The sequence below is a fragment of the Oncorhynchus masou genome, chromosome 31 (genome assembly GCF_036934945.1).
Source record: "Oncorhynchus masou masou isolate Uvic2021 chromosome 31, UVic_Omas_1.1, whole genome shotgun sequence".
Lineage (NCBI taxonomy): Eukaryota > Metazoa > Chordata > Actinopteri > Salmoniformes > Salmonidae > Oncorhynchus > Oncorhynchus masou.
The window spans coordinates 41787902-41921287 of NC_088242.1; the positions used below are offsets into that span (position 1 = coordinate 41787902).

Below are 133386 nucleotides of genomic sequence, written 5' to 3' on the forward strand. Positions count from 1 at the left end.
GTCGGAAGCATTTTTTTTACTTTCAAAAGCCAATTACAATGATATATTTTACTGTATTAAGACTGAATGCTCAGGCTACCAAGCTTTGCTGGGACTAAGAGTTACAACTTCAATTAGCACGGATGTGTGAAGCGAGAGGTGTCGAAGCCTTTGAGCCCAACAAATGGCAGGCTACCCCACCCAGATCCAGAGGCCTTGAAGCCGCCTCCTGCTCTTCAAAGACCATCCACTGGCATTTTCTACAAGAAATCTGCCTCCAGAAATAAAAGCTTCTCCCAAGTGAGTGACACCTGTTTTGGAGGCATTTCTGAACATGGCGCCAATGTAAACTGAGGTTTTTGGATATAAGGAACTTGATCAAACAAAACATACATGTATTGTGTAACATTGAGTCCTGGGAGTGTCATCTGATGAAAAAGGTGGCTTGGTTTAAATAGTGCAAAAACAAAGTGTTGGAGAAGAAAGTAGAAGTGCAATATGTGCATGTAAGAAAGCTAATGTTTAAGTTCCTTGCTCAGAACATGAGAACATATAAAGCTGGTGGTTCCTTTTATGAGTCTTCAATATTGAGTCTTCAATATTCCCAGGTAATAAGTTTTAGGTTGTAGTTATCATAGGAATTATAGAACTATTTCTCTCTACCATTTGTATTTCATTAACCTTTGTTAGCACTCATTAGCATTTTCCATTTCTGTTCCCCGAGCAAGTGAACCCCCCCCCCTAGGTCACTACACCCACATAACCCCTGACAATGGCTTATTGTTATATTTTCTTACGCCATGTTTCCCTTTTTTGTGGTTGGTTGATAGTTAGATTAATAATGTTACCGTTCGGAATAACTGGGGCTCCCTCGACTGCTTTGTGGTGACACTTTTTAAAATGTTTCTAAAGAATCTTCCTCTTTGCTAGCTTTTTTTTGTGTATAGCTGTAGCAATGGAGCTTGCTAGCTAGTAAGATGCTACACTAAAACAATGCGAAAACAACACACCTACACAAAACCGATGGCTTTCAATGATTTCATCCCTTCCTGCTTCCTTACCTTCCTTACCCCATCCCCCTGTTCCCCCTTTTTCTATTTTGGGGTTCCCCTTTTCTGTCTTTCTCAGCAGTGCAGTCTAGTCTGCAGTTTTGTGTTCCCCGTTCCCCTATCATATCTCACATGCCATCTTTGCCTTCTGTACCAGATTGATATTCACACACTTCCAAATGTTTCCCTGCTACCATGGCAATGCAGCTGTCACCTGTCAGTTTCACCATAGGATGGCAGGAATAGAATAGAACTCTGGCAGAGAGAGTTGGGGAAAAGGGGTGGGCAAGTACACTATGGTGCCCCCCTCTAAAGGAACAGTTAGTGGAAAACCCTTCGGTATGGATATGTGTTTGTGACATATTACATTTTGTACATGGTAGTGGATGGGGTTTAATTGGATGGGAGTGACACACAGCTTCATTTGTATAGTGTCACGGCCTGATCTGTTTCACCTGTCTTTGTGCTTGTCTCAACCCCCTTCCACGTGTCACCCATCTTTCCCATTGGCCCGTGTACCTATACCTGTGTTTTCTCTTTGTCTGTTGCCATTCTGTCTTGTTTGTCAAGCTACCAGTCTTCATTCTGTCAGCTCCTCTTTTTCTCGTCCTCCTGGTTTTTGACCCTTGCCTGTTATGACCTTGTACCCGCCCGCCTGACTACTCTGCCCATCCCGGACCCTGACCCTGCCTGCCGTCCTGTACCTTTGTCCCACCTCTGGGTTACTGACCTCTGCCTACACTGACCCTGAGCCTGCCTGCAGTCCGGTACCTTTGTCCCACCTCTGGGTTACTGACCTCTGCCTACACTGACCCTGAGCCTGCCTGCCATCCTGTACCTTTGTCCCACCTCTGGGTTACTGACCTCTGCCTACACTGACCCTGAGCCTGCTGTCCTGTACCTTTGTCCCACCTCTGGGTTACCCACCTCTGCCTACACTGACCCTGAGCCTGCCTGCCATCCTGTACCTTTGACCCACCTCTGGGTTACTGACCTCTGCCTACACTGACCCTGAGCCTGCTTGCCGTCCGGTACCTTTGCTCCACCTCTGGGTTACTGAACTCTGCCTGACCCTGCCTGCCTTGACCTGTCGTTTTGCCTGCCCCTGGTGTTACAATAAACTTTGTTACTTCACACGGTCTGCACCTGGGTCTTACCTTGATTCCTGATATACAGTTGTATGCAGGAGTGTATTGTTAATTTTGGTTAGATTTGGTGAGTTGAGGCCTGTCGAGTACACTCATTGTTATTGAGGATCAAGTTTAGGCTTCCCCATTAGATCTTAAAAAGTCACTGAACACTCCGATTGGTGTAATGGCAGATTTCCTCTTCATCTGAAGAGGAGTAAGGATCGGAACAAGATGCAGCGTTGTAAGTGCTCATGACGATTTATTAAAAACGAACTGAACACTGAAATAGAAAACAATAAACGATGTGATAAATGAAAAACGAAACAGTACCGTGTGGCAACAAACACACACACGGAAAACAAACACCCACAAACCAACAGTGAAACCCAGGCTACCTAAGTATGATTCTCAATCAGAGACAACTAACCGCACCTGCCTCTGATTGAGAACCATACTTGGCTGAACACAAAAACCAACATTGTTTGTTTTTCTGACTGCCCACCCTGACCATACTAAATAAAGACAAAACAAAGGAAATAAAGGTCAGAACGTGACAATTGGTGAGTTTCCTGACCAATTGTGCGTTTGGTTAATGATGATTGTCCCCAATGAAACACTGGAAGCCTATTTCACTTCCTCAAAATCCCAGAATAAATCAAAGATAACTCAAGAATTCTGTAAATTGATTTTGATGTTTTTGCAGAGGATGTTTTAGTTGCGCAATTCTACATTTAACTAAGCTGCCGTATTTGTCAAGTTAAAAAATGTGCGACGTGTTATCTTATGTAAACAGTCGGAGCTGCTGAGCAGGTCTGTCTCACTGTCTATGCCATTGGATAGAGAGCAATCACAGCAGCTGTTCACCCCATGTTAGTGGACAATTGGACATCATCAAATCAAAACCCAATCTTAATTTACCCGTTGTGATGCATGGATGTTCCAAACGCCGTTTTAGACGAGACTGACTTTATGACCAAAATTATTCTATTTAAACTTTGTAGTCAATTTTGACGCTAGAATAACTGTTTTCAATGGGATTCGTTGCTTTTTAATGCCATCGACTGTAGCTGTTGATTTGTTACTTACCAGAGTTTCTTCTGGTTTGTATTTCCACTGTCAGCTGTTCATAGACAAGGAAGGACGATTTGCTCAACAGCTATGTAGTACAAGCCAGTATGTGCCTCTTGCTGTTATGGTCACAGTTTGCCTTTTTTCATTTAGTAAAGAGATAATTGTTTAGGTCAGGATAAATAAGCCTAACTTATCTGTGGATCAACTGCACACAGGCTACAGAAAGGACTACACAAAGAAGTATGACTCCTATTGGCAAAATGCAAGGTTCTACTTAGAAATGAGAGCTCCTATTGGTCATCATTGTAATGGGTGCGTGTTGGTGGCAGGGAAGTGAGGCGCAGGAGAACGAACTTGGTATAAACGGAGTCGTTTAATAAGTGCTCACAAAACTCCAAAAACCAAAATATGCAAAATAATAAACGTGGGTACAAAACCCGTCACACACCAACACAACTTGCACATCACATACAATCTCCGACAATTACATAAGGGGAAACAGATGGTTAAATACACAACATGCAATTGATGGGATTGGAACCAGGTGTGAAGAAAGACAAGACAAAACCAATGGAAAATGAAAACTGGATCAGCGATGGCCAGAAGGTCGGTGACGTCGACCGCTGAACACCGACCGAACAAGGAGAAGGACCGACTTCGGCCGAAGTCGTGACAATCATATCTATACAAGAAGGCCCTCTACATGTTCTGATGTGGGCCCCTTGTCCCTTTATGAAGCTTTTCCTGATCTAATTATTTATTGATTATTTTGAAAGGTTCTGATCTTCATCCCTAGTTTTGAATACCAATCATGAGCTTACTATGAAGATGTAGTCTCCATCTTCTTGTCCCTAGATCTAATAATACTCTACCTTTTACTCTTTTACATAAACATATCATTCTTACATGGCAAATCTTTCATACAGACACTGAGGGGCATGCAAGTATTCTAAATGTGTTACATTCTTCTTACATCCCTAATCTCCTCTCCTTACCCTCATCTCCTCTTTTCTCCTCGTATCTTTCCCACAGAATGGAGGACCAGGACAGAATGAGCCAAGCCTCAAGTGTGGTCACAACCTCCTCTTTTCCTGTTAGAAGCAAGGTTTGTCTCTCCTGTCCTGAACCACCTCTACCTTTGCTTAGTCTCTGGTTAACAAGCTCAATGCTGCTACCAAACATCATGAACATCAACATTTACTGAGGTTATTTTGTCAGCATCATAATCAATGATCCTATCTCAATCACTTACAGGACTGTGATGACAGGGTACAAACGTTCACGAAGAGATATAGGGAGGCTGAGAGACCCCAACTGCCCCGTGGTGATCAGGGGTTGGCTCAATAAGGTACTGTTCAGTAGGCATAACATCCTATATTATGTTTTGATCACTGCGAGGTAGCGTTAAACAAGCTTTGTACTGAATGTGGATGTAGGACTTCCAGAAACACTTTTGAATAGCCTTTTTATAGATGTGTGTAAATGTTTATTAATGCATATAACTGCTTCTTACATGATTATCCATGTCCATAAATGCTCATAAATTGTAATGCTTATAATTCTTATAAATGCTTTGTCCGATGTAGGACAGCTCTGGGCTGACACTGTGGAAAAGAAGATGGTTTGTCCTGCCTAACTACTGTCTGGTCTACTACAAAGGCAAGCAAATAATATAGTATCATGTCGTTGTGTGTGTACCTTACATAAATAGTGCAGTTTTCTCTAGCCTCTCTCATCTCTTTTTCTCTCTCCTCCTTCTCTTCTAGATAGTAGAGAAGAATCTGTTTTGGGTAGCATCCCATTACCTAGCTACAACATTCTATTTTGCACACTGCGAGAATGCAATAACAGAAAAAATACTTTCAAAGTAAGGAACATAAAGTTTACTTTCCACTTTCCACTATGTTGGCTCTATGTTTAGTACACGTATATGCATATGTGTCTTTGTATACTGTAAAATAATATATTAATATTATATAAGGGGCGGCAGGGTAGCCTAGTGGTTAGAGCGGTTAGAGCGTTGGACTAGCAACCGGAAGGTTGCAAGTTCAAACCCCCGAGCTGACAAGGTACAAATCTGTCGTTCTGCCCCTGAACATGCAGTTAACCCACTGTTCCTATGCCGTCATTGAAAATAAGAATTTGTTCTTAACTGACTTGCCTGGTTAAATAAAGGTAATATCAAATAAAAAAATAAATAAGGTGGTGCACAAGGGAATGCACTCCTACTTCTTCAATGCAGACTCTAAGGAGGACATGCTGGGCTGGGTCAGAGCACTCAGTCAGTCTGCCTGTATGGAAGAGATAACTCCATCACTATTTCCCTCCACTTTATCTTTGCATTTCCCTCAGTAACACCTTTTATATAATAATAATACTAGTAATATTAAGATGAATAATAATAATACACATAGGACTCATTAGAAACATAGTTTGATTTATTTTGTTGGAAGAGGGTTCAATCCAGTCATATTGCTACCATTATCTTAATTGTTGTATTTTCCTCCCTTTTGTTAATCATCTCAGGCATTGCTCGAGTTATCAGAACTTCATGCAGACAGGTGGCAGCAGTGAGTCTATTGATCTCCCTCATTCCCCCTCTCTCCGTCTCTCACAAAATGCGGCACACACCAACCGATCACAGAGAGAACCAAATCAGGTCACCGGGGGTAGAATAGGGACACCACAAAGGTAGCAGGCAGCATCAAATCAAATTTTCTGTCACATGCTCCAAATACAGCAGGTATTGCTTACTTACGAGCCCTTAACCAACAATGCAGTTAAGAAAAATACCTTAAAAAAAAACAAAAAATAAAAGTAACAAATAATTCAAGAGCAGCAGTAAAATAACAATAGTGAGGCTATATACAGCGTACCAGAACAGAGTCCATGTGCGGTGGCACCGGTTAGTCGAGGTAATATGTACATGAAGGTAGAGTCATTAAAGTGACTATGCATAGGTAATAACAGAGAGTAGCAGCAGCATAAAAAAGAGGGGAGGGGGGGTGGGGCAATGCAAATAGATGTTCAGGAGTCTTATGGCTTGGGGGTAGAAGCTGTTTAGAAGCATCTTGGACCCAGACCTGATGCTTCGGTACTGCTTGCCGTGTGGTAGCAGAGAAAACAGACTATGACTAGAACAGTCTATGACATCAGTGTCTAGACATCTGTCTCTGTCACCAAGCACATTTAGAAAGTCACACTGTTATTTTGGGTGAATTGTCTAAGGGGGTAATGACTTTGGCATTCTGTGCTATTTTCTCTCTTGTGTATTCAGTCCATTGTCCAAAACATCCAGCCCAATAGAGTTTAGCAGCAGAATGAGGGACCGGACAGACAAGGATTCCCTCCCCTTCCATTCTGATCCTAACACACTACCCAAGCCCACAAAATGTTTTGAGAAAAGGTCAATTGGGGTCGCGACCCCACACACCAGTGTGCTGGGTTGACTTTCGACTCCAGGATGATCCTCCCGTCATGCCACAGACCGATTACACCCCTGCGTCTCCCAAGCTGGAGTTTAAGTCCGCTCCCCACACTCCAGGAACTGAGAGATGGCAAACAATCACCAGTGTGAGGAGGAAACTATTAATTATTTGTAGTGTCATTCTACCACAATGTATAGATGCTGGGTAAAGACTTAGATAATAGAAAGATTCATGAGTTTGTGGTGTGTCATTGTGTCTCATCGTGACAAGGTAAAACTAAAACGTAGACAACATAATATAATTAAAGAGGAAGTTAATTAAGGTTGTGTTTTTAATTCTTTAATTATCTCAATCTTTACGTTGCTCTTCATCCCTAGCCCACGCCTGTATATTCCTCCCTCCACCATATTTCAAGTGGACAAAAAGCTTTAGGAAAGGTACAGTACCCTGTGAATATACATAGAATGTGCACAACAGAACTTGATCTACATATACACTATTTAGTATACATCAACAAAGAACATACACTGTGTACACAGAAAGTTAATACATACCGACAGTGCCTTCAGAAAGAATTCACACGTATTTCCAAATATTTTTGTTTTACAGCCAGAATCTAACTTGGATTGAATTGAGATTTTGTGTCACTGGCCTAAACACAATACCCTATAATGTCAGAGGAATTATGTTTTTAGAATTGTTTACAATTTACTAAAAAATGAACAGCTTAAATGTCTTGAGTCAATAAGTATTCAAACACTTTGTTATAGCAAGCCTACAGTTCAGAAGTAAAAATGTGCTAAAAGAAAGTCCCATAATAAGTTTCATGGACTCACTCTGTGTGCAATAATAGTGTTTAACATGACTTTTCAATGACTACCTAATCGCTGTACCCCTCACATACAATTATATGTATGATCTCTCAATCGAGCAGTGAAGTTCAAACACAGATTCAACCACAAAGGGAGGTTTTCCAATGCCTCGCGAAGTAGGGCACCTGTTGGTAAATGGGTAAAAAAAGCAGACATTGAATATCCCTTTCAGTATGGTAAAGTTATTAATTACACTTTGGATGGTGCATCAATACACCCAGTCACTACAAAGATACAAGCGTCTTTCCTAACTCAGTTGCTGGAGAGGAAGGAAACCACTTAGGGATATCATTCATGGTGACTTTAAAACAGTTACAGAGTTTAATGGCTGTGGTAGGAGAAAACTGAGGATGGATCAACAACATTGTAGTTACTCCACAAAACTAACCTAATTGACTGAAAAGCCATACAGAATAAAATCTTGACGCTATGCGTCACAGGGAAGACATCCTCCTCCCTCATGTGGTATCCTACCTTCAGGCTCATCCTGACATGACCTTCCAGCATGACAATGCCACCAGCCATACTGCTCATTCTATGCGGGATTTCCTGCAAGACAGGAATGTCAGTGTTCAAATCTGGTGCAGTCCATGAGGAGGAGATGCACTGCAGTACTTAATGCAGCTGGTGGCCACACCAGATACTGACTGTTACTTTTGATTTTGACCCCCCTTCCTCCACTCATCACTGTCAAACACTCCCTGAAACACTTCAGCGAGCAGGCCTTTCTAATAGACCTGGCCAGGGTATCCTGGAAGGATATTGATCTCATCCCGTCAGTAGAGGATGCCTGGTTATTTAAAAAAAATGCCTTCCTCACCATCTTAAATAAGCATGCCCCGTTCAAGAAATTTAGAACCAGGAAGAGATATAGCCCTTGGTTCTCTCCAGACCTGACTGCCCTTATTAACCAAGACAAAAACATCCCATGGTGTTCTGCATTGGCATCGAACACCCCCCAGTGATATGCAACTTTTCAGGGAGGCTAGAAACCAATATACACAGGCAGTTAGAAAAGCCAAGGCTAGCTTTTTTAAGCAGAAATTTGCTTCCTGCAACACAAACTCAAAAACGTTCTGGGACACTGTAAAGTCCATGGAGAATAAGAACACCTCCTCCCAGCTGCCCACTGCACTGAAGATAGGAAACACTGTCACCACCGATAAATTCACTATAATTGAGAATTTCAATAAGCATTTTTCTATGGCTGGCCATGCTTTCCACCTCAATACCCCTACCCCGGTCAACAGCACTGCACCCCCCACAGCAACTCGCCGAAGCCTCCCCATTTCTCCTTCTCCCAAATCCAGTCAGCTGATGTTCTAAAAGAACTGCAAAATCTGGACCACTACAAGTCACCCGGGATAGACAATCTGGACCCTTTCTTTCTAAAATTATCTGCAGAAATGGTTGCCACTCCTATTACTAGCCTGTTGAACCTCTCTTTCGTTTCATCTGAGATTCCCAAAGATTAGAAAGACGCTGCAGTCATCCCCCTCTTCAAAGGGGGGGACACTCTTGACCCAAACTGCTACAGACCTATATCTATCCTACCCTGCCTTTTCTAAGGTCTTCGAAAGCCAAGTCAACAAACAGATTACCGACCATTTTGAATCCCACCATACCTTCTCCGCTATGCAATCTGGTTTCAGAGCTGGTCATGGGTGCACCTCAGCCACGCTCAAGGTCCTAAACGATATCTTAACTGTCATCGATAAGAAACAATACTGTGCAGCCGTATTCATTCACCTGGCCAAGGCTTTCGACTCTGTCAATCACCACATCCTTATCAGCAGACTCGACAGCCTTGGTTTCTCAAATGATTGCCTCACCTGGTTCACCAACTACTTCTCTGATATAGTTCAGTGTGTCAAATTGGAGGGTCTGTTGTCCAGGCTTCTGGCAGTGTCTATGGGGGTGCCACAGGGTTCAATTCTTGGACCGACTCTCTTCTCTGTATACATCAATGATGCTCTTGCTGCTGGTGATTCTCTGATCCACCTCTATGCAGATGACACCATTCTGTATACTTCTGGCCCTTCTTTGGACACTGTTATCAACCCACCAGGCAAGCTTCAATGCCATACAACTCTCCTTCCGTGGCCTCCAATTGCTCTTCAATACAAGTAAAATAAAATGCATGCTCTTCAACTGATCGCTGCCTGTACCTGCCCAACATCACTACTCTGGATGGCTCTGACTTAGAATATGTGGACAACTACAAATACCTAGGTGTCTGGTTAGACTGTAAACTCTCCTTCCAGACTCACATCCAACATCTCCAATCCAAAGTAAAATCTAGAATTGGCTTCCTATTTTGCAACAAAGCATCCTTCACTCATGCCGCCAAACATACAGTGGGTCAAAAAGGTATTTAGTCAGCCACCAATTGTGCAAGTTCTCCCACTTAAAAATATGAGAGAGGCCTGTAATTTTCATAATAGGTACACTTCTACTATGACAGACAAAATGAGAGAAAAAAATCCAGAAAATCACATTGTAGGATTTTTTTAAATTAAATTATTTGCATATTATGGTGGAAGATAAGTATTTGGTCACTTACAAACAAGCAAGATTTCTTGCACCAGGCTGGGAAGACTGAATCTGCAATAGGTAAGCAGCTTGATTTGAAGAAATCAATTGTGGGAGCAATTATTAGGAAATGGAAGACCTACAAGACCACTGATAATCTCCCTCGATCTGGGGCTCCACGCAAGATCTCACCCCGTGGGGTCAAAATGATCACAAGAATGGTGAGCAAAAATCCCAGAACCACACAGGGGGACCTAGTGAATGACCTGCAGAGAGCTGGGACCAAAGTAACAAAGCCTACCATCAGTAACACACTACGCCACCAGGGACTCAAATCCTGCAGTGCCAGATGTGTCCCCCTGCTTAAGCCAGTACATGTCCAGGCCCGTCTGAAGTTTGATAGAGAGCATTTGGATGATCCAGAAGAAGATTGGGAGAATGTCAAATGTTTAGATGAAACCAAACTCGTCGTGTTTGGTGGACAAAGAATGCTGAGTTGCATCCAAAGAACACCATACCTACTGTGAAGCATGGGGGTGGAAACATCATGCTTTGGGGCTGTTTTTCTGCAAAAGGACCGGTACGACTGATCCGTGTAAAGGAAAGAATGAATAGGGCCATGTATCGTGAGATTTTGAGTGAAAACCTCCTTCCATCAGTAAGGGAATTGAAGATGAAATGTGGCTGGGTGCTTCAGCATGACAATGATCCCAAACACACCGCCCGGGCAACAAAGGAGTGGCTTCGTAAGAAGCATTTCAAGGTCCTAGAGTGGCCTAGCCAGTCTCCAGATCTCAACCCCATAGAACATCTTTGGAGGGAGTTGAAAGTCTGTGTTGCCCAGCAACAGCCCCAAAACATCACTGCTCTAGAGGAGATCTGCACTGAGGAATGGGTCAAAATACCAGCAACAGTGTGTGAAAACCTTGTGAAGACTTACAGAAAACATTTGACCTCTGTCATTGCCAACAAAGGGTATATAGCAAAGTTTTGAGATAAACTTTTGTTATTGACCAAATACTTATTTTCCACCATAATTTGCAAATAAATTAATAAAAAATCCTACAATGAGATTTTCTTGATTTTTTTTTTCATTTTGTCTGTCATAGTTGAAGTGTACCTATGATGAAAATTACAGGCCTCTCTCATCTTTTTAAGTGGGAGAACTTGCACAATTGGTGGCAATTGAGTCACTGATATGATCTTCCTGTCTGGGTTGGCTCCCCCCCTTGGGTTGTGCCGAGGCGGAGATCTTTGTGGGCTATACTCGGCCTTGTCTCAGGATGGTAAGTTGGTGGTTGAGGATATCCCTCTAGTGGGGTGGGGTTATATCCTTCCTGTTTGGCCCTGCCTTGGGGAGTCATCGGATGGGGCCACAGTGTCTCCTGACCCCTCCTGTCTCAGCCTCCAGTATTTATGCTGCAGTAGTTTGTGTCGGGGGGCTAGGGTCAGTTTGTTTGTATCTGGAGTACTTCTCCTGTCATATCCGGTGTCCTGTGTGAATTTAAGTATGCTCTCTCTAATTTTCTCTTTCTCTCTTTCTTTCTCTCTCTCGGAGGACCTGAGCCCTAGGACCATGCCTCAGGACAACCTGACATGATGACTCTTTGCTGTCCCCAGTCCACCTGGCCGTGCTGCTGCTCCAGTTTCAACTGTTCTGTCTGTGATTATTATTATTTTGACCATGCTGGTCATTTATGAACATTTGAACATCTTGGCCATGTTCTGTTAAAATCTCCACCCCGCACAGCCAGAAGAGGACTGGCCACCCCACATAGCCTGGTTCCTCTCTAGGTTTCTTCCTAGGTTTTGGCCTTTCTAGGGAGTTTTTCCTAGCCACCGTGCTTCTACACCTGCATTGCTTTCTGTTTGCGGTTTTAGGCTGGGTTTCTGTACAGCACTTTGAGATATCAGCTGATGTACGAAGGTCTATATAAATAAATTTGATTTGATTTGACTAAATACTTGCCCCACTATACCCTTGTAAAACTGACCATCCTACCAATCCTCGACTTCGGCGATGTCATTTACAAAATAGCCTCCATTACCCTACTCAATAAATTGGATGCAGTCTATCACTGTGCCATCCGTTTTGTCACCAAAGCCCCATATACTACCCCCACTGCGACCTGTACGCTCTCGTTGGCTGGCCCTCGCTTCATACTCGTCGCCAAACCCACTGGCACCAGGTCATCTACAAGACCCTGCTTAGTAAAGTCCCCCCTTATCTCAGCTCGCTGGTCACCACAGCACACTCACCTGTAGCACGCGCTCAGCAGGTATATCTCTCTGGTCACCACCGAAAATCAATTATTCCATTGGCCGCCTCTCCGTCCAGTTCTCTGCTGCCAATGACTGGAACAAACTACAAAAATCTCTGAAACTGGAACACTTATCTCCCTCACTAGTTTTAAGCACCAGCTGTCAGAGCACCTCACAGATTACTGCACCTGTACATAACCCATCTATAATTTAGCCCAAACAACTACCTCTTTCCCTACTGTATTTATTTATTTATTTTGCTCCTTTGCACCCCATTATTTCTATCTCTACCTTGCACATTCTTCCACTGCAAATCGACCATTTCAATGTTTTAATTGCTATATTGTATTTACTTCGCCACCATGGCCTGTTTTTGCCTTTACCTCCCTTATCTCACCTCACTTGCTTGCTCACATTGTATATAGACTTATTTTTCTACTGTATTATTGACTGTATGTTTGTTTTACTCCATGTGTAACTCTGTGTTGTTGTATGTGTCGAACTGCTTTGCTTTATCTTGGCCAGGTCGCAATTGTAAATGAGAACTTGGCGGGCCTGCTGGTCGGGCTTTATTTACCAATCAGCCTAAAATGAACACAGGTGAAACCAATAAACAGAAAGGAGGAAAAGGGATCGGTGGCAGCTCGTAGGCCGGTGACGACGACCGCCGAGTGCCACCCGAACAGGAAGGGAAGCCACCTTCGGTAGGAGTCGTGACACTACCCCCCCTCCCCCAATACACCTCCCCCCCTCTCCCCGACACGCGGCTCCCGCAGCGCGCCGACACCGGCCTCGAGGGCGACCCGGAGGGCGAGGTGCAGGGCGATCCGGTTGGAGGTGATAGAAATCCCTCAACACTGATAGATGTCCCCCACCGGTACCCAGTACCTCTTCTCCGGACGTACTCCGGAGGTACTGCAGGCCCCTCACCCGGCGTCTCGAGTCCAGAATGGCCCTACCGTATACGCCGGGGACCCCTCAAAGTCCAGAGGGGACGGAGGGACCTCCGACACCTCACCGTCCTGCAGGGGACCAGCTACCACCGGCCTGAGGAGAGACACATGAAACGAGGGGTTAATACGATAATAGGAAGGGAGTTGTAATCTATAACACACCTTTGTTATCCTCCTCAGGACTTTGAAGGGCCCCACACAATCTGAAATGGTGAGAGGTTCGTCGAGGAGTGACTGAGTGAGTTCTGGGCCAACTCCGCCCATGGGACGTACCTAGACCACTTCCTAGGCCGGTCCTGGCAGATCCCTACCCACCTCCTGGTTTACTCTCTCCACCTGCCCATTACTCTCGAGGTGATAACCGGAGGTCAGGCTGACCGAGACCGCCAGACACTCCATAAACGCCCTCCATACCCAGAACGTGAACTGGGGACCCCGATCAGAGACGATGTCCGACGTGGGTAAATGGCACCTCCGCAGTCTGTAGGGCTGTAGGGAGACCGGGCAACGGGAAGAGACAGCAGGACTTAGAAAACCGATCCACAACAACCAAGACCGTAGTGTTCCCCTGAGACGGGGGGAGATTGGTCAAGAAATCCACTGATAAGTGAGACCATGGCCATTGTGGAAAGGGGAGGGGTTGTAACTTCCCTCTAGGAAGGTGCCTAGGATCCTTACTCTGGGCGCACTCCGTACAGGAAGAGACATATAACCTAACGTCCCTAGCCAAGGTGGCCACCATACTTCCCCCGGAGGCCCCGCACTGTCCTCGCCACCCCAGGATGACCCGAGGAGGGTAAGGTGTGAGCCCACTGAAACAGTTGGTCCCAACGAACCAAGCGGCACTTATGACCAGCTGGACACTGAGGAGGCTCAGGTTCCGCCCGTAACGCCCGCTCGATGTCCGAGTCCACCTCCCATACCACTGGTGCCACCAGCCTCGAGGCTGGAAGGATGGGAGTAGGCTTGGTGGACTGATCCTCTGTGTCATAGAGACGGGACAGCGCGTCGGCCTTTGTGTTCAGGGAGCCTGGTCTATAAGACAGAGTGAACTTGAATCGGGTGAAGAACATGGCCCACCTTGCCTGACACGGATTCAGTCTCCTAGCTGCCCGGATATACTCCAGATTCTGGTGGTCGGTCCAGATGGGAAAAGGGTGCTTAGCCCCCTCAAGCCAGTGTCTCCACACCCTCAGGGCCTTTACCACCACTAACAACTCCCGGTCCCCCACATCATAGTTACGCTCCGCCGGACTGAGCTTCCTTGAAAAGAACGAGTTTTGGTGGCGTACCCGAGTGCTGTGATAGCACGGCACCCACCCCAGCCACGGACGCGTTCACCTCCACTATGAATGCTAGAGAGGGGTCCGGGTGCGCCAACACGGGTGCATCCATGAACAGCGCCTTCAACCTATTGAAGGCTCTGTCCGCCTCTGCTGACCACCGCAAACGCACAGGCCCCCCCCTTCAGCAGTGAGGTAATGGGGGCCGCTACCTGGCCAAAACCCCAGATAAACCTCCGGTAGTAATTGGCAAACCCCAAGAACCGCTGCACCTCCTTCACCGTGGTAGGAGTGGGCCAAATTCGCACGGCCTTAATGTGGTCAAACTCCATCACCACCAGAGGTGGAAATGCGATAACCCAGGAAGGAGACGGCTCATTTGGAGAACACACACTTCTCAGCCTTGATGTATAGGTCATGCTCCAGCAGTCTACCAAGACCCTGCGCACCAGAGACACATGCGCGGCACCGGTGGCAGAATAGATCAGAATATCATCGATATAGACTACCACGCCCTGGTCGTGCAGGTCCCTGAGAATCTCGTCTACAAAGGATTGACGAGGTACTCATAGTGGCCCTAAACACGGTTTTCCACTCATCTCCATCCCGAATATGCACCAGACTATACGCGCTCCTGAGGTCCAGTTTTGTGAAAAACTGTGCTCCGTGAAATGATTCCACCACCATAGCGATGAGAGGTTGTGGGGTAACTAAACCCCACTGTGATGGCATTTAGACCTCTATAATCAATGCACGGACGCAGACCTCCCTCCTTTTTCTTCACAAAAAAGAAACTCAAGGAGACGGGTGAGATGGAGGGCCGAATGTACCCCTGTCCCAGAGACTCCGTGATATATGTCTCCATAGCCAACGTCTCCTCTTGGGACAATGGGTAGCGTTTACCTGGAGATTTATCGCACAATCCCCCTGTCGATGATGTGGTAATTTAATTGCACTCTTCTTACTGAAAGCGATTGCCAAATCGGCATATTCAGGGGGGATGCGCACAGTGTAACCCTGCTCTGGACTCTCCACCGGCGTGGCACTATATGTATAATTAGATATGCTTTTCATTTTCAATACATTTGAAAAAATGTCTAAATGTCTTTCATTTTGTCATTAAGGGGTATTGTGTGTAGATTGATAAGATGATAAAAAAAGTTTTAATTATTTAGAATTCAAGCTGTAACAACCAAATGTGGAATAAGTTACTAAATATAATATACACACACACACACGCAAAAGTTTTAGGCAGGTGTGAAAAAATTATGTGAAGTAAGAAGGCTTTCAAAAATAGACATGTCTAATATATTATATTTATCAATTAACCAAATGCAAAGTGAGTGAGAAGAAAAATCTGACCAAATCCCCAACTCCATTTGCAGAAATGCAGCCCCAAACTTGCAAGGAACCTCCACCATGCTTCACTGTTGCCTGCACACAAACAAACTACCTTCTGCTACAGCCAAATACAAACTGCCTTCTGCTACAGCCAAATATTGGACTCCGTAGTCCAGAGCACCTGCTGCCATTTCTCTGCACCCCAGTTCCTGTGTTTTTGTGCATCGTTGAGTCGCTTGCCCTTGTTTTCACGTCGGAGGTATGGTTTTTTGGCCGCAAGTCTTCCATGAAGTCCACTTCTGACCAGACTTCTCCGGACAGTAGATGGGTGTACCAGGGTCCCATTGTTTTCTGCCAATTCTGAGCTGATGGAACTGCTGGACATCTGATTGCAAACGGAAGTAAGCATGTTGTGTCTTTCATCTGCTGCAGTAAGTTTCCTTGGCCGACCACTGCGTCTACGGTCCTCAATATTGCCTGCTTTTTTTGTGTTTCTTCAAAAAAGCTTCGACAGCACATCTGGAAACCTGTCTGCCTTGACATTTCTGCCCAAGAGAGACCTTGCTGAGGCACCTTGTGTCTCGTTGCTGTGCTCAGTATTGCCAGGGTGTATAACTTTTGACAGTAACCTGTCTTCAGCAACCTCACCTTGTTAGATGAGTTTGGCTGTTCCTCACCCAGTTTTATTCCTCCTACATATCTGTTTCTGTTTCTGTTAATGATTGTGTTCCAAACTATATATGCAATTGAGGATCATTAGCACCTGTTTGGTATAATTGGTTAATCATACACCTGACTACAGTAAATGCCAACAAATCCCTGACATTATGCAAGTGTAGCTAAAATAATTGATACTATTTTGAAGGCCAAGGGTGGTCACACCAAATATGGATTTGATTTAGATTTCTCTTCTGTTCACTCACTGCATTTAGTTAATTGATAAATATAATCTATTAACATTGTCACGATCGTCATAGTGAGGAGACCAAAGCGCAGCGTGATGTGAATACATCTTTTAATGAATGAAGAACACTGAAACAAAAAAACAAAACGAACGTGACGCTATCACAACGAGTGCAGACACAGGCAACTACACATAGACAATAACCCACGAAATACCCAAAGAAGATGGCTGCCTAAATATGGTTCCCAATTAGAGACAACGATAAACAGCTGCCTCTAATTGAGAACCAATCCAGGCAACCATAGACATACATAAACACCTAGATAGTAAATGACCCCATAAACCTACAAAACCCCTAGACAGTACGAAACACATAATCACCCATGTCACACCCTGACCTAACCAAAACAATAAAGAAAACAAAGAATATTAAGGTCAGGGCGTGACAGTATCCCCCCCAAAGATGTGGAATCCCGGCCACACACCTAAACCTATATGGTCGAGTCTGGAGTGAGTGGCGCCTCTGTATTGAAGGGAGATTCTGGCGGATCCGGACTGGAGGGGAGACCCTGGCGGATCCGGACTGGAGGGGAGACTGGCGGACCCGGACTGGTAGGTTCCGGCCTGCGGCCCGTCGCGGGAGGTTCCGGCCTGCAGACTGTCGCCGGACGCTCTGGACTGGTGAGGCGCACTGTAGGCCTGGTGCGTGGTGCCAGTACTGGTGGTACTGAGCCGAGGACATGCACCTCAGGGCGAGTACGGGAAGGAGGAACAGGGCGTACTGGACTGCCGAGGTGCACTATAGGCCTGGTGCGTGGTGCCGGCACTGGTGGTACCGGGCTGGAGACACGCACCTCAGGGCGAGTGCGAGGAGCAGGAACAGGGAGTACTGGACCCTGGAGGCGTACTGGTGCGTGGTGCCGGCACTGGTGGTACCGGGATGGAGACACGCACCTCAGGGCGAGTGCGGGGAGGAGGAACAGGATGTACTGGGCTGTAGAGGCGTACTGGAGGTCTGGTGCTTGGTGTTGGCACTGGTGGTACTGGATAGACCGGACCGTGAAGATGCACTGGAGGTCTCGAGCTAATGGCCTGCACAACCCGTCCTTGCTGGATGGTGACTCTAGCCCGGCACGTGCGGGGCGCAGGCACAGGACGCACTGGGCTGTGCAGACATACCAGACAGTGCGCAGCGCCGGCGCAGTATATCCTGGCCCGAGGAGACACACTGGCTGTCTGGAGAGCAGGGCTGGCACCATCTGCCCTGGCTGGATCCTCACCCTAGCCCGGCAGATGCGGGGAGCTGGGATGTAGCGCACCAGGCTAAGGATGCGCTCCACCGCATAACACGGTACCTGACCAGTACGCCCGTCACGATAAGCACGAGGAGTTGGCTCAGGTCTCCTACCTGACTTAACCAAACTCCTCGTGTGCCCTCTGCCAAAACAATATTGGAGCTGCCTCTCAGGCTTCCGTGCTAGCCTTGTACCCATATACCGTCGCCGTTCCTCCTGTGCTCTCTCCACCTGCTTCCATGGCAGGGTCTTGTCCCCTGCCATTACCTCCTCCCAGGTCCAGGATGTTTTACCATCCAGTATTTCGTCCCGAGTCCTCGATTCCACAAAGCGCTGTTCCTCCTTATCACGTTGCTTGGTCCTTTTAAGGTGGTTTGTTCTGTCACGATCATCATAGTGAGGAGACCAAAGTGCAGCGTGATGTGAATACATCTTCTTTTAATGAATGAAGAACACAAAGAACACTTAAACAAAAAAACGAACGTGACGCTATCACAACGAGTGCAGACATAGACAATAACCCACGAAATAACCAAAGAAGATGGCTGCCTAAATATGGTTCCCAATTAGAAACAACGATAAACAGCTGCCTCTAATTGAGAACCAATCCAGGCAACCATAGACATACATAAACACCTAGATAGTAAATGACCACATAAACCTACAAAACCCCTAGACAGTACAAAAAAACATACATTCCCATGTCACACCCTGCCCTAACCAAAACAATAAAGAAAACAAAGAATACTAAGGTCAGGGTGTGACAAATATATCTATTTTGAAAGCATTCTTACTTTACAGCATTTTTTCACACCTGCCTAAAACATTTGCACAGTAATATATATATACATATATTATATATAATATACATATATTATATTATATACATATAATATATACATATGTACTTATATATATAGATACAGTTGAAGTCAGAAGTTTACATACACTTAAAACTCATTTTACAACCACTCCACAAATTTCTTGTTGACAAAACATAACTTTGGCAAGTCGGTTAGGACATTACTTTGTACATGACACAAGTAATTTTTCCAACAATTGATTACAGACAGATTATTTTACATAATTCACTGTATCACAATTCCAGTGAGTCAGAAGATTACCTACACTAAGTTCACTGTGTACCTGTGGATGTAGTTCAAGGCCTACCTTCAAACTCATTGCCTTTTTGCTTGACATCATGGGAAAATCTAAAGAAATTAGCCAAGACCTCAGAAAAATAATTGTAGACCTCCACAAGTATGGTTCATTCTTGGGAGCAATTTCCAAACGCCTGAAGGTACCACGATCATCTGTACAAACAATAGTACGCAAGTATAAACACCACGTGACCATGCAGCTGTCATAAACCTCAGAAAGGAGACGTGTTCGGTCTCCTAGAGATGAACATATTTTGGTGCGAAAAGTATGAATCAATCCCAGAACAACAGCAAAGGTCCATGTGAAGATGCTGGAGGAAACGGGTACAAAATTATCTATATCCACAGTAAAACGAGTCATATATCGACATAACCTGAATGGCCGCTCAGCAAGGAAGAAGCCACTGCTCCAAAACCGCCATTTTAAAGCCAGACCACGGTTTGCAACTGCACACGGGTACAAAGATGATACTTTTTGGACAAATGTCCTCTGGTCTGATGAAACAAAAATAGAACTGTTTGGCCATAATGACCATCATTATGTTTGGAGGAAATAAGGGGAGGCTTGCAAGCTGAAGAACACCATCCCAACTGTGAAGCACGGGGGTGGCAGCATCATGTTGTGGGGGTGCTTTGCTGCAGGAGGAACTGGTGCACTTCACAAAAAAAGATGGCATCATGAGGGAAGAAAATTATGTGGATATATTGAAGCAACAATACAAGAGATCAGTCAGGAAGTTAAAGCTTGGTCATAAATGGGTCTTCCAAATGGACAAGACCCCAAGCATGCTTCCAAAGTCGTGGCAAAATGGCTTAAGGGCAAGAAAGTCAAGATATTGGAGTGGCCATCACAAAACCCTGACCTCAATCCCATAGAAAATTTGTGGGCAGAACTGAAAAAGCATTTGCGAGCAAGGAGGCCTTCATACCTGACTCAAAATTCACCTAACTTATTGTGGGAAGCTTGTGGAAGGCTACCCAAAATGTTTGACCCAAGTTAATGACCCAATTAAAAGGCAATGCTTCCAAATACTAATTGAGTGTATGTAAACTTCTGACCCACTGGGAATGTGATGAAAGAAATAACTGAAATAAATAATTCACTTTACTATTATTCTGGAATTTCACATTCTTAAAATAACATGGTGATCCTAACTGACCTAAAACAGGGAATTTTGACTTGGATTAAATGTCAGGAATTGTGAAAAACAGAGTTTAAATGTATTTGGCTAAGGTGTATGTAAACTTCCGACTTCAACTGTAACGTCCCACAGTTGACAGTGCATGCCAAAGCAAACACCAAGCCATGAGGTTGAATGAATTGTCCGTAGAGATCAGAGACAGGATTGTGTTGAGGCACAGATCTGGGGTAGGGGACCAAAACTTTTCAGCAGCATTCAAGGTCTCCAAGAACACAGTGGCCTCCATAATTCTTAAATGGAAGAAGTTTTGGACCACCAAGACTTTTCCTAGAGCTTGCCGCCAGGCCAAATGGAGCAATCGGGGCAGAAACGCCTTGGTCAGGAAAGTGACCAAGAACCCGATGGTCTCTCTGACAACACTCCAAACTTCCTCTGTGGAGATGGGAGAACCTTCCAGAAGAACAACCATCTCTGCAGCACTCCACCAATCAGACCTTTATGGTAGAGTGGCCACACGGAAGCCACTACTTAGTAAAATGCACATGACAGCCCGATTGGAGTTAGCCAAATGGCACCTAAAGTACTCTCAGCCCATGAGAATCAAGATTCTCTGGTCTGATGAAACCAAGATTGAGCTCTTCAGCCTGAATGCCAAGTGTCATGTCTGGAGGAAAGCAGGCACCGCACATCACCTGGCCAGTAACATCCCTATGGTGAAGCATGGGGGTGACAGCATCATGCCGTGGGGATGTTTTTCAGCGGCAGGGACTGGGAGACTAGTCAGGATCGAGGGGAAGATGAACGGATTAATGTACAGAGAGATCCTTGATGAAAACCTGCTCGAGAGCGCTCACAACCTCAGACTGGGGCAAAGGTTCATGTTCCAAAAGGAAAACGACCCTAAGCACACAGCAAAGACAATATGGGAGTAGCTTCGGGACAAGTCTCTGAATGTCCTTCAGTAGCCCAGCCAGAGCCCGGTCTTGAACGAATCTCGTACAGCTCTGTGTACTACTCCCTTCACAGAACAGCGCAAACTGCCCCTAACCAGAATTGAAAGAGGAGTGGGAGGCATTTTAGTGTCTAGTTTGAGAAACAGATGCATCACAAGTCCTCAACTGGCAGCTTCATTAAATTGTACCCACAAAACACCAGGCTCAACGTCAACAGTGAAGAGGCGACTCCGGGATGCTGGCCTTTCCACCTGCCCGTTAGACTGAGGCCTATACATGGAAGTGCGGCTGACCGTGACCCCGAGCTTCTCCATCAAGGCTCTCCATACCTGTGATGTGAATTAGGTGCCACGTTCGGACACGATGTCCTCCGGAAGGCCATGATGCAGGAAGACCTGCTGGAATAGCATCTCAGTGACCTCAGTGACCTGGTTTAAGCAATGGGGCGGTAGTGAAATGTCCCTTCAGTAGTCAGAAGGCCTCGCCAGCTGCTGGACTCCACACTAACCTACGGGGACCACCCTTGAGGAAAGAGGAGAGGCGATGGAGCTGAAGTTGCCGAAATGGCTGTAGAAGTTGGCAAACCCCAAAAACCGCTGTAACCTCTTTTATGGTGGTTGGGACTGGCCATGACCTGACCGCATCTACCTTCTTACCGTCCATCACCACTCCTTGCGGGTTGATTTGTTAGCCAAGAAAGGAGACAGCCTCCAAATGAAACTGGCACTTGTCACCCTTGACAAACAGTGGGTTAGCCAGGAGGCATTTCAGGACTACTAAAACGTGAGCGATGTGATCCTCCAAGGTAGCCGAGTAGACCAGGATGTCCTCGATATACACACCACCTGGCATCCAAGCATGTCCCGGGAACATCTCGTGGACAAATTCCTGGAACACTGAAGGAGCATTGGCTAAGCCAAATGGCATCACCATGTTCTTGTAGTGGCCAGACATTGTGCGAAAAGCTGTCTTCCATTCACCCCCCCCCTGGATGCGCATGAGATTGTATGCACTCCACAGGTCCAATTTGGTAAAGAACCAGGCCCCATGGAACTGTTCGATGGCTGCTGGCACCAATGGGAGAGGGTATTGGTACTTGGTGGTGATGAGGAGGGAGACAGGTGGCACGGGTTTTGGAAAATACCTCTTGGTATACCTCTGGGATGTTGGGCTGAAGGGCAACCACAGGACTCTCAACCGGCGTGGAACCACAGGGTTGACGGGGAAGCAAGCCCTCCGACATTTGGGTGCCCATTCCACAATTTTCATCCTCGACCATGAGATGGTGGGGTTGTGGCTTTGAAGGGAGGCAGAGGATGAACTTGTGAGCTAGAGCACTGATGATGAAGAAGGGGATGTTCTCCTGATGGATGGACTCCACGGTGAGGGTGAGTTGTTTGATGATGTGTGTGATGGTCCCGGGAACCTAATGGCCGAATATCGAGGGCTTGAACTGGGAAAGGAGAGGCGAGCTGGTATGAGGTGATTTTGAGAGAGAGGCAAGGGTCTGGTCAATGAAATTCCCAGCGGCACCGGAATCCACTAATGCTGTAGACACAGTACATGAGGGACAGTCAACTTGTGCGATCGACACCAAAAGGGTTTGTCAGAAAGTGATGAAGAGGCGATACTCACACCTGCGCTAGGAGGTGGAAGATCCCGTGACCATCCCTCTGCTCTTGTGGATCCCGAGATGGGACCTACAGGTCACTTCCGGAAGATGGTGCCCTCCTTAACCACAATAGAGACAGAGCCCCAGCTGTCTCCGTCTGCATCGCTCTGCTGTGGGGAGGCCTGTGACCCCTACCTCCATTGGTTCAGGCTCTGATCCAAAGTTTTCACTGAGGGAGGGAGTGAACACTTTCTTGAGGAAGGTTATCCAGATGGATGGCCATCACAATGAGTGCGTCCAATGAAAGGTTGTCGTCCAGACAGGCCAGTTCCGTCTGAACCTCCTCAAGTGCTGGCCCATACCATCTGCTGAATGCTGCTACTGTCCAGAAGGTGAGCGCGTACTCGGCAGCAGTCTGGTCCTCCTGCAATAGTTAAAGTAGGCGCTCACACCCCATTATGACCTCCGGTGGACGATTGAAGATACCTCTGAACCGAGCCATGAACCCCTCATATGAATCCAGCTCCTCCTCTCCTCTCTCCCAGATGGCCGTGGCCCATTTTAACACCCACCCAGAGCAGAGAAATAACCGTGGTAAAGTAGAGGGAGCTCTCTATTAGGAAGTCACAGCATTTAGACGGGATGCCGTTATATTTATCCGGAAGGGACAAATGGTCATCGCCTGACCTGGACAGGTTGCTGAATGGGCTGGTGTGCTGACTCACTGGGTCAACTGGTGGTCGCTAGTTGAAGGCAACGCATCTCGGGTATGTTTGAGATGTTGAACACTGTGTGAAGAACCTCTTCTATAGAGTTCCCAGTTGTGCCAGCTGGTTGTGGTGTTGATGAAGTAGTTATCTCTGCTCGTCGATCGTTTGGGAGATGTTCTGACTTTCTTGCTGCTTCCATTTTGTGAGGCAGTATTCTGTAACGTAGATGCAGGGTGTCAAGAAGCAGGTGCAGGTGGTAAGTTTAATATAACAAATGACAGAACGATACAACGTAGTAGTAGCATCAAGACGTGAAAACCAATAATGCCTGGAGAAAGAACCTAAGGGAGTGCCAGATAAAGACAAAGGAAATTAGTGAGTCCAGGTAATGGAGTCCAGGTGTGCTTAATGATGAAGCACAGGTTTGCGTAATGATGAATGCCAGGTGCGCGTAATGATATGTGGTAACTCATGCGTGATATCATGTGCGATTTGGAATTTCATTTGAGTTAAAGAAGGAAGTTGATAAAATCAGAGTGGTGAGATCATGAGCTTGTCATGAACTCTCTGCTTACAGCCGGCCAAGTCTGAGCTGTTCAAAGAGAGAGAGACTTCACCACCCATCAGACATCTTGAGAGTAGTGACGGAGATGTAAGAGATTGTATTTGTGCCTTCTTATTATCCTTCTTATCCAATATATCCTTCTTCTTGTTTCACTGTTTTATATCTGATTTGTTTCACTAATTGAACTGTTTTTGATTGTGTAACTGAGTTGTTTTATTCTGTTAGGCTGTGCTGACTAGACTGTGTAGGTGTGACAAACTTCTCCAGTCTCGTTCTTGAGAGCTGGCCCAGCTACAGGTGGACAAGGTCAGTACCTTCAGCTTCACATTGTTGTCATTTTTCTACTAGACAACAATCTTGTATAGTGTTATTCACTCAATGGCTTAGTCTGGTGAAAGGTTCCCTTTGTAGCACCGCAAACTTCTGCCTTTGAAATCTTCTATAATTAAAACATTTTTTCCAATACTTTTCCATCTGACAATGGTGTACATTGTATTGTTAAAACTGTTTCACCCTTCCCATCTCTCCCTGTCTTATAGGACAGTGTACAGTGCACCTTAGAGATGACCAGGCTGCAATTGGATGAGTGGAGGAGACAAGGAATCAATGGACAGGAAGAAGCACTCACCCAGAAGGCTTTGCTCCAGAAAGAACTGGTCACTATCCGAGCAAGGATTTGTGATGTCTCATTGGTGCATAATATCGGATCATTTTGCTCTGTCAAAAAGGATACATTCTGTAGTGTAATAGAAGGAACGTTGTAACAATGCTAAGGGCTCTGCTACTTTTTTTTTTTACAAATTGTTTATGATTGTATGTTAAATTAAAAATCACTTTGATATCCATATCAAGAAGACCATATTATGAACCTAAACTTAAATTCTTAACCCCTATTGAAACATATTTGTTTACTTTTCGGTACAGGAAATGGAGAGATTGTGGAGCCAGTATGAGAGAGAATGGAGAGTGAGCTATCTGTGTTTCACTCACACCTCAAGCACGTCTGTAATTTTGGGATGCCACAGGTATAGACTCCTCAATTTTATCACACTTCACAGATTATCTTGTGCTCTCACAACATTTATTTTAAACAATGTTCTTGAATTGAATTTAGGTAACTGCAACTCAGAAATGTTTTCCAATACCGATAATGGTCAGTTTCACGTAAGATATATTCCTAGCAGGGGTGGAACAGGGGCAATTATGACCCCTTTCATGAAAGGTAAGAATTTCAGAAACGTACAGTACGAGTCAAAAGATTGGACACGGGTACTCATTCAAGGACTTTTCTTTATTTTTACTATGTTCTACATTGTAGAATAATAGTGAAGACATCAAAACTATGAAATAACACATATGGAATCATGGAGTAACCAAAAAAGTGCTAAACAAATCAAAATATATTTTAGATTTTAGATTCTTCAAAGTAGCTTCCCTTTGCCATGATGACAGCTTTGCACACTCGTGGCATTATCTCAACCAGCTTCACCTGGAATTCTTTGCCAACAGTCTTGAAGCAGTTTCCACATATGCTGTGCACTTCCTGGCTGCTGTTCCTTCAGTCTGCGGTCTAACTCATCCCAAACCATCTCAATTGGGTTGAGGTCGGATAATTGTGGAGGCAAGGTCAACTGATGAAGCACTCCATCACTTTCCTTATTGGTCAAATTGACCTTAAACAACCTGCAGGTGTGTTGGGTCATTGTACTGTTGAAAAAGAAATAATAGTCCCACTAAGCTGTCGTGGAAATTCTAATCAATAATGAGGAAAGACAAGGTCAATCCAATCTCCAATCAATCACTTATTCAAAACGTATTAATAACAGATTAATTATTGCAATAATGAAGCTGGTCAACAAATCACCCCTAGATGATTCGTTGAGAGCCCAACGAGATGATTTGAGCCACAGCATTTAATAGCAAAGTACATTCGGCTGAATGTTCGCGACAAACAACAGATGTATGGAATGGGTCACAAGGTTAGGATTTGTAAAAAGATACGGTCTGCTGTGAAGTATTAGTATCTGCTGTAAAGACTGTTCTCATTGTATAGAAAACAGGATCTGGCCCCCAACACAAAGTTCCTCTCATCATTATCCATACCGGAGCGATCTCCACCCACCCAGCGATCTCCAACCTGCTACCTCCCGGCACACAAACACCAACTCATTCTATGGATGTGGGCTCTGAGAGAAGACAAGACCATCATAAATCAGTTGCTAGAGTTAAATCTCAGAAGCTCCTCTCAGGTCACACAGACACAATAGAGTTCAAAGAACCCTATTGTGTTGCATAAAACAACCATTTCATGCAATAACAGTATTATTAACATAATCTTGTAATTTCTCCACGATAACACGCAAACCAGATGGGATATCATTGCAGAAAAATGTGGTAGACATGCTGATTAATTGTGCCTTGAATTCTAAATAAATCACTGACAGTGTCACTGGCAGTGTAACCATCAGACCTCCTCCTCAATGCTTCACTGTGGGAACCATATGCTGAGATCATCCATTCACCTACTTTGCGTCTCACAAAGACACGGCGGTTGGAACCAAAAATCTCAAATTTGGACTCATCAGACCAAAGGACACATTTCCACCAGTCTAATGTCCATTGCTCGTGTTTCTTGGCCCAAGCAAGTCTCTTCTTGTTGGTGTCCTTTAGTAGTGGTTTCTTTGCAGCAATTCGACTATGAAGGCATAATTCATGTAGTGTCCTCTGAACAGTTGATGTTGAGATGTGTCTGTTACTTGAACTCTGTGAAGCATTTTATTTGGGCTGCAAATTCTGAGGCTGGTAACTTCAACGAACTCATCCTCTGCAGTGCTTGATGGTTTTTGCGACTGCACTTGAGAAACTTTGAAAGTTCTTGAAATGTACCGGATTCACTGACCTTCAAAGTAATGATGAACTGTCGTTTCTCTTTGCCTTTTTGAACCGTTCTAGCCATAATATGGACTTGGTCTTTTACCAAATAGGGTTATCTTCTGTATACCACCCCTACCTTGTCACAACACAGCTGATTGGCTCAAACACAAGAAGGAAAGCAATTCCACAAATGAACTTTTAAAAGGGCACACCTGTTAATTGATAGACAATTCCAATTCCTTTTCGTAAAGGAAAAGGGTGGTTACTTTGAAGAATCCAAAAAATAAAATATATTTAGATTTTATTTAACACTTTTTTTTGGTTACTACATGATTCCATATGTGTTATTTCATGTTTTGATATCTTCACTATTATTCTACAATGTAGAAAATAGTACAAAAATAAAGAAACTCTTGAATGAGTAGGTAGAGAATCAGGACGCAACCATACTGATAATACAAGTTTCAATCCTCAACAATGACACAGTAAACATCTCTGCTGCATCCATGATCTCTGTTTATGCACAGTATGTGATCCAGGGCATCTACAGTGGCCCAGTATATCCATTGGACAGAAGAAGAAACCGACAGTCTGATATCCGTGGTGACAGAACACAGAGAGAGACATCAGCTAGCTAGTATGATATGGAGTTTTTGACTATGCCTATGACGATCATGTACAATAACCACCTATGTATCATCGATTTCCAGAGTTGAGCAAATACCGGTATGGTATAACTATAGCAAACGTCTCTTCTGATGGTGTTACACTGTACCATATTGTCCTTGTCAGGTGTTCATGTTATCAATTGCTCTTTTCTTATACTCTTATTCTCCCTCTATCTCTGTCATCCTCAGAATCTTAGTCTCGCTCTAGATCAGGGGTGTCAAAGTCAAATGGACGGAGGGCCAAATAAAAAATTTAGCTACAAGCCGAGGGCCGGACTGTTCGAATGTTCATTGAAAAATTTTTAAATGACGCATTTAGTCTAGTGAACCTAATTGAACCTACTGAAAACCTAACAAATATATTCCAATATGATCAGATAAATAAAGCAATATTTTCTTATGGCTCTGTCAGTAATCTTTAATTTTCAACAGACACAAAAGACAAATTTCCTTTATATAAAAATCCCCATAACATGAACATTAAATGAAAGAAACCGGTATTCAAGGCACCATCAGTAGCCTATATTTTCTATTTTAGCAAAAGTGGGCTAAATTTACTTCAAAGAAAAAAACAATAATAGCAATTTTCTATCATCCACTCAACTGAAATATTTTTAAAATATAATTGGATTGAAATACAATAAAATAAAGTGCAAAAATCTATTAATCAAAAACAACACTTTGTTCCTCACGAAGCTCGAAACATCTTTGAAGCACCTTTCCCTGGCTTAGCCATCGCACCTCTGTGTGATAAGGCAAATCACCATGCTCCGTTTCTAACTCCGTCAGAAATGCCTTGAACTGGCGGTGATTCAAACCTTTGGCTCTGATAAAGTTAACTGTGCGCGTGATGATGCTCATTACATGCTCCATTTTCAAGGCTTTACCGCACAACGCTTCCTGGTGTATGATACAATGATAAGCTGTCAGCTCACCTGTCGCGTTTTCCTCTTGCATCTTTTCCCGTATCTTCGCCACCAGTCCGCTCCTGTGTCCACACATCGCAGGTGCTCCGTCGGTTGTCAAACCCACGAGTTTTTCCCAAGGCAGCTCCATCTCATTTACACATCTTGACACCTCTTCATACAAATCATGCCCCGTAGTTGTGCCATGCATAGGACGTAAAGCCAAAAACTCCTCTGTCACGCTTAGGCTGGAGTCCACTCCGCGGATGAAAATTGACAACTGGGCAATGTCAGAAATGTCGGTGCTCTCATCCACAGCCAAGGAATATGCAATGAAATCTTTTCCCTTTTTCACAAGCTGCTCTTTTAGATTGATGGACAACTGGTCTACTCTCTCGGCAATGGTGTTTCTGCTCAGACTCACATTTAAAAAGAGTTGCCTTTTTTCTGGGCAAACTTCGTCACAAACTTTAATCATGCAGTTTTTGATGAAATCCCCCTCCGTAAATGGCCGGGCTGATTTAGCGATCTCTTCTGCCAAAATAAAACTGGCCTTGACAGCAGCCTGGCCTTGTGATTTGGCTTTTTTGAACAGAGCCTGTCGAGATTTGAGGCCTCGTTTTAATTCCTCTGCCTTTTGTAGCCTTTGTTCCATGTCCATATTCTTGTTTTTGTCCGCGTGTTTCGTTTCATAATGTCGTCTCAGATTATACTCTTTCAGTACCGCCACACTTTCTCCACACAGAAGACACACAGGTTTTCCAGCTACCTCCGTGAACATATACTCCGACTCCCACCTTGTTTGAAACCCCGGTTCTCAGTGTCCACCTTCCGTTTTGCCATTTTTGATGGGTATCTGAAAGTTAATTTTACTGTGATGCTGACGACTGCTGTGCCAATAAATATTGAAATGAAGCAGCCTACTGCTCGGTGCGTCACCGTTGCATTGTGGGAAATGTAGTATTGGTGCGTGTAAAAGATCTGCGGGCTGCCGGCTTGCTGCGGTCTGCGGGCCGGTTCTAATAATAAATCAAGATCATCCCAGGGGCCGTAAAAAACCTTCTCGCGGGCCGGATGTGGCCCGCGGGCCTTGACTCTGACATATGTGCTCTAGATGGTCCACACTAGATCCCACAAAAAAGGTACAATTGTCAAATGAATTACAGTCTCCACAATCTGCACCTTGTTAAAATGCAAATCACTTGATGGAATACAAATAACTGACAAATTTTTAAAAATTACGTTTTCTTTCAATCAAAGCCCAATTCAAATGTTTTGATTTTCATCTGATTCCTTTCAATTTGGTCAAGTTGCAATTTCTTTGACAGTCAACAGAGGGAAACAGAGACACATGGCTCTATGATTCTCGATGTAGTTACAACCAAAACCCTCTCTCTCTTTCTCTCTCTCAATTCAATTAAATTCAATTGAAAGGGCTTTACTGGCATGGGAAACGTATGTTTACATGTTTACATCGCCAAATCAAGTGAAATAGGCAAAAAATTACATTGAAATACGCAATCAAATATTAATAGTAAACATTAACTACAACAAAAGTTTCAAAGGAATAGACATTTCAGATGTCATACCATGGCTATGTACAGTGTTGTAACAATTTGCAAATAGTTCAATTGTAAAAGGAAAAATAATAAACAGAAATATGGGTTGTACTTACAATGGTGTTTGTTCTTCACTGGTTGCCCTTTTCTTGTGAGAACAGGTCACAAATATTGCTGCTGTGATGGCACACTGTGTGTGGTATGTCACCTAATAGATGTGGTAGTTTATCAATATTGGATTTGTTTTTTAATTCTTTGTGGGTCTGAATAATCTGAGGGAAATACTGTGTGTCTCTAAGTGTAACCTAACCCCTAAGCCTAAAATAGCCTTTTTCCTTGTGGGGACGAGCGAAATGTTCCTGGTTTTACTATCATTGTGAGGACTTATGGTTCCAAACCAAACACACACACACACAATATCATATTGTCACTATTACTACTTTGGCATTCTCAAACTTTCCTGCTACCATTCCCTTTTTTCACACACAACATCCATGACTTCCATGACTTCCATTCTGTGCATTGGAGTCATACACATTGTACTAAAGCATCAACTTTCCTCAAGGAGAGGATGAGTGAAGAGGAGAGGATGAGTGAAGAGGAGAGGATGAGTGAAGAGGAGCAGATGGAGTGGATGGAAAAACTAGCCAGCCGGAGGAAACTGCCCATTCCCGGGTCTCACGACCCAAACCCAGGGTCAAAGTTCAGATCCCAAAGAAGAGGTTGGTTCAATTTTTTAAATTTAACTAGGCAAGTCAGTTAAGAACAAATTATTTTTTGCAATGACGGCCTACCCCAGACAAACCTGGAAGACGCAGGGCCAATTGTGAGCCGCCCTATGGGACTCCCAATCACGGCCGGATGTGATTAAGCCTAGATTCAAACCAGGGACTGTAGTGGCGCCTCTTGCACTGAGATGCAGTGCCTTAGACCGCTGTGCCACTCGGGAGGATGAGTGTGTAATGGATTTCCAATAATATATGATCCAGCATGGTATGGGTATACACATACTGCATATGCAAACTACGTACAGGTAAGAGCCAAAATAAAGGAAACACCAACATAAAGGGTCTTGATAGGGTGTTGGGCCACCACGAGCCGCCAGAACAGCTTCAATGCACCTTGGCATAGGTTCTACAAGTGTCTGGAACTCTATTGGAGGGATGTGACATCATTCTTCCATGAGAAATTCCATGTTGTTGTGTTGCTGATGGTGGTGGAAAACACGGTCTCTCAGGTGCCACTCCAGAATCTCCCATAAGTGAAGCAGATGCTAAGCTACTGTTTTGCTAGAACAGACTGGAATATGTTCGGGATTCTTCCTATGGCATTGAGGAGTACACCACATAAATCACTGGCTTCATCAATAAGTGCATCGATGACGTCGTCCCCACAATGACCGCACGTACATACACCAACCAGAAGCCACGGATTACAGGCAACATCCACACTGAGCTAAGGAGTAGAGCTGCCGCTTTCAAGGAGCGGGACTCTAACCCGGACGCTTAGAAAAAATCCCGCAATACCATCCGACGATTCATCAAACAGGCAAAGCGTCAATACAGGACTAAGATTGAATCGTACTACACCAGCTCCGATCCTCGTCGGATGTGGAAGGGCTTGCAAACTATTACAGACTACAAAGGGAAGCTCAGCCACGAGCTGCCCAATGACACGAAACTATCAGACGAGCTAAATTACTTCTATGCTCGCTTCGAGGCAAGTAACACTGAAACATGCATGAGAGCACCAGCTGTTCCGGATGACTGTATGATCACGCTCTCCGTAGCCAATGTGAGTAAGACCTTTAAACAGGTCAACATTCATAAGGCCGCAGGGCCAGATGGATTACCATGACTTGTACTCCGAGCATGCGCTGACCAACTTGCAAGTGTCTTCACTGACATTTTCAAACAGTCCGACTGAGTCTAAAAGTCAAAAAAGTTATTTGTACAAGTATAGTTTCAACCTCTCTGTGTCTGTAATACCAATATGTTTCAAGCAGACCACCATAGTCCCTGTGCCGAAGAACACTAAGGTAACCTGCCTAAATGACTACCGACCCGTACCACTCACGTATGTAGCCATGAAGTGCTTTGAAAGGCTCACTTCAACATGATTATCCCAGAAACCCTAGACTCACTTCAATTTGCATACCGCCACAACAAATCCACAGATGATGTAATCGTTAATGCACTCCACACTGCCCAACTGAACAAAAGGAACACCTATGTGAGAATGCTATTCATTAACTACAGCTCAGCGTTCAACACCATAGTGTCCTCAAAGCTCATCACTAAGCTAAGGACCCTGGGACTAAACACCTTCTTCTGCAAATGGATCCTGGACTTCCTAATGGGCTGCCCCCAGGTGGTAAGGGTAGGGAACAACACATCCGCCCTGATGATCCTCAACACGGAAGCCCCTCAGGGGTGCCTGCTCAGTCCCTTCCTGTACTTCCCCTCTAAACCCACTGTGCTCACTCATGACTGCATGACCAGGCACGACTCCAACAACATCATCAAGTTTGCAGATGACACAACAGTGATAGGCCTGATCCTCGACAATGATGAGACAGCCTTTAGGGAGGAGGTCAGAGTCCTGGCCGTGTGGTGCCAGGACAGCAACCTCTCCCTTAACGTGGTCAAGACAAAGGAAAAGCAGGACCGAGCACTCCCCCATTCTCATTGATGGGTCTGTAGTGGAACAGGTTGAGAGCTTCAAGTTCCTTGGTGTCCACATCACCAACAAACTAACATGGTACAACCACACCAAGACAGTCATGAAGAGGGCACGACAAAGCCTATTGCCCATCAGGAGACTGAAAAGATTTGGCATGGATCCTCAGATCCTCTAAAAGTTCTACAGCTGCACCATCAAGAGCGTCCTGACTGGTTGCATCACTCCCTAGTATGGCAACTGCTTGGCCTCCAACCGCAAGGCACTACAGAGGGTATTGCATATGGCCCAGTACATCACTGGGGCCAAGCTTCCTGCCACCCAGGACCTCTTTATCAGGCGGTGTCAGGAGAAGGCCCTAAAAATTGTCAAAGACTCCAAAGACTCTCTTAGCTACTGCACGGCAAGTGGTACCAGAGCGCCAAGTCCATGTCCAAAATGCTTCTTAACAGCTTCCATCCCCAAGCCATAAGACTCCTGAACAGCTAATCAACGGGCTACCCAGACCCTTTTTTAAATTGCTGCTTTTCTCTGTTTATAATCTATGCATAGTCACTTTAACTCTATCTACATGTAAATATTACCTCAATTACCTCGACTAACCGTAATTTGCACGCCAAAATTTGCGGCTTAATAAAAAAAAAATACAATTGAACTCGGAAGTTTATATACACTTAGGTTGGAGTCATTAAAACTCATTTTTCAACCACTCCACAAAGTTATTTTTTATGTTATATCCTGGAAGAATTGATCAGAAAATAAATCTATGATCAGGATATACTACTACCAAAAGGAAAGTACATACATGGAATTCACCCTAAAATCTGTATATACTATATGTATACATTTTGATTGTTTGTAGTATGAATATAATTTAAGCTACAGTACTAGCAATAAACTAATCTACATGTCAAATGTCTGAGGTTACAGAGTCATTCCACCCAGTTTACATATCTAACACTGAGCAAATACACACGTATCACAGTTGGATGGGGGTTTATTATTCACAAATCACCTAGTATTATTCTTACTGTTTAACATTAATTGTGCTTGTGATTTGTATCTCAAATGTCTTAATTAATAAACATTTATTTGCCATTACCATGTGTTGCACTGAAACTATTATTATACAATTAGGAACATTAATGACATACGTGGGAGTAATGCATGTTTTTGCTTTTGCTTCGTCAATAGTGCTTTCTTTCCTTCAACACTGGTCTTCTAGATTCCTACTCCCTCTGGTTAACTCTTCTCTGACCAGGCCTAATGCAGAATTGCACGGGTATTTTTTTAAATGCCCTTGTCACTTTAATTTTTTGCTGTGTCTCAGTCAATGACATCACTGTCTGAGAACACATTACATCACCACTTGCTGGGCTCTCTTGCAGCTTAAAAACAGCCCTACCTTCTGAATTGACTGTACCAAACTCAACCAGCTTATCTGTTTACCTGAGATATGCTATCAATATCGGTATAGCCTATATGGAAACTACATTTATATAGTGTCCACATCAATAACAAACTAACATGGTCCAAGCATACCAAGACAGTCTTGAAGAGGGCACAACAAAACCTATTCCCCCTCAGGAGGGGGAAAGATTTGGCATGGGTCCTCATTTAGGAATTGTTAGTTAGATTACTTGTTGGTTATTACTGCATTGTCGGAACTAGAAGCACAAGCATTTCGCTACACTCGCATTAACATCTGCTAACCATGTGTATGTGACAAATAAATTTGATTTGATTTTGATTTGATGTCTTGTTAGTTTATTTATTTTAAAGAACATTCAATGCAATGGAATTGAATATAGGCTAGTATACGGTATGTACATGGTCTACTACTCACACATCAACATATTCAGAATACAACATGACAACTACATTTAAAAACTGCACACTAATGCATGTAATAAACATATAATTATATTATTGTCATATTGTATTGACTATAATGGTCATTACAATACCGTACTCAGCCCGGAATGGATAGTTTAGCCTACTTTTATGTCATGCATTTCTTAAAAGAAAAAAGACTCCCGCATTATAATAGAGTAACATAAAAGATAAAAGTTGCAAACAACTATTTACAGATGTAGGATCTTAATTTGATCACTCTTGTTGCTGAGAATTTTCCTGCATAGCTGGAAATGCAAACGTGTAGTGTATTTGAGGTTTAAAAAGGCTTCTAAAGTTAGTAATTTTCACTTTTAAATATCAGACTTGATTTGCCCTAACGAAAAATGTTTCAACCCTGACAAAAAATATTCCATTAATTAAAATCCACATAATAATTTACATTTTCTGTTGTTGCAGTATTATTTTCCTGCTGATGCAAGCTGGTTCAAATGAATATCCCACATCTGTAGAAATGTACATTCGGTTAAATATTCACTAATTGGTGCAGTGAGCGAAATTACAAACATCAGAGGCCGTTTTACAAACTAAAAAAGTTAATTGTACAAGTATAGTTTCAACATCTCCCTGTCTGTGTCTGTAAAACCAACATGTTTCAAGCAGACCACCATAGTCCCTGTGCCCAAGAACATTAAGATAACCTGCCAAAATGACTACCGACCCATAGCAATCACGTCTGTAGCCATGAAGTGCTTTGAAAGTCACAATTATCACAGAAACCTAGACCTACTCCAATTTGTATACCGCCCCAACAGATCCACAGATGATGCATTCTATATTGCACTTCACGATGCCCTTTCGCACCTGGACAAAAGGAACGCCTATGTGAGAAAGCTATTCATTAACTACAGCTCAGAGTTCAACACCATAGTGCCCTCAAAGCTCATCACTATGTTAAGGACCCTGGGACTAAACACCTCCCTCTGGACCCTGGACTTCCTAACGGGCCGCCCCCAGGTGGTAAGGGTAGGTAACAACACATCAGCCACTCTGATCCTCAACACGGGGGCCTCTCAGGTGTACATGCTCAGTCCCTTCCTGTCGTCCCTGTTCACTCATGACTGCAGAGTCAGGCACGACTCCAACACCACCATTAAGTTTACAGATGATACAACTGTGGTAGGCCTGATCACAAAACACAATGAGACAGCCTGTAGGGAGGAGGTCAGAGACCTGGCCGGGTGGTGCCAGGACAACATCTCCCTCAACGTGATCAACACTAAGGAGATGATTGAGCACGGCCCCATTCTCATCGATGGGGCTGTAGTAGAGCAGGTTGAGCTTCAAGTTCCTTGGTGTCCACATCAATAACAAACTATCATGGTCCAAGCATACCAAGACAGTCTTGAAGAGGGCACGACAAAACCTATTCCCCCTCAGGAGGGGGAAAGATTTGGCATGGGTCCTCAGATCCTCAAAAGGTTCTACAGCTGCACCATCGAGAGCATCCTGACTGGTTGCATCACCGCCTGGTATGGCAACTTCTCGGCCTCCAACCTCAAGGCACTACAGAGGGTATTGTGTATTGCCCAGTACATCACTAGGGCCAAGCTTCCTGCAATCCAGGACCTCTATACCAGGCGGTGTCAGAAGAAGGCCCTAAAAATTGTCAAAGACTCCAGCCACCCTAGTCATAGACTGTTCTCTCTGCTACCAAAGTCTAGGTCCAAGAGGCTTCTAAACAGCTTCTACCCCCAAGCCATAAGACTACTGTACATCTAATCAAATGGCTACCCAGACTATTTGTATCCCCTCCTCCCCCCTCTTTTTTGCTGCTGCTACTCTTTCTATTATTATCTATCAGTGGTGGGCCATCAGGGCCAGCAAGGCCTTCTCTGCTGGCCTAAACATCATCAGAATATAATTTTTTTTAAATATATTTTCCCACAAATATGTATTAAATTATTCCCCAGAATAAGAGTTATACTCTTCATTTCATAGTGTTCCTCTTGGTTGCACTGCTTCCAGCCACAGGTTGAGATTTGGAGGGCTGGTCTTTATGTTAGATCTTTTATCCAATCATATTCAGCAATCATGTGTTGCCAGGGGTCTAAAATCTGCCCTCAGGCCTTCAGAATCAAAAGAGCGGGCGCTTGTAGCTTAAAGTGAATGAAAATGAAAATTTAGTGTCAACCAATCAGCTTTGGAGTTGGCTATTGTACGCCTGCTGGCTGGCTCCAGTGTTACACAGGAGCCAGCTAGCAGGCGTAGTGCGTGCACGTCTTTTGATTGGATTACCAATATTGAGAGGCAGGTCCTATATGGGCAGGTCTATGCAAACCTCAGAACTAGGAAACTGAATTTGATAAACTAATTAATTTGCGTACTACTAAGCTGTTTTTTTAACCCACAATGGCGGAAGGAGGAGAAGATATTGATTTGGTTGAAGATATATTTATAACGCCATTCTCAAGACAAACTTTTCAAGAAAAGTTAGACATTGTCAGGAGAGGTCGCCTGACACCGATGCTACAAACCCTGTCACAGGCGGGAAAGGGGTTCGTTCATTTCCAAAGTTCCAACTACGAGCGCTATCAATGGCTCACAGGCTCCGAGAAGCACTGCAAACTGTACTGCTGGGAATGCCTATTATTTGCAAGTGATAGATTTGGTGTTTGGAGCCACACTGGCTTTGCAAACTTGAGTTGTCTAACCAAGGCAGCAATGAGACACGGCTGAGCACTTACAAGCAATGGTGCTTTTTTGAAAACTTTTGGGGACACCCAAGTGGATCTACAGCTCAACGAACAAGCGCGCAGGGCAACGGGAGCTGCACAATGAAAAGGTATTGTACTCTTCCCCTGCAACTCTATGAATAAAAATGTCAATTTCAAGGTGACGCAACGCCTGGTTTTATACTGCGTTTCTGTCTAAATGTATATTGTCTAGAGCCATGGCATCATAATGATGGTAATAAGAGGTGGATTAATTTGGGTGGGACTGTGTAGGACCTCACTGAAGGCCCAGCCCCCAGGCCCACGGCACGCCACTGTTATCTATGCATAAGTCACTTTAATAATTCTGCTCATATGTGTATATATTACCTTGAATTACCTCCTGACCTCAGTGTGCAGTTCGGGGCCGGGCACAATGTGGGCAAAGTCGAAAGCCGGGGCCGGGCTCAATGTGGGCGGAGTCAGGCGCACTTAACACGAACCCATCCCTTCTCCTTCAAGGTCACCCAAGTTGAGGTAAACGTCTAAGGTATCAACGTCAAAGAACGCGAATCTTAATCAAACCTATTCTACATGGGTAGAAATATAAACCATGGAAGTAAGTGAGACTGTCATTATTTATAATGTACTTTGTAATATTCATGTTATACCAGTGCAGTGCAGTGTTACATTTTTATATGACCAACTACCGCACCAATGTTAGCATAGAGTTAATTAGCACCCATTCACACGTGAGTTATCTAATTGCTCACAATGAGGGAATCTTATTTGGACAAATTTGCCTACTTGAGCAGTAAGCCTATGTTTACATGTAGAGTTATGTAATCAATGATGATAGTTGATTTTCTGTGTTTTTTCGAAGTATGCCTTGATGTGTTTGGCTCTAAATGTGTATTGCTGATGCCATTCCCTTAGTTACACATAGTGAGTCTACACAGCCTACACATAGTATATACAATAATTAAATCACCTCGTCCCAATATACAGTGCCTTCCCGAAAGTATTCGGCCCCCTTGAACTTTGCGAACTTTTGCCACATTTCAGGCTACAAACATAAAGATATAAAACTGTATTTTTTTGTGAAGAATCAACAACAAGTGGGACACATGAAGTGGAACGACATTTATTGGATATTTCAAACTTTTTTAAGAAATCAAAAACTGAAAAATTGTGCGTGCAAAATTATTCAGCCCCCTTAAGTTAATACTTTGTAGCGCCACCTTTTGCTGCGATTACAGCTGTAAGTCGCTTGGGGTATGTCTCTATCAGTAATGCACATCGAGAGACTGACATTTTTTCCCATTCCTCCTTGCAAAACAGCTCAAGCTCAGTGAGGTTGGATGGAGAGCATTTGTGAACAGCAGTTTTCAGTTCTTTCCACAGATTCTCGATTGGATTCAGGTCACAAAAAATACAGTTTTATATCTTTGTGTTTGAATCCTGAAATGTGGCAAAAGGTTGCAAAGTTCAAGTGGGCCGAATACTTTCGCAAGGCACTGGTAAGTCAAGAAAAGTCATTGTAACTTGTCCACACTGCAAACTGAAGGTAAAAAAATAAAAACTTCAAAACACATCTACGAAGAAAACAAACACATTGCTTTGGAACAGTGTCCGTGGAACGGTTCTTGGCATGTGACTACATTGATGTGAGATGGTGTGTTTGCAGTCGAAAATACATTTTCTGATCCAGCAACACCCATACATGTTGTGAAAAATACTTGGGCTAATTCAGTTCCAACTGTGTTCAAAACTGTTTTGCACACTGGAGTATAAAAAGCTGTTGAATGGTACTTTGTCTTTACTTTCACATACACTGTGTTCACAGAAACATTGCTGGGATCTTGTCCCCTGGACCTTTGAGGACTTTTGGTGTGGATTATTCCACTGAACTGTACCATTTGATTGCCATTCCTTTATTGACGATTGTACCTTGTACACACCATAGGGCCTCGAAAGGCAAGGTTTCTCAAACAACTGTGGAGTGTTTGTTTTGATGGTAAGATGCTATTCAGTATATTATATTGTCCTCTTCTCTGTTATAACATATGAAAAGTTTTTATTATTTCTGTGCTTGCAGCATGCAGAGCACACTATCGTTATTGATAAAAGTTATTATTATTTCTGTGCTTGCAGCATGCAGAGCACACTGTTGTTATTGATAAAAAATATTATTATTTCTGTGCTTGCAGCAGGCAGAGCACACTATCGTTATTGATAAAAGTTATTATTATTTCTGTGCTTGCAGCATGCAGAGCACACTGTTGTTATTGATAAAAAATATTATTATTTCTGTGCTTGCAGCAGGCAGAGCACACTATCGTTATTGATAAGTCATTATTATTTCTGTGCTTGCAGCATGCAGAGCACACTATCGTTATTGATAAAAGTTTTTCTTATTTCTGTGCTTGCAGCAGGCAGAGCACACTTTCGTTATTGATAAAAGTTATTATTATTTCTGTGCTTGCAGCATGCAGAGCACACTGTTCTTATTGATAAAAATTATTATTATTTCTGTGCTTGCAGCAGGCAGAGCACACTATCGTTATTGATAAGTCATTATTATTTCTGTGCTTGCAGCATGCAGAGCACACTATCGTTATTGATAAAAGTTATTATTATTTATGTGTTTGCAGCATGCAGAGCACACTGTCGTTATTGATAAAAGTTATTATTTATGTGCTTGCAGCATGCAGAGCACACTCGTTATTGATAAAAGTTATTATTATTATTTCTGTGCTTGCAGCAGGCAGAGCACACTGTCATTATTGCTCGTACTTTTTATTGTTTATTATTCTTGACACTTTTGGGGACCAATTTCTTACAGTTTTTACGCTACACACACAATTCATACATCAAACTCCTGCAGAGCCGGATGCTAATATGTGACATGCTGTGACTTCTTGGGGGAGGGGATGTCTTCTACATCCTGAAATATATTCCTGGTGGGGGGGTATTATTATTATTATGATTTACTATTATCATTATTGTTGTCGTCATAACTATCAAACTTAACAACCTACTATTTATTAACTTACAGTACGCTCTGTACATTGCAATGGAAGTACAGTGGTATGCATAAATTATGAAATTCTCATCACTAGTGGATACAATACAATGTGTTTTTGGATACCCATCCGATTGTGTGATTTTCTTTTTCAAAGGAAATCATGCAGCAAATTAGGTGATGGTGGTACCTAGTTCTCCTGCAGAACTTTCCCATGCAGTAAGTCTTGAACATCATAACAACTTTTCATTCGCATCCTTAAAATCATTTGTTTCACTGGAGCCAGACTGACCGAATATGAATATATTTTCATATTGTATGTATATCATTCATTCAATATGAATATATTTTCATATTGAATGTATATCATTCATTCAATAAGGTCTGAAGAAGAGGTTGAAAGATCAAAAAGGGAAGCAAAAACAAAACACACTACAGGCTGGAGGTGTCATATGATGACTGGTATCGTCTTCAACCAATGTTTAAAGACTTAACCCCCCCCCTCTCCAATATATTTCAGGATGATGTAGAAGACAACAAGAAAATAACTGTCTTTGCCTCTTTTGAGGAGCAGGAGTGAAGCCATTTTTGAGGAGAGGTCAAACCTTGTTTTTGTCTGCTGTGTTAATTGCTTCAATTGTTAATTGTGTTAATTGTTAATTGTGTTCAGTAAAGATGTAAAAGTCACCGAGTCTCTGATCTCTTTACGGGAGATGGTTAACTTAATGTACAAAGCACATTGTACACACATTCCCTTACATTACGCTAGCTGTCTAGAGCACATCGGACTGTTAGCTTAAGAGGCCTATCAGACAAATTCTTTGGCCACTATACCTATTTTGCCAATTGGCCTGGTTTACCACACGGAGCCCTGCTGATCTGTCTGCCGACGTAACAGCACGAGGGGGTCACAACAGACTTTCTTCTGTAGCGACGTCCCTCAATGGCCCGTCTGCTAGCTTGCTAGCCCGGGCCCGCTAGCTGCCTGAAGCCACTCACTGGACTCCTATGATCACTCGGCTACGCATGCTTCTCCCTAACGTCAACATGCCTTGTCCATTGCTGTTTTGGTTAGTAATTATTGCCTTATTTCACTGTAGAGCCTCTAGCCCTGCTCAATACGCCTTAGTTAACACTACCACACATGCGGTGACATCACCTGGTTTAAATGATATTCCTAGAAACAATATCTCTTTCATCGTCACTCTATACACAGGTTTACCCCCACTGTACCCACATCCTACCATACCTTTGTCTGTATATTATGCCTTGAATCTATTCTACCGTGCCCAGAAATCTGCTCCATTTACTCTCTGTTCTGAACGTACTAGATGACCAGTTCTTTTTGCCTTTAGCCGTACCCTTATCCTACTCCCCCTCTCTTCCTCTGGTGATGTGGAGATTAATCCAGGCCCTGCAGTGCCTAGCTCCACTCCCCAGGCGCTCTCATTTGTTGACTTCTGTAACCGTAAAAGCCTTGGTTTCATGCATGTTAACATTAGAAGCCTCCTCATTAAGTTTTTTTATTCATTTATTTATTATTTATTTTGCTCCTTTGCACCCCAGTACCGCTACTTGCACACTCATCTTCTGCACATCTATCACCCCAGTGTTTAATTTGCCATACTGTAATAATTTCGCCACAATGGCCTATTTATTGCCTCACCCCACCTATCTTACCTCATTTGCACACACTTGTTCTATACTAGCCTACCTGGTTAAATGGTTAAATAAAGGTGAAATATATATATATATATATATATATATATATATATATATATATATATATATATTTTTTTTTTCAGCTTGTCAGTATGTCTACATGGTATAGTCTTTCTCCATTCTCATGAGGAAAGTAAATCGCATTATAAATCAGGTATAGTTAGTGAAATGTATGTATGTATGTATGTATGTATGTATGTATGTATGTATGTATGTATGTATGTATGTATGTATGTATGTGTGTGTGTGTGTGTGTGTGTGTGTGTGTGTGTGTGTGTGTGTGTGTGTGTGTGTGTGTGTGTGTGTGTGTGTGTGTGTGTGTGTGTGTATATATATATGCACAATAAAATAATCTAATTAAAGTTATAACATTTATCAACACAATTTTAACAGTACATGACATGCAGTCAGGGGGAATCGCGCGCCGCAGTCAGGGGGACTTGTAATTAAATCAGGTGTTTGTTTGGCCTCAGTGTGTGGGATTTGTGTGTGTGCGCGCACGCGGAAATCACAGAGAGATGTGGAGAATGCTGAGAGGATGTTTCTTTAAGACCCATTACCTTTGAATCCGACAGAGGGGGAGGCTATGGTAAAGTGGTGTAGCGTCGCTCCCCGCTCCCTTATGCCGTTTACATGTGCAAAGGAGAGAGACAGGGGGAACTATATATCTGGGGATTTGAATGCAGCACAGGCACGGAGGCATAATCCGCGGAGATGTGTCCGAAAAACATTTAACGTCAGATTTGGACAGTATGAGCATCGCGCGATGACTGTGGTAAGGATGTAACTTCCACCGCCCCTCGCAACCCATTTTCTTATGGCATGAAACGAGAAGAATCTGGGAAAATGTGTGGGTTTGTGTGTAGACGATGTTTATTGTTCTGTCAGGAAGGGAGGGAGAATATAGGAGGGAGGTAAATAAATACAATAAACGATGCAATAAAATAAACGTGACACCTGTACTGTACTTAACCTACAGGTGCATTAGCAACACACACCTCGATTTATTTAGAGAGAGAGAGAGAGAGAGAGAGAGAGAGAGCGTAGCCTACAAATAACGGTATATGTAGCCTATGCATTGCCAAGTTATTATACGCCTATAATAAACTAATACACTAGCATATAAACTACCGTAAGCAACGATTTCCAAGAATAACCATCTTTTAATGCTTTTATCTCGTTTGTCTCTGGAGTAAATTGTATCCAAAAATGCGTGACATCTATTTTGGATCCCGTTCAGGGTATCTCTGACGTGCTGTTCTCCATAAAATGAGTAGCCTATATCCTATGGCATGATGAGAGTTAACCATCCGAGATATCTTCCTGCAAACTGTGGATGTCTTTATGAACATTCAGGAATGTCTGTAGTTGTGTGGGGCTGTGTGTGTGTTCTATCAAATTATATTTTTCTTTCCATACATTAAAACATGGAAGTAGACTACAGCTTCCATCTCCAAACGCCTCGTTTTCAGCACTGAAACACTGTTGGAGATGCGATTAAAGGCATGTTTGATTGGCTTTCGTTCCTTTGATTCTGTCTCACTCTGCCCAGCTGCCGACAATCAGTTATTGATTTCAATGATGCGTTTCATGATATGAGATGGATGGAAATAGGCGAACAGGACAAACCGCTGCCGTCTCAGTCATCATTAATGTGTACACATGTCAAATAAATCATTTAATGTGTGCGTAAATGCTGAGTAGCCTATATAAGACAGCATTTATGGTGAACAGATCATGCCCCACTTTCTTCCAATGTCGGTAATAGCGAAAGGCTTGGCCACACTCCCCTCCCCGCCCCAATGTCGGGTGAACAGCGCTGTGTAGGCTGCCTTGTTCCTTCCTTCCTCATCAATCTCTCTCTCTCAAACATTTCATATTTTCCTTATTAGACCCCCATTCGTGGATAGCTGCTATTTTAGTAACCTAACACTGTACAAGAGTGATGCCTGCTCCTAATTGGCCATATAGAGAGCAACCATGAGCCTACTACTCTGGGCTGGAAAGAACAACCACAACCATGCTAGGAATGTGACAGCTATGGGGTGTTGACAGAGATGACGAGGGTGATGGCAAGTATGATGATAAATAGTATACAGAGATAATTTTGTAGCTGTTCAATGATGCAGTATTAGTTGACATTGCATATTAGTCATTGTGTAATTGGTATCACAAGCCCAATCATCTTTGAGTCTATATAATAATTTGTCTATAATTTGGAACTTTGCTTGTCTTGAGAGGTTTGTCGCCTTTGTATCCCCGTGTCAACTGTTTGTATTGTCATTAACATGTTTGAATAGCCTATCCCACAAAGATAATGAAAACACTACTACATTACTCTTGGTATTATATTTTGTGGAAAGGCTTGGGCCACATCTAGCACTTGTCCTGAAGTGCAGGGACTAAAGAGTCACATTGCCTGGTTGTCCAGTCTGTTTGTGCTTTGATCATATGGCAGTGTTCTGAATTGCTTTTGAATGTGTTTCTGTAAATATCTCTAGCCCCCTGTACAGGCAGTGCACTGGCAATCACTAAGTACCACTACCTCAGAGCTGAATCAGGTGTGTCAGTGCTGGGCTGGAACAAAAGCCTGCACACCTAGTAGCTCTTCAGGACCAGGGTTGGAGACCACTGCCCGTACCAGTAGAAGGATGGCATGAGAGACAGCCTCGGTGGTCCTCCTTAGCTCTTCTGGATGAGATGGACGATGCTGGTAGAGCAGCAGGAGTAACCCAGGTGCAGTAGGTGCTGGGTGGGTTACAGTTTGCCAGACATCCTCTTCCTGGCAGGTCATGGAGGGAATGCTATAGTGGTTACCCTGACTGACTCATGGTTCTGATGGCCTGACTTGCCCTATCTACAGCCACCACATCATGTAATAAAATGTAACACCTAGAACAGTGGTATTCCTTACTGGGGACTCACATGGTGTGCAGGCTTTTCATCTATTACAGCACTAACACACCAGTTTCCAGACCCCGATTTCTTAAATCAAGTATGTGTTAACAAGGGGCAGGAACAAATGCCTGCACAGCCTGTCGGTGCCCGGGACCAGGCTTGAAGAAAAAACGGATCTTTCCTACGTCTCTATTTTAGGCCTATCATATCTGTTCACAAATGTAAAGTGGAGGGGTGTGGGAAACAAGCTTTTTCATCCAGTCACCTTATTGATCTGTGATCATTAGATAAATATAAGGGAAGGAAGGGTTTGTAAAGTATTGGGACACAGGCTGGGAGTTGTAGTCTTCCCAGGCAGCCCTTTGTTGTTACTGTACCACTAGTAATCTCTCTCGAAAAGACTACAGAGCCACTATGTGCCGGTCTGCTCCCCAATCTGGAGAGGTGAGGGTCTTCAGCATTTAGATTAGATTACATAGGTCTGTGTGGTCTCAAAAGCCTGCACACTCTGTGTCTCACCAGGACCAGGATTGAATCAAATAATCAGCCATTTTTTCCAAACTTGATTAGCTGAATCAGGTGTGTTAGTGCTGGGCTGCAAGAAAAAGAGCGTGCACACGCTTTGTTTGTTAAATCACAGAGAATACACTAATATGTATAACACACGAGATGTGGCCAATATCTGGGTCATGTTCAGTAGGGAGAAAACATGTAGAAATGGGGAGGGTACTACCAATAAGAACACAGATTGCAAATGTTTAACACTGGAAAACAAAACAAACACGTGCCCTGCTGAACACGACCCAGGTCCCACACCTGTATTTCATTACATATTTCGTATCATTAGCTATCCATATTTGAGAGATGCTTGAGGTTACTACACTTGCAGTACATCAAGTTACAGTACAGGTTTATGTTGTGGAATTGTCTTACAGTAGTTGTGCTGGCCTAACTTGTCTTTTCCTATGTTGTATACAATGCATTAACTGAAGTGGGCCTAGTGTGACGCTTTGTCTATCTTTATTTCTTTCAGCTATCGTTCCGGGTGTTGTGAAGACCCAACCTGTGGATCCAGTCGGAAGGTGGGGCTTCCACTATCCATTCCTCCCCTCCCTTTTCCTCAGCCAATGCTAGACTCCCACCACAGCCCAGTTTCACAAAGATACTTTCTCCTTAGGTCATTCAAGAGCACATAGATCAGGGATTATCAACTAGATTTAACCGCGGGCTGATGTTTTCTTGAGTGGATGGTCAGGGGTCCGGAACTGACCGCAAGAAGCCCATACAGATATAACATTTGACTAAAACATAATCATTTCAAATCTTTCTTGCATTTGTATATGATCACATATATCTCTCTATTATGTGTGAGAATACTTTGGAACAGATTTTCAAAATTAAAATCACTTGTAGCTGGTGTTTTCACAGTCTTTTATGTCCAAAAATAAATAAATACATATTTTCTTTGCTCGGAAAACTTGGGGGGGGGGCAAATAATATCACCAGAGGGCCAAATTTGTCCCGGCCCCTCAGGCCTCCAGTTGGGGAACCCTGACATAGATCCCTCTTGTAAACAAAACCCAGGTTGTTGCACAGAAAGAAAAAAACAGCGAGAGAGAAAAGTGCACTAAGCCTATTTGTTAGTGTTGTTTTGGAGAGAAGTAGTAATGCAATAGATGGCACCAGAAGGAGTGAAATGGAAGCGTCAAACATGATTGAAAGCTATTGTTTATACACACTGTCATTTCAGTCAGAGATGAACAGACTCAAACAGAAGATCTCGTTCAAGTAACAGACATTCTGTCAACGAATCACACGTACACACACTTTGACCCACCTGCACAGGGCTTTTGGGTAAACACAAACTCCCAACATAGACGTTTTCTCTCAGAACCCGCCACACACTCTCCTGTCTCATGATGATGTGCGAAGTGATGCCCACCATTTCGGAGGACGGGCGCGGTGGAGGCCTCTCCTCTCCTGGGGTTGGCGCTGGGGGCCCTGGTGGTGCCATAGGGGAAGGGGACTATGGTGGCCGAGGAGAATCAAGGGGTGGGGGTGATGAAGGAGGCAGCACAGGGAACCTGGAGTCCCTGATGGTCAACATGCTGACCGAGAGGGAGAGGCTGCTGGAGAGCCTGAGGGAGACCCAGGACAGCCTTGGGATGGCCCAGCTACGCCTCAGAGAGCTAGGCCATGAGAAGGACTCCCTCTCGAGACAATTGTCCATCGCCCTGCCAAAGGTACAGTAGTGTGTGTGTGTGTGTGTGTGCCCGTGCTTGCGCGGGGGGGTACAGTATGTATGAGTGGCGGTACAGTCAATCTATTTTCGTGTGAGTGCGTATGTGGGTGTGATTCGCATGTCTGAGTGTGTGTTTGTGCGTGCGTGTGTGTGTGTGTGTGTGGTGCAGGTGTGCGTGTGTGCGACTGCATGTGTGTGCGCGTGTGTTCATGCATGCGCGTGTTCGTCTGTGTATGCGCCAGTTGCAGAGCAAAGCTGGCTCACAATAAATCCCTGCAGTGGCAGATCAGTGTGCTCCCCCATATAGAGAAAAACTATCAACTGTAGAGTGGGACATCAATTAATTCCACTCCTGCCTCTTTTTGTCTTTTTGCTCCCTTACTGTCTGCATTTTCTTTTAGCAATTTTTCATCTCAGATTGAGGGAAACATTTGTTTGTTTTTAGCACTTCAGTGGGTATATATACTAACTTTGTAGACTGAGATTCGCTCTTAAATTGTTCTTAAGTTGTGTGGTCGACAGAAGCAATAATGAGTGAAGGGAAGGATACAGAAAACGTATAATTTCCACAAGGAATGGGATAATTTTTTCGTCATGTCAAACTCAAAATGTGTGTGCCTCATCTGCCATAACAGCATCGCTATCCCAAAGAAAGGTAACATAGAACGACATTTCAAAACCACACACAAAACCCAGGAAAGAGATTTTCCAGCAATGACTGAATTTCGAAGAAGATAAGGTACAAGAACTAAAATATCTACTGGAAGCTCAGCAGTCAATTTTCACAGGCCTGTGACCAAAGGGAAGGCGGAAACCATAGCATCTTATTATCTTAAACTAAGCAAAAAAAGAACCTTCCTTTTTCAGGGCCCTGTCTTTCAAAGATAATTTGTAAAAATCCAAATAACATCACAGATCTTAATTGTGAAGGGGTTAAACACTGTTTCCCATGCTTGTTCAATGAACCATAAACATTTAATGAACATGCACCTGTGGAACGGTCGTTAAGACACTAAGAGCTTACAAATGGTAGGCAATTAAGGTCACAGTTATGAAAACTTAGGACACTAAAGAGGCCTTTCTACTGACTGAAAAACACCAAAAGAAAAACGCCCAGGGTCCCTGCTCATCTGTGTGAACGTGCCTTAGGAATGCTGCAAGGAGGCATGAGGACTGCATATGTGGCCAGGGCAATAAACTGCAATGTCCGTACTGTGAAACGTCTAAGACAGCACTACAGGGAGACAGGACAGACAGCTAATCTTCCTCACAGTGGCAGACCACGTGTAACAACACCTGCACCGGATCGGTACATCCGAACATCACACCTGCGCGACAGGTACAGGATGGCAACAACAACTGCCCGAGTTACACCAGGAACGCTCAATCCCTCCATCAGTGCTCAGACTGTCCGCAATAGGCTGAGAGAAGCTGGACTGAGGGCTTGTAGGCCTGTTGTAAGGCAGGTCCTCTCCAGACATCACCGGCAACAACGTCGCCTATGGGCACAAACCCACCGTCGCTGGACCAGACAGGACTGGCAAAAAGTGCTCTTCACTGATGAGTCACGGTTTTGTCTCACCAGGGGTGATGGTCGGATTCGTGTTTATCGTCGAAGGAATGAGCGTTACACCGAGGCCTGTACTCTGGAGCGGGATCGATTTGGAGGTGGAGGGTCTGTCATGGTCTGGGGATGTCACGCCCTGGTCTTAGTATTTTGTGTTTTCTTTATCTATTTAGTCAGGCCAGGGTGTGACATGGGTTTTTGTATGTGGTGTGTTTTGTCTTGGGGTTTTTTCACAGGTATTGGGATTGTAGCTTAGTGGGGTTTTCTAGGTTAGTATATGGCTGTCTGAAGTGGTTCTCAATCAGAGGCAGGTGTTTATCGTTGTCTCTGATTGGAAACCATATTTAGGCAGCCATAATCTTTGAGTGTTTCGTGGGTGATTGTCCTTGTTCCTGTTCTGTGTTACTTTGCACCAGTATAGGCTGTATTCAGTTTTCGCGTTACATTTATTGTTTTTGTATTTGATTCATGTTTACTTTGTTTCATTAAACATGAATCGCAATAGCCACGCCACATTTTGTTCCGACTCTCCTTCACATATAGAAAACCGTTACAGGGGAGGTGTGTCACAGCATCATCGGACTGAGCCTGTTGTCATTGCAGGAAATCTCAACGCTGAGCGTTACAGGGAAGACATCCTCCTCCCTCATGTGGTACCCTTCCTGCAGGCACATCCTGACATGACCCTCCAGCATGACAATGTCACCAGCCATACTGCTCATTCTGTACGTGATTTCCTGCTAGACAGGAATGTCAGTGTTCTGCCATGGCCAGCGAAGAGCCAGGATCTCAATCCCATTGAGCACATCTGGGGCCTGTTGGATCGGAGGGTGAGGTCTAGGGTCATTCCCCCCAGAAATGTCCGGGAACTTGCAGGTGCCTTGGTGGAAGAGTGGGGTAACATCTCACAGCAAGAACGGGCAAATCTGGTGCAGTCCATGAGGAGGAGATGCACTGCAGTACTTAATGCAGCTTGTGGCCACACCAGATACTGACTGTTACTTTTGATTTTGACCCCTCCCCCCCTTTGTTCAGGGACACATTATTCCATTTCTGTTATTCACATGTCTGTGGAACTTGTTTATGTCTCAGTTGTTGAATCTTGTTATGTTCATACAAATATGAAAATAAACGCAGTTGACAGTGAGAGGACATTTATTTTTTGGGCTGAGTTTAGTTATCACTGCGTAATTCAGCAGCAAGCTTTGTGTGGGAAGATGTTAAACATGGAAGAGGTGATGGATGTTGCGATGAAGATTGTGTGTTCTATTTGAGCAAGAAGCCTACAGGGAGACTATTTCGTGCTCACTTAGACGAGACTGAAGCGGAGCACACAGACCTGCTGCTGCACATGGATGTGTTGTGGCTGAGCCAAGGAACATTTTTCAGTGAGTTGTTGCCTGAAATCAAGGAGTTTCTCAAGGTCTCGAAACATGCAGAATATGTACACCTAGAGGACACACAGTGGCTCCTTGATTTATCTTTTCTCACTGACCTAACTTACATGAACTGAATGTAGAGCTACAAGGGAAAGGCAAACATGTCATTGAAATGATCAACTCTGTGAACACTTTTAAATGCAAACTACAACTGCTCACAAGAAAGCTGCAACGTAAGGACCTGCACTTCTGTCAACAAGATTCATTCAGAACTTGAACGTCAGGGCAAGGATACAGCACAGCTTGACAGTGCACCTTACGTGGAGCAAGTCCAGAGCATCTTATCTGAGTTTGACAGTCATTTCACTGACTTTGCATCACTTGAGCCTATTGCCACTTATATGTGCTTTCCGTTTGGCACAGACATAAATGTGGCAGTTATGGCCTCCAAAATGGGATCACTTTTGCAGTTGGACACAACTATAGCAGAAACGGAAATTCTCACCCTTCAAAATGACATTCGGCTGAAATCCAGGGTAACCACTGAGCTGAAGGAAGAGTTCTGGGAGCTACTGCTAGAGGAGAAGTATCCCAGCATAAGAAGATGTGCTCTCAACTTATCAGCCCTTTTAGGATCAACCTACCTCTGTGAGTCAGCTTTTTCTCACATGAAGTACAGATCTGTTATGACTGATGACCACCTTGTGGCCTGCATGAGGTCTGCAACAAGCTGCTGCAGCCCAGACTATGAAAAACGACTTGCCTCCACCCTATGCCAAAAGTCACACTAAGGTAGGAAATTAAATGAGTTGCACTTATTTGTGGAAAACATGTTATCGGTCCACATTATATTTGGGTATCAAATAGGTATCATAGCAGCAGTTCCATACTCAGTGGTGTGTTGTGTTTCATACATTTTGTTGGTTGGTTTAGATTTAGAGACTGGTAGATCTCATCAGGCTGGCAAATGAAAAAGTAGATCTCATGTCAAAGAATGTTGGGCATACCTGATCTAGCTGATCTAAGGTGTAATCATTAGTCCAGACAGTTGCAAATGAGAGTTTAGGTAGGCTTATTCCCATTTCATTCAGTTAGCTTCCTTTTAAGAAATGTTTTTCAACAGAATTGGTGGATTCACTACACCTCTGATCACCCGAACACCAGTGGAGGCTGCTGAGGGGAGGATGGTTCATAATAATGGCTGGAATGGAGTAAATGGAATGGCATCAAACATCTGGATACCATTTGATACCATTCCACAAATTCCGCTCCAGCCATTACCATGAGCCCGTTCTCCCCAATTAAGGTGCCACCAACCTCCTGTGCCGCACACACAGTTCACTTTCATAGCAGCCACATACAAACAGCATCATCACTTTGCTTGTTGTATAATTCCTTATCGCATCTATGTCTGCTGGGATCTCCTGTGTGGTAGTTTGCTTGTTGCAGGAGGGCAGTGGGCAGAGCTGGGAGGATCGTCAGCTGATGTGGCGCAGGTGGGCTATAAAGGGTGGCCACATCAGCCAACACACTGTCTTCCGTCACTGGCAGGCTGGCTTCCACCACCTTTGTTTTTTTGGTCTGTTTTCACCATACAACCTCTCTACTCATCCACACACTACATACACTACTGATCCTACAGACAGCCACAGTTTATGTTTTGTTTTTATTATTATTTAGTTTAATAAATGTATGCTTGATTTACGGGGCCTCAACTGCACACACACAGCTTATTCTGAAAACAAGATTTTTGAACGGTACCCCCGTACCATTCTGTGATTTTAGATTAGAATTAGTAAGTGTGCATACAAGTACACAACAATCACTCTGTACAATAAACAAAGCATACATGAACTGTACAGTATGTAGCACACAACTACTAATTGGACCGTGTGATAAAGGGTATGTTTGTATGCTACTCTTTAAATAAGAGTTCTACTGAATGGAGCCCAAAGTCTCTCCTTGATCATACAGATAGTGGGAATGAGAGAGAGATGGAATAAAAATAAATGACCAGAGATTCCAAGTGAAATTGTGACACTTAACCAAACAAGGACCAACCCCAGAAAGCAGAGTGCCAACAGTCCTACTGTGTCATCATCTGTATACTCTCCTTCTCTTATCTCTGACTCCCATTGCTGTCCCATTGCATTTCATGCTGTATGTTTCTGTGTGTCTTAGGCCATGTTGACGACAGAAATGGTTATGGCTTACATTGCAGCATATACATTGTCATTGTAGTCCTCCAGTCTGAAGGTAGTCAAGTGAAACAACGAAGGTTCTAAACTTGTGCCTCCAAAACAAACATTATAAAGATGATGCTGCCAAAACCAAGCTTCATTTGGGGGTTTCCTTTTTCTTCCAAATAATAGGGATAATTTTCACTTTTTTTGGAAGGGTACGGATCATAAGGATGTGTATGTGTGTACTGTACATGCGTGTGTGTTTTCAGAGTTGGTTGCAAACCTAGCTGATTAGAGTATATTTCCTGTAATATTGCGTCTACATTGATTGAGTATATGTGAGCATGTTACAAGTCGTCCATATTGTTCACGAATGTTATGTTATGTTGCTTGGGGGTTCTGCAGGAGTTTGCTGTGCTGACTAAGGAGCTGAATGTTTGCCGGGAGCAGCTACTGGAGAGGGAAGAGGAGATTTCTGAGCTCAAGGCAGAGAGAAACAACACACGTGTAAGATGTTTATCAGCCATTTTAACCTTAGCACTTTCCCAGCAGTTGTGTTTGTTCTTTCTCACCCATTGTAGTTGTGGTATTGATTCATTCTATTACTCCCTCTTCTCCTCCCTAGTACACACTTTCACATTTTCTCCTACCGTCCCTCTGCCCTCTCCTTTTTCTCCATGTTTCTCCCCCTTCTCTTTCTGCTATCTTATGCTCTTCCACTCCGGTCTACTCCCTATAAACTCTGTCGTTCTGCCATCTTGTCTCTCTCTCTCTCTCCCCCTCTCTCCCCTCCTGTGCCTCTCTTACCTTCTGTCCTCCTTTTTCCTTCCTCTCCACCTCCTACTCTGCCTGTCTCTCCTTTCCTTTGCCTCTCTCCATCTCCTTCTGTGCGTCTAACTCTTCTGCCTCTCTCTCCCTCTACCTCAATCTCTTTATATGCCTCTTTCTGGCTGTCTCTTTCTCCTACTCTCCACCCTTTCTGTCTCTTTCCATCTTTCCCTCTCCCTTCCCATATATAGTTGTTACTAGAGCACCTGGAGTGTCTTGTGTCCCGCCACGAGCGCAGTCTGAGGATGACGGTGGTGAAGAGACAGGCCCAGTCCCCAGCAGGGGTCTCCAGCGAAGTGGAGGTCCTCAAGGCCCTCAAGTCCCTGTTTGAACACCACAAGGCTTTGGATGAGAAGGTGGGCGACCAGGTCACCAGGCTCCCATTTTGGGTCTCCATCCCACTCATAAGCAGCTACTGTAGCTTTCTCTCAACAGTCGCTTTATTGTTTCGATGAAGGGATCCAGTCAGACACATTTCTCAGCGTTTCTCATTCATTTCTCATTTTTGGCCCTAAGGTTCGAGAGCGACTCCGGGTGGCCCTTGAGAGAGTGACTCTTTTGGAGGATCAACTACAAGCAACAGCACAAGAGGTAAAAGCCATACGGGATACAGATGTTTTATTGGAGCATGTTATATCTCAATTTCTTGACAATAAGAAAGACACAAATGCATTCACTATTTTTCTGTCATTTACCTCTCTTGCAGGTAATCTCTTTAAGAGACCAAATTAAAAGACGTCAAAAAGGTCTGGACGGGGGGAAAGATGTAAGAGTTATGCACCTTGGTTCCAGCATTTACGTTTGTTAGCGTCCAAAGGTTAATAACAGTACATAGTATATGGGTATTATGATGTGTCTCTTTGATATTCAACATGGGTCTAATTGATCTCATTTCCCGTCCCTCTCCTTTCTCGAAAACCATCGTTGCCCGTGACATCAGCGCCTACCCAATGGACCGTCTTCTGGATTGGACGGGGAGATGGACAGACAGAGAGAAACGGAGATAGAGCGCCTAAGAGCTGAGCTCTGCCAGCTGAAAGAGAGACTGGCCCTGATGTGTCGACAGGTGGGTTAGAGAAGGAGAGAATGTAGCCTACCCTACATGTTTTGGTACATGTATGCACTGCCTACACTGTAAGATGTTTCTGTCATTTCAACAGTAAACATTTTTTAAATGCACAGTAAAATACTGTAAATGTGTTTTACAGCGCTCTAAGACTTTCCTGTCATTTCAACTGTAAAACACTGTAGAATGCACAGTAAAATACCTTAAATGTGTTTTACAGAATGAATTATGGTGCATTGTGGGAAGAATGTTGTGGACGGTGAAAGAGTCTCTGGCTCATTAATGTATTTTAAGACGTGCCTTGTAAGAGGCTATGTTTGTTGTATCCGTGAGAGTGCTGTACCCCAACAGAAAACAGCAATATACTGTATTTTAAGGATTTCTACAAACCTTGTCCTGAATATCACTGCTAGTAATTTTCTGTAATTCAGAACACAGTACCATACTTTATTTTTTGAGCGACAAAAACCATTTGAACACTAGTGTCTCATTAATATATTCTGAGGGGTGTCTTGTAAGAGGTTATATTTGTTGCACCTGTTAGTGCGAATGCTGTACAAATATAGCTAATATGTGGTAGTGGTTCCCTAACAATTAAATGTATGTAGGGAACAGATCAGAGTGCAAGTGATATAAAACACCAAATATCAGTTAGTGTGTTGGAAAGTAAACCCATCTGGTACTGAGTCGGACACCCCTTTGCCTCCAGAACAGCCTAAATGATTTGGTGCATGGAAACGTTGCTGAATTGGTATTAAGGGACCTAACATGTTTCAGGAGAACATTCCCCACACTATTACCGCTACTAGCCTGTACTGTTGACACCAGACCCGGATGGGGCCATGGACTCAAGCTGCTTACCCCAAATCCTGACTCTGCCATCAGCATGACAAAACAGGAACCTGGATTCGTCAGACCTGGCAATGTTTTTCCACTCCTCAATTGTCCAGTGTTGGTGATGGCGTGCCCACTGGAGCCACTTCTTTCTGTTTTTAGCTGATAGGAGTGGAACCCGGTGTGGTCTGCTATAATAGCCCATCTGTGTAAAGGACCGACGAGTTGTGCGTTCCGAGATGCTGTTCTACACACCACGGTTGTACTGTGCCATTTGTGGAAAACCTGTTAGCTTGCACAATTCTTGCCATTCTCCTTCGACCTCCTCTCATCAATGAGCTGTTTTCACCCACAGGACTGCCACTGACTGGATGTTTTGCGTTTGTCACACCATTCTCGGTAAACCCTAGACACTGTCGTACGTGAAAAGCCCAGAAGGCCGGCCGTTTCTGAAATACTGGACCACTGGTTGATATGTCACTGGGTAATTACAGTAATATTCTGTAATTGTAATCGGTACTGTAAATTAGATTACAGTCATATTTGTGGTAACGTAAAATGGACAACAGTAGCTGTACTGTAAAATAAATTAAAGTGACTTACTGGCCAATTGCTGCCAGAATGTTACTGTACATTTACATTAAAAGTTTTACAGTGTAGTTTATTTAAGTGATAATGCCCAAGGTGTTTGGATGATATATAATGCCCTTCGAGGGCATTATCACTTTTATACAACGGGTTACCAACATATTCAAATAATAATTTACATATTTTCATTAAAAACTTTATTTTGATGAATGTATTCATACTATTTCATCCTTCCACAAGGTATAGTCCCGAAACAAATCTAAGGTTGCTAATAATATGGGCTTAATGCAACCTATACTGTTATGAACCATTCCCAACACTATTGTCTGAGAGTGTGAAAGAGAACAAGAGTGAAAGAGAGAGAAAAGAGAAGAAATATAAAGAAAAATATTAGGTTGGGGGGGTGTATGAAGATTCTTAAAACCAGTTCCCTTCTTCCCTCTTGTGGACAGTCATAACATTTCATCTGTTTGACAAAACCCACACAGCCTGATCATTGAACATGACACTCTTTTCTATATAATTGCCATAAACCTGCATCTACCCAAACCAGTGCTTCACAGCTTCACACATAAAGGCCCTCTATCCTGTTATAGTCCTTTATTGTCCCTTATCATCTTATTGCTCTTCCTCATGTCATTTCAGGTTGGGGAAATAGAGGAACAGCTTGCAGCCGCCAGGAGGGAGGTGACAAAGTCGGAGGAGGCCAATCAGAAGCTCCAGAGGGACGTGAAGGAGGTCAGTCAGGCCAATCTGTTCCTGGCCAAGGCCTTTGGGCAGGGGTGGGAAACCTTTTTCGCTCGAGGGCCACATCGGTATTACGAAATTCAACGGAGGGCTGAAGCAATTTTTTTTACCTATATGTTTGTCAAAATCAATTTGTGTGACAGAAAAAGGGCCGCTATTTCAAAATTATATAGGTCAATTATAATATCTACATATAGTACTTTCTATTCCATTTCCTAATAATTTCTCCCACAGTTGATTTCTTCAAACCAAGCTGCTTACCTATTGCAGATTCAGTCTTCCCAGCCTGGTGCAGGTCTACAATTTTGCTTCTGGTGTCCTTTGACAGCTCTTTGGTCTTGGCCATAGTGGAGTTTGGATTGTGACTGTTGGAGGTTGTGGACAGGTGTCTTTTATACTGATAACAAGTTCAAACAGGTGCCATTAATACAGGTAACGAGTGGAGAAGTTACAGGTCTGTGAGAGAGAAATCTTGCTTGTTTGTAGGTGACCAAATACTTATTTTCCACCATAATTTAATAAATTCATAAAAAATCCTACAATGTGATTTTCTGGATTTTTTTTCTCATAGTTGAAGTGTACCTATGATGAAAATTAGAGGCCTCTCTCATCTTTTTAAGTGGGAGAACTCGCACAATTGGTGGCTGACTAAATACTTTTTGCCCCACTGTACAAGACCACTGATAATCTCCCTCGATCTGGGGCTCCACGCAAGATCTCACCCCGTGGGGTCAAAATGATCACAAGAACGGTGAGCAAAAATCCCAGAACCACACGGGGGGACATAGTGAATGACCTGCAGAGAGCTGGGACGAAAGTAACAAAGCCTACCATCAGTAACACACTACGCCGCGAGGGACTCAAATCCTGCAGTGCCAGTCGTGTCCCCCTGCTTAAGCCAGTACATGTCTAGGCCCGTCTAAAGTGTGCTAGAGAGCATTTGGATGACCCAGAAGAAGATTGGGAGAATGTCATATGGTCAGATGAAACCAAAATATAACTTTTTGGTAAAAACTCAACTCGTCGTGTTTGGAGGACAAAGAATGCTGAGTTGCATCCAAAGAACACCATACCTACTGTGATGCATGGGGGTGGAAACATCATGCTTTGCGGCTGTTTTTCTGCAAAGAGACCAGGATAACTGATCCGTGTAAAGGAAAGAATGAATGGGGCCATGTATTGTGAGATTTTGAGTGAAAACCTCCTTCCATCAGCAAGGGCATTGAAGATGAAACGTGGCTGGATCTTTCAGCATGACAATGATCCCAAACACACCGCCCGGGCAACAAAGGAGTGGCTTTGTAAGAAGCATTTCAAGGTCCTGGAGTGGCCTAGCCAGTCTCCAGATCTAAAGTCCATATAAAATCTTTGAAGGGAGTTGAAAGTCTGTGTTGCCCAGCAACAGCCCCAAAACAACACTCCTCTAGAGGAGATCTGCATGGAGGAATGGGCCAAAATACCAGCAACAGTGTGTGAAAATCTTGTGAAGACTTACAGAAAACATTTGACCTCTGTCATTGTCAACAAAGGGTATATAACAAAGTATTGAGATAAACTTTTGTTATTGACCAAATACTTATTTTCCACCATAATTTGCAAATAAATTCATAAAAAATCATACAATGTGATTTTCTGGATTTTTTTCTCTCATTTTGTCTGTCACAGTTGAAGTGTACCTATGATGACAATTACAGGCCTCTCTCATCTTATTAAGTAGGAGAACTTGCACAATTGGTGGCTGACTAAATACTTTTTTGCCCCACTGTAAATGTGCACATTTCTCTGTCAAATGTTTAGGTTACCATTTTATACAATTTGTGAAATTCACAATGTGTAATGTGTTTATTTGGATGATTAACCATGCTTTACTCCATTTCTGCATCGTTCAGGCTCTGTGCCAGAGGGAGGATATGGAGGAGAGGATCACTACATTAGAACGCAGGTAACCCTCTATTTGCAGAATGATACTGACTCGTGTGATTATTCATTTCCCATTTTTTACACCGAGTACAATGGTGCCAAACTACCAGGATTTCCCCTCATTATCTGAAAAACTGTCACCAAGGTGTCACAACACCTTCCGTCTTTATCTCAATGCCTGGGTATTTTCAATCGTTACAGCACACTGCAATAGTTGGCTTGTGTCTGCCTACTGTACATACAGTGAAGAGTGGATGTGCATAACTAATGGTCAGGGATGTAGTGGAGCATAAATGCACATAAACTTTGTTTAGAAAATGTTTACACTCCTATTGTGCCAAATAAGCTTTGTTAGCGTTAACATTGACATTACTCGCTGTCGGTCATCGGCCCGACCAACATTCACCGTTGGTGTTATCCACCTTTGTTACCATCACATCACAATGTGTCAATCTTGTTTGCAGGTACCTTAGTGCTCAGAGGGAAGCAACCTCCCTACATGACATCAAAGATAAGCTGGAGAATGAGCTGGCCAGCAAGGAGTCACTGCACAGACAGGTAATGGTTAACACACGACTACAAGGGTCGCTTACATAGATGTTCAATAACCCTGTAAAAATGAGTAGGTTATATCCAGAGTAGCATTGTCTTTTAATACTTAGGGCCAGATTCTTACGGCCAATTTCCTGTACCGAGATTGAAGTCATTCTCAATGGAGTATCTCCATTAAAAGTGTGTTAGTCCAAGACTAGGCTTAATCTGAGTCCAGAAAACCGGCCCTCAGGCTCAGACCTGGATTGTATAGAAATATCCCTGACTTCATCAGCTTTCTTCCTTCTTTCTCGTCCTGTGTGCTGTCAGAGTGAGGAGAAGAACAGGCAGTTCCAGGAGCGTCTGGAGGACGCCAAGCAGAAGCTCCAGCAGACCCTGCAGCGGGCCGAAACACTGCCCGAGATTGAGGCCCAGCTCGCCCAGAGAGTGGCTGCCCTCAACAAGGTACTGTACTGGATGTCTAAGTTCATTCTGTTTTCTCTGTTTACTCATGTGGATATTTCTGACTGTCTGTGAAACTGCTTGGTTGTGTCTGTCTGTCTCTTTCCACTTTCTACCGTCCGTCCGTCTGTAAGACCTGAGCTGTCCTCCTATTGGCAAACCAACTATCTGTCTGTGTGTTAGTCTGAGTTTATATTTGATCTCATATACAGACTCTATCTTTTCTATTTAGGCAGAGGAGCGCCATGGAAACTTTGAGGAGCGACTACGACAGATCGAGGGACAACTTGAAGAGAAGAATCAGGAGTTGCAGAGGGTAATAATGGACTATTTGTTTGTACACTGTAAACCCCAATGTGCTGTCATTATTCAAAAATGTTTAGGAAACCTGTTGCACTAAATATATCTGAGTACAGTTACTTAAAGTGATTTTGGAGTCATTACCCAAATCGATAGAGTCGATGTGACCCTGTAGGGCAGGGGTGTCAAACTCTTTCAATGGAGAGCCTCGTGTCTGCTGATTTTAAGTTTTTCCTTTCAGGTAAGACCTAGACAACCAGCTGAGGTAGGTATCTTACTAATCAGTGACCTTAATTCATTAACCATGTACAAGGGAGGTAGGAAAACCCGCAGACACTTGACTCTCCGTGAAATGAGTTTGACACATGCTATAGGGGGATCCAGATATGAGTTGGATGGTATCAGCTTGCCCTTTCGAGTGTATTGCAGAATTACCACTTATTGTTAGTGACAGACATTTTTTATTTTATTTAACCATTATTTAACTAGGCAAGTCAGTTAAGAACAAATTCTTAGCCAATTGTGCGCTGCCCTATGGGACTCCCAATCACAGCTGGTTGTGATACAGCTTGGATTCAAACCAGGGTGTCTGTAGTGACGCCTCTAGCACTGAGATTCAGTGCCTTAGACCGCTGTGCCACTCGGGAGTCCCTGATTGTTGAATTCGTTCATTTTCAGTCCTGTGCCTTCACCAAGAGAGTTCTTATTTTGCCTTGGTTCTGGTGCTTTCTTCGATTCCAAGCTACTTTCAAACACAGACCTCCAATGGACACCGTACTTACAAATATACACAGAACAAAAATATAAGCGCAACATGTAAAGTGTTGGTCTCATGCTTCATGAACTGACATAAGCTGAAAGGGGGGCTCCCAAGTGGCAGTCTAAGGCACTGCATCTCAGTGCTAGAGGCATTACTACAGACCCTGGTTCGATTCCAGGTATTATCACAACCACCGTGATTGGGAGTCCCATAGGGCGGAGCACAATTGGCCCAGCGTCGTCCAGGTTAGGGTTTGTCTGGGGTAGGCCATCATTGTAAATAATAATTTGTTCTTAATTAACTGACTTGCCTTGTTAAATAAAGGTAAAATAAAAAAGATTTAGGCCCATTGTTGTGCCATCCATTCACCGCCATCGCCTCATGTTTCAGCATGATAATTCACGGCCCCATGTCGCAAGGATCTGTGCACAATTCCTGGAAGCTAAAAATGTCCCAGTTCTGCCATGGCCTGCATACTTACCAGACAGAGCATGTTTGGGATGCTCTGGATCGACAGCGGGTTCCAGTTCCTGACAATATCCAGCTACTTCGCACAGCCATTGATGAGGAGTGGGACAACATTCCACAGGCCACAATCAACAGCCTGATCAACTCTATGTGAAGAAGATGTGTCGAGCTGCATGATGCAAATGGTGGTCACACCAGATACTGACTGGTTTTCTGATCCGTGCTCCTAAAGCCAAAAGTCCTTCATATTAGTGGATTTGGCTATTTCAGCCACACCCATCTCTGACAGGTGTATAAAATCGAGTACACAGCCATGCAATCTCCATAGACTAACATTGGCAGTAGAATGGCCCATACTGAAGAGCTCAGTGACATTCACCGTTGCACCGTCATAGGATGCAACCTTTCCAACAAGTCGGGGGGCCTTGTAAGGATCCAATGGCGAGTGAGTAATCCCCCTCTACCGTCAGTCCTATTAGCGAATGTGCAATCATTGAATAACAAAATGGATGAGCTCCGATCAAGGCTATCCAACCAACAGGACATTAAAAACTGTAATATCTTATGTTTCACCGAGTCGTGGCTGAACAACGACATGGATAACATACAGCTGGCGGGGTTTTCGGTCCATCGGCAAGACAGAACAGCTGCCTCCGGTAAGACATGGGGTGGCGGTCTGTGTCTATTTGTCAATAACAGCTGGTGCACAAAATCTAATATTAAGGAAGTCTCAAGGTTTTGCTAGCCTAAGGTAGAGTATCCCAAGAGAGTTTTCATCTGTATTTTTTGTAGCTGTCTATCTACCACCACAAACTGATACTGGCACTAAGACGACACTCAAAGAGCTCTATAAGGCCAAAAGCAAACAAGAAAATTCTCATCCAGAGGCGGTGTTCCTAGTGGCCAGGGACTTTAATGCAGGGAAACTTAAATCCGTTTTACCTCATTTCTACCAGCATGTTAAACATGCAACCAGAGGGGGGGAAAACTAGACCACCTTTATTATACACGGGTACAAACTCTTCCTCGCCATCCATTTGGCAAATCTGACCATAACTCTATCCTCCTCATTCCTGCCAACAAGCAAAAACTAAAGCAGGAAGTACCAGTGGCTGTTCTGCTAGCACAGACTGGAATATGTTCCGGGATTCTTCCAATGGCAGTGAGGAGCACACCACATCAGTCACTGGCTTCCTCAATAAGTGCATCGATGACGTCGTCCCCACGGTGACCGTACGTACATACCCCAACCAGAAGCCATGGATTACAGGCAACATCCGCACTGAGCTGAAGGCATTTTTACACTGGTGCTCCTCTCTGTTTATTATACATGCATAGTCACTTTACCTCTATTTCTGTTTTTGTTTTTTAGTTAAGTTGGCAAGGCATTTATGAACAAATTCTTATTTACAATGATGGCCTAGGAACAGTGGGTTAACTGCCTTGTTCAGAGGCAGCATGACAGATTCTTACCTTGTCAGCTAAGGGATTTAGAACTAGCAACCTTGTCGGTTACTGGCCCAATGCTCTAACCACTAGGCTACCTGCCGCCCCTCTACATACATGTACAGTCCCAGTCAAAAGTTTGTACACACTTACTCATTCCAGGGTTTTTCTTAATTGTTACTATTTTCTACATTATAGAATACCTGAAGACATCAAAACTATGAAATAACTCCTATGGAATCATGTAGTAACCAAGAAAGTATTTAAAAAATCAAAATATGTTTAGTATTTGAGATTCTTCAAGGTAGACACCCTCTGCCTTGATGACAACTTTGTACACTCTTGGCATTCTCTAAGACAGCGTCATGAGGTAGTCACCTGGAATGCATTTAAATTAACAGGTGTTCCTTGTTAAAGTTAATTTGTGAATTTAATTCCTTCTTAATGCGTTTGAGTGAATCAGTTGTGTTGTAACAAAGTAGGGGTGGCATACAGAATATACAAATTCCATATTATGGCAAGAACAGCTCAAATAAGCAACGAGAAACGACAGTCCATCATTCCTTTAAGACATGAAGGTCAGCCAATGCGGAACATTTCATGAACTTTGACAGTTTCTTCAAATGCAGTCGCAAAAACCATCAAGCGCTATGATGAAACTGGCTCTCATGAGGACCGTCAACAGGAAAGGAAGACCCAGAGTTACCTCTGCTGCATCAGATGACCTGGCCTCCATAATCACCTGGTCTCAACCCAATTGAGATGGATTGGGATGAGTTGGACCGCAGAGTGAAGGAAAAGCAGCCAACAAGTGCTCAGCATACAGTGCCCTAATTTTTTGTGAAGAATCAACAACAAGTGGGACACAATCATGAAGTGGAACAACATTTATTGGATATTTCAAACTTTTTTAACAAATCAAAAACTGAAAAATTGGGCGTGCAAAATTATTCAGCCCCCTTAAGTTAATACTTTGTAGTGCCACCTTTTGCTGTGATTACAGCTGTAAGTCGCTTGGGGTATGTCTCTATCAGTTTTGCACATCGAGAGACTGAATGTTTTCCCATTCCTCCTTGCAAAACAGCTCGAGCTCAGTGAGGTTGGATGGAGAGCATTTGTGAACAGCAGTTTTCAGTTCTTTCCACAGATTAGCGATTGGATTCAGGTCTGGACTTTGACTTGGCCATTCTAACACCTGGATATGTTTATTTTTGAACCATTCCATTGTAGATTTTGCTTTATGTTTTGGATCATTGTCTTGTTGGAAGACAAATCTCCGTCCCAGTCTCAGATCTTTTGCAGACTCCATCAGGTTTTCTTCCAGAATGGTCCTGTATTTGGCTCCATCCATCTTCCCATCAATTTTAACCATCTTCCCTGTCCCTGCTGAAGAAAAGCAGGCCCAAACCATGATGCTGCCACCACCATGTTTGACAGTGGGGATGATGTGGTCAGGGTGATGAGCTGTGTTGCTTTTACGCCAAACATAACGTTTTGCATTGTTGCCAAAAAGTTCAATTTTGGTTTCATCTGACCAGAGCACCTTCTTCCACATGTTCGGTGTGTCTCCCAGGTGGCTTGTGGCAAACTTTAAACGACACTTTTTATGGATATCTTTAAGAAATGGCTTTCTTCTTGCCACTCTTCCATAAAGGCCAGATTTGTGCAATATACGACTGCTTGTTGTCCTATGGACAGAGTCTCCCACCTCAGCTGTAGATCTCTGCAGTTCATCCAGAGTGATCATGGGCCTCTTGGCTGCATCTCTGATCAGTCTTCTCCTTGTATGAGCTGAAAGTTTAGAGGGACGGCCAGGTCTTGGTAGATTTGCAGTGGTCTGATACTCCTTCCATTTCAATATTATCGCTTGCACAGTGCTCCTTGGGATGTTTAAAGCTTGGGAAATCTTTTTGTATCCAAATCCAGCTTTAAACTTCTTCACAACAGTATCTCGGACCTGCCTGGTGTGTTCCTTGTTCTTCATGATGCTCTCTGCGCTTTTAACGGACCTCTGAGACTATCACAGTGCAGGTGCATTTATACGGAGACTTGATTACACACAGGTGGATTGTATTTATCATCATTAGTCATTTAGGTCAACATTGGATCATTCAGAGATCCTAACTGAACTTCTGGAGAGAGTTTGCTGCACTGAAAGTAAAGGGGCTGAATAATTTTGCACGCCCAATTTTTCAGTTTTTGATTTGTTAAAAAAGTTTGAAATATCCAATAAATGTCGTTCCACTTCATGATTGTGTCCCACTTGTTGTTGATTCTTCACAAAAAATACAGTTTTATATCTTTATGTTTGAAGCCTGAAATGTGGAAAAAGGTCGCAAAGTTCAAGGGGGCCGAATACTTTCGCAAGGCACTGTATGTGGGGACTCCTTCAAGACTGTTGGAAAAGCATTCCAGGGGAAGCTCGTTGAGAGAATGCCAAAAGTGTGCAAAGCTGTCATCAAGGAAAAGGGTGGTGTAACGGTTTTCTTCCTGTTTCGGCATGACAATGTTCCCGTGCACAAAGCGAGGTCCATAGAGACATGGCTTGTTGAGATCGGTGTGGAAGAACTTGACTGGCCTGCAAAGAGCCCTAACCTCAACCCAATTGAACACCTTTGGGATGCATTTGAACACCCAACTACAAGTCTGGCCTAATTGCCCATCAGTGCCCGGTTCTAACTAATACTCGTGACTGAATGGAAGCAAGTCCCCTTCACAGAAGAGTGTAGGCTGGTGTAGCAGCAAATGGGGGGGGACCAACTCCATATTAATGCCCATGATTTTGGAATGAGATGTTCAACGAGCAGGTGACCACGTACTTTTGGCCATGTAGTGTATCGTGACCAACAGATGTATATCTCTATGCCCAGTCATGTGAAATCCATAGGTTAGGGCCTTTATTTCAATTGACTGATTTCCTTATATGATCAGTAACTCAGTAAAATCTTTGAAATTGTTGCATTTATATTTTTCTTCAGTGTAGTCACCTGACCGGTAGCTTAGCAGGTAGAGTAGTGAACTTTGGAACATTCAGGGATGTGAGGGGTATGAGGTCGAATGAAGTTGAATTTCGCTGCACAAGCATTTCGCTACACCGGCAATAACATCTACTAGACATGTGTATGTGACCAATAACATTTGATTTGATTTAGGTGAAACCACAATTTCTGCACTGTAGTTAAAATATTTGTTTTTCTATTTAGTATCGTGTGCATCTGTGTTAAGAATCCTAAATAGTGCCATAGATACAGTTTTTGAAAGATAGTAAACTTGAAGGAAAAACAAGTAAACATGCATACCTTTTATTCCAACTGATTATAGGCTATTATAGCCAGCAACTTACCATTGCAACAAGATGCTTAGATGAAAACAGTGGAGAGAAAAATGTATTTTCTGATAATCACACGCTGCTTTTTATTTATTATTTTGATTGCTAACCAGCAGATGTCACTTATGTGCATTGTGAACAGATAATGAAGCTCTGATTAATGAACCGTTTGTTGGCACAATTTGGTCGCTTCATTAGGATAACAGTCAAAGGTTTGGACACACCCACTCATTTAAGGGTTTTTCTTATTTTTACAAATGACTTAAATGTAATGTAAATGTGAACAGATAATGAAGCTCTGATTAATGAACCGTTTGTTGGCACAATTTGGTGAAAGCCCCGAAGCCTTCCGAAAGCATTAGTTTCCCATCACTACAACACTACCTGCAGGTCACATTATGATGGCCTGCAAAGTGATGTGCAATTCCTATTGGAATTCAGCCAGAGTTAAGATATCTGTTGACATTTTAATTCAGCAGCAACCTGCATTCATAATGACTGCCAGGGTTAGGAACAGTGAGAGGAGATTGCATAAGCCTTTTAAACTGGAACAAACGTTTCAGTCAAGGGGGTAAACATTCTAACTAAATGTATGTCATTTATGTTCTGTGTAGCATAAGATTAATCAATCACTCAATGTACATGCAAAACACAGGTATTAAAAACTATTTTAGAAAATTCACCTGCAGTAGAACAAGCTGTGAAAAAAGTTCATTTGTTATCATAACTTAACTTTGAGTTCAACTTACTATAATTATTTGATTAAAAAAATGCCTTGGGGTTTACAGTGGTCTATTATAAAGTCTCATACATGTTTACAACAAGTTACAAAGCATCATACCTGCTATACCTTACCTGCTAAAGTGGTCATGTGTTACAATGTGTTCCTTACCCTCCATTTTGGCCAATCAATTTTATGAACTTTATGACCTCTTATTCTTACCCAAAAGCTCACGGTTTCTTCAGCTTTTTCTCTGCTCAACCTTGACCCTCACTACGTAATTTCATCTGTTTCAGGCAAGGCAGAGAGAGAAAATGAATGACGAACACAACAAACGCCTCTCGGATACGGTGAACAAGCTACTGTCTGAGTCCAACGAGCGACTGCAGCTTCACCTCAAAGAGAGAATGGCTGCCCTAGAGGAGAAGGTACTATAAAGCATTGTTAACCATATGCTAAATTTAGCTAATATTGCCATCAATAATCCTAAGTATTTTTTTATCAACCAATGAATGGCAAACATGAGTAAACGTGGCATAATCACTCCTCTACTCTTCTAGAATGCACTGTCAGAGGAGTTAGCAAACATGAAGAAAGTCCAAGATGATCTTTTAGCGAACAAGGTACATATCTTCCCTTATTGTATCCAGTTGATCAGATTTCAATATGTACATTGTTGTTGTACGTTACATCTGTCGATACATGGAATGAGGACATCAGCAGTACTTTATACTGATTTAGAACTTTGGACTCGGGTCTTACTCATTGGTTGTTTTTAGGGCTATACACTGACTTTTGCAAACCCTTTTTGGGATACTAGTGTGGATAGTTTCCCCTCCCCAGTCTCAATATGCAATTTAATCTATCATCGCAAGGGTTTGTCTGTTTCGCTGCGAGAACTGGAGACCAGTCACACTGCTCTGCACTGATAACAATATGTTGGTTTTGCCAACAGACAGTTTTGTCAGTTCGGTCTGTTCTTTAGTTATTCGTATATGTGTTCTTTGATTTGTTATTTTAGTATGGAAATAGATGCATGTAAACAAGTAGGCACTTTTCTTTACTGGAATATAATGTTATCCTGTACTGTGCTCCCATCACTTTCTCCCAGGACCAGCTCATAGCCGAGCTGGAGAGGATTCAGCTGGAGGTGGATCAACTGAGGGGGAGGCCTGGCTCTTCTTATTCCAGGTTAGCCACAATTGAGCTGCAAGGGTATTTATAAATACTAAGACGACCAAAGCAAAGAGTTTAGAGCAGAGATATTATCAATATGTTTTGCCCTAATACCCTCAAAACCAACACAAATAATGGTTGGTGACAAGTCACTGATTTTTAAGATCCTGGACAGTCAAAATCATGTTTTTCATGAAATTGGATGATAATTAGATGAAACCAGATCAAAATAGGACTACCAAAGTATGAAAAATGACTGTTGCTTCTACATTGATAAAATTGTATCATAAAGTTACTGGTCCCCTCCCCCATGTCAAACACTTAGATTCAGGAGGCTGGCTGAAGGCAAGATTATTCAGGGCTTTTTGTGACATCACAAAAATACTAATTTGAATACATCAATGGTAAAATCTTATTCTCTTACCAAATTTAAATAAGTTAAACCTTGTAACCAATATCGCAGGAGAAAGGTTTGCTGCGGGGTGTGGTTTACATTACAAGCCATTCGGAAAGTATTTGTAATGTTACGGCCTTATTCTAAAATGGATGAAATTAATTATTGTCCTCATCAATACACACACACACACACACACACACACACACACACACACACACACACACACACAATAACCCATAACGACAAAGCAAAAAACAGTTTTTTAGAAATGTTTGCAAATGTGTAATTTTTAAAAAACAGAAACACCTTATTTACATAAGTATTCGGGACTCTTTGTTATGAGACTCAAAATTGAGCTCAGGTGCATCCTGTTTCCATTGATCATCCTTGAGATGTTTCTACAACTTGGATTCGGACTTATGTAGCAAAACGGGAAATGTTTTTTTTTTTACATTGGATAAAATTAGAGACTCAGAGCTACAAAATCATACACTGCATTTGAGGAGCAATGGGAAAGTAACTCTTCTTTGAACGTTGATCAACTTGTAAACTCACTTTTGAGAAAATTGCATTTAAATGTTTTGGTATCTAGTGAAGAGCTCTTCTTTATCTACACCCATTCAGCATCGTTTACACCCTCTTAAGCTTTAGCCCCACCCGTCTCATTTCGCTCTCGGAGCACACACTTGACGTTCTGGCCAATGATTTGTTTGCCTATGGATAACATGAAAACAGCCTAACCAGCTCTGCTGGCAACATTTTCATTACTCTTTTTTGCAGACAATTACTGACACCCGCGATATTCAACGGGTGTTGTACACACGTCATGTATCGTTAGCTAACGAGCCAGCCAGCTAATGTTAGCTAGTTTAACGACAATGAACAAAGTCCCAACAATGTCTAACGTTAGGCTCTAACTAGAAAAGCAAACAGCTCTGAGAAACTAATTATAACCTCCAGCCAGCTCCAGCCAGCCAGCTAATGGTAGCTAACAGTACACTTCAGTTTAAGACATATATCTAGCAAGGTAAACAACATTTAAGATCACACATGTCACGTAACGTTAGCTAACGAGCCAGCTAGCTATCATTAGCTAGTTAAACAACAATAAACAAAGTTACAACAATGCCACAGTGCTGGGAGCTAACCAACCAGGTTCAATGTTAGCTAGCTAACTCTAGGCTCTAACTAGAAAAGCAAACGGCTCTGGGAAACAAATAATAATATCAGCTAGGGAGCCAGCCAGCTAACATTAGCTAGCTAGCTAGCTAACAGTGCACTTTAGCTTGAAATAAAACCACTTTCTGCCAAAATTAGAAACGTATAATATGTGAAAATGGAGCTAGCTAACGCTAGACTGTCTTACCTGTATACATCATTATGCATGATGGACGTGTCTACCTGTCAGGAATGCCATACCACGGTTGCCCTTAGATTGAAGATGTAATCCGGAAACAGGTGTTATCGCCATCTCTTTAGCTATCATGCTCAATTTCCACTGATTTCAAAAAAGTGAAAGTGGAGAAAAACACTTATGCAGCTCCACTACACAATATATATTTTTTAAATGCCGTGTTCGACCGGATTACCAACACAGACCGATGAGCTAAAATAGACATAAACCTTGAATATGGCCAATCCGAAGTCCTCTCTCAGCATGTCCAGCCCACTCATTATCTCAGCCAATCATGGCTAGTGGAAATATTGCTATCTTTTTATGTGGCTTAACCAACAAGACTCGTAATTTCACAATTTTATTCGTATTTACAGATGGCATACACATTTTTTAAGGCACAGGAAAGTTCACATGTTTGAGAAGGCATTTCTGCCAAAAAACGTTTTGATAAAAATATATTTTTTTTACCATCAACCGGCTCTCCTGTGAAGTCGTGACTTGGGACATACACCTAGTTTCCTGAATCGGGTCACAAATATAATGTATATTTTGATTTGTTTAACACTTTTTGGTTACTACATGATTCCATATGTGTTATTTCATAGTTTTGATGTCTTCACTATTATTCTACAATGTAAAAAATTGTAAAAATAAAAAAAACCCTTAAATGAGTGGGTGTGTCCAAACCTTTGACTGTTACTGTACTGTAGATGTTTTCAAAGAATCGCCAGTCAAGGTGAGCTCCCCCCCACCCTAACATCCTACTAGCTCCTGCCCACTCAACCTGTCTTTTCAGACTTCCTGGTAGTTTGACATGAGAGAAAAAAAATACATTTTTAGCATTTTTATCCATAAATATTGCTTTAGTCACTCAAAAGGCTATTTTACATTGGAATCAGAATGACTGTTAAGTTTACATTGTTCTTCTCACTTTTTGTTAGTTGAGGTAGCATTAGATTTCTTTCTAATGTAGTGTGAAAAAATAAAGAATATATTGTGATTGAGGATAAAATGTCACAATTTCACTCAATTTACAAATCATTTTTTTCCCCCATTAAAAGCTCTTAAGGATCCGCCCCTTTTTAAAATGTTATGCCTAAAATGACGTACCCAAAACTAACTGCTTGTAGCTAAGGCATTGAAGAAAGGATATGCATATTCGTGATATCATTTGAAAGGAAACACTGAAGTTTGTAGAAATGTGAAATGAATGTAGGAGAATATAACACATTAGATCTGGTAAAAGAAAATACAAAGAAAAACAACAACAATTTTTTTATGATTTTTTTGTACCATCATCTTTGAAATGCAAGAGAAAAGGCCATAATGTATTATCCCAGCCCAGGCACAATTTAGATTTTGGCTACAAGATGGCAGCAGTGTATATGCAAAGTTTAAGACCAGATCCAATGAACCATTGCATTTCTGTTCAAAATGTTCTATCAAATTTGCCCAAGTGTGCCTAATTGGTTTATTCATAACTTTTCAAGTTCAGAACTGTGCACTCTCCTCAAACAATAGCGTGGTATTATTTCACTGTAATAGCTACTGTAAATTGGACATTGCATTTAGATTAACAAGAATTTAAGCTTTCTGCAAATATCAAATGTGTCTATGTCCTGGGAAATGTTCTGGTTACTTACAACCTCATGCTAATCACATTAGCCTTTGTTAGCCTATGTAACCGTCACATTACATTTTTCAGGAAATGAGGGGAATACATTCTGAAAGATGTGCTATAACGAATAAAGTATTTTTATTTTCTCATCTCACAAAATATGACAAACTCTTTTGGGCACTGGTCAACTAACTTTTTTGGTGACCACTGCCCTATGCAGGCTGAGATCTACAACACAGATATTTTTTAAAAGTTTAACTTAAAAATTACTTTAAAAAACGTAAGCCTATGCAACACTAAAATCTATTAAAAACGGTTTTGTATCAATGAGTTTTGTGCAGTATAATATACACCCAATATATTATCACTGCATATTGGCTATGATTGAATTACCCTGCCAATGTTGTTCCTCTCAAAACATTATCAAATTGTATTTAAAAAATGGATGTATATGATCACACTGGTAATACATCATTTGTTGTATTACTTAGGAGACACAGCTAAGTGAGCATAAATGTAATTATTTGCTTTCTACATTTTACTGGACTGATGGTGCCTGCATCTGATGGTCAGTCTCAGCGGAGGGATAACATCAGAGGTTCTGCCTCTCATCGTTGGACCGTCCCTCAGTTCTCCCCCCTCCGCTAAGACTGACCAAAAAGGGGAAACCGTCTTCGAGCTGATGGTAAAACTCCAGTCACACCGCATCATTTCTGCCTCATACACAAATTCATGTTGTTACTACTACGACTAGAGTGAAGTGAAATATTCCACGATATTAAAAACACAGCTGTTAATAATAACCAATCAAGCCTATTGATACACTTTGCTACTCATTAATTGAAGCTGCAGTACTGGTTGCAGCGCAAGTGGAGCAGCGCCTTTCATGGCTTATAACATTTTGAATAAAAAGTATTGACTGTGCTGAATGAAACTTAAACATGAACTCACTCATAAAAAACAGCACTGCTGTATTTGTTAGCAGTCTCTTTCTAGTCTTGGTTTTAGATGTTTTGGAATCACAGTATCAACAAGAAAGTCTATAGGTGCACTTGATTTGCTCTCCGAGCATGCAGAGTTTGTACCTTCAGACACATGAAATGGTTCAAAATGGGAATACTTCACCTACCCGGTGTTCAGGGCAGCTGAAACAAATGCACCTACTGCCAACAACGCAAGACAGAAAAAAGTAGGAATGCAAGGCTTTATTATAGAAATGTTTCTCCATTAACTAGGAATGCCTTGGAGAGTGACCGTTCTATTGCGATCGACTGTTTGTGACCAATGCTGTAGGGCGAGCAATGTGAGCTCACTTCCTTCCAATCTATTTTGAAGATCTCTTTCAGGGAGTGCCTCAGAGCTCCGGTACCCCCAGGGTGGTGGCTCCCTCCCAGCCGGCTATGGCAGCTCCTCCTGTGGTGTGGTGGTCCGGAGGGCACACCGTGGCCGATGGGCTTCCCCTAGGGATGAAAGCAACAAGGTGAGGATCTCATGGACTATCTACAGTACTGTAGCTCCCTAGTAGCCTGGTCCCATAACGTATTGGCTATAGCCAACTCCTAGAAAAGAAAGGCTGCGCAAATAGAGTGCCTTCGTAAAGTATTCAGACCTGGACTTTTTCCACATTTTGTTACGTTGCACAGCCTTATTCTAAAATGGATTAAATAAATAACAATTATCAGCAATCTACACACAATACCCCATAATAACAAAGCGAAAACTGTTTTATTTTTATTTTTGCTAAATTAAAAATCTGAAAGATCTTATTTACATTAGTATTCAGACCCTTTGCTATGAGACTCGAAATTGAGCTCCGGTGCCTCCTGTTTCCGTTGATCATCCTTGAGATGTTTCTACAACTTGATTGGAGTCCACCTGTGGTAAACTCAATTGATTTGACATGATTTGGAAAGGCACACATCTGTCTATATAAGGTCCCACAGTTGACAGTGCATGTCAGAGCAAAAACCAAGCCATAAGGTCAAAGGAACTGTCCGTAGAGCTCCGAGACTAGATTGTGTTGAGGTACAGATCTGCGGAGGGGTACCAAAACTTTTCTGCAGCATTGAAGGTACACAAGAACACAGTGTGGCCTCCATCATTCTTGAATGGAAGACATTTGGAACCACCAAGAGTCTTTCTGGAGCTGGCCGCCCTCTGTGGAGATGGGAGAACCTTCCAGAAGGACAACCATCTCTGCAGCACTCCACCAATCAGGCCTTTATGGTAGAGTGGCCAGACAGAAGCCACTTTTCAGTAAAAGGCACATGACAGCCCGCTTGGAGTTTGCCAAAAGGCACCTAAAGGACTCTCAGCCCTTGAGAAGCAAGATTCTCTGGTCTGATGAAACCAAGATTGAACTCTTTGGCCTGAATGCCAAGTGTCACGTCTGGAAGAGACCTGCCACTATCCCTATAGTGAAGCTTGGTAGTGACAGCAACATGCTGTGGGGATGTTTTTTAGGGACTGGGAGACTAGTAAGCATCGAGGCAAAGATGAACGGAGCCAAGTACAGAGAGATCATTCATGAAAACCTGCTCTAAAGTGCTCAGGGCCCCAGACTGGGGTGACGGTTCACCTTCCAACAGGACAACGACCCTAAACACACAGCCAAGACAATGCAGGAGTGGCTTTGGGACAAGACTCTGGAAGCCTTGAGTGGCCCAAGCCAGAGCCTGCACTTGAACCTGATCGAACATCTCTGGAGAGAGCGGAAAATAGCTGTGCAGCAGCTGTGATAAAGCTTGAGAGGATTCGCAGAGAAGAATGGAAGAAACTCCCCAAGTATAGGTGTACCAAGCTTGTAGCGTCATACCCAAGAAGACTCAATGCTATAATCGCTGCCAAAGGTGATTCAACATAGTACTGAATAAAAGGGTCTGAACACTTGTGTAAATTATATATTTCATTTTTTTTAAATTCATTAGCAAAAATCTTTAAAAATATTGTTTTTTGCTTCGTCACTATCGGCTATTGTGTGTAGATTGATGAGTGAAAAAACTATTTAATACATTTCAGAATGAGGTTTTAACGTAATAAAATGTGGGAAAAGTCAAGGGGTCTGAATACTTTCCGAAGGCACTGTATGTGGTCCAATGCAATTGAATAAATACCAACATTTCAACAGCTTTGCTGCCTTTGTAAGGTTTTCAACTCCTGTCCCACAATGTACAGTCTTGGACCAGTCTAGCTTTCTGGATGGTGCCCAATTTTGTGTTTTAATGATTTATGATTGACTGAGTGACCTGTCACTCCTACACATTGGGGCCATTTCTTTTGAGTCTTGATTTGACATGCAAGGATAAAAGTACACTGTAAGACATTTCTCTAATTTCAACAGTAAATCACTGGCTCATTAACATATTTTAAGGCATGCCTTGAAGTGGCTATATTTGTTGCACCCAGCCAATTTAAGTGAAACGTTTCACAGCGGTTTTCAAATAACCAACTCATCATCAAGCTTTGTTTTTTACAGTGTAGCTAACAGCATTCCAAGTCATCTCTTATTTTCTCTTTTCTTTCTTTCTTTCTTTCTTTCTTTCTTTCTTTCTTTCTTTCTTTCTCCTCCTCGGTCTTTCTGCAGTATGGAGAGAGGGATAGTGGCACCATGCTGGGTCCCAGGTTTGAGGGGGGGACTGAAGGGGGCTGCTCAGACGACGAGGAGGACAGGGAGACCCTGTTTGGCTCGGAGCTGCTCTCGCCCAGTGGACAGACGGACGTGCAGACCCTCGCCATCATGCTGCAGGAGCAACTGGAGGCCATCAACAAGGAGATCAAGTAAGTCTTCTGGTACAACGCAAACAGGATTGCTGGGTTTGACTGAATTCCTAACGGACCAAAAATTGCCTCAGAAATACGTCAATAAACTGCACTCTTACTATATCCTCTGTCCCATTCAATGGGAGATCCAGAGGTCAAAACAATTTCTAAAAATCGACCTCTCTTTGCTTTTCCACTCTGCTTTGTCTAAACCAGGAGTGAATAATAACACCGATACAGTTGGAAAAACTCAAACTCCCTTGCTTTACTCAAGCCAGAGGTTTATTGCACATGCATATTATAAAATAGTGATACCGCAAACATCTCTTTGAGCTTTCCTCAGAAGTCATTTTCCTATTTTTCTCCCTTCTCTTTCTTCTCATTTTTTCTCATTTCCTCACTTCTCCAATGCCCTCCACTTGCCCCTTTCTGTCTCATCACTCTTCCTTTCCTCCCCTTTCTCCTCCACTCTCCTCTCAGGCTGATCCAGGAGGAGAAGGAGAGCACTGAGCTGAGGGCGGAGGAGATCGAGAGCCGGGTGAGCAGCGTGGCCATGGACTCCAACCCTCTCCCCCCCTCCTCACTGGGCGGGGGCAGGGAGAGTGTGGGGAGGGGCTACATGACCCCCTCCCTCACTTCCTCCACCTTGGCCTCCCCGTCTCCCCCTAGCTCTGGACATTCCACCCCCCAACTGTCACATTCCCCTGCCCGAGAGTCAGACAGACAGGTACAGTACCGTACTGCTGGTGGCTGTCTGTGTTTGGACACATCTAGCATTTCAATGTGCGCTTCTTGGTTGTTGCTCCCCAACGGGTAAGGCTAGTTGAAATGACATATGTCAGTTTACAATCAGAACTGGTTATAGCCTAGTTGTAACATAATTTCAATAGTTTTACCCGCTGGGTAAAGGAGCCTCTTCTTTATTTCTACACTGTGTTTGTTTGTGTGTTTGGTCTTCTAAATATATTCTCATGTGGCTGCACGAGAAAAACAATTATGCCAATCTGGTATTATTGTTGCTGCAAGTCTCAAGTGTGCTGTGACTTAAATGAGCTGAATTGTTTACAGTACAACAAATAAAAATAGTTTTCTAATGTGATTTAAATGGGTTGAACTGTCTATAGGGTTCCAAATGAATTAAACTAGCACGGTTACTTGAATGAATACATATTCCTACAGCAATTAAAATGTATTAGAGTTGTCTACAGTGACTCAATTGAACTGATTCTCTGTCAATACAGAACAGCAAAGAGAGCGACGACTGCCGGGCGCTAGCCCTGATTGAATCTACCCCTCCAGTTCCTCGCGCTCTGCAATTAGACAGAATGACTCACACACACCCAGGTGCGGGGCTGGATGATCACCGCGAATTCTGCAGGTACAGAAATGACTTTAGTGTGGTGTTTGTTAGTAAGCTAGGTAATATAATTCACTTCCCGTTGAAATAAAGAAAATATATATATATATAAAATAGCTAGCCAATAGAATACATATAGAATAGATTACCAACTAGATCAGTGATGTGTCACCAGTGATGTTCTGAGATTAATTTGTCCGTCTGTCTGCTGATGGTGCAACCAACAGTAGTCAGGACTCTCTCCACAAAGCCAGCAAGAAGAAGAGCATCAAGTCATCCATTGGACGCCTGTTTGGAAAGAAGGAGAAAGGGAGGATTGGAGGACCTGGGAGTCAGTCTGCCTCTCTGGGTAAGTAAATATAGAGTGTTAACCATGTGTGTGTTATGAGGGTTAAAAACAATGTAAGGTTGCCTGCACACTGATACAGTATACACTATTATTCACAATATAACAGTAATATAATTTACCCTAAAGACATATACAACAAGGTCAGCTACTTTCAGTTTTAAGAAGAAAAAACGATGGCAAAACCGATTTTCCAGTAATCATGTGGAGTATTCCTAGACATGGTCTTCAACCCTGTTCCTGGAGAGCTACAGTCCTGTAGGTTTTTACTCCACCCTAATATAGCACACCTGATTCTAATAATTAGCTGGTTGACAAGCTGAATCAGGTGAGTTACAACTGGGGTTGGAGCGAAAACCTACAGGAGGGTAGCTCTCCAGGAACAGGGATGGTGAACCCTGTCCTAGACAGAGGTTGTTTAAGCCAGTGTCAAGCTCATTCATTCAATGGAGGGCCTAGTGTCTGTAGGTGTTTTCCTTTCAACTAAGCCCTAGACAACCAGGTGTGGGGAGTTCCTTACTAATTAGTGAACTTAATTCATCAATCAAGTACAAGGGAGGAGTGAAAACCCAGACACTCTGCCCTCCGTGGAATGAGTTGACACCTGTGGTTTAAGCAGTGACCTTTGACCTCAGCCTCCACGCCCTCTGATGACCTGGGATCAGCCGACCCCCTGGGCCTGGCCAAGATGGGAACTGGCACCGTGGAGAAAGATCGCCGCAGCAGGAAGAAGCAAGACCTGCTAGAACAAGCCTGTCGTCAGGGTCTGCCCTTTGCCTCATGGGATGGCCCCACCGTGGTCACATGGCTTGAGGTATGTTGTCTCATTGGTTAACTATCTGGGAGGAAATCATTAATGATGTGCAGTGTTTTACCTGAAGGTGCTCCATTTAATTATGAGTACAGTACCAGTCAAAAGTTTGGACACACCTTTTCATTCATGGGTTCTTCCTTATTTTTTTTACTATTTTCTACATTGTAGATTAATAGTGAAGACAACAAAACTATGAGATAACAAATATGGGATCATGTGGTAACCAAAACAGTTAAACAAATCAAAATATATTTTATACTTGAGATTCCTCAAAGTATCCACCCTTTGCCTTGATGACAGCTTTGAACACTTGGTATTCTCTCAACCAGCTTCACGAGGAATGCTTTTCCAACAGTCTTGAAGCAGTTCCCACATATGCTGAGCACTTGTTGGCTGCTTTTCCTTCACTCTGAGGTCCAACTCATCCCAAATCATCTCAATTGGGTTGAGGTCAGGTGATTGTGGAGGCCAGGTCATCTAATGCAGCACTCCATCACTCTCCTTCTTGGTCAAATGGCCCTTACACAGCCTGGAGGTGAATTAGGTCATTGTCCTGTTGAAAAACAAATGATAGTCCAACTAAGCGCAAACCAGGTGGGATGGCGTATCGCTGCAGAATGCTGTGGTAGCCATGCTTGTTAAGTGTGCCATGAATTCTAAATAAATCACAGACAGTGTCACCCGCAAAGCACCCCCACACCATCACACCACCTCCTCCATGCTTCACGGTGGGAACCACACATGCAGAGATCATCCGTTCACCTACTCTGCATCTCACTAAGACATGGCGGTTGGAACCAACAATCTCAAATTTGGACTCATCAGACCAAAGACAGATTAAGAAGTAATCTTCTTATTATTGGTGTCCTTTAGAGTTTTTTTTGTTGTTGCAGCAATTTGACCATTATGGCCTGATTTACGCAGTCTCTGAACAGTTAATGCCAAATCAAATAAAATGTTATTGGTCACATACACCTGGTTAGCGGATGTTAAAACCTTTTCGGGATCAGTGTACCACTGGCGGTACAATTTCCAGTCAAACTGGAGGGCGGTAATTCAAATAAATTCTAATAGTTATTATAGCAGTTAAACATTTAGGTACATAAGTGTCTTATATAGGCTGAAAGCTTGAATTCTTGTTAATCTAACTGCACTGTTCAATATACAGTAGCTATTACAGTGAAAACATGCCATGTGATTGTTTGAGGATGGCGCCCCACATAAAAAAAATTCCAGAGATAACATGGAGTGTTGTTTTGTTAGATAAAATAATTTTTTATATCCCAAAAAGTCTGTATAGTTGGCGCCATCAATTTGAGTAATCCACTCGTTCAACGTGCAGAGAAAGAAATACAAAAATCTACCCCTGAACATAGTTTCAACAAGTCAAAAGACGTTTGTATTTACTCCTCGGAAACCCTAAAATGAAATCAAACTATAATAAATCTTTCAGAAAGAAGTATGTTCAATAGGAAACCAATTTTAGCAGGTGCGCAATTTCATCATGACACACGATGACACAGATTTTCAAGACTGTGTCTTCATGGGACTTCCGACAATGGCGAAGCTCTAACAAGACGTGTCTGCGTAGCGTCCTCGAACTTTAGAAAAATGAAGCCATTTTGACACGGTTTACCTGTTCGTTAATAGTGATTTGGAAGTTAAAACATCTACTGTATCGCCAAAGCAAAAGATGCCCAATATTTCAAAGCCTCAGATGAAGCATGGAAAAATGACTCTCTCTGACTGCCCTTCTTTGGCCTCGGAGGATGCTAGCTTGGAAGAAGCACCAGCATGGTTCAGAATGGAGATGGACAAAGGTAAAACAAAAATCCAAGAGACACTTTCTGAACGCCTCAGCAAAATTGATGTAGTGGTCGATAAACTCCACGAAGACCAGAAAGTCACAAAGAGACGAGTTAGAAAAAGACCATGCTGACCACCAGGCTGCCATCCTGGACGTCCGCGAAGAAATGGACCAAAAATACAAGAGGTTGGAGGACGCCATCTCTAAACTCGAGGATACATTTTATTATTACGAAACTTCAAGATTTCCCGGAGGCCATGGAGGGAAGAGACGCAATCTCCTTTCTACAGGAATGGAATCCCAAAATTCTGGATCTACCCCCTCCAGGAAACGGCTGGCTAGATGGCTAGCATGATAATGACTGGCGAGGTAAAGTTGGATCATAGCTAATGCTGGCTGTGCTATTTAGCCAACTCTCTAGGTTTACAAGGGTGTACCTATAGCTACTATACATCCACACTATGCCAGGTAGTTACATTTTTACTGTATAGTTTTATTTTACGCAGAGAGGTCGGATTTGGTTAAATAGTTATGTGGCTTTTGACTGGGTTTCAAGCCAAACTATGTTATTACGTCGGGGAATTTTAGCTACAATTACGTTTGCTTGTTTACTGTTAGAGATGTATGCTAGTGATACTGAGGCAGGGATAAGGGTAGGCTCTGTTGGTGACTATGGATGCACCCAAGTGTTTTGTTGTTGTTGAGACATGCTCAAGTGGGGTTAAATATTACAGTCATTATTGTTGAAATCAAATTGTATTTTCTTACTTGACTAACAATATTTTCATGCTACAAGGAACAGTCAATATACTTCTAATTCCATATACATATAATTTAGAATGAATCTAATTAGAGCGATGCTATGCATAGCAGGTAAATCTAGCTTAAATACTAGCGTCTAAAGATATGGGGTCTTTAACTCCCTCAGTTGGGGTGGGGGTTGGGTGGGTTTGTGGTAGGGTCAGGCTATTAGTTCATGAGATGTTTACTACTTTATACTTTCATCATTTCATTTTGTACAATTTGAATACACTCAACGCAATTTTGTTTCTTTCCTTTTCCCTATTTCTTATTTTCTTTAAATATGTCGGCACCTAATAACTATACATTTATGCCACTTAACATTAGGGGTACTAAATGCCCAGTCACTTAACATTATGGGTACTAAATGCCCAGTCACTTAACATTAGGGGTACTAAATGCCCAGTCACTTAACATTATGGGTACTAAATGCCCAGTCACTTAACATTATGAGTACTAAATGCCCAGTCACTTAACATTAGGGGTATTAAATGCCCAGTCACTTAACATTAGGGGTACTAAATGACCAGTCACTTAACATTATGGGTACTAAATGCCCAGTCACTTAACATTAGGGGTACTAAATGTCCAGTCACTTAACATTAGGGGTACTAAATGCCCAGTCACTTAACATTAGGGGTACTAAATGCCCAGTCACTTAACATTAGGGGTACTAAATGCCCAGTCACTTAACATTAGGGGTACTAATTGCCCAGTCACTTAACATTATGGGTACTAAATGCCCAGTCAAGCGCAAACACATTCTGAATGATCTAAAGCAGCGTAAGGTTGATATAGATCTTATTTAGGAGGCACACCTGACTGACTCTGAGCATGATAAACTGAAGAGAGAGTGGGTGGGTCAAGCGTACTATTCATCTTTCACCTCTCGGGAGGAGGGGTGGCCATAAGCATTGCCCCTTTCAGATACAATCTCAGATTAAAGACCAAGGGGGTAAGTTTGTGACCATTTCAAGGTTTCATTAACACTGAGCCCATTACCATTTTGAATGTGTATGGGCCTAACCATGATGATCCTACATTTTACCAAGACATCTTTTTGAAGTTAACATGCCCATCATCAGAGTATGTTAACCTGGACCCTTCCAGTGATGGATCTTCCTCTAAAAATATCAACCTCATACAGGCAGCTAAAATGTTAAAGGCAGAAATGAAACATTTTGGACTTGTAGACATGGAGATTTCACAACTAAAACGTTCAAGAATACTCATTTTACTCCCCTGTCCATAACAGTTACTATAGAATTGACTTATTTCGTTTTCCTGCAGCCAAGGGAAGTTTAACTACTGGCTGTAAGTACTTACCAAGGTGTATATCAGATCATTCTGTCCTGCTGGCTTCAGTGCCAGTCAGTAGAGCACAGCCACCCTCAAGAAGATGGAGGTTTGGCACATACTTACTAAATAATCTCACGTGTAACATTTCTGAACACCAATTATATGGGAAGCTCTCCTTGCATATCTGAGTGACAAATCAAATCAAATTTGTCACATACACATGGTGAGCAGATGTTAATGCGAGTGTTGCGAAATGCTTGTGCTTCTAGTTCCGACCATGCAAGAATATGTAACAAGTAATCTAACAATTTCACAACAACTACCTTATACACACAAGTGTAAAGGAATGAATAAGAATATGTACATAGATACAGGAATGAGCAATGGCCAAATGGCATAGGCAATAGTATAGTATATAACAGTATATACATATGAGATGAGTGATGTAGGGTATTTAAACATTATATAAAGTGGCATTGTTTAAAGTGGCTAGTGATACATTTATTACATCCATTTTTAATTATTAAAGTGGCTAGAGTTGAGTCAGTATGTTGGCAGCAGCCACTCAAAGTTAGTGATGGCTGTTAAACAGTCTGATGGCCTTGAGATAGAAGCTGTTTTTCTGTCTCTCGGTCCCCGCTTTGATGCACCTGTACTGACCTCGCCTTCTGGATGATAGTGGGATGAACAGGCAGTGGCTCGGGTGGTTGTTGTTCTTGATGATCTTTTTGGCCTTCCTGTGACATCGGGGGATGTAGGTGTCCTGGAGGGCAGGTAGTTTGCCCCCAATGATGCATTGTGCAGACCTCACAACCCTCTGGAGAGCCTTACGGTTGTGGGCGGAGCAGTTGCCATAACAGGCTGTGATACAGCCCGACAGGATGCTCTTGATTGTGCATCTGTTAAAGTTTGAATGTTTTTGGTGACAATCAAATTTCTTCAGCCTGCTGAGGTTGAAGAGGCGCTGCTGCACCTTCTTCACCACGCTGTCGGTGTTGGTGGACCATTTCAGTTTGTCCGTAATGTGTACGCCGAAGAACATAAAACTTTCCACCTTCTCCACTACTGTCCCGTCGATGTGGATAGGGGGCTGTTCCCTTTGCTGTTTCCTGAAATCCATGATCGTCTTCTTTTTTTTGTTGACATTGAGTGTGAGGTTATTTTCCTCACACTACACTCCGAGGGCCCTCACTTCCTCCCTGTAGGCCGTCTCGTCGTCGTTGTTGGTAATCAAGCCTACCACTGTAGTGTTGTCTGCAAACTTGATGATTGAGTTGGAGGCGTGCATGGCCACGCAGTCATGGGTGAACAGGGAGTACAAGAGAGTGCTGAGAACGCACCCTTGTGGGGCCCCAGTGTTGAGGATCAGCGGGGTGGAGATTCCTACCCTCACCACCCGAGGGTGGCCCGTCAGGAAGTCCAGGACCCAGTTGCACAGGGCGTGGTCAAAACCCAGGGTCTCGAGCTTAATGATGAGTTTGGAGGGTACTATGGTGTTAAATGCTGAGCTGTAATCAATGAACAGCATTATTACATAGGTATTCCTCTTGTCCAGATGGGTTAGTGCAGTGTGCAGTGTTATGGCGATTGCATCGTCAGTGGACCTATTGGAGTGGTCTAGGGTATCTGGTAGGGTGGAGGTGATATGCTCCTTGACTAGTCTCTCAAAGCACTTCATGATGACAGAAGTGAGTGCTATGGGGCGATTGTGATTTAGTTCAGTTTCCTTAGCTTTCTTGGGAACAATTGTGGCCATCTTGAAACATGTGGGGACAACAGACTTGGATAGAGATTGATTGAATATGTCCGTAAATGTGCATGCTCTGAGGATGTGGTTAGGGATGGCGTCTGGGCCGGCAGCCTTGCCAGGGTTAACCAATTTAAATGTTTTACTCGCGTTTGGCCATGGAGCAGGAGAGCCCACAGGCTTTGGTAGCGGCCCATGTCTGTGGCACTGTATTGTCCTCAAAGCGAGCAAAGACGTTGTTTAATTTGTCTAGGAGCAAGACGTCGATGTCCGCGACGGGGCTGGTTTTCTTTTTGTAATCCGTGATTGGCTGTAGAACCTGCCACATACATCTTGTGATTGAGCCGTTGAACTGCGACTCTTTGTCTCTATACTGACGCTTTGCTTGTTTGATTGCCTTGCGTAGGGAATTGCTGCACTGTTTGTATTCGGGAATTTTTCCAGTTGCCTTGCAATGATTAAAAGCGGGGGTTCGAGCTTTCAGTTTTGGGCTAATGCTGCCATCAATCCACGTTTTTTGGTTAGGACATGTTTTAATAGTCACAGTGGGTATGACATCTCCGATGCACTTGCAAATAAACTCATCCACCAAGTCAGCGTATACATCAATGTTGTTGTCTGAGGCTATCCAGTACATATCCCAGTCCACGTGATAGAAGCAATCCTGAAGCGTGGAATCCGATTGGTCAGACCAGTGTTTGAAGGACCTGAGCATGGGCATTTCCTGTTTTAGTTTCTGTCTATAGGCTGGGAGCAACAAAGTGGAGTTATGGTCAGATTTGCCGAAGGCAGGGCAGGGGAAGGCTTTCTGGCCATCGCAGAAGTTAGAGTAGCAATGATCCAGAATGCTAGCAGCCCATGTCTCACATTCGATATGCTGATAGAATTTAGAAAGTCTCATTCTCATGTTATCTTTGTTAAAATCCCCAGCTACAATAAATGGAGCCTCAAGATGTATGGTTTCAAGTTTACATAGAGTCCAGTGAAGTTCTTTCAGGGCCCTTTGGGGGGGAGGGGGGGGTATACACAGCTGTGACTATAATCGATATCGAAGAGAATAATCTTGGAAGATAATGCGGTCGGCATTTGATTGTAAGGTCTAGGTCAGGTGAGCAAAATTACTTAAGTTCCTGTATGTTGTTGTGATTACACCATGAGTCGTTAATCATAAGGCATACACCCCCGCCCTTCTTCTTACCAGAGAGATGTTTATTTCTGTCAGCGCGATGCATGAAGAAACCGGGTGACTGTAGCGACTCGAGTGAGCCATATTTCCGTGAAACTGAGAATGTTACAATCTCTGATGTCTCTCTGGAAGGCAACTCGTACCCTAAATTTGTTTACCTTGTTATCTAGAGATTGGACATTGCCGAGTAATATGCTCGGGAGCAGTGGATGGTGTGCTCGCTTTCTGAGTCTGACCAGTAGGCCGCTCCGTCTGCCTCTCCTGCGGCGACCGCATTGTTATGGGTCAGCTTCTGGGATAAGATCCCATGTCCAGGGCGGAGGTTCTGAACAAAGGATCCGCTTCGGGAAAGACTTACTCCTGGTCGTAATGTTGATAAGTTGTCATCGCTTTTATATCCAATAGTTCTCCCCGGCTGTATGTAATAACACTTGAGATTTCCTGGGCTAACAATGTAAGAAAAATTGCATAAAAAATACATTAAAAAAACTAATATTGCATAGTTTCCTAAGGACCTGTCAGAGTCGTGTGTTTCGGTGGCATGGAAGTCAGGCGCAGGAGAATCAAACTGAGTGTAATGGAGTTATTTAATAACGATAAACAAAACATACTCCAAACACTAAATGTAAACAATAAACAAGTGGGTACGAGGACCCGTCGCGCACCCGGAGGGCGAGGTGCAGGGCGATCCGGATGGAGATGGTGGAATTCTCGCAGCATGGAAGAATCTAATACGTCCTCCACCGGAGCCCAGCATCTCTCCTCCAGACCGTAACCCTCCCAGTCCACGAGGTACTGAAGGCCCCTCGCCCGACGTCTCGAATCCAAGATGGATCAAACGGAGTCCGCCGGGACCCCTCGATGTCCAGAGGGGGCGGAGGAAAATCCCGCACTTCAGCCTCCTGGAGCGGGCCAGCCACCACCGGCCTGAGGAGAGACACATGGAACAAGGGGTTCATGCGGTAATTGGTGGGTAGCTGTAACCTATAACATACCTTGTTCACTGTCCTTGGACTTTAAACGGCCCCACAAACCGCGGACCCAGCTTCCGGCAGGGCAGGCGGAGGTGCAGGTTTCAGGTCGAGAGCCAGACCCTGTCCCCTGGTGCGAACACTGGGGCCTCACTGCGGTGACGGTCTGCGCCAACTTTCTGGCGCAGTATGGCGCGCTGAAGGTGGATGTGGGCAGCCTTCCAGATTTCCTCCGCGTGCGGGAACCAATTGTCCACCGCAGGAGCCTCGTTCTGACTCTGATGCCAAGGAGCCAGAACCGGCTGATACCCTAATACACATTGAAAGGGAGAAAGGTTAGTGGAGGAGTGGCGAGTTCTGGGCCATCTCTGCCCAGGGCACAAACTTCGCCCACTCCTCTGGCCGGTCCTGGCAATAAGACTGTAGAAACCTACCCACATCCTGGTTAACTCTCTCCACCTGCCCATTACTCTTGGGGTGAAAACCTGAGGAAAGGCTGACCGAGACCCCCAGACATTCCATGAACGCCTTCCAGACGCTTGATATGAACTGGGGACCCCGATCAGACACTATATCCTCAGGCACCCCATAGAGCCGGAAAACGTGTGTAAACAGGACCTCTGCGGTTTGTAAGGCCGTAGGGAGCCCGGGCAAAGGGTGGAGACGACAGGACTTAGAAAAATGATCCACAATGACCTGGATCATGGTGTTACCCTGTGAAGGTGGAAGATCAGTTTAAAATTCCACCGACAGGTTCGACCAGGGCCATTGTGGAACGGGTAAGTGTTGTAACTTACCTCTGGGCAGGTGTCGAGGAGCCTTGCACTGGGCGCACACTGAGAAGGAGGAAACATAAAACCTCACGTCCTTAGCTAAAGTGGGCCACCAGTACCTCCCATCAAGACAGCGCATCGTCCGACCTATCCCAGGATGACCAGAGGAGGGTGACGTGTGAGCCCAATAGATCAATCGGTCGCGGACAGCAGACGGAACGTACAGATGCCCAGCTTGACACTGATGTGGAGAGGGCTCTGCACGTGACGCCCGCTCAATGTCTGCGTCCAGCTCCCACACTACCGGCACCACCAAACAAGAGACTGGGAGTATGGGAGTGGGATCCATGGACCGCTCCTCTGTGTCATACAGCCGGGACCATGCATCTGCCTTAAAGTTCTGGGAGCCTGGTCTGTAAGAGAGGGTAAACACAAAACGAGTGAAAAACATGGCCCACCTTGCCTCCCGGCTGTACTACAGATTGCGATGGTCAGTCCAGATGAGAAAAGGGTGTTTAGCCCCCTCAAACCAATGTCTCCACACCTTCAAGGCTTTTTTGACAGCCAACAAATCCCGGTCCCCCACATCATAGTTTCGAGCTTCAGTGGCTTACCCGAGCGCTGAGAGAGCACTGCTCCTATCCCAGCTTCGGATGGGTCCACCTCCACTGTGAATGGCAAAGGGGGATCCGGATGAGCCAACACAGGAACCGAGGTAAACAGAGCCTTCAGGTGCCTAAAAGCCCTGTTGACCTCAACTGACCACAGCAAGCGCACCGGGCCCCCTTTAGCAGTTTGGTAATGGGATAAACCTCTGGTAGTAGTTGGCAAACCCGAAGAATCGCTGCACCTCCTTTACCGTGGTGGGAGTCGGCCAATTACGCACGGCTGCAATGCGGTCTCTCTCCATCTCCACTCCTGACGTGGAAATCTGATGCCCTAGGAAGGAGACGATTGTTGGAAGAACAAGCATTTCTCAGCCTTGACATATACAGTGGGGCAAAAAAGTATTTAGTCAGCCACCAATTGTGCAACTTCTCCCACTTAAGAAGATGAGATAGGCCTGTAATTTTCATCATAGGTACACTTCAGCTATGACAGACAAAATGAGAAAAAGAAATCCAGAAAATCACATTGTAGGATTTTTAAATGAATTTATTTGCAAATTATGGTGGAAAATAAGTTTTTGGTCAATAACAAAAGTTTATCTCAATACTTTGTTCCATACCCTTTGTTGGCAATGACAGAGGTCAAACGTTTTCTGTAAGTCTTCACAAGGTTTTCATACACACTGTTGCTGGTATTTTAGCCCATTCCTCCATGCAGCTCTCCTCTAGAGCAGTGATGTTTTGGGGCTGTTTCTGGGCAACACAGACTTTCAACTCCCTCCAAAGATTTTCTATGGGGTTGAGATCTGGAGACTGGCTAGGCCACTCCAGGACCACTAAACCCTGCCCGTGCAGGTCTCTGAAAATCTTGTCTACAAATGATTGGAAGACTGATGGAGCATTCATCAACCCATATGGCATGACGAGGTACTCATAATGACCTGAGGTGGTGCTAAATGCCGCCTCGTCTCCCTTCCAAATACGCACCAGATTGTACGCACTCCTGAGATCCTGTTTAGTGAAGAAGCGCGCCCCGTGCATTGACTCAATCGCTGTAGTGATAAGAGGTAGCGGGTAACTATATCTCACCATGATTTTATTGAGACCTTGATAATCAATGCACGGGCGCAAACCACCATCCTTCTTCTTCACAAAAAATAAACTCGAGGAGACGGGTGAAATGGAGGGCTGAATGTACCCCTGACGCAGGGATTTGGAGACATTTGTCTCCATAGCCACCGTCTCCACTTGCGACAGGGGATACACATGACTCCTGGGAAATGCAGCGTCTACCAGGAGATCTATCGCACAATCTCCACGTCGATGGGGTGGTAATTGAGTTGCCTTCTTTTTACAGAAGGCGAGAGCCAAATCAGCATATTCTTGGGGAATGCGCATGGTGGAGACCTGGTCTGGACTTTCCACCATAGTAGCACCAACGGAAACCCCTAAACACCTACCTGAGCATTCTCGCGACCACCCCGTGAGAGCCCTCTGTGGCCAAGAAACAGTGGGGTTATGACAAACTAACCAGGGTAGGCCTAGCACCACAGAATGCGCAGGATAATCAATAAGGAAAATACTAATGTTTTCCTTGTGACCCCCCTGCGTTACCATACACAAAGGAGCGGTGGCCTCCCTGATAAACCCTGACCCTAATGGTCAACTATCTAAGGCATGAACGGGGAAAGGCATATCCACAGGAACAATGAGGATCCCTAAACTATGAGCTAAACATTTATTAATGAAATTCCCAGGCGTGCCTGAATCTACTAGCACCTTATACTGTGAACACGGGGAAAATTCAGGAAAAGTGACAGAGACAAACATATGTGCAACAGAGGGCTCTGGATAAGAATGGTGCCTCCTCACCTGGGGTGACGTCAGAGTGCCCTGCCTGCTGCCTTGATTCCCAGAGGAACCAACCCGGCATCGACCAGCAGTGTGACCTCTGCAACCACATATGGTGCTTGAGCGGGAACCCCCTTCGGTCTCCCTGCGCACCATCCCTCCCAACTCCATGGGTACAGGAGAGAGGGTGCGGGAGGATGGAACAACCAGACCCCGATCTAGACATCCACGAGTAGCCAGCATGTTGTCCAGCTGATGGACATGTCCACCAGCTGGTCGAAGGTGAGGGTGGTGTCTCTACAGGCCAGCTCCCTACGGACGTCCTCGCGTAGACTACAGCGGTAATTGTCTATCAGGGCCCTGTCGCTCCGTCCAGAGCCGGCAGCCAGGGTCCTAAACTCCAGAACAAACTCTTGTGCGCTCCTAGTCTCCTGCCTCAGATGGTAGAGGCGCTCACCCGCCGCTCTGCCTTCGGGTGGGTGGTCGAATACTGTCCTGAAATGGCGGGTGAACTCCTCAAAATGGTCCAACGCCGCATCCTCGTCTCCACACACAGCACTGCCCCACTCCAGGGCTTTTCTCACGGTCCGATGGAGCTGGGTGGACCGTGGCCAGATACAAGCTTAGTTTGAGGAGAAAACACTGGCAGCCGGCTGTATCTCCGTCGTACACCTTAGGCAGGGATAAATGGATCCTGCTGGGTTCAGGCGGGGAAAGGGAGCTCAGGGGAGACCCCGGTTGTGCTGGTGGTGGCGCTGGAAAAACTCCCTGTCTCTCCCAGCGGTCCATATTCTGGACAACATGATCCATGGCAGCGCTCAGATTGTCAATCATCTCCATGAGTTCCATGACGCGTTTTTAGGTCAGAGATTCTGTCAGAATCGTGTGTATAGGTGGCAGGGAAGTCAGGCACAGGAAAATCAAACTGAGTGTAATGGAGTTGTTTAATAACGATAAACAAAACATACTCCAAACACTAAATGTAAACAATAAACAAAGTGGGTACGAGGACCCGTCGCACACCAATACAAAAAACAACACAACACTGAATAACATGTCCTAAAGTAATGATGGACTGTTGTTTCTCTTTGCTTATTTGAGCAGTTCTTACCATACTATGGACTTGGTCTTATAGGGTTATCTTATCTAATAGGGTTATCTTCTGTATACCACCCCTACCTTGTCACAACACAACTGATTGGCTCAAATACATTAACCTCTCTGGGATATGTGGGACTAGCGTCCCACCTGGCCAAAAGGCAGAGAAAATGCAGAGCGCCAAATGAATTACTATAAAAATCAAACTTTCATGAAATCACACATATAAGATACCAAATTAAAGCTACACGTGTTGTGAATCCAGCCAACATGTCAGATTTCAAAAAAACGTTCGGCGAAAGCAAACGATGCTACTATCTGAGGATAGCACCTCCGTAAACAAAAGAGAGAGAACATATTTCAACCCTGCAGGCGCGACACAAAACACAGAAATAAAAATATAAATCATGCCTTACCTTTGACGAGCTTCTTCTGTTGGCACTTCAATATTTCCCACAAACATCACAAATGGTCCTTTTGTTCGATTAATTCCGTCGATATATATCCAAAATGTCAATTTATTTTGCTTGATCCAGAAAAAATATCTCAAAAGTTACCTGTAAACTTTGCCAAAACATTTCAAACTACTTTTGAAATACAACTTTAGGTATTTTTTAAAGATATTAATAGATAATTGAAGACGGGATGATCTGTGTTCAATACAGGAAGAAAACAAACTGAAGCTACCTGTAACGGTTTTCATGCGGTGAAGGAGAGTCGGACCAAAATGCAGCGTGTAGATTGCGATCCATCTTTAATCAACAACCGTAAACACGAATCAATACAAATACTACAAAACAAAGAACGTAATGAACGTAACGAAAACCGAAACAGCCTATACTAGTGTAAACTAACACAGCGACAGGAACAAGGACACTAAGGACAATCACCCACGAAACACACCAAGAATATGGCTGCCTAAATATGGTTCCCAATCAGAGATAATCACCTGACTCTGATTGAGAACCGCCTGAGGCATCCATAGACTAACGCTAGACATCCCACAAAACCCCAAGACAAAAACACACCACAATAACCCATGTCACACCCTGGCCTGACCGAATAAATGAAGAATAAACATAATATATTTCGACCAGGGCGCGACAGAACCCCCCCCCCCCCCTAAGGTGCGGACTCCCGGACGCACATCAAAACAATAGGGAGGGTCCGGGTGGGCGTCTGTCCATGGTGGCGGCTCCGGCTCCGGCGCGGGACGTGGAACCCACTCTATAAATGTCTTAGTCCCCACTCCTCGCGTCCTAGGATAGTCCACCTTTGACGCCGACCATGGCCTAGTAGTCCTCACCCAGAACCCCACTGGACTGAGGGTCAGCTCGGGACAGAGGGTCAGCTCGGGACAGAGGGGCAGCTCGGCCCTGAGGAGCAGCTCGGCCCTGAGGGGAAGCCCGGCACTGAGAGGAAGCCCAGCACTGAGAGGAAGCCCAGCACTGAGAGGAAGCCCAGCACTGAGAGGAAGCTCAGCCAGGTAGTTGGATCCGGCAGATCCTGGCTGGTTGACAGTTCTGGCAGATCCTGGCTGACAGGCAGATCTGGAAGAGTCTGGTTGACTGGCGGATCTGGAAGAGTCTGGCTGACTGGCGAATCTGGAAGAGTCTGGCTGACTGGCAGATCTGGAAGAGTCTGGCTGATTGGCAGATCTGGAAGAGTCTGGCTGATTGGCAGATCTGGAAGAGTCTGGCTGACTGGCAGATCTGGAAGAGTCTGGCTGACTGGCAGATCTGGAAGAGTCTGGCTGACTGGCAGATCTGGAAGAGTCTGGCTGACTGGCGGATCTGGAAGAGTCTGGCTGACTGGCGGATCTGGAAGAGTCTGGCTGACTGGCGGATCTGGAAGAGTCTGGCTGACTGGCAGATCTGGAAGCGTCTGGCTGACTGGCAGATCTGGCTGCTCCATGCTGACTGGCGGCTCTGGCTGCTCCATGTAGACTGACAGCACTGGCGGCTTCTTGCAGACTGACAGCTCTGGCTGCTCCATGCAGACTGGCAGCTCCTTGTAGACTGGCAGCTCCATGCAGACTGACAGCTCCTTGCAGACTGGCAGCTCCTTGCAGACTGACAGCTCCATGCAGACTGGCAGCTCTGGCTGCTCCATGCAGACCTGCAGCTCTGGCTGCTTCATGCAGACTGACAGCTCTGGCTGCTCCATGCAGACTGACAGCTCTGGCTGCTCCATGCAGGCTGGCAGCTCTGGCTGCTCCATGCAGGCTGGCAGCTCTGGCTGCTCCATGCAGGCTGGCAGCTCTGGCTGCGCTGAACAGGTAGGAGACTCCAGCAGCGCAGGAGAGGAGGAAGGCTCTGGCTGCGCTGAACAGGCGAGGCGCACAGTAGGTCTCATGTGTGGTGCTGGCACTGGTGGTACTGGTCCGAGGACATGCACAGGAAGCCTGGTGCAGGGAGCTGCCACCGGAGGGCTGGGGTGTGGAGGTGGTACTGGGTAGACCGGACCGTGCAGGCGCACTGGAGCTCTTGAGCACCCAGCCTGCCCAACCTTACCTGGCTCGATGCCCACTCTAGCCCGGCCGATACGAGGAGCTGGAATATACCGCACCGGGCTATGCACCCGCACTGGGGACACCGTGCGCACCACTGCATAACATGGTGCCTGCCCGGTCTCTCTAGCCCCCCGGTAAGCACAGGGAGTTTACACAGGTCTCCTACCTGGCATAGCCCTACTCCCTGTGAGCCCCCCAAGAAATTTTTGGGGCTGACTCTCGGGCTTCCTAGCCAACCGTGTTCCCTCATATCGCCGGCTCCTCTCTCCGGCTGCCTCTGCTTTCCTTGCTGCCTCCACCTGTTCCCATGGAAGGCGATCCCTTCCCGCTAGGATCTCCTCCCATGTGTAGCAACCCTTGCCATCCAATATATCGTCCCATGTCCAATCCTCATTGCGCCGCTGTTGCTGCCTTTGCTGTTTCTCCTGTGGCTCCTGCCTGTTGACACGCTGCTTGGTCCGTTTGTGGTGGGTGATTCTGTAACGGTTTTCATGCGGTGAAGGAGAGTCGGACCAAAATGCAGCGTGTAGATTGCGATCCATGTTTAATCAACAAACGTAAACACGAATCAATACAAATACTACAAAACAAAGAACGTAATGAACGTAACGAAAACCGAAACAGCCTATACTAGTGTAAACTAACACAGCGACAGGAACAAGGACACTAAGGACAATCACCCACGAAACACACAAAGAATATGGCTGCCTAAATATGGTTCCCAATCAGAGACAACGATCACCTGACTCTGATTGAGAACCGCCTCAGGCAGCCATAGACTAACGCTAGACATCCCACAAAACCCCAAGACAAAAACACACCACAATAACCCATGTCACACCCTGGCCTGACCGAATAAATGAAGAATAAACATAATATATTTTGACCAGGGCGTGACACTACCTTTCTGGTCAAGTGCCTCTAACAAACAGTACACTTGAAGTGACCCTCGTTGTGAACAGGGCTACTTCTTCAATACACAAAGGAAAAACCTCAACCAATTTCTAAAGACTGGTGACATCAAGTGGAAGCGGTAGGAACAGCAAGAAGGTCCCTTAGAAATCTCGATTCCCAATGAAAACGTATTGAAAAGAATGACCTCAAAAAAGAAAATTCGGAATGGATTTTCCTCTGGGTTTTGCCTGCTACATAAATTCTGTTATACTCACAGACATAATTCAAACAGTTTTAGAAACTACAGAGTGTGTTCTATCCAAATCTACTAATAATATATATACTGCCCCCTGTCACCAAGAAGTTAAGAAGGAAAGAAATTCCACCAATTAACATTTAACAAAGCCCACCTGTTATTTGAAATGCATTCCAGGTGACTACGCCCGGAAGCTGGTTGAGAGAATGCCAAGAGTGTGCAAAGCTGTCATCAAGGCAAAGGGTGGCTACTTTGAAGAATCTCAAATATAAAATATATTTTGATATGTTTAATGCCTTTTAGGTTACTACATGATTCCATATGTGTTATTTCAAAGTTTTGATGTCTTCACTATAATTCTGCAGTGTAGAAAATAGTAAAAATAAAGAAAAACCATTGAATGAGTAGGTGTAATTTTTTTTACTGTTATTGTTCATGATGAACATATTCTTTAATTCAATTCAGCCTTATTGGCAGGTAATGTGTGTAAATATTCCCATATTCCATATTCGGTCTCCCTCATCTTAGTTGTGGGTGGGCATGCCTGCCTGGTATGTGGCTGCGTGTCGTGCCAATGTGAAGAGCGGTGCCATTATGGCCAACCTGTCAGACACAGAGATCCAGCGGGAGATTGGCATCAGTAACCCCCTGCACCGCCTTAAACTACGCCTGGCCATTCAGGAGATGGTGTCCCTCACCAGCCCCTCGGCACCGGCCAGCACACACTCTGTAAGTGAAACAATACGTAATAACCTGCACACAAACATTAGCATATGTTCAGTAACATACTTCAGAAGTTTGAATGTGTCTGAGTGAAAATGTATTCCAACTGTAATCATTTATTCTTTTACAATCTCAAATTGTCCTCTATGACATCACAGTCGACCAGTAATATCTGGATGACTCATGCAGAAATGGAGTCACTGACAGCTGCCATAAAACCAGTAAGCTGTTTCTATTTGCTTTAAGTTCTCCTAGAAAGTATCTTATTTCAAAAGTGATTAAATCTTTTTTCAACAAATTAAAAGACATTTCGTGCAACTCAATTGTCTAACGATAGTGTATTAATTCGAAACTGTATAACATTGTATGGTACACATTTAACTGGCTTAAAATCGTCAGGCAACTTGAGACTATGCTGAATGAAATGTCATTTATCATTTGTTTTCTTTGTCTTTGTCTCTGATTAGGCATGTATTGCTGCACCTTTCCCCCACTACTCCCCCAATTTCTCTTTGAATGTAGTGTTTCTCCAACTAATTTTCCTTCACCAACAAACTATTCCTCCTTCTGCCCCTTCTTCCTTATATCTTCTCCTCTCCATAATGCCTCCTGCCATTTACCGTTCTGGCAATCGTTCCTTCTCCCTCCATATCTATCCTTTTTTCATCTTTCCCTTTCCTTTGCCTCCACTGAAGGAAGTGAAGGAGTTCAGCTGGGACCAGGTGAGTTGTTTTTTGTCATTAATATTATTGTCATGATCGGGAAAACTATATTGATGTCATGTTCGTTATAAAGATCAGACCAAGGCGCAGCGTGAGTAGAGTTCCACATGCTTATAATAAAACCGAAACTCAGCAAAACAAACAAGCACAAAAGATACGTGCAGCTGTAATGAATAGTGCAGACAGGCAACTAAACATAGAACAAGATCCCACAAACACCAAAGGGAAATGGCTACCTAAATATGATCCCCAATCAGAGACAACAATAAACAGCTGTCTCTGATTGGGAATCATATCAGGCCAACATAGAATTACAAAACCCCCTAGACCTACAAAACACTTGACATACAAAAACCCTAGACAATACAAAAACTAGCATACCCACCCTAGTCACACCCTGACCTAACCAAAATATAAGGAAAACAGAAAACCCCCAAAGGTGCGGACCTGAACCTATATGGGAGGGTCTGGGTGGGCATCTGCCCGTCGCCGTAGACCCCGGACTGTGGCCCGTCGCCGGAGACCCCGGACTGTGGCCCGTCGTTGGAGGTTCCGGACTGTGAAACGTCGCCTGAAGCTCTGGACTCGGAACTGTCGCTGGAAGCTCCTGGAGGTCTGATGCGTGGTGCCGGCACTGGTGGTACCGGGCTGGTGACACACACCTCAGGGCAAGTGCGAAGAGCAGGCACAGGACGTACTGGACTGTGGAGGCACACTGGATATCTGGAGCGTAGAGCTGGCACAATGCTCCTGGCTGGAAGCTCACTTGAGCCCGGGAAGTGCGGGGCGCTAGCACAGGATGCACTGGGCTGTGCAGACGCACCGGAGACACAGTACGCAGAGCCAGCGCAGGATATCCTGGCCCAAGGAGGTGTACTAGAGACCAGGAACGTGAGCCGGCACCATCCATCCTGGCTGGATGCCCATTCTAGCCCGGCAAATGCGAGGAGCTGGAATTAGAGCGCACCGGGCTATGAATGTGAACTGGAGACACCGTGCGCATCACTGGGTAACCCGGTGTCTGACCAGTCACACGCTCCCCACAGTAAGCACGAGGAGTTGGCTCAGGTCTCCAACCTGACTCAGCCAATCTCCCCGTGTGCCCCTCCAATATTTTGGGGGGGGTTGCCTCTTGTGCACGCCTCGTTTGTATAACTCCTCGTAATATCACCGTTCCGCTTTCGCTGCCTCGATTTCTTCTTTCGGATGGCGATACTCCCCCGCTTGCATCCAGGGTCCTGCTCCATCCAGAATCTCTTCCCAGGTCCATTCCTCCTGAACATGCTGCTTGGTCCTTTGTTGGTGGGATCTTCTGCCATGTTCGTTATAAAGATGAGACCAAGGCGCAGCGTGAGTAGAGTTCCACATGTTTATAATAAAATCTAAACTCAGCAAAACAAAACAAACAAGCACAAACGAAACGTGCAACTATAATGAATAGTGCAGACAGGCAACTAAATATAGAACAAGATCCCACAGACACCAAAGGGAAATGGATACCTAATTATGATCCCCAATCAGAGACAACGATAAACAGCTGTCTCTGATTGGGAACCATATCAGTCCAACATAGAATTACAAAAATCCCTAGACCTACGAAACCCTAGACATACAAACCCCCAGACATACAAAACCCCTAGACAAAACAAAACTAACGTACACACCCTAGTCACACCCTGACCTAACCAAAATATAAAGAAAACAGAGATATCTCAGGTCAGGGCGTGACAAGTGATTATATCACATTGCAAACAGACCATATAGTTGAAGTCTGAAGTTTATATACACCTGAGCCAAAAACATTTAAACTCAGTTTTTCACAATTCCTGACATTTAATCCAAGTAAAATTGCCCTATTTTAGGTCAGTTAGGATCACCACTTTATTTTAAGAATGTGAAATGTCAGAATAATAGTAGAGAGAATGATTTATTTCAGCTTTTATTTATTTCATCACATTCCCAGTTGGTAAGAAGTTTACATACACTCAATTAGTATTTGGTAGCATTGCCTTTAAATTATTTAACTTGGGTCAAAAGTTTTGGGTAGGCTTCCACAAGCTTCCCACAATAAGTTGGGTGATTTTTGGCCCATTCCTTCTGACAGAGCTGGTGTACCTGAGTCAGGTTTGTAGGCCTCCTTGCTCGCACATTCTTTTTCAGCTCTGCCCACAATTTTCTATAGGATTGAGGTCAGGGATTTGTGATGGCCACTCCAATACCTTGACTTTGTTGTCCTTAAGCCATTTTGCCACAACTTTGGAAGTATGCTTGGGGGTCATTATCCATTTAGAAGATCCATTTGTGACCAAGCTTTAACTTCCTGACTCATGTCTTGACGTGTTGCTTCAATATATCCACATCATTTTCCTAGCTCATGATGCCATCTATTTTGTGAAGTGCACCAGTCACTCCTACAGTAGAGCACCCCCACAACATGATGCTGCCACCCCGATGTTTCACGGTTGGGATGGTGTTCTTGGGCTTGCAAGCCTCCTCCTTTTTCCTCCAAACGTAACGATGGTCATTATGGCCAAACAGTTTTATTTTTGTTTCATCAGACCAGAGGACATTTCTCCAAAAAGTACAATCTTTGTCCCCATGTGCAGTTGCAAACCGTAGTCTGGCTTTTGTTATGGCAGTTTTGGAGCAGTGACTTCTTTCTTGCTGAGCGGCCTTTCAGCTTATGTCGATATAGGACTCGTTTTACTGTGGATGTAGATACTTTTGTACTTGTTTCATCCAGCATCTTCACCAGAGCCTTTGTTGTTGTTCTGGGATTGATTAGCACTTTTTGCACCAAAGTACGTTCATCTCTAGGAGACAGAACGCGTCTCCTTCCTGAACGGTATGATGGCTGCGAGGTCCTATGGAGACAACGTTCAAAGTACGTTCATCTCTAGAAGACAGAACTCATCTCTTTCCTGAGTGGTATGACAGCTGTGTGGTCCCATACGTGTTTATACTTGGGTACTATTGTGTGTACAGATGAACGTGGTACCTTCAGGCGTTTGGAAATTACTCCCAAGGATGAACCAGACTTGTGGAGGTCTACAATTTATTTTTCTGAAGTCCTGGCTGATTTCTTTTGATTTTCCCATGATGTCAAGCAAAGAGGCACAGAGTTTGAAGGGAGGCTTTGAAATACATCCACAGGTATACCTCCAATTGACTCAAATGATGTCAATTAGCCTATCAGAAGCTTCTAAAGCCATGACATCATTTTCTGGCATTTTCCAAGTTGTTTAAAGGCACAGTCAACTTAGCGTATCTAAACTTCTGACCCACTGGAATTGTGATACAGTGAATTAGAAATTAAATAAATCTGTCTGTAAACAATTGTTGGGAAAAGTACTTGTCATGCACAAAGTAGAGTTGCCAAAACTATAGTTTGTTAACAAGAAATTGGTGGAGTGGTTGAAAAACAAGTTTTAATGACTCCAACCTAAGTGTATGTAAACGTCGACTTCAGCTGTATATCCCAAATCCAAATGTTCCTTTAAATTATTTGATCTATTCTTAGAGAAGATTTTGGAAGGAAATTTAGGAAATTTAAATATATTGTCTCTCACAGGACATCGATTCTCACTGTCTAGTGCTCGCTCACTCACACACTTTTTCTCTCGTTTTTATATCCCACCTCCCTCTTTCCCCTCTATGTTTTGCATCCCAACACCCCTCCTCTCTCCCTCCCTCTTCCCCCCCCATCTAGATCCTGGCCTACGGGGACATGAATCATGAGTGGGTAGGGAATGAGTGGTTGCCCAGCCTGGGTCTGCCCCAGTACCGTTCCTACTTCATGGAGTCTCTGGTGGATGCTCGCATGCTGGACCACCTCACCAAGAAGGAGCTTAGGGGACAGCTTAAAATGGTGGACAGCTTCCACAGGTTGGATTCAAATAGTTGCAATCAATCTTTGCTGTCATCGAAGGGCATTCCATGTATGGAAGCAGATTCATGCCAAAATCTTGGTATTGATTTGGCACAAATCTGCTTCCTTAATTTATGTGCAGCATTAAAACAAATAAAATACTGATCATCAACAACAAAGAGGAGTAGTGGGATGGGAATATTAAATGTACAATACCAAAGGGCATCTTATCTAGTGTCCTCTGCTTAGTTACATATTTCAATGGTTTTTACATGTATTTCTTATCATCATCTCTTTCGTTCCTCTTCTCTAGAGGAGAAGGGGTTGGTTGTCACACGTTTTACTCTTGTGTGTATTTCTTAGCACAGGTATACACTATATATACAAACGTATGTGGACACCCCTTCAAATGAGTGGATTCGGCTACTTCAGCCAAACCTTTTGCTGACAGGTGTATAAAATGAGCACACTGCCATGCAATCTCCATAGACAAACATTGGCAGTAGAATGGCCTTACTGAAGAGCTCATTGACTTTCAACATGGCACCGTCATAGGATGCCACCTTTCCCACAAGTCAGTTCGTCAAATTTCTGCTCTGCTAGAGCTGCCCCGGTCAACTTTAAGTGCTGGTATTGTGAAGTGGAAACGTCTAGGAGCAACAATGGCTTTGCCGAGAAGTGATAGGCCAGACAAGCTCACAGAATGGGACTGCCCGAGTGCTGAAGTGCGTAACGCGTTTAAATGGTCTGTCCTCGGTTGCAACACTCACTACCGAGTTACTTCCAGAGGCAATTTGGAACATCAGCACAAGAACTGTTCGTCGGGAGCATCATGAAATGGGTTTTCATGAAAAAGCCTCACCATGCACAATGCCAAGCGTCGGCTGGAGTTGTGTAAAGCTTGTCGCCATTGGATTCTGGAGCAGCTATTTTTCATGTTTCGGACCAGGCACCTTAGTTCCAGTGAAGGGAAATCTTAACGCTAAAGCATATAATGACATTCTAGATGATTCTGTGCTTCCATCTTTGTGCAAACAGTTTGGGGAAGGACCAGTCCTCTTTCAGCATGACAATGCCCCCGTGCAGTAAGCGAGGTCCATACAGAAATGATTTGTTGAGATTGGTGTGGAAGAACTTGACTGGCCTGCACAGAGCCCTGCCCTCAACCCCATTAAACACCTTTGGGATGAATTGGAACGGCAACTGTGAGCCAGTCCTAATTGCCCAACATCAGTGCTCGACTTCAATAATGCTCTTGTGGCTGAATTGAAGCAAGTCCCCGCAGCAATGTTCCAACATCTAGTGGAATGATATTTTGGAATGACATCTATCGGCAAGCAGGTGTCCACATACTTTGGTTATGTAGTGTATCTTACAATCATACATCAGGAGAAAGACCAAGGACTTGGTTTGAAATGGGGACCATTTGTATCCTCATATCTTATTCCATAATCCATCAAACACTCTGTCCACTTGTGACAACCAGCCCCATTGTGGGATGGATGTCACACAGTATGGGGTTGGTTTTTGCTGGAAGCGTATACCCTTTGTAAAATAAAGCAATATAGCATACAAAAAATAACTTTTCTTTGATCGAATGATATTCCTAACAAAATTCAGCATTTTAGGCCATGAGAATAACAAAGTACCTTTTTGGGACATTTGTGAGTGTTTGCGTGAGTTTGCACATGTGGGTGTGTGACAGAAACACATGTGTGAGAGAGGGGCAACAAAGGGAGCTCTTTATAGCACATGCACAGAAGATAATTTACTATAATGGAGTTGATAGTGACAACCATACTCAACCACTACCACCCCCCCATGCTAATGAAGATGGTAGCTACTGGATGCATGTCATGTTGACCAGGTGTCTGAGTCCTTTCAAAGAATTCACATATTTTAACCTTAAAAATATTACAGTGCAATTTAGATTGGGAGTAATTAGCACTGTGACAACCAACCCTGGTCTCCCCTACTCAAAAGTTTTCTTTTCTCCAGTTTTTCTGCATCAGGGTTTTTAATGTTTCCCTCTGTCTGCCTGTCTGTCTGCCTGCCTGTCTGTCTGTCTGTCTGTCTGTCTGTCTGTCTGTCTGTCTGTCTGTCTGTCTGTCTGTCTGTCTGTCTGTCTGTCTGTCTGTCTGTCTGTCTGTCTGTCTGTCTGCCTGCCTGCCTGTCTGTCTGTCTGTCTGTCTCTTTCTCTCTCTCTCAGGGTCAGTCTACATTATGGCATCATGTGCTTGAAGCGTTTGAACTATGACAGGAAGGAGCTTGAAAGGAGGAGGGATGAGAACCAACATCAGAACCAAGGTGAGCATACGTACAGGTAACTTGTCTTGCAAATAAACCAGGTAACTTGGTCTATAACGTCGCCATATTCTTTGTCTCTCAAATGCAAATGTTCACTGTATTTGTAACCCCACACAATTGTTATTGTACTACAGTAGCTGCCTCTTTCTGCCCGCTCCATAGATGTGATGGTATGGTCCAATGATCGAGTGATGTGTTGGGTCCAGGCCATTGGGCTAAAGGAGTTTGCAGATAATCTCACAGAGAGTGGGGTCCATGGGGCCCTCCTAGCCCTGGACGACACGTTTGATTACACCGACCTAGCCCTGCTCCTCCAGATGCCCAATCAGAACACACAGGTACCTTCCCTTCCTGCTACACTCCCAGAAAAATGCTGGGATAAAAACGACCCAGTTTGCTATGGATGGATGGGCTTTTGAAATAATTTCATGGTATCCGGATAGTCTAAATACATCTGAAACTTCAATGGGGACTTGCTCGTGCGACTCAAGAGGTGTACTCTGCCTGTTTCAGCCCAGAACGGTGTGGGAGGGGCAGAGTGTCTGACATGGAGGGGGAGAGAGAAAGTAGACAGACCAACTCGGTTAGACAACCTATTGCAGCAACAAGTTTATCATCTCATCTGGTCTGTCTTGACTGCATCAAATTGAAGTAAAGAAGCTAGCTAGCTACACTAGCCAGCTAGCTTGCAAGGCTAATTGAGGCTATTTTGCTGCGCTCCCCATCCAACAACTCCATTCATATTAAACAACAGCCTACCGATTGGATGATCATTGTAGCCTACTCTCCCACGTCACTGCTACACATAGAGCCTCTGACAGTAAAGCTGTTTTGATTGACTGACAAAAACAAGCTACACGCGTGAAAAGTGTGTAGGCTGCCGGTCAGTCTTTTTTTATGGGCACACTCATAAAAACTGTCATCGAAACTGTTTTATAAACATTTTTAATGTCATGGTCCTTGCATGTAGCAATGGCACATAGATGATACAATTTTAGTCAAAGCCTGTTTTAAAAAAATAAAAAGTATAATACATTTTTGAAATAAAAAAATAAATACTTTTACAGGTAATCGAATAATAATGTCTGTTCGGATATTCGGGTAAATATTGGACAGAACACACACAGGGTTATTTTGACCCAGCCAGTTGTGTTGTGTGAATAACCCAATATGTTTGGTTGTTTGGCTTACACAAACATTGGCTAATTTAACCATCATTTAACCATCACTTTCATGCTGGGTTGACCCAGGGGTGAATGACTGCCCCCTCTCATTGAAGCCACACAAGTTGAAAGCCAACCGCGGTACTGCAGGAATTGTTAGCAGGAAACAGGATCCCTCGTTATAGTGAATGGAAAAATTGCAATCTTCGTGGTAAATGTTTGTGAACACAATCATGATACCAATAATAGCTTCTAATAGACCAGATGTACAGTCACCTGACAGTGTATTAAGTACACCCGTCTGCTTCCGGGTCAGATCACCCTTTGCCTCCAGAATAGCCTGAAATCTTCGGTGCATGGATTCCACAATGTGTTGGAAACATTCGTTGCTCAATTGGTATCAAGGGACCTAATGTCTGCCAGGAAAACATTCCCCACACCAGTACACCATGGACTCATGCTGCTTACGCCAAGACATGACTCTGCCATCAACATGACACAACAGAAACCGTCCAATTGTCCAGTGTTGGTGATGGTGTGCCCACTGGAGCCATTTCTTCTTGTTTTTAGCTGGTAGTGGTGAAACCCGTTGTGGTCGTCTGCTGCAATAGCTGATCCATAGAAAGGATCGACCAGTTGTGCGTTCCGAGAAGTCGTTCTGCCAACCACTGTTGTGTTGCTCATTTATTTGCCTGCCTGTTCGTGGCCCACCTGTTTGCTTGCAGAATTCTTGACATTCTCTTTCGACCTCACTCATCAATGAGCTGTTTTCGCCCACAGGACTGCCACTGACTGGATGTTTATTTATTTGTTTGTCACACCATTCTCTGTAAACCTTAGACACTGTTGTGCTTGAAAAGCCCAGGAGGGTGGCTGTTTCTGTGATACTGGATCCGGCACGCCTGGCACCGTCGATCATACCACGCTCAAAGTCGCTTAGGTCACTCATTTTGCCCATTCAATTGAACAGTAACTGAATGCCTCGATGCCTGTTTGCCTGCTTTGTATAGCAAGGCACAGCCACGTGACTCACTGTAAAAATAATAATTTCCGTGACCGTGAATGGTGTACCTAATAAACTGGCCTGTCAGTATGTCTGCAACATCACTTCCTGGAGAAGCTCAGACTGTGCATGGTATGTCTCCGAGACGCCATCTTAACCGACTTCATTTGGCTTCAATGCACTATTGAGTCTTCACATAGGAATGAATGGTGTCACGTTATCGATGGCTTTATCCATTCAAATCCAATTGTATTTGTCACAAGCTTTGTAAACAACAGATGTAGACTAACAGTAAAATGCTTACTTACGGTTATTTTCCTACAATGCAGAGTTAAAGATAAAAAAGAGAATTTAAAATAGACTCGAGGAATAAATACACAGTGAATAATAGTAAGCTGTTTTTGGTCATAGGAAATGATGGTGGAGACATTATGTACAAAAAAAGTTAAGAACAGTGTAAAAAAACACAATGGCAGAATTGATCAGGTTAAGGGTAACACTGCTGCTATTCACATTTTTATTGATCTTTGCTATCAGGAATCCTTGGGACGTCCCCCCCGTTGAAGTTGACATTTAAAACAGTTAAGGTTAGGGTAGGGTTTGGGGTAGGGACATCCCAAGGATAGCACAAACCCTTTTTTATTCTAATCCATAGGTAATTTGCAGGCGTGGCTTTCAGACAGTTATTTTTGCCCACCTGTGAGAGTAAATGTCATTCCTGTTCATCATGTTAAGTTTGTACACTGCAAATTTAAATTTGCCTTGAATATGTTTAATCTTTCCATATTCTAATTTGAAATTAATAATAATAGGATATTTAATATTGTAACAAAGTGGTATCTATCCCAACATTCAGATATGAATAGGCTTTTGACTCATACACTTGTGTAACCCTTATTATAGCTATAAAATCATTAGCGTTCAACCTTTATGTGATAACAATGCAACAACAGAACAGATTAACCAAAATGACATTTACACTCATGGGTGGCCAAAAACTACTTGAAAGCCATGCCCCGACTAAGCCACGCCTACGGTCTATCAGCATCAACAACCCAACCATGCTCTTTTTAAAGTTAACAACCCAACTAAGTGGCCCAATGCCTGCAACCCAGCAGTTGGATCATCCAAACAACCCAGCATATTTCTGTGTACAGTAGTCCAATCAGAACATGCTCACCACCAGGGATTTTTCTGCCATGGAAATCCTTGGACGGGCCTTCTAAGTTTTTTTTCATATTTATTTTATGATGGAAAAATGCTTTCGGTGTAAACTTAAATGACTAAAACCAGACAAAACGATAATAACAGATGTATATATTGTAATAATATAATGTTTGAGATCTAACAATCAGCAAAATCAAAGTTAAGACATTTACTTTAAAGCTGCAATATGTAACTTTATGGGTGACCTGACCATATGTGGGTTATAGATCTGTCATTCTCATTGGAAGCAAGTCTAAGAAGCGGTAGATGTGTTCTATGTGTGCGTTTTCTATGCTTATAATTCTTATGTTTCGTTTTTGTATCTTTTACTCTCGTACTTTGATACTTTTGTACACCAACTTCAAACAACCTGAAAATACAATATTTTTCGTTAAAATATATTTCACAACGATTTAAATGGTACCATGATTCTCTACTTGTTTTTGTTGCTTATTTTGTCACACAAATTGAAATTAGGCAAACTATTTGAATTTTTTTAACCAGGCAATGGCGATGCGATTTCTGCATATCACACCTTTAAAACTGACACAATTTCTTTCAACTCCATTAAGAAACTTGTAGAATTGCAAAAAATGTCCTTAAATTTAAGAAAAAGTCTCTACACCGCCAAGATGGGGTCCTCTAAAATGTTCTGTAAAATCCAGCCATGCCGACGGGCTGACCACTATCCAATCAGAGGACAGGCATTCCCCATTCTACTATCGTAGTCTAATCAGAACAACCATCATTCACCACAATCACCAACCTACTTCATTTACAACTGTTTTGTAATTCAATGTAATCAATAAATTCCCTTGATAATCTTAATTATAATCTTAATACACTCATTCTTTCTCTCCCAGGCGAGGCAGATGCTGGAGAAGGAGTACAACGCTCTCATCTCCATGGGAACTGAGAGAAGACCAGATGAGGTAAAAATAATAATAAAAAATGCCAATGAAAACAACATCAATAAAGTTATGCTCAATGTTAATGACTCATACAAGCAAGCGTTACAATCTTTATGAAATGGTAGGTGGATAGTTGCCTGCCGAAGGCTATTGATCATGAAGAAAGGCAGTTTGTTTCTACGAACATTAACTGGGAACCATGTGCATGTATTTTTCCCACATGCTGTTCTATAGTATACCTACAGTTGAAGTCGGAAGTTTACATACACTTAGGTTGGAGTCATTAAAACTCATTTTTCAACCACTCCACAAATTTCTTGTTAACAAATCAGGTGAAAATCAAAAGAAATCAGCCAAGACCTCAGAAACAAAATTGTAGACCTCCACAAGTCTGGTTCATCCTTGGGAACAATTTCCAAACACCTGAAGGTACCACGTTCATCTCTACAAACAATAGTATGCAAGTATAAACACCATGGGACCACGCAGCTGTCATACCACTCAGGAAAGAGATGAGTTCAGTCTCCTAGAGATGAACGTACTTTGAACGTTGTCTCCTAGAGATGAACGTACCCAGAACAACAGCAAAGGACCTTGTGAAGATGCTGGAGGAAACTGGTACAACAGTATCTATATCCACAGTAAAAAGAGTCCTATTTTGACATAACCTGAAAGGCCGCTCAGCAAGGAAGAAGCCACTGCTCCAAAACCGCCATGAAAAGCCAGACTACGGTTTGCAACTGCACATGGGACAAAGATCGTACTTTTTGGAGAAATGTCCTCTTGTCTGCTGAAACAAAAAGACAGTAGTTTGTCCATAATGACCATTGTTATGTTTGGATGAAAAAGGGGGAGGCTTGCAAGCCAAAGAAAACCATCCCAACCGTGAAGCACGGCGATGGCAGCATCATGTTGTTGGGGTGCTTTGCTGCAGGAGGGCCTGGTGCACTTCACCAAATAGATTCCATCATGAGGATATATTCAAGCAACATCTCAAGACATCAGTCAGGAAGTTATCAGTTGGTCGCAAATGGGTCTTCCAAATGGACAATGACCCCAAGCATACTTCCAAATTTTTTGCAAAATGCTTAAGGACAACAAAGTCAAGGTATTTCAGTGACCATCACAAAACCCTGACCTCATTACCATATAGAATTTGTGGACAGAACTGAAAAGGTGCATGCGAGCAAGGAGGCCTACAAACCTGACTCGGTTACACCAGTTCAATCAGTGGGAATGGGCCAAACTTCCCCAACTTATTGTGGGAAGCTTGTGGAAGGCTACCCAAAACATCTGACCCAAGTTAAACAATTGAAAGACAATGCTACCAAATACTAATTGAGTGTATGTAAACTTCTGACCCACTGGGAATGTGATAAAAGAAATAGAAGATTAAATAAGTCATTCTCTACTATTATTCTGACATTTCACATTGTTAAAATAAAGTGGTGATCCTAACTGACCTAAAACAGGGAATTTTTACTTGTATTAAATGTCAGGAATTATAAAAAACTGAGTTAAAATTTTTTGGGCTAAGGTGTATGTAAACTTCTGACTTCAACTTTAACTAGGACTTGGTAAACCTTATGAATATCATCATACAATATTGTCTCTTTGATAGGATGGCACTAAGACGTTCACTCGCTCACCCTCGTGGAGAAAGATGTTCAGAGAGAAGGACCTCCGGGGCGTGACCTCTGATTCCTCTGAAACGTTACCCGCCAACTTCCGTGCCTCCGCCATCTCCACGCCCTCCGTCACCCTGAGGAAAGTCCAAAGTGAAGGTGAGGTGGTCGTTTCTTTCATCTCCTTCCCGCCGGGTACCTGCTATTTGAGTCATTGAGTCCATGCTGACCAACCATTTCAGTGTTATTGACTGGAAATCTAGTGTCATTGACTGGTGTTTTAAAATCGTCATGCTATTTGTTTCAGTGAACTCCGGTCCCAGGGGTGAGTCAGGGTCAGTGAGAACATATTCCTGCTAGAGATAAGCACACCAGGTGAGAAAAATACTTAATTGCCAAATAATATCATTAACATGTACAAAGTTGTAAATTGTTGTGTAAAGTACTGAAGTAAAAATACTTGAAAGTACTAATTAAGTAGTTTTTTGGGGGTATCTGTACTCTACTATTTATATTTTTGACAACTTTTATTTCACTACATTCTTATTAAATGTATGTACTTTTTACTTTTTTTATGTTTTCCCTGACACCTGAAAGTACTCGCTACATTTGGAATGCTTATTAGCAGGACAGGAAAATTGTTTAATTCACACACTTATCAAGAGAACATTCCTGGTCATCCCTACTGCCTTTGATCTGGCAGACTCACTAAACATTCAGTTCTGTCATCAGAACACATTTGTCATTTCAGTCATCTCAGTCATCCAAACACATTTCAGAAAAGAGCCGACCCATACTGAATTGTAGTTATTTTTTGGTTGCTTCATTATATATCAACCCGGTGTTTGTTTTAGAGTCCGAAAAAAATCTACCCAGTTTTTAGAACAATAAGATGAAGATCATCACCAAATGGAGAATAGAACACAAACAACAAGAATTCAACTGGAATCCTTCAAGAAACAAGGACAATGTGAGAGAATGAAAAGATGCTAAAATAGAGTGAATGTCCATCTCTCTCTCTGTCTCTCTGTCTCTCTGTCTCTCTGTCTTTGTGTCTGTCCACAGTTGTTTGATGCTGTAGAAAGTGACTCTATCGCCAATTGTTGAGTTCATCTTCAGTTGTGAGTGTGAAATGATGACATAATGACTCTTCTTGGTTTTCTTTGAGACATAAAACTGCATTCCCATTCTGATCAACAGAATGATAACCCAGATTGTTTTGAACTGTTGAGAGAACATGCATACCCTATCTGTTAAAATCTCAGAACAGGGTATTGGGATCGTGTTTCTCAACCTTTTTGTAACGTGGACAGGCAAGATGTCTTAAAGGTCTTTCCTTTACTAAGGACCCACAAGCTATGGTTCTTCTCTCTTGGGGAACCATTTACATTAAAATGAGCACTTGAGAACTGACTAAATCAGGTACAGCTAACCATCTGAGGGACCAGTCAGCATCATCCAAGGAACTGGTCGGTCCATGGACCAGAGGTTGAGGAACACTGTGTTGGGACAGAGGGAGAGGGAGGTTACGAAATAAGTTATAAGGGTTAGAAACAGTTATGAAGGGAGAGTGTGTGAGGTAATGGAATCATGTTCTTAAGCCGTAACATACACCATGAGGTGCACAATGAGAAGGACACTGAGTGAAGTGCATTATGACAAAATCCTGTTCCAACAACACATTTGTTAATATGCATGCCAAAACAAAACCATTTTAGAGTGAGATTAATGATATCAATCATGTAATGACATGAAACCTTGGGTACGGGTAATTTGTAAATTGTGTGTGTTTTATTTGTATCATTTTTTTATGGTGTGTGTGTCTGAACTGTATGTTAATATCATACTTAGTTAAGACTGGCTGTAATTTTGTTTAAAAAGTAAATGCATTTTAAATTATGGACATTTAAGATATACTTGTATATGTACATTTTAAAAACAATTTATGATTTAAATTAATGAAGAGTAGTGATGATAATTGAAAGTAATATAACAATGATAATGATTGTAAAAGCTGTAATTAAAAAATACCTGTAAAATGGATGGAAACTAAGTGTTTGCAATTTTTTGTTCCACATTATAATTCCTCGTCCAAATAAGGTTATGTAATCCTTCCTATGGAAGGTCAACAGGAACAGTTACTTGATGTGTTCTTGATTTTTCGTTTGATCCTTCCCTCGTATCAGGTTCCCACTGGGCACAAATTGGTTGAATCAAAGTAATTGGTCAACATATTGTGATGTGGAATCTACATTGGATTTGAAAAAGTTATCAACGTAAATTGTTTATGTCATCATTGTAACCAGTTTTCAACATCGACGAACCTTGTATAAAATATGTTGAATTTGTACCTTTTTGAAACAACGTCAACTCTTCAACGTTGTATCCACTATCAGAAAAAAACAGGCTGGGCAGCACATCTTACTAGAGAATTGATCTACAGTTGTGGTCGGAAGTTTACATAAACTTAGGTTGGAATCATTAAAACTCCACAAATGTCTTGTTAACAAACTATAGTTTTGGCAAGTCGGTTAGGACATCTACTTTGTGCATGACAAAAGTAATTTTTCCAATGATTGTTTACAGTCAGATTATTTAATTTATAATTCACTTTATCACAATTCCAGTGGGTAAGAAGTTTACATACATTAAGTTGACTGTGCCTTTAAACAGCCTGGACAATTCCAGAAAATGATGGCTTATGGCTTTAGAAGCTTCTAATAGACTAATTGAGTCAATTGGAGGTGCACCTGTGGATGTATTTCAAGGCATACCTTTAAACTCCATGCCTCCTTGCTTGACATCATGGGGAAATCAGCCAAGACCTCAGAAACAAAATTGTAGACCTCCACAAGTCTGGTGGATGAACCAGACTTGTAGTAGACGCGTTCTGTCTCCTAGAGATGAACGTACTTTGGTGCGAAAAGTGCAAATGAATGCTAGAACAACAGGAAAAGACTTTGTGAAGATGCTGCAGGAAACCGGTACAAAAGTATCTATATTCACAGTAAAACGAGTCCTTTATCGACATGACCTGAAAGGCCGCTCAGCAAGGATACCGCCATAGAAAAGCCAGACTACGGTTTGCAACTGCACATGGGGAAAAATATCGTACTTTGTTGTATGATTTTTAATAACTTAAAAATCATACGATGTGATTTTCTGGATTTTTGTTTTAGATTCCATCTCTCACAGTTGAAGTGTACCTATGATAAAAAAGTACAGACCTCTACATGCTTTGTAAGTAGGAAAACCTGCAAAATCGGCAGTGTATCAAATACTTGTTCTCCCCACTGTATATACAGGGGGTACCAGCACACCAGTTGCAGAGGGAGGTGTTTTCCCAGAGTCCTTAGCTTAGTGATGAGCTTCGTGAACACTATGGTGTTGAACGTTGGCAGTAGTCAAGGAACAGCATTCTCACATAGGTGTTCCTTTTGTCCAGGTGAGAAATGGCAGTGTGGTGTGCGATTTGAGATTGCGTCATCTGTGGATGTGTTCGGGGGTTGCAAATTGGAGTGGGTCTAGGGTGTCTGGGAGGATGCTGTTGATGTGAGCCATGACCAGCCTTTCAAAGCACTTCATGGCTACCGACGTGAGTGCCACGGGGCGATAATCATTTAGGCAGATTACCTTCACTTGTTTGGGCACAGGGACTATGGTGGTCTGCTTGAAACATGTAGATATTAGACTTAGTCAGGGAGAGGTTGAAAATGTCAGTGAAGACACTTGACAGTTGGTCTTTGTGAATGTTGACCTGTTTAAAGGTTTTGTTCACATCAGCTACCAAGAGCGATATCACAGTCATCCAGAACAGCTGGTGCCCTTGTGCATGCTTCAGTATTGCTTGACTCAAAGTAAGCATAAAAGGCATTTAGCTCGTTTGGTAGGCTCGCGTCACTTGGCAGATCGCGTCTGATTTTCCCTTTGTTGTCCGAAATAGTTTTCAAGCCCTGCTGCAGCCGACGAGCGTCAGAGCCGGTGTAGTAGGATTCAATCTTTATCCTGTATTGACGCTTTGCTTGTTTAATGGTTTGTCTGAGGGCATAGCAGGATTTCTTGTAAGCTTCCGGATTAGTCTCCCGCTCATTGAAAGCGGCAGCTCTAGCCTTTAGCTCGATGCAGATATTGCCTGTAATCCATGGCTTCTGGTTGGGATATGTACATACAGTCATTGTGGGGACGACGTCGTCGATGCACTTTTTGATGAAGCCGATGACTGAGGTGGTGCACTTCTCAATGCCATTGGATGAATCCCGGGAACATATTCCAGTCTGTGCTAGCAAAACAGTCCTGTATTGTAGCATCCGCATCATCTGACCACTTCCATATTGAGCCAGTCACTGGTCCATCCTGCTTTAGTTTTTGCTTGCGCACCAGCAGTTATTGACAAATAGACACACACCCCTACCACTCGTCTTACCAGAGGTAATGGAAAATCCCGCTAGCTCTATGTTGTCCATATCGTCTTTCAGCCACTTCTCGGTGAAACATAAGATGTTAGTTTTTAATGCTTCGTTGGTAGGATAATCTAACCGTAGATCATAAATTTGATTTTATAATGAATGCACGTTAGCAAGAAGAACGTATGGCAGTGGGAGTTTACTCGCTCGCCTACGGATTGTCAGAAGGATGCCTGATCTGCGGCCCCTTTTCCTGCGTCTTTTCTTCACACAAAAGGCAGGCATCTGTGTCTGTTCCAGTGAAAGCAGGATATCCTTCTCGTCGGACTCGTTAAAGGAAAAAGTTTCTTCCAGTCCGCAGTTAGTAATAGCTGTTCTTATGTCCAGAAGTTATTTTCGGTCAACAGAGATGGTAGAAGCAACATTATGTACACAATAAGTAAAAAAATAAGTTATGCAAAAAAAGCAAAATAGCACAAATGGTTGGGAGAATGTAAAACGTGAGCAATATTCTTCAGCTCCATCATACATACATCAGTTTCAGGAGTTGCATGAACCAGAGCTGTTTTAGGTTGATTGCAATTCAGATATAGAAACAGGGAATGATGAGCAATCGTATTTAGCCACAAGGTAGGTGAATTCTATGGGTACAGGGGGGATAAAGAGTAACGCAGTTCTCTGGTGGACTGTAGAGTGTAGAGAAGCAGTGAAGTGTAGGATCAGGACTAGCACATGATTCAGTATATACAAGCACAAGCAGTAGTGAGGAGGATCATTAGGACAGCTAAGATTGAGTATTGACGCCAGTTCTGTGGGAAAGGTATGGGGATGATTAAGAGGGTGAGTGGAGTCAGATGAGATTGGGGTCTCCCTGTTCTGAAAAGTTGGGAGATTGTTGCTGTAAGAGTTATGAAGAAGGCATAGATGTTAGTCCAGGCATTTGTGAAGGTTCACAGCTCATAAAAGCTGACAGAAGAGGGGCAGCATTTAAAAATATATATATATATATATATTTCATCTTTATTTAACCAGGTAGGCTAATTGAGAACATGTTCTCATTTACAACTGCGACCTGGCCAAGATAAAGCAAAGCAGTTAAACACATACAACACAAAGAGCTACACATGTAATAAACAAACATACAGTATAAAAAGTCTATATACAGTGTGTGCAAATGAGGTAAGATAAGGGAGGTAAAGTAAAACATAGACCATGGTGGCGAAGTAATTACAATATACGAATTAAACAATGGAGTGATGGATGTGCCAACTACTGGGGTGCAAAGGAGCAAGATAAATAAATAAATACAGTGTTGGGATGAGGTAGTTGGATGGGCAATTTACAGATGGGCTATGTACAGGTGCAGTGATCTGTGAGCTGCTCTGACAGCTGGTGCTTAAAGCTAGTGAGGCAGATATGAGTCTCCAGCTTCAGTAATTTTTGCAGTTTGTTACAGTCATTGGCAGCAGAGAACTGGAAGGAAAGGCAGCCAAAGGAGGAATTGGCTTTGTGGGTGACAACTGAGATATACCTGCTGGAGCGCGTGCTACGGGTGGGTGCTGCTATGGTGACCAGTGAGCTGAGATAAGGCGGGGCTTTACCTAGCAGACTTGAGATTACCTGGAGCCAGTAGGTCTGGCGACAAGTATGAAGCGAGGGCCAACCAACGAGCGCATACAGGTCGCAGTGGTGGGTAGTATATGGGGCCTTGGTGACAAAACGGATGGCACTGTGATAGATTGTATCCAATTTGTTGAGTAGCGTGTTGGAGACTATTTGTAGATGACATCGCCGAAGTCGAGGATCGGTAGGATGGTAGGTAGGTTTTACGAGGGTATGTTTGGACGCATGAGTGAAGGATGCTTTGTTGAAAAATAGGAAGTCGATTTTTGGATTTGATTAATTTTGGATTGAGATGTTTGATGTGAGTCTGGAAGGAGAGTTGACAGTCTATCCAGACACCTAGGTATTTGTAGTTGTCCACATATTCTAAGTCAGAGCCGTCCAGAGTAGTGATGCTGGACGGGCGGGCAGATGTGGGCAGCAATCGGTTGAAGAGCGTGCATTTAGTTTTACTTGCATTTAAAAGCAGTTGGAGGCCACGGAAGGAGAGTTGTATTGCATTGAAGCTCATCTGGAGGTTAGTTAACACAGTGTCCGAAGAAGGGCCAAAAGTATACAGAATGGTGTTGTCTGCGTATAAGTGGATCAGAGAATCACCAGCAGCAAGAGCGACATCATTGATGTATACAGAGAAGAGAGTCGGCCCAAGAATTTAACCCTGTGGCACCCCATAGAGACTGCCAGAGGTCCGGACAACAGGTCCTCTGATTTGACACACTGAACTCTGTCTGAGAAGTAGTTGTTGAACCAGGCGAGGCAGTCATTTGAGAAACCAAGGCTGTTGAGTATGCCGAAAATAATGTGGTGATTGACAGAGTCGAAAGCCTTGGCCAGGTCGATGAATACGGCTGCACAGTAATGTCTCTTATTGATGGTGGTTATGATATCATTTAGGACCTTGCGCGTGGCTGAGGTGCACCCGTGACCAGCTCTGAAACCAGATTGCATAGCGGAGAAGGTACGGTGGGATTCGAAATGATCGGTGATCTGTTTTTTAACTTGGCTTTCAAAGACCTTAGAACGGCAGGATAGGATAGATATAGGTCTGCAGCAGTTTGGGTCAAGAGTGTCTACCCCTTTGAAGCAGGGGATGAACGCAGCAGCTTTCCACTCTTTGGGAATCTCAAAAAAATACAAAAAGAGGTTGAAAAGGCTCATAAGATGTGTTGAAACAATATTGGCAGAACATTTTAGAAAGAGAGGGTCCAGATTGTCTTGCCCGGCGGATTTGTAGGGGTACACATTTTGCAGCTCTTTCAGAATATCTACTATCTGGATTTGGGTGAAGGAGAAATGGGGAGGCTTGGGGCTTGCTGTGGGGGGTGCAGGGCAATTGACCGGGGTTGGGGTAGCCAGGTGGAAAGCATGGCCAGCCATAGAAAAATGCTTATTGAAATTCTCAATTATAGTGGATTTATCGGTGGTGACAGTGTTTCCTAGCCTCAGTGCAGTTGGCAGCGAGGAGGAGGTGCTCTTATTCTCCATGGACTTTACAGTGTCCAAAAACATTTTGGAGTTAAGAGCTACAGAATGCAAATTTCTGTTTGAAAAAGCTAGCCTTTGCTTTCCTGACTGACTGCGTGTATTGGTTCCTGACTTCCCTGAAAAGTTGCATATCGCGGGGAGTATTTGATGCTATTGCAGTCTTCCACGGGATGTTTTTGTGCTGGTCGAGGGCAGTCAGGTCTGGAGTGAACCAAGGGCTATATCTGTTCTTAGGTCAACATTTTTTGAACGGGGCATGCTTATTTAAGATGGTGAGGAAATGACTTTTAAAGAACGACCAAGCATCCTCTACTGCCTTGAGGAGGTCATTATCCTTCCAGGTCGATTAGAAAGGCCTGCAGTGGTAGATCTAGGGTTGCTTGAGAGGGTAAGAGATGTTGAGGAAAGAGTATATTTAGTTGTAAGTGAACATTTAAGAATACAATACTATTCTTTCTTGAATATATTCACAGATGGATCTAAGGACCGTTAAACATGGAGGACAGGTGCAGCTTTTATTGTTCCTGAGTGTAAAGTGACAGTGACGAAAAGAGCAACTGATAATGTATCTGTTTACACAATGGAGTTGTTGGCCATACTATTGGCTGCGGAGTGGGTGGAGGAGGTGAGGCCAGACAGAGTAGTCATCTGCTCTGACTCCTGTGCAGCACTGATGAGCTTAAATTCATGTGTGTCTCAGAGAAGTGCTTGTATAGGGTGAAAATGGTAGGGCTATTTGTGATGTTCCTCTGGGTACCAGCTCATGTGGAAGTAGAGGGGAAAGGGGAGGTGGATTTTATCACCAAGCAGGTTCCTGAACATGCTAATGTTAAGATGGAATTGTCAATTAGTAAAGCAGAAGCCAAGGGGTTAATAAAAACAAATGGCAAAAGTTGTGGAACAGGGAGAGAAAGGGAAGACACCTGTATAAGATCCAAGAAAAAGTGGAGGCAGGGAGGCCCTCAGTCCGAGAGAGAAGGGAGGAAATTGTAATCACAAGGCTGAGACTGGGACACACAATGTTCAATAGTACACTGATGTTGGTGGGGACACATCCGACTGGGAGATGTGATCATTGTCAGGGGGAGACAGAGACAGTGAAACGTTCTATTTCAGTGCCAGAAATATGCGAGGGAAAGGGAGTGAATGTTATTGGATTTGAGGAGTAATGGTGTTGAAGAGCCAGGATTAAGTGAACTGCTGGGAAAATCTTCAGGGGCTAAAATACTTAATTATGTATTTAGTTTCCTTAGGAAGAGAAGAATATTAGGAGGATTTTGGTTCACACTCCAGTCCAGTTAGTGGTGGTAACATGTCTTAAAGTTGGTTGCCAATCTCTAAAGAAGAAGAATAAGCAGCAGGTGGGAGGGGGTGGCCTCATACATTTAGGTGTTGGGAAGAGGGCCACCTCAGACAGTTGAGATATAGAAAAGATAAAACATGGGGTTAGTGGGGTAAACTGCTTTACTTCAGGCAATCGCCTAGCTGGTGCTTAGAAGCTTCTAATGTACACAATAAAATCAATTGCATGGTGAGATAACTATGCATCTTGTGGTTAAGGCGTTTTGGTGAAATGAAATGGCACATTTGGAAAACTCTGTGATGTGATCAATTCTGCAGTGATTGATCTAGACCAGGTATTCCCCAACTGGGGTAGGTGAAATAAAAATGTGATTCACATTTTTAAAAAATGGAGAAAAAAAATGTAGTACTTAAACAACAAAAATATTCACATTTTCAAACAGTCCATTCATATTTTCCAACAGGGCTATACATTTGGGTGAGATTTTTTCTCGCCTGAGTAGCCTTGTTTCACTGCCCAAAAAAATATGTAAACATCAAGTGTTCAGCAAAATAACAACACAGATGTTATTACGGGTGTAGTGAAATGCCTGTGTTCCTAGCTCCAGCAGTGAAGTAATATCTAACAATTCACAACAATACACACAGATCTAAAAGTAAAATAATAAGTATTAGGACGAGCAATGTCAGAGTTTGATGTATAAATGTATGTACAGTACCAGTAAAAAGTTTGGGAACATTCAAGGGTTTTTCTTTCCTTTTACTATTTTCTACATTTTAGAATAATAGTGAAGACATCAAAACTATAAAATAACACAAATGGAATCATGCAGTAAACATATATTTTATACATGAGTTTCTTCAAAGTAGCCAACATTTGCCTTGATGACAGCTTTACACACTCTTGGCATTCTCTCAACCAGCTTCATGAGGTAGTGGAATGCATTTCAATTAAAATGTGTGCCTTGTTCAAAGTTAATTTGTGACCGACCGGCTCAAATTGGACGTATGTAGCAAAATTTGAAGTTGTGTTTTTTACATTAAATAAAAGTAGAGATTCAGAGCTACAAAATGGTATATCATACACTATAGTTGAGGGACAATGGGAAAGTAATTCTGCTTTGAAAGTTAATAAACTTCTAAACTCACTTTTGAGAAAATGGCCTATGAATATTTGATACTACTACTGGAGAGCCCTTCTTTGTCTAGACCCATTCAGCATCATTCACACCTTCTCAATCTTTAGCCCCACCCATCTCTTTAATTCGTTGATCCGAGCATTCTGTACTAACAGCAGCCCAGCCCCCAAGCTAACTTGCTGGTTACTTCCAGACACAAATGAGAGAACAGCTCACTGAACATTACTCACCCTAGCAGAGCTGGTTAGGCTGTTATGTTATCCAGAGCGTTGGTGACTGCAACTATGCTGTCATGTTCTCCGTTTGTAAATTCAGAGCGTTTCGCGTTCAAAGCGCACCCTGGACACTCTGGCCGATGAGTTGGGTTGATCCGAAAGTGACCTGGCAGTCAAGCACCCAAGCTAACTGGCTAACATTACCTACCTTGCTCATATATCGGTTATTTTGGCACACTCAAATGAGAGTTTTCTGAAATTGGAGTAGATGGCGAGACTGAAGTTACGAACGGACCCAAAATAGTTACATGCGTAGTAGAGTCTTTGTTAAGACATGTAGATAGCTAGCTAGGTAAACAATGAACCATAATCCCAACTCATGACATTACTACCCTGCATAAATCTGCAGGTAGCTAACCAACCAGGTTCAATGTTAGCTAGCTAACATTAGGCTATAGCTAGCCAAGCAAATGTCTCTGAGATACGAATAATAAAATCTTACACATAACATTAGCTCGCGAGTCAGCCAGCTAACCATAGCTAGCTAGCTAGATAAACAATTAACCATAATCCCAACTCATGATGTTACTACTCTGCATGAATCTGCAGGTAGCTAACCAACCAGGTTCAATGTTAGCTAGCTAACATTAGGCTATAGCAAATGGCTCTGAGATATGAATAATAAGATCATACAATATTGTTAGCTAGCGATCCAGCCAGCTAATGTTAGCTAGCTAGCTCCTAATAACTTGAAATGAAACCACTTTCTGTCAGAATTAGAAATGTGTAATATGTGAAAATGTAGCTAGCTAGACTATCTTACCTGTATATATCATTCATGGATAGACGTGTCTCCTGTCGGATGCCATGGTTGACCTTAGTTTGAAGATGTAATCCAGGTGTTTTCTCCATCTCCTTAGCTATAATACTCAAAAACTCGGTCCTCCAGAAAGTGGAGAGCAACACTTATTCAGATTTACTACATGATACATTTAAAAAAAAACTGCATTACACATACTGAACAGCTCATACAGACAGAAACGTGCTATATGGCAGACCAATCCAAACTCATCGCTCGGCATTTCCAGCCCACTCATTACCTCAGCCAATCTATGCTACCAGGAAGGTTGTTCCCTTTTTCTGTGGCTAAACCAACTAGGCTATTTGTATTTACAAAGGGCTTACACGTTTGTTATTAAGGCACATTAAAGTTCACATGTTTGAGAAGGCATTTCTGCCAAAAAAACGTGTTTTGAGTACAAAAGTCTCCAGTGAAGTAGTGAACCACGACATATGTCTAGTTTCCTCAAACAGGTCACATTTGTGGAATTTCTTTCCTTCTTAATGGACTTGATTTTTCACCAAAAAGGGCTATCTTCTGTATACCACCCATAACTTGTCACAAAATAACTGATTGTCTCAAACTCATTAAGGAGGAAAGAAATTCCACAAATACACTTACAACAAGGCACACCCGTTAATTGAAATGCATTTCAGGTGACGACCTCATGAAGCTGTTTGAGAGAATGCCAGGAGTGTGCAAAGCTGTCATCAAGGCAAAGGTTGGCTATTTTGAAGAATGTCAAATCTCAAATATTTTGATTTATTAGAGATTTTTTTGATTACTTCATAGTTTTGCCGTCTTCACTATTATTCTATAGTGTAGGAAATAGTACAAATAAAGAAAAACCCTTGAATGAGTAGGTGTGTCCAAACATTTGACTGTTAATGTGTATAGAGTTCCTTTCAGAAATTATTCAGACCCCCTGACTTTTTTCACATTTTGTTATGTTCCAGCCTTCTACAGTTGATTCAATTTCTTTTCCCTCAATATACACACACAGTACCCTATCATGACAAATCGAAACAGGTTTTTAGACATTTTAGGAAATATTTAAAAATATATTCAGACCTTTTGCAATGAGACTCGGAATTGAGCTCAGGGCGATCCTGTTTCCATTGATCATCCTTGGGATGTTTCTACAAGTTAACTGGAGACCATCTGTGGTAAATTCAGTTCATTGGACAAGATTGGGAATGGCACACACCTGTCTATATAAGGTTCCACAGATAGTGGATTTCAGATCAAAAACCAAACCATGAAGTCAAATGAATTGTCCATAGAGCTCAGACAAGATTGTGTCGAAGCACAGATCTGGGAAAGGGTAACAAAACATTTCTGCAGCATTGAAGGTCCCCAAAAACAAAGTGGCCTCCATTATCCATAAATGGAAGATGTCAGGAACCACCGAGACTTGCTGGAGGGGTCTGGGAGCAGTCGATCCTGCAGGGACTGGGAGACTAGTCAGGATCAAGGGAAAGGTGAACAGAGCAAAGTACAGAGAGATCATTGAAGAAAACCTGCTCCAAAGCTATCAGGACCTCAGACCGGGGCGAACGTACACCTTCCAATTGGAAAATGACCGTAAGCACACAGCCACAACATCAAAGGAGTGGCTTTGGGACAAGTCTCTGAATGTCCTTGATTGGCCCAGCCCAATCAAACATCTCAGGAGAGACCTGAACATAGCTGTGCAGCGATGCTCCCCATCCAACCTGTGAAATGTCAGAATAATAGTAGAGGGAATGATTTATTTCGCCTTATATTTCTTTCATCACATACCCAGTGGGTCAGAAGTTCACATACGGTCAATTAGTATTTAGTAGCATTGCCTTTACATTGTTTAACTTGGGTCAAATGTTTAGGGTAGCCTTCCACAAGCTTCCCACAATAAGTTGGGTGAATTGTGACACATTCCTCCTGACAGAGCTTGTGTAACTGAATCAGATTTGTAGGCCTCCTTGCTCGCATACACTTTTTCAGTTCTGCCAACACATTTTCAATAGGATTGAGGTTAGGGCTTTGTGATGGCCACTCCAATACCTTGACTATGTTGTCCTTAAGCCATTTTGCCAGAACTTTGGAAGTATGCTTGGGGTCATTGTCCATTTGGAAGACCCATTTGCGAAGCTTTGATTTCCTGACTGATGTCTTGAGATGATGTTTCAATATATCCACATTATATTCCTACCTCATGATGCAATTTATTTTGTGAAGTGCACCAGTCCCTCCTGCAGCAAAGCACCCCCACAACATGATGCTGCCACCCCCATTCTTCACGGTTGGGATGGTGTTCCTCGGCTTGCAAGCCTCCCCCTTTTTCCTCCAAACATAACGGTGGTCATTATGGCCAAACAGTTCTATTTTTGTTTCTTCACACCAGAGGACATTCCTCCAAAAAGTACCATCTTTGTCCCCATGTGCAGTTGCAAACCGTAGTCTGTCTTTAAAAAAAATATATTATTATGTTTATTTTACCCCCTTATCTCCCCAATTTCGTGGTATCCAAATGTTAGTAGTTACTATATTGTCTCATCGCTACAACTCCCATACGGGCTCGGGAGAGACAAAGGTCGAAAGCCATGCGTCCTCCGAAACACAACCCAACCAAGACGCACTGCTTCTTAACACACACGCATCCAACCCGGAAGCCAGCCGCACCAATGTATCGGAGGAAACACCGTGCACCTGGCGACCTTGGTTAGCGTGCACTGCTCCCTGCCCGCCACAGGAGTCGCTAGTGAGTGATGAGACAAGGATATCCCTACCGGCCAAACCCTCACTAACCCGGACGACGCTAGGCCAATTGTGTGTCGCCCCATGGACCTCCCGGTCGCGGCCGGCTGCGACAGAGCCTGGGCACGAACCCAGAGTCTTTGGTGGCACAGCTAGCACTGCGGAGTCTGGCTTTTTAATGGCGGTGTTGAAAAACTGAAAACTGCTGTTCACAAATGCTCTCCATCCAACCTCACTGAGCTAGAGCTGTTTTGCAAGGAGTAATGGGAAAAAAAATCAGTCTCTCGATGTGCAAAACTGATAGAGACATACCCCAAGCGACTTACAGCTGTAATCTTAGCAAAAGGTGGCGATACAAAGTGTTAACTTAAGGGGGGCTGAATAATTTTGCACGCCCAATTTTTCAGTTTTTGATTTGTTAAAAAAGTTTGAAATATCCAATAAATGTCGTTCCACTTCATGATTGTGTCCCACTTGTTGTTGATTCTTCACAAAAAAATACAGTTTTATATCTTTATGTTTGAAGCCTGCAATGTGGCAAAAGGTCGCAAAGTTCAAGGGGGCCGAATACTTTCGCAAGGCACTGTACATCCACAGATACACCTCCAATTGACTCAAATTATTTCAATTAACCTATCAGAAACTTCTGAATCCATGACATCATTTTCTGGAATTTTCCAAGCTGTTTAAAGGCACAGTCTACTTGTGTATGTAACTTCTGACCCACTGGAATTGTGATGCAGTGAATTATAAGCGAAATAATCTCTGTAAACAATGGTTGGAAAAATGACTTGTGTCATGCACAAAGTAGATGTCTTAACTGACTTGCCAAAACTCTAGTTTGTTAACAAGAAATTTGTGGAGTGGTTGAAAAAAGAGTTGTAATGACACCAACCTAAGTGTATGTAAACTTCCGACTTCAACTGTACATAGGACATTAGCCTCTAAGGTACAGGGTTGAGTAACCGGGTGGTAGCCGGCTAGAGATATTGACTAAGTTCAGGGCATTGTTCTGGGTGGAAGCTGGCTTGTGATGGCTATTAACAGTCTGACTGCCTTGAGATAGGTGTTTGATGGTGCAGTTGCGAAACCAGGCGGTGATACAGCCTGACAGTTTGCTCACAATGGTATAACTGTAAAAGTTTGTGAGGGTCTTAGGGGCCAAGCCAAACATTTTTCAGCCTCCTGCAGTTGAAGAGGGGCTGTTTTGCTTTCTTCACCACACTGTTTTTATGTCTCGACCCTTTCAGATTGTCAGTGATGTGCACGCCAAGGAACTTGAAGCTTTTCACCTTCTCCACTGTGGCCACGTCGATGTAAATGTGGGTGTTCTCCCTCTGCTTTCTCCTGAAGTCCATGATCAGATCCTTCGTTTTGTTGATGTTGAGGGAGAGGTTATCTTCCTGGCACCACTCCGCCAGGGCTCTCACCTTCTCCCTCATCATTGTTGGTAATCAGGCCTATTGTTGTGTTGTTTACAGACTTGATGATTGAAATGCGTGGCCACGTAGTCATGGGTTAACAGGGACTACAGGAGGGTGCCACCTGTGTGTATAATCAGTGTAGTGGAGGTATTGTTTCCTACCTGGGGGCGGCGCATCAGGAATTCCAGTGGCCAGTTGCACAGGGCTGGGTTCAGACCCAGGACCCCAGAGCTTGGACGGTACTATGGTGTTGAAGGCTGAGCTGTAGTCAATAAACAGCATTCTTACATCGGTATTCCTCTTAGGATAGGGCAGTGTGCAGTGTGATGGCGATTGCATCGTCTGTTGATCTATTGTGGCGTTATGCAAATTGAAGTGGGTCTAGGGTTTCAGGTAAGGTGGAGGTGATATGATCCTTAACTGGCCTCTCTCTGACTGAATTGAGTGCTACGGGGCGATAGTCATTTAGTTTAGTTACCTTTTCTGTATTGGGTACAGGAACAATGGTGGACGTCTTGAAGCAAGTGGGGGCATCAGACTGGGATAGGGAGAGATTGAAAATGTCTGTAAACTCTCCAGCCAGCTTGTCTGTGCATGCTCTGAGGATGCGGCTAGGGATGTTGTCTGGGCCAGCAGCCTTGAGAGGGTTAACACTTAAATGCCTTACTCACATTGGCCACGGAGATTGAGAGCCCACAGTCCTCTGGAGCAGCCCACGTCATTGTCACTGTGTTATCCTCAAAGTGTGCAAAGAAGGTGTTTAGCTTGTCCTGGAGCTAGACATCGGTGTCTGAGACGTGGCTGGTTTTCTCATTGTAATCAGTGATTGTCTGGAGTCCCTTCCACATATGTCTCTTGTCTGAGCTGTTGAATTGTGACTCCACTCCTCCTCTCTGTACTGACGTTTTCCCTGTTTAATTGCCTTAGAGGGCATAACTGAACTGCTTGTATTCAACCATATTCTGAGTCACCTTGCAGTGGTTCGCACTTTCAGTTTTGCACGAATGCTGCCATTTATCCATGTTTTTGGGGTTTGGGTACATTTTAATAGTCATAGTGGGAGCAACACCCCTATACACTTCCTGATGAACTCAGTCACCGTGTCAGTGTATACATCAATGTTATTCTCAGAGGCAACCCGGAACATATCCCAGACAGAGTGTTTAAAACAATCTTGACACATGGATTCCGATTGGTCAGACCGGCGTTGAATGGACCTTAGCACAGGTACTTTCTGTTTGAGTTTCTGCCAATAGGAAGGGAGGAGCAGAATGAAGATCTGATCTGATTTTCCAAAGGGAGGGACTTTTAAAACGGAAGTGCGAATAACAATGGATGAGAGTTTTTAAAGCGCTAGTACTACAGGCAAAGTGTTGAGAAAATGTTGGTAGCGTTTCTCACATTTGCTTTGTTAAAGTCCCCAGCTACAATACATGCAGCCTCGGGATATGTGGTTTCCAGTTTGCACAAAGTCCAGTGTAGTTCCTTGAGGGCCGTCGTGGTATTGGCTTGAGGGGGAATATACATGGCTGTGACTATAACCGAAGAGAATCCTCTTGGTAGGTAATATGGTCGCCATTTGATTGTGGCATATTCTAGTTTGGCTGAACGAAAGGACCTGAGTTCCTGTACATCATCAAAATCGTACCATGAGTAGTTAATCATGAAACATATACCACCACCCTTCTTCTTCCCGGAGAGTTCTTTATTCCTGTCTTCGCAATGTACAGAGAACCCAGCTGGCTGTATGGACGGGGACAGTGTATCCAGAGAGAGCCATGATTACACAGAAAACACAGAAAACAGAAAACTTTCTGGGCTAATAATGTAAGAAATAACAAAAATGTATATATATACTGCAAAGATGCTTGGGAGCTAGAGGCAGAGTGATCATGTCTGTCTGTGCCATCTCACTACATTGCAGCAGGTGTTTTCAGTGTAAACAAGACATTGTATGTTGGTAGTGAAATTCATCCTGCACTGCGGCAGCCTTTTATGTTGAATAATGTGTGCTATATGGTCAGCTGGGCTATAGAATTGCAGTAACTAGCATCGGCCTAGCTAATAATACTGCCGATAGCTAGCTAACATAGGACCTGATTTGTATCTAATGTGAGCATAAAGACGTCATCATTCAACATCACTTATTTAGCTTGACATTTTCTTACATCTAGCTACAGTTGGGCTGTGGACCGTACCTCTCTTTCCACTAGCTTGCTACCACGTTTCACGCTCTCTCCCAGTGTCGAACAGAGTTGCTCGTTGCTGTGTTGACTGCCGGTCTGTGTTTCCAATACTGTACCATGAAAAGTTGAATATGGAGGGTACTGCATCTGGTTTCAGGTTATGGGTCTTCATCTTTCTTTATCATCCTAGAGGCATTTCACTTTTATTATTCACAATCTGAGTATTTGAAGTGGGCACTGCAAACTATGAATTTGTGAGAAAGAGGTGGGCTTTGGAGCTTAATAGCCACAAGCCATTGTTGCAACCCTTGATTGTTGCTTGAGCGGTAGGGCATGGTAGTGGACCCCTTCTGTTCTGTAAAATGCATTATTACAGCCTGGGGCTATAGAGTAAAAACACCTTTTCGCCTCTTTTGAGCTGGTTCTGTTGAAGCGATTTTGAGATAGGTGCCATCTATAGAAGCTATCACTGCCACACACTGCCACTGCTAGCTGTCATTGAGAAGTGACCATTCAGATGACATCACCGACAGTCAGTGAGAAGTGACCATTCAGATGACATCACCGACGGTCAGTGAGAAGTGACCATTCAGATGACATCACCGACGGTCAGTGAGAAGTGACCATTCAGATGACATCACCGATGGTCAGTGAGAAGTGACCATTCAGATGACATCACCGACGGTCAGTGAGAAGTGACCATTCAGATGACATCACCGACGGTCAGTGAGAAGTGGCCATTCAGATGACATCACCGACGGTCAGTGAGAAGTGACCATTCAGATGACATCACCGACGGTCAGTGAGAAAGTTTACAGAGGTTTTATTTACATATGAACGTTTTTGCCATTTTAGGGGTTTGGACATGCTTGGTGATCATATTAGGTTATTAAAAGGATCCTTCATAAATGATTTATGTTCCACTAATTATGTACAAAATGCATTAGCTATATAAACTCAGGCTTTCATTACCTGGCTGCATCTTCTTAGTGTTTGTTCAAGGTAAAGCCAGTGTTGTTGGAAGGACAGGACTATTGAAGACACGTTTGATGACAAGCTGGTAAAGATAACAAGAGCCTAAATGTTTCACCTGAATTTTCACCAGCCATGGTATTTTTCAACCCTTTATTCCACAAAACAAGTTAGCTAAATAACAAGTTTATGTTAATTAATTCAGCGAGGGAGAGAGATAAGAGACACAGCATTTTTGTATTTTTAATTTGGGTCTCCATGACAATTTACTTTATTATGTATCCAAATAATTAAGAGTGATAAAGAACTGAAACATGTTTTGTTTTTCCTCAGGGTAAGATGCTGACGGAAATGGGCAGGCTCATGGATCTGGTGGCCAGATGTTGGCAAACTGAATTTAAATTACAATCATTTTTGCCATCTTTTAAATTTGACTTAAGGATTTGTGGTTGACAGATCATAATCGCACTGAAATGTGCTAAATTATTTTGGCTCAAATTCAAATATATGTATCTATTATTCCACGGTATAATTATTTGTTCTAGCAATGATTATATAAATGAATGAAAACAATACATGAAGTTGCTATTTTAAAAGTAATACAATAGTGACACTTTTGAAACACTCAAGCTCAGTTTTGGTGTTTATCTCTCATGCATCTAAATGGAACTAGAAAAAAACATAATGGAATCTTTGATTGCTGTGTTCTGTTTTTACTTTTTTTTAGCTGAAGTCAACTTTAAAAAGCTCATAACTCGGGTTCTGATAAAATATTTCAGTTATTTAAAAAATAGTGTAGTTTTCTAGAAAAGTCCAAATCTGAAGACGGGTTTCCCTAGGTCTCCACACACATTAGAGTTAATTAGAGTTTACTGCACCTCAAATTGCAGCCCAAATAAATGCTTCACAGAGTTCAAGTAACAGACACATCTCAACATCAACTGTTCAGAAGAGACTGCATGAATCAGGCATTCATGGTTGAATTGCTGCAATGAAACCACTACTAACAAACACATGGTTCTAACCGCCATGTCTTTGTGAGAAACAGAGTAGGTGAACAGATGATCTCTGCATGTGTGGTTTCCACCATGAAGCATGGAGGAGGTGGTGTGATGGTGCTTTGCTGGTGACACTGTCTGCAATGTATTTAGAATTCAAGGCACACGTAACCAGCATGGCTACCACTGCAATCTGCAGTAACACGCTATGCCATCTGTTTGCGCTTAGTGGGACTATCATTTATTTTTTCAACAGGACAATAACCCAAAACACACTTCCAGGCACGTGTAAGGGCTGTTTGACCAAGAAGAAGAGTAATGGAGTGCTGCAACAGATGACCTGGCCTCCACAATCACCCAACCTCAACCCAATTGAGATGGTTTGGGATGAGTTGGAGTGCATAGTGAAGGAAAAGCAGCCAGCAAGTGCTCAGCATATGTGGGAACTCCTTCAAGACAGTTGGAAAACATTCCAGGTGAAGCTGTCATCAAGTCAAAATGTGGCTACATTGAAGATTCTAAAATATATTTTGATTTGTTTAACACTTGTTTGGTTACATGATTCCATTTGTATAATTTAATAGTTTTGATGTCTCCACTATTATTCTACACTGTAGAAAATAGTAAAAAATAAAATAAAGAATAACCCTTGAATGAATAGGTGTGTCCAAACGTTTGACTGCTACTGTATATACAAAAGTATGTATATGTCTTCAACATAGTACTGAGCAATTAACCAAAATGTCTGTTATTTGTTTTTTAAACTAATTGACTGACATGTTTTTTTTCTGGGTCACTGCCCAGTTTCTCTAGAATTTAATCAGATCAAGCCCTAATTGTGCGATGTAGTAGGGAGTTGTTGTTTACAACAGGCCAATATTCCACATTGTTTAATGCAGAAAACCTGGTATTTAACTAAAAGGACCATAATCCATTGTGCACCTACTTGTCCTGTCTGTGTGTTTCTTTTACGCATGCTACATTAGCTTAGTTTAGGGCAGACACGGAAAGGGAGAGAAGAGAATACGTGATCGAGATGGATAGGGAGCAGTTGCTTCGCGAGGTATCTGTACCTTAAAATACATGATCTAAGCGATTGGTAGTTGGTATTCAGCAGTCATAGACTGATGCCTTATTTACTTTAAAGAACTACTAAAATAGTGATTGTCAGACAGCAAAGGCAGCATCTCTATAGAGATGCAATGACTTGGAATGAAATAAAGTCATCAAATAAAACAAATGTAATATACACAACTGAAAATTTTTATTAAAGTAAAGTAATGTGAAGAAATTGTTTAATTAAGCCGTTATTTTCACGACACAACACGGAGTGCCTGGATACAGCGATTAGCTGGGGTGTATTGGCCATATACCACAAACCCCGAGGTGCCTTTTTTCTAAAATAAACTGGTTACCAGCATGATTAGTGCAGTAATAATTTTTTGTTATACCCATGGTATATGGTCTGATATGCCATGGCTGTCAGCCAATCAGCATTCGGGGCTTGAACAACCCAGTTTAACATTTGCTTTGTCTCAGGGTGGTAAGTTGGTGGTTGAAGATATTCCTCTAGTGTTGTTGTGGCTGTGCTTTGGCTGTGGCTGGGGTTATATCCTTCCTGTTTGGCCCTGTCCGGGGGTATCATAGGATGGGGCCACAGTGACTCCTGAACCCTCCTGTCTCAGCCTCCAGTATTTATGCTGCAGTAGTTTATGTGTGGAGGGGGCTAGGGTCAGTTTGTTATATCTGGAGTACTTCTCCTGTCTTATCCGGTGTCCTGTGTGAATTTAAGTATACTCTCTCTCATTCTCTCTTTCTTTCTCTCTCTCTCTGAGGATCTGAGCCCTAGGACCATGCCTCAGGACTACCTGGCATGATGACTCCTTGCTGTCCCCAGTCCACCTGGCCGTGCTGCTGCTCCAGTTTCAACTGTTCTGCCTGCGGCTATGGAACCCTGACCTGTTCACCGGACGTGCTACCTGTCCCAGACCTGCTGTTTTCAACTCTCTAGAGACAGCAGGAGCGGTAGAGAATGGGAAAAAATTTCAGTCTCTCAATGTGCAAAACTGATAGAGACATACCCCAAGCGACTTACAGCTGTAATCGCAGCAAAAGGTGGCGCTACAAAGTATTAACTTAAGGGGCCTGAATAATTTTGCACGCCCAATTTTTCAGTTTTTGATTTGTTAAAAAAGTTTGAAATATCCAATAAATGTCGTTCCACTTCATGATTGTGTCCCACTTGTTGTTGATTCTTCACAAAAAATACAGTTTTATATCTTTATGTTTGAAGCCTGAAATGTGGCAAAAGGTCGCAAAGTTCAAGGGGGCCGAATACTTTCGCAAGGCACTGTAATTAGTGATAAGCAGTCACTACCATCATGGGACTTAGTTTTATTCTGTGTTACAGTATTCAACCCACAGTGCATTTGTTTTTTTTAAACTATGATTATTCGTTAATAATAATCGATACAATATTCATATAACGCTGACACAAAACAAACACACAGGGTCATTCATTAAAAATCCAACAAGGTTTTGTACTTTATTGATTTGAAATATTTGAAGTTCATTTCAAATGATTTGAAAAAGCAATATGACTTTGATTCATTCAAGCTGTTATCGACATTTCTGTTCACATTAGATCGCATTGACATTCATACATTTTAAGTCTCAATAGTCAAAATTATGACACTGTTGATATGTTAATTTGTTTCTTCAAAATATAAAAAGATAGATCAACTTAGCATTGAAATAAATATATTTTATACAGTTTATTAAAATAATTATTCTTTGAGTTGCCAACATTTAAATGCAATCCAGCATTAGTCTCAACCATGTATTCCAGTGACCGCCACTTTCTCCTTTTGATTCTCCTACCATGGTAGCAAACAATAATTCCCAAGTCTGTTTTACAAATTGTTGTGAAATGTGAGATGAGTATGGATACAATGTTTATTTGTCTTTGGAATGCTGACGACTAGGTTTACATACACTACCGTTCAAGTTTGGGGTCACTTAGAAATGTCCATGTTTTTGAAAGAAAAGCACATTAATCCATTAAATTAACATAATATTGATCAAAAATACAGTGTAGACATTGTTAATGTTGTAAATTACTATTGTAGCTGGATTTTGTATGGAATATCTACATAGGCGTACAGAGGCCCATTATCAGCAACCATCACTACTGTGTTCCAATGGCACGTTGTGTTAGCTAATCCAAGTTCATCATTTTAAAAGGCTGACATTTCTCCTTACCCAACCCCACAATGGAGGTCTAATAATACCCATAAAACCTAGAGGTCAAACAGGGAAATGGTTGCAATCGTTTTTCCACCATTAATTTTTCCCCATGGGGGATTTTAGAAACACTTAAAATAAGATCTGTGTTTCGTCTGGGCTTACCCTGGCGTGACGTTTTGATAACTATGTAAATCTCTCTTGGACAAAGTAACTTAATGTATTCGACTCGATTTACGCTCAGATAAGGAAAATGCTGATTAGCATCAAAGTAGCCCTCTTCCCAAAACTACAAATTCCTGCACGTCATCTCTAGCTGACACCTTTGCTAACAGGTATTGTGACAATTTAAACTTGACAGTTCACAGAATTGTCAATTTAAAGAAATGTTGCCAATTTATTCATTACTACATTTAGCATTTAATAAATTCTTACCTTTGCCTCAATTCGTTAGTCTCGTCCAGATCATCATAGCATTTGTAGTTCATTGTGATGGCTACATTAGCATTTAATTTGTTGGGGAAAAATAGTCAAATATATTGATAAAAGTCACGTTGTCCTAGAGAGATTTACATGGTTATCAAAATGTCATACCAGGGTAAGCCTACAAGAAACCACAGCCCTTATTTAAAGTGTTACTAAAATCTCCTATGGGAAAAATGAATGGTGGAAAAACTATTGGAACCATTTCCTTGTTTGACCACTAGGTTTTATGGGTATTAAGACTTGTACTGTGGTACCTTATACCCATAAAGTAGTTAAACCACATAGTTTCCTCTGGTTACTATCATTAAGCTATCCCAGTCACTTAACTCAATACAGGTGTGGGTGACACTATAGGTCATCTACAGTAGCTGTTGTTGAGCATTGGTTAAGAAACTGTTATATAGTCCATATTTAGTGTATCCCTTGGTTATAAACATGTATGTTGTAAATGGAACATAAAACAGACTTACCATTCTTAACATTGTAACCCATTCTGTTCAACATGGCTATATCAAATGGCAGTAGAGAGCAATAAAAAAGGAAAGACATCTTGTTTTTAGCCTGACGTGGGCAGTAAAAGTCAAAGAAAACGTATAATAATCATTAAAAGGAATGGCAAACTCATCTGTTAGTAACAGAGTAAGTATTAACAATACCAGGCTATATAATAACTTGGGTGAAACACAGAACTTTTGCAAGTGTGTTAATGAATCACGGTTGCTGGAAGTGAAATATTTCAGGAGGTTATCAACACTTCACAACACCCAAAGCATAAGTGGCTTAATATCTTAGTTTGAAAGTTTTTAAAAAGTTTTTAAAAAATAGACCCATTTTTGCAGAAAGTGGACAATGTTGTAAACCCTGTACAAACCAACATAGACCCAACTAAATAAGTGAGTAGCCTCTGTAGTTCATTCCATTGAGTCTAGTCTAGTGGTGATAGTCCAATTAGAATGCATGACTAGGGATGGCCAGAGATAATCTTTTACAGATCCTGGACCTGCCAAGGCCTACACCCTCAGAGTAATCCACTGCTATTAAAGACATTGTCTGGAAAACCAACATTCAGCCAACCTGTTCAACAGTGGGAAACTGTGGTGAAATACACATTTCTACATCTACCCAACCTGCACAGTAGTGGCAACTGCTTCTTTCACTCTCACCCCTCCATTTTAAAGTAATTCAATGAGATTAGTTTGGAAGCTCTGGGTCTTTGTATGAAGCGTGTTATAACATGACGTGTGCTACCATGAGCTGTCGCCGTGACGACCATAAGCTGGATGGTTCTCGATGGATGAATGGAAATCCTGACCATCTAACAACAAGGACAAGCTACCTCTAGATGTGGCTGCACGACAACACGGCACAGTGTATATAATAATCAGGACTGGTTTCATGACAAATAAAGGAGCTCAAGGTGTGTCGATTTCGCGTTCCCTCAGATCAACAATCAAGTCATAATGCAAGCATCCCCCTTCACTGTGAGGTATTCACATTATTGCATCTATATACTAGAATTCATTATGTTCTAAAAAAATAGCAAACCATCCACACCCCCCCCCCCCCTCCCCAACACACCGGAATCTCTTTTTTAAACAGACACGACTTTGGAATGGCAGTTTGTTCCATGCAAACCTGAAAACTCTTGCCTAACGACATCTCTTTTTGACCAACCTAACTCTCCTATGACTCTCTTAACGACCTGCACACAGCGGTTGACTTTTAAAAGCATAGATCACTTTCGCTGTAAATGCCGCAGATGTCGACTCCAGCAGTTTAAATCATCTTTAAAAAATGTCAATCCCGGTGCACAGGACATATATCTATTGTTCAATCTATTTGGATTCTATCGGATCTCACTTTGTCAGATACTCTGCATATGTCGGCTCAATCATAATTTCCCTTTAAATGTCAAGCGGGCTATAACGTTAATCTACAGCTGATCGGATTGAATTCCGGCATAACTCCTGTTTCACCTTCTCTCCCCTGAGCAATGGAAGAAGATTGCCTTCCTCTGAACATACCAACCCAGCCACTTCCAATAACAACCGGCTACAAACGTCTCCAAACAAATAGGCATAGAAGGTAGTATCGATTTGATGGAATCAATTTGCCCTGCTACAATCATGACAACTTCTGTATTATTGCCAAATGAAACAGAAATTGTGGTATAGTTGCAATGTATACACCCTTCAAACATGTAGTATGGAAAGTGATCATTTAAAAATTGCTGCTACAGTTGTGGTGAAAATGATTCAAGGCAGGGAAACGTGGTTTTTGAATCAATGAAGAGGGTTAAGATCAGTTTACAAATATGAAGATTCAAATTAAACCTGAAATGCTCCATTTCGATAGAATGATCAAAACAAATGCTTAAGTACAGCTTAATTAAAGCAGACAGTACTGCAGAGATCAATAAAGTGGAATGAATGAGTGCAGAATGAGGGGCAGTAGTAGCAGAGATTTAAATCTAACAAAACAGTTCAGTGTGTATTTTGCAAAAATACATGTTTTAATATTCAACATTTTTATTATTTCAAAACAAAATAGAGCTCTTTCATTTTATATTTTTTAAAATATGAATTGCATGTAACATTTTTTTCAAATTTATTTTAAATGTATTTTTTTGTATCTCTAGCACCCTTGTCTTCAACTAAAGGCTTGCAGAAAAGAAAGTCATGCAGAGTAAACATGCTGGTAAACAAAGTAAAAAAAAATGTATTTTCATTTCTTAATTTGTTTTAATCGCAGTGTCCACCCACTCTGGCCATCCCCACATCTTTTCTCACTCACGAGTCCATTATTCTCTTTCCTGTTGGAACACAGATGCTAATGTCCACCTACCACATCACCTTTCCCTATTTACTTCTTGCAAAACCAGTTCCGATATAGATCTTTATAATATTAACAGACATTTGCAACTGATTTTCCAAATAGCATTTTTTTGCCTCGTTTTCTCCAGATGGAGAAGGATGTTCCTTCTCCATCTGAAGCCATGGATAGTTTATCAAAATATACATTTGTTCTCTTTGTACACACCCCCACCTTTGTACTTTCCTTGGTCCATTGGTCCTCGGTTTTCCTTTATTAAATGGTCTCATTTGGAGGGCCATCCCTATCTTGTTAGAAGCTTGACCCCTAATGCAGTCATTAGTCATTGATTGGCAGCAAGGGAAACAAGAGAGATGGGGGCAGTATAAGCATTAGGGGTCATATTTTCCTCATTGGCAGTATATATGCATCTGGAATAATAGTAATAAGTGCATGTTTGGTTTCTTGCAAAAACCACAGCAGAGAACTTATTCCACCACCGGACACATTTTGATGGGACTTCAAGGTGTCCTTATTGTGGAGACATCCTCTGTGCTGGAGTTAAGTTAGAACCGTAATCCCGCTGTTGGCAGGTCTCTGCATGGGACTTGACCTCAGTCAGTCTGTGCTCCACTCGTGATTGACTTGAGCTGTAGTTAGTCCATTTCTAGTGACCGATAGCAGTATCTGTCATACTGTGCATTAAGGGTTTTTCTTCAAGAACAATGCAATTGTAATAAATAAGTCAATTCAATCAGTTAAAAAAAATACTCAGCAATTACCTCTGTTATATACATTAATGGCATTTCTTACTTGTAC

General features: G+C 43.0%; 1 protein-coding gene across 2 annotated transcripts; it reads left to right on the forward strand.

Moving 5' to 3' along the window:
• The first annotated feature begins 46672 nt into the window (after positions 1-46672).
• On the forward strand, positions 46673-108740 carry LOC135523951 (liprin-alpha-3-like). Of its 2 annotated transcripts, none has more exons than XM_064950989.1 (30): positions 46673-47382; positions 52916-53017; positions 53530-53694; positions 53855-53929; positions 54045-54104; positions 54279-54404; positions 56472-56564; positions 58463-58515; positions 58958-59051; positions 59355-59489; positions 59719-59802; positions 66806-66937; positions 67070-67132; positions 67621-67700; positions 72432-72576; positions 74680-74873; positions 75336-75582; positions 76097-76233; positions 76440-76561; positions 77194-77372; positions 93704-93904; positions 94057-94119; positions 94594-94620; positions 98330-98505; positions 100698-100795; positions 100958-101133; positions 105031-105099; positions 106700-106862; positions 107011-107078; positions 107301-108740. In XM_064950989.1, the coding sequence occupies exons 1-29, from the start codon at positions 47056-47058 to the stop codon at positions 107061-107063; spliced, it is 3639 nt and encodes a 1212-aa protein (XP_064807061.1). In that variant the 5' UTR covers positions 46673-47055; the 3' UTR covers positions 107064-107078; positions 107301-108740. The 2 variants fall into 2 exon arrangements, with proteins under 2 accessions (XP_064807061.1, XP_064807060.1); XM_064950988.1 differs by having other exon boundaries at positions 107558-108740.
• The last annotated feature ends 24646 nt before the right edge of the window (positions 108741-133386 follow it).

Coding starts and splice junctions, on each gene's coding strand:
- LOC135523951 (XM_064950989.1), top strand. CDS start 47,056: ATGATGATGTGCGAAGTGATGCCCACCATTTCGGAGGACGGGCGCGGT. Junction 59,052..59,354: donor AGGAGTCACTGCACAGACAG/GTAATGGTTAAC, acceptor GTGTGCTGTCAG/AGTGAGGAGAAGAACAGGCA. Junction 67,701..72,431: donor CCTGGCTCTTCTTATTCCAG/GTTAGCCACAAT, acceptor TCTATTTTGAAG/ATCTCTTTCAGGGAGTGCCT.